The following is a 102,270-nucleotide window of genomic DNA, read 5'->3' as shown; positions in this document are numbered from 1 at the left end:
AATGCCCCTTCCAATCTCACAAGAATTTGCACTAAATTGCTAGGTTAAGGTCGTGAGAGGAGGCTCCTCCATGTGCTAGGAAAGGCATTCTCAAAAATGCACTCATTCAGAAAAGGAGCCAGGTCATGGGGGAAGGGAAACCTTGCATCCTGAGAAGCAAAAAAGCAAAATACCTTTCCAGTCATTTAGATAAAATAATTGAAGCTATGTCCTCACACATGCCACCCACAGCTCCCTGCGCTTGCAGGTAATGTAAGGCCCAGCGTTGCCTGCATTATCAAGGAAGGCTTTCAAAGGCAGAGCTATTCCGGACTCTTTTTTCTTCTTTTATCCTTTTAAAGAAGAAGTGTGTTTTGCAGCAGGTATAGATAAGCTTTTCCGCAGAAGCAGGCACACAGATCTCCCCGCTGTGGTCTTTTTTTCTCCCTTGAGCAAACAGCAGATGCGGGCAGTGTGAACACACTGCTGCCCTTCAGGAGCCCTGAGATGCTTTGTGCTTCTGGTTCACTGACCCATAGCTGGCCACACTTTCTCCAGCTATGCCATGGCAGCCTATCCGAGGTCTTCACCAGAAGCAGAAAGGTTGAAGAGACTCGTGAAGGTGGTTGGTGGTTTGCAAGAGAAGTGTCCCCTATGCAAGCACAGGCATGGGGCTCCCCCAATGCCACGAGGTGAGAGGGAAGGGGGAGCTCGATGTGGGCATGGTGGGCAAGCAAACTGCCTGCTGCTGAGCACTTCTGCGGTTCAAGGAGGAAAGCTTTTGATATTTGCAACCTAACCAGACAAAGCAAGCATGAACCACAACGCCCAGTTTTTCTTTGATTGGAAGGATCCCACCTAGCCCTGAATATCAGGTAGCTGTTTGGGCTATGCAACAACTTGTTTGTAGTTTTATAATCCAAAGAGTAAATCATTCTTTGGTTAGCACATGAGCGTATGTGGGAAATCTTTCTTCTGTGATCACAACCAAGTAGAAGGAAATAAAAGTCCTGGGGCTTGGGAACAGAAAGTACAGAAAAAGGCAACATGAGAGTGGTGTTGCTCCACCTGGAGCACTTTCTGCCAGGTTCCTCTTCACTTTGCCACGCATTTCACAGGAGAAAAAGCAAAAGGGTGTGGGCTGACTCAGAAGACATGAACATCTGACAGGGCACACAGCATCTGAAATGCCTTGAAGCAAAGGCCAGCTGTGAATCATTTCTTCCAGGAAACATTGACCAGCTCCTACGAACAGCCATAACTGGTCATTTCTTTTAAACCGGTATTTTGCCTTACAGTGGTCAGAGCAGGCATTTAGGGAAAATTGGTGAGAAATTGGTGTCAAGCTATGCATCCCTTGGTACAGCCCCTCAGCTGCAGCAGGCACTCCTTGCACAGAGCCACACGCTGTTAGATGATCCCCTGCATCTTGCTGAAATTAGAAACAATAGCGACCTGCACAAACTAAGAACACATAAAAAAAAAAAAAAAAAGAAATCTGCACATTTCCCTAACTACAATGTCTGTGGGAAAACAAACACAAACAAACACAGAGGTAGCATTGACTAGGCATACTTCTGTTGGGACATTTCAGCTTTGTGCTGAGCACGCTGATGCAGTAAGTGCAGTGCCTCTGGACCACAAAGGCATTGCAAACAATAAGATGGAGACCACAATTTTTTCTAGGACTGCAACACTACTGCAGCATGTGTTGGGCCACAGCATCTTACACAGTGCCCGTCCCTGCCATACCCAGCGGTGTTAACACAGCTGGTGACATTTTGTTTTCTGGTCTGGAGGAAAAGCACAGCATCGCAGGATCATCTAGGCTGGAAAAGACCTGCAAGATCACCAAAATTTTCACCATCCTACCAGACCATGTCTTTAAGTGCCATGTCCACACACCTTCTAAATACCTCCAAGGATGGGGACTCTAGCATTTCTGAGGGCAGCCCGTTCCAATGCTTGACCACCCTCCTTGGGAAGAGATCCTTCCCGATATCCAACCTAAACCTCCCCAGCACAGTATGAGACCCTTTCCTTGTGTCTCATCACTTTTCACCCGAGAAAAAAAGAGACCAACAGCCCCCTTGCTGCAGCCTCCTTTCAGGTAGTTGTAAAGAAGCCACAGGACTGATGGACATGAAATCCTGTCTTTACCAAAATCACCAACTAATTCTCCTCCATTTCAAATAAAATCATCTCTTGGTTATTCCCTACCTGAAGCGAGCCTCCCCAGCTCCCTGTGGATGAAGGAACGCAGGTCAATGATGCGTGGGGGTTAGGAGCTGGCTGTGCTGGCGTGGGATGGAAGGAGCCTACCTGCAAGCTTAACTAAACTTGCCATGGGCCCACGTTATGCAAATGTATTTTGTCAGCACTTAACTCCTTACCTCAGAGCAGGGCCTGCGATACAGGGTGAGGAGGAGAGCAGCAAAATGAAGCTCAACGCGAACTCCACCGCTCCGTTCTTCGAGGCAACTCCCTCTCTTCCTTTCCTATATCAGCACCGCGAGTTTTAATTGCAACTTCCTCATTGCAGGGACCTCATCTTTCAGTTACCTAGAAAACCTCTCATAGAGTTTGGGCACGATATACTTGGAAGCAATGATGATAATTAATCTGTCTTGAGGTTACCGTCCCTCTTCAGCGCGTTTAATGAATGACAGAGATGGAGCTCCCAAGAAGTACCAGAGGCTGCAGCTCCACCTAATGACATTGCTGAAAGCAAACCTTGAATGCGTGCGGAAAGAGATTAATTGTGGTAGATACGCTGTCAGCGCTGCACTCCAGCTTTTATTGCCGGCGATCAGGAGATGTGAGCCTGAGGCTGCTGAAAAAGGCAGAAATGAAGAACACAAAAACCAACAGTCCGCGTGGTTAGTGGTCAAAGGCAGCAATGGGGAGAGCGATACTGAAACATAGCCCAAGAGTTTTGTGCCAGTCCCCTGAAATAAAAGGTCTAATGATTTTCAATATCTACACCATCAGCCTTAAAAGCCAGCCCCTTAGCATGTTGGCCTGGTTTTTGGTTGGTTTTGGCTTTGTGCGTGCATGCACGTGTGTGTGGTTGGGGATTTATTTTGGTTAGTTTTTGTTTTGTGCGGACATAAAAGAAAGAGGGAGGCAGAAGCACACCAGCAGTGCAGGTTCAGCAGAAGGCTCAGGAAAAGGATGCAGGTTCCCAAAGTGGTTTGTGCACGGGACAGGCTGACAGTCATGATTACAAAAGGCATACCCACATAACCTGGTGGCTTCCTAAGGGCCATGAAACATTTTTACTCCACACCACTGGCTCCTGGACTGGCAAGAGAGCAAAAGTTCGCTTCCGCTGCCATTCCTGAGGAGGGTCCTTGTTAGACCATAGAGGTCCTGCTTCCCCCACTCACACAACTTCCACCCCTAAGAAGTTCCAGTGCACCCAGCTCAAACACACGTGCAGAGAGCAGAAATTTTGTGCCTCCAGAAGGGTGGCTGGCTTGTTGCTGGAGCTGCTGAACGAAGGGCACTGCCTGCCCCTGCTCCTCTCCTGCCCTGGGGTTTGTGTCTGCATTTATACACTCACGCTTTAATTGTGCATATGCAGGCATTTTTTCCCCACACTGCATATTTGCATTACTTCAGGCATTTCTTTCTTTCCCTCCTAAGCAAACAAGCCTGCTCAGTTTTTTGAATTCCCTCCCACTTGTAACAATAGGCTAGACATGGAGCGAAACTGTCCCTCCTTAATTCAGGCTGTCACACATTCCTCTTGCTTTAAATAAGGGACTATTGCTAAGCTCATAATTTCCATTCTTTCTCAGCCAGCGGCGGGGCTGAAGCCCTCTCTGCTTCTGACCTGGGGCTGGCAGAAGTGACTTCAGCTGTTCATGCTTTTTGTGGCACCTGGGAAAAGCAGTGCTCGGCCACAGCCTGGGGAGAGCATCACTTCAACAAATGGTGAGGTGACTTTAACCAAAACAGTTGTAAAAGGGATGGGGTTCATTAAATCCTCCTGGTTGAGCATGTATCTTCTTGTTATTGAACAGTAAATGTCCCTAGAATAGGTATGGCCATTAAATGAAGAGAATATAGCTAAAAATAAAGCTCAGATCTAGACCAAACTGCTTTGGAAGACACAAACTTACTTCCTTTACTGAAATCCCAAAGTGCTACGCAACACAAGGGTTTTGAAAAAGCCACCATGGCAGTGGAGCCCAGGGTGGGAGCTGTTGGCTTGTTGCTTCCCGTCGAGCTGTGGCAAGCAGCAGCCCACAGAGCCTTGTGAGGTGCATCCCAGCCCCGCGAAGCCTGATCCTAAACCCACCCCTGTCATGAAGATGCTCAGATGTGAGATGTCAAATGCTCCATCCTGCTAAGGTGTGCCACGTGCCAAGCAGCAGGCCCGTTTTATTTAGAAATGTAGCTATAGCAAACATTTTCCCCAAGCCGTGACTTTACTCGACCGTGCCATTCATAACGCAGTGACTAACAGATTTACTAATTTTAAGCCTACTTTGTTTGTTCTGCACCAGGAAATGGAAAATGTGAATTCCTGTTGTTCAGCTCCTGCACCAGATATAGTACATCATTCCCTTCGTTTGGAAAGTTTTATTTCCAAACACTATCCATTACTCAAACTGTATTAATGCAACAAACGTACCATCCAAATAGTTTCCAGTAGATCTCACCGAGAGGATATTGTTTTTTTCTGGTGTTATGACCAACGACACTCATGTCAAAAAGCTCCAGTTAGTGCCATCTTTTACCCTAAATGTTTAAAAAATAAATAAATAAAGTGAGGTTCTTGTTTGTACAGAACTATAACCACCAATGATTCACTACCTGCAAGTGTCGTATGCACATCCTGGTCAGTGAGGACCTCTGGAAACTATTCAAAAGCTTTAGCTTCTTACTCTTGGGTACTTTTCCTGAACCAAAAGTCTTTGGTCTGAGTATTGTAATGCATCACAGGCTGAGTCCCCAGCTGCCTGAGCTTCTGCTCCTTCCCACAACACCCCAGCCACTGCTCCCCAGATCCTTTGGGAGCCCGTATCCCTCCTAGCCGGCACCAGAAGCAGCAGGGCTCACCAAGTGGTGTTGGGAGGATAAAAATGTTTGCTGGGCATTGCCCCTTGCCTGGCTGTTTTTAGCTGCTTACTCGTGTTGCAGCAGCGGGAATAATGAGGGGCTTGCCATGACCACAGCTGGGAGGTGGATGAATACTTGAATCCTTTTCATAGTTGATGCAGATGCTGTCTGGTTGCAACTCTCCTTTACTTAGCTCTGCTCTAGCAAAGTGTGTCTTTAACATCTTTAGTGTTTCATAGCATAAAACCAATAATTTTGTTTACTCCTGATTTCACCTTTTACACCTGATTTCATCTTAATGCTACATCACCAGCTCAAGACTCACTCAGGTTTCTACAGAAGAGGGACATTTTCCTATGGTTCATTTTCTTTTAATCCCATCTGCATCGTTATATCAATAGGTGCTGGGGGTCTGAATGCTGCTGTCACACTACTGAATGAACCAGGACATCAAAATTGCTCAAAGCCAACAAGAAAAAAACCTGAAATTGAGCCTGCCCCTTCTGATAAAAATAACCGGGCAAGCACATGCCTGGCAAATGGAAAAATAACCAAGATACCTCTGCTTTTCTTTTTAATGAAAGCTGCAGCACCCCAACACTCAAGAGGGACTGGTGTCCCCTTGGGCCAGCAGGTGCCCCGTGGACATGATGCACCCCAGCCTCTGCGACCCATCACTGCTGGTGTGCAGGGTGCCTCCTCTCCACTGGAGACCTGCTCAGTGAACAGGAGCTGCCCCAGATGGATTCCCTGCTCACTTCCAGCACATGGATCTGTTCCTGAGACCCCCCAGCCTCCAGGAGCCCCACATCTCCCTATGGGTGCTGGACCCCAAGCTCCTGGTACCAAGCGCTCTGCGCCCAGGCAGCAGCAGAGCAGCCCCGCCGTCACTCAGGGCTCACTGGTGAGCGGGGCATACAGACTCTGGGGGAAAGAACAGATGCCTGCAACTTTTCATATATTTGTTCAGAGGCGGTTTGGGTTATTTGTGCACTTTTTTTTTCCCCCATAAGCTTTTTCTCTCTTAAACCATGATCCATGTCAAACCGCCTTGCAAATATTTACACATGTAGGAAACAACATCACCACAAACGACAGCTGAAAAAAAAAATCACAACTAACCAAACAAGAACCTAACTACGTGTCAGGAAGTGACAACACAAGCGACAACACCATTTTGTCATTGCAGTAGTACAAAATCAGTCTTTTAGCTTGCTTCTGAAATCACTTTTCTGCATACTGTGTTTTTAAAGCTGAACCACGGTATACTGAGGAGGAGCAAACAGGTCTTAGGTCATCTGTTTAGGGCTATAGAAAGGCTAAGACCAAATCCAGGCACAGATGAGGCCACAGATGCTCTCTTTGCACTAATGCTCCGTGTTTGAAGAGGCTGCTCATGGTGAGAGAACAGCATCCCCCAACATCTCCCACCACCCTGTGCAGCTGCAGCTCTGCCCGGGCACCTCCACGTGACTCAGCCTCCTGCGTAAAGGTTTCTTTCCTGCTGCACAGCCATCATCAAATTTACAGATTATAAAAATGCATTCGAAGCACAGATATGTTTACGTGGGTTTCATTTCTGACTGGCTGCTTTCAGCACAGGCCCAGCGAGAGGCACCTTGCTGCTGGTAGGCATGACTCCCACTGACATAAAGGTCACAGGCAAGGCAAAAGCAACTGCCAGGCAAGGGGAAACAACATGGCCAAAGTTTCTGGCCAGACACGATCCTCTTGCTCTGTTTATGTAAGAGGAAAGCCAGGCAAGACACTAGGTGCTGAAGCACCTCCAAAAAAGAAGAGCCTTTCACATCAAACTTGCACAATCCAGTTGTCTGCAAAATATAAAAATTGATGTGTTTTTAAAAATATTTTTTTTCCAAAAGCAGAGCTGGGTGCCTGTGCCAGATGCCATCAGGCATGACTCCCTCAGCAAGCACCTCGCACAGCCCCAGCAGCCAGCCCCCGGGGGAGCTCACAGGCTGCCCCTGGCCCTGCTCCTCGCAGAGCACCACCATGTGCTCTGGAAAGCATCTGCTCAGATGTGTCAAACCAAAGCTTTCCTACATTTCTTTCACAGGGTGGGTTTGAGTTTACCTACCTGCCCAAACAGCAATTGGCCAACAAAGCAACCTGGGTTTGCAGCAAGGTGAGTGCAAATATTTATTTATTTTTTTTTTTTCTCAGCTGAAAAGAGGATAAAGTGCTTTCCCTCCCATGCTCTCCCCCCACTCCCCCCAGAGCAAACCAAACACAAAAGCTTACTGTTCTGCCACCAAAGAAAAAAATCCCCTGGTGTTTCAGTTTGTTTGATAATGTCCTGTTAACTGACAATAAATCAGTAGAAATATGTTGATTCAGAGCACAAGGACTTCAAGCATGCATCCATCACCATTTTCTGTGGTTGCACAGGCATGGAGACATCTCTTCTGCTCCATTTTCTGTACCAACAAGTAATGATAAAGAGAAGGAAGAAGAGAATCAAAGAAAAGGGGTAATAGCCATTAAGACGCTTGCAGTACGCTCCTTCACCTGGCAGCAAGGACACTGCAGCTGAAGACTGATGTGTGTGTGTGGGGGGGGGGTAAATTGTGTGGAACGAGTCCTGGCCCTTTGAGATGCTGAAGAACAAAGGAAATGGATTTTACCCCATTGGAAAATCTTCAGATGAAATTGTCCAAGTATCTTTTTTTTTTTTTTTTTTTTTTTTTTTAATGCTAGTTTTAATAATCATGCAATTGGATTTGCACTAGCAGGGAATGGCAGGGAATAACACTTTGCAGTTCTGGATCTGCGAGTTAGTTAAAAGGCTTTCAAGCAGCCGAGTTCAGCCTCTACCACCTGAAAATCTTTTGTCAGCAGCTGTGAGGGTGGCTTCCAGTTGTAAGCGCTTGATGCCTGCTGGGTTAATAGTGCTAGCTGGGGAGTCCGAATGTGCCAGGGGCCTGGGAAAGTGCACAGACCCTCCCCCTTCCTCCCACCTCCCCAGCGGGGAAGTTATGTTCTTGCTTGGGAGATAATGGAAAAAGAAAATCTGAGAGCAGCTGTTTGTGCTCGAGGATCCATCTGCTGCACCACGTAGAGCTTTGATGCCCGTTTTAAGAGGCACGACACGGGCAGCTGACTTGCTGATAAAGGAAAAGATATCACGGGAGGCTGGATGCTCACACACCCGCAGGTTTGGACCTCACCCAGATGCAAAGGCTGACCTAGGACAGAGCCAGCTGGTTGTGTCACCACGACAGCCAGTGCTGACACGATTCAACAGCGGGTGAGCTCAGGTGTTTAATGCAGTCACATTTCTAATGCGTTTAGGATGCTCCCCAAAAGTATTACTGCTGCATTGGATGTGACACAGAGGTCGAAAAGAATCTGGACCTCTGTGAACAAACCTTGTACATGTCTCAAAACATCACCCTGCATTGTCTACCACGTTCCTTGAAAAGCACTTTAAAAGCTTCACCACTGCCAAATGTCATCTTTACCTGTAATAGATGTTTAAAACCAGCTGTTCCACAAGGCACAGAGCAAAGGAAGCTCGCTTTCCTGTGGATATCCACTTTACAATTGGATATTTTGGTACTCAAAGAAAACACAAAAATCCACAACCAAAAAAAAAAAAAAATCCACAAAATGACAGAAGTGTTCCAGGAACATAGGATATTTGCCATGTGCATTTTCTGTGCCACGTCGATTTTCTATGATAAATAAAATGTTCTTTATTCCTTTGCCCTCATTAGAGGCACTGTAGGCATCTCTCCTGCATCCAGCCATTATTTATCATCTTCTCTTGGAAGTTTCCCGTACCTGGCCAGACCTCAAGATATCTGCAGTATAAATTCTCCACACGCTTTCTGTCTGCAGCCCTCTTTGTGGGGTTTGTTTGTGGAGCTGGTGCAGGACTTGCTGCGCCATCTGGCAACGCGCAATCAAGTGGAGCACGGGGAAATTGAGAAGTCTGGAAGCAAAATAGCTAGCATCTGCAGATACCAAGCAGCCTTACAGCCAGCCAAACTGTGGTGTCATCGGCAGAAACCTCAATTTCCAGATCCAGGCTTGGTGATTTTGCAGTGTCAGCTGCGGAAGCGCTTGCTTTTACAAGGGCTGGGGTTGACTAACACCTGCAAAGCGGCAGCCTGCTCCCCTCCCTCTCACCCTAGGTACCAGGAGGCAGCACCTCTGGCTACCTTCTGGCTGTAATGAGCAGGTAACAGAGCAAATGTGCCTCTCCAGAGCATTTATTTTTCTGCCAGCAGCTGTTTAGATGTGCAAGCTATTCTGCATGCCTCGGCTGAGCAGGGAAGGCATCCACTGCAGCTAAAAGGAACGGCTCTGGCATCCTCTACCAGACTGTAATTCTTTCTTTTTCCACCACCTCTCGCAGTCCAGCCTGCACCAAGTGGCACAACAGTGGGATTTAGACTGGTTCAAATACAAGTTAGAATAGGGCCCAACTTTTAAACTGGAGTCTGAATCTGAAAAGCCCTTTAAAGACCTGGTTAGGAGAGGCCTAACCAGAAGATCCATTCATGACAGGTACCAGACAGGGATTCATGAGGAAGATTCATGAGGCAGAAGCCTCCGTGAGCCTGGTGTTTGCAAAGCGTATGCGTCACTGCGAACAACAATTAATCACAGCTGTTAATCCGAGCGGTTCTTCTTCCCTCCTCCACACAGCCCACGCATCTTCCACAGCTCTCAACAACCCTAATACCCGATGAGCAACAAACCCCTACAACAACACAGCAACACCTTGCTTCCTTATTGACGTTCTGGCATAGAAACCGGGCTGTGCATAAAGCGAGTCCCAAAATGTCTCCAGCAACATATCGGTCACATAAGGGAGACAAGGATCAAGCACTGAGCAGTGCTATTTTGGAAACCCTTGGGAACAGAAGGAGGTTCTAGGACACGTGGGTGAGCTAGTTCATTGTGCTCTATGGAGAAGGATTGGGTATTTACTACCAGCCAGCAAGCCCTCCCCCAAACACAGCGCTATTCATTTCCTGCGTGATTCCACAGGCTGACAACGCATGGAAAGTTCTGGCTAAATGTCTCTCCCACACAGCACAATTTGGCAGAGGGATTAGCAGCGTAATGCGATGCACCTTCTTTTTAATCTCATGTAACGATTTTGACTGCTTAACACTCTCCTTACTCAGCAGCTAGCCATCAGAGCTGCTCCTCAGGAAGCGCGTACCAGGACACCGCGCTACACTCGGGAAGCTTTTTGACCTACCTACAGGAGCTGTATTACAGCAGCACTAGCCTGTAATTAAGGTTGTGTCAAAGTTTCCATTCTGTAATGTTACCCTGGAAGGAGAGAGTACACAGAGCTGAAGGTACCTCGAAAACTCATGGTAACACATCAAATTGCTTGGGGTATTGTATTGTACAGCTGAGACTTCAAGCCGAGTACCTTGCCGGGAGTCACCCAAACGAATCCAAGACCTTGCTGTCTGATAAAAGTCCCTTCTCCCTTCCTGAAGATTTCAAGCAGCATAAACCACATTATTTTCATGAGACTGTAGATTTTTCATCTCACTTTTCCTTATGGGATCTGAGGTGATAAAAGCCCTCGCTCTTTCTCCTAGTCCTGCAGCACAGCTTGGTTAGCATTCCCCTGCCCTTTGTGAGTACGCTGCATCTGAGCACGCTTCCTCAGATGTGGCAACATCCTCTGACCTGGTCCTTTGGATAAGCTCAGCTTTACACTCTAGAACATGCACGTGACAGCAGAACATATGTACCAGCTATCAGACTGAATTGTCATCTTAAAACAAAAATTCCCAGAAAACAACTGAGTCCTTAAAACTAAAAACAGGTGAAGAAATTACACATGCTTGTACTTTTTAATATACCATGGCTGTGCTTGGCTGAACCTTGAGGGACAGACCTTGATCAGCACCACGACTGGTAAGGTCACTTGATCTGCCCACTTGGTTCACCCTCAAGTAGTGAAGCGAGGTCAGTGGATTGCACGTGTGCCACTGGAGCATGAGGAAGTAGAGGCTTCCTTGCTGCAAACCTCAGAAACAAGGAGGAAGGTAGGAAGCTGGGAGGCACTTGGCATTGCATGAGGAACCTGGTGCTGTGGAGCATGTTTTGGGAGAGGAAGGAGATGTGCTCTTTTGCCAGGAAGGGCCAGCTGCTGGAATTGGAGCTCTTGCAAGGAGGACCAGCGTGGCAGTCTCTGTACTGCAAGTGGGTACGAAGAACCTGGAGGACTGCTGCCTCCACAGTGAGGAGACATACATGAGGGCATTGAGGAGTAGAGGGAGACGAAATCTGAGCCGAGCTTGCTCTGATACCCAGGTCAAACTCTGGTTCCCTGTCTCCCTTCCTTCCCATACCCAGACTCCCAGTTCAGCCTCAGGAATCTCCTTTGCCTCTCCTTTCCCCCGTGACTCCATGCAGGCTTGGCACTAGCCAGGGCAGGCCTCTGGCTGCCTCACACTCCGGGCTGAGGTGAGCCTCTCACCACCAAGAAAAACAGCTGCGGTTGCTGCTGGCCATCCTGCCTGGGACACAGGCAGAAGTGAGTGACAGATGCCAGCACATAACCTGAGACACATGGCCGCTCATTGAGGAACCAGATTAGGCAGAGGGACACTGCACCAGCCCTGCTCTCTCCTCTCCCCACACAGTGCCTTGCAGTGTCTTGGATCAGGTCACATATGATAAAACCATCTCAGACACTGCAGTGAAACAGCAGCAGACACTACTGACAGCTACTGAAATCAGCTCACCTGCTCCTAGTATTTCTTTAGGTTCCCCCTCCAACTTTTCCTACCACATTATGCTCCCTCTCTTCCCTCCGCCTCAGTCTGACCACCACCTGTTCCTCCTAAAACCTCAAAGTAGGAAATCTCATGGAAAAATAGCATCTGGAGGAATGGACTGCAGCACGCAGAAACTCTTCTTGAAAACCTTTTTCAACTTTTAAAATGAACTTCTTTGTATGGCTGAGGAAATACAAGCCTAACTCCAATCTATCTAAGATGCACTTAGATATGCTTCTTAAGACAGCATGGGCAGCTACCTTGTTTCAGAAAGAGCCACCTTATGCAGAATGGAAAAGCAATCACAGGCAAGACTGTTCCCTGCAGCATTTTTTTTCCTTTACAAAAATAGAACTCCTTCCAAGTGTCCTTCAACACAAACAAGGCCATTTGCCTTCAGCCAGAATAGTGCGTGTTACGACATGCAATCGGTTTGACCTTCAGCATCAGAACAAGGAAGATGCTGTAATTCCCTCTCACAGGAGATATGCTGGCGTGCATACTCTCATTGCATGCTCTCCTTTCTTTGAATGAGGTACGAAGTACACACAAATCATTTAAAAGGTAAGTTTGAGAAGTTATTACATGGCTGAACAAAAAATTCCACGCAGCATTTAGTTTACCGTCTGACAGCTTCTGCAACCCTGAAAAGATCAGAAACAGCATTTTTAGGAACATTTGAACAGGATGTGGGATATCCGAGGATATCGAGAAGACACCAAAACCACCAAAAGATCTGTCACTTTCTAGAGGAATAAACAAGCTGCCTCCACAGATTTTCACTGAAGTGCCAGCTGACTGTTGATCTGTTTGTCCTCACTGAGCAAGAGGCACCAACCAAACCAGTGGTAAACACCCTGGCTTTCTACCCAGAGGTACTTCAGCACCTGAACCATTTCAGTCCCTTCTTGCTGCTTCAAGCCCCGCCAGGCTGGCATTACCAAACTCCTCATTACAGTATGGGCAAAACCTTAGGAGGGGAAAAACAAGAGGTATAAAGGGTTAGGGTACACAGCTGTCTTTTATGCCAAGTCATGTATTTCTGCAGCTTTCATAAAATTCAATACATTGATCGTTATTTTATTTATAACAACCCAACACCATTCAACTCCAATACTGGGAAAAGCCAAAAATCCACATTGCTGTTAAAAGCGCTTCGTGTAACTGCTGCTTTTTGCATTAGTCTGGCTGTAATTCACATTAAGAAATGCTTTTGGATGAGCTAAATTAAATACAACCTGTGAATTAGCAACACTTGATATATATAAACTAGTATTTGAACTTCATCTTTTACAGTGAAAACTGACTGGACACACGTATGTGTTCTTTGTGCCTGTTCAAAGCAAGCAGTATTAAGAAAAGTTGACAAAAATCCTTTGGAGTTTTTTGTTAGAATAACTTAAACACAACTAGCAGTAGGTAACACTAGTGATTTTTACTCATTTACACGGCACAAAGCTCAGCCAGGGCAGCCAGCAGGGAGAATGATAAAGCAACCCCTACAGAACTACATCCCAGGCTGTTTCTATCCTCTAGCATAAAATCACACCCCACTTTTAACACACAGCTTCACTGCTGGTTACAATTCCTTTGAGATGGCTCACTTAAATAGGGGAATTGGATTAACACTAGTTTGAAAAGTCTTAATGCAAATAAATCTTTAAAGCTAGAAGCTTTAACCATCTCTGCAAGCCTGCAATGCACGCTAGCCTTTTACAACTCATTTTTCTTGTTGCGTGCATTGCAGTAATTACTTCTGCTCTCTTTCCCTGTAGGGACAAGCTTCTCTCCACAGGAACTGCGACACCGCAGCATGAACAGCCAACATACAAAATGCTTCATCACCTGGACTAATCCCATTTTACGGTCTGCATGCTTACTTGCATACACAGACACCCATACAGAGATGCACAAAGTTACTCAAGTGCTGGAAGCAACCTTGCCACGATACATGGCATCCTTGGTGTGTACACTTGGTGCTGTTTAATCTCTAGAAAGCACAAAGTGCATAAATGATATGAATTCCTTCAAAACCTGTGCTGCATCCCTGTGGCTTTCTAACAAGCTGAATTAATGGCTAGGTAACTTCCAGTAGGTAACCTGCTCTCACCTGATTGCTTAGGATTAAGATTTCTTAGGATTAGGGTTTCTTAGGAGCCTGATTTAAACACTTTGCCTATGTGAACTATTTGTCATGAGTGGTATCAATGAAGTCACCAGGGAACCAGGTGTGCCACACTGCAATTTACCACTTTTATCTTTAAAAGTATTTCACTACAAAATTTTTTATACACCACAGAAACATTTCAAGCAACATCCCAAAGGGATCAGAGATAAGGAGCAGTGTACTTTCACAGCCCAGTAATGAAGTTACTTCTTTTCCACATCTGCTGCCATGGTGGGGGCCTTTTCTGGAGGTGAATTTTGAGTTTAATTTTATCCAGTAGTACGCAATGGCATTGCTTGATGTTTAGCTCCACCTATTGGGCACCTCCACGTACCTCTTTCAATTCGTCTAAATTAAACTACAACTTGATTACGCTTTAAGGCTCTAATCATCCAAGTTTCCCCCTACTCCACCCTCCCCCAAATGCATATGCAAAATTCTGTTGAGAACTACATGCAGGTTAGGATCCAAGTTCTTACTGAAATCACACAGCATGCAAAAAAGTGAACAGAAAAGAAAGGAATAGAGGAAAGGGGAGAAAAAAGCAACCCAAAAAAACGCATCTTGGAAATTAAACCAAAACAGATTCAGAACCTCTTTTTAGAGAATATACAAGATAAATTCCTTATTTTCCAAGAGATCCCTAGTGAATGCCCCATTTAAATCCAACTCTGTTATCCTAAATATTGAATTTCAATAATTTTTCAAACAACAAAAAAAACATTGTTTGAAAATAATTCTGATAGTTTACTATTTCACTGAATTTTCCTGTCGAGATGGACACTGTAAGGAAACAACATGAAGGTGATTTCACCAAATCAATTTAAGCTTTTTAGGATTTGAAGGATGCATTTTATAGCTTTAGAAGAACTACTAAATAATAAGTTTAAAATATCTTAAGAATCAGGGGACACAAGCTTATAGTGTAAGGGAGAGAGGAAAGCAGCAAAAGGATTTTAGCAGAGGCCACAGGATAAACTTTGAATCACTTCAATGCACAGAGACAGAGAACTCCAAGAGGAGCTCCAGAACAGGCGTGGATCTAGCGGCATCCCTTGGCACCTCAACACACTCCCTTAAAGGAAATTCAAGTGAAATAATGGTGATGTCTACCTGAATGACACTTAAGGACAGATTTTCCTCTCCAGTATTCCTATACTGGAGTAGCTCCAAATATTCAGTGAGTTCTCATCTTTGGCACTTTAGGGGAGAGACGTAACTCTAGGTAGCACTAAAAGAAGTCAGAAATTTTCTTTCTCCGGATTTCTGCAGTAGCTCAGTAAGCCCCTTTTGGTAAAACCTTTAACTAAAGCAGTGAGGGTCTGGGGCACTCAAGAAAATAAATATGGAAACAATTGAGTTGTGACTGGTTACCCACAGAAATCCTCAATATCAAGTGCAAAGACTCAGAGTAGAGCATTATGTAAAGAGTCTATTTTGACTAAAAACTGTAACAAGTTAAAAAGGAAATTAAAGCTGGAGAGAGAGAGAAAGAGAGAGAGAGAGAGAAGGAAAAAGAGAACAGCTATGAGTCAAAAGCCTGTCTATACTCTAGAGCTCTTTGAACATTTGTTTATCTTTGAACAAGCTTCTCTTCACTGGACTTGTGAAGTGGTACCAGTAGGGCAAAAAACATCAAAGTTTTCAGAGATTTTGACAACAGCACCAAGCAGCCAGAATTGCACCCATGGGACTCTGCCTTGTTTCCAGGCCTACATAATTACTGAAGGTATGTGTTCCTGGGAATTGATTATGGCTGGCCAGAGTTACAGATGCACAGCACCAGAACAGTGTACAACAATTTACATCAGTAAAAGAAATAAAGGTTAAACGTGTATAAATGGTAGACATGCAACACAGATCAGACAGAAAAACAGATACAATTTCATTAGGATTAACTAAAGACAAGACACCTTGGGCATCACGTGAATGTTGGAAAAGTTCATGCAAGTGGGACATATCAGTAATGAAACTGCAAACAAAATAAGTTCCTGGCACATACCTGTGGCAACAAAAACATATACACTGAATACGAAGGCAGGTACAAAGTCACACGTAAAATCCAAGGAGGTAGCAGCCGTGGTTGGTAGATAGTACAGTCAACTCCGATATGTAGGCAGAAGGACAAAAAAGATGTGTAGTAGAAGAAAGATTTCAAAACAGAACAAAGTGTTTCAGAAAGACCCAGGAAATTCTTTTAAGTACCCAGAGACCCTCAAGTGTTTTGGAAACAGAGGGAATGCCATCTTGAGAAAGGTGGTTGAGAGCGAGAAACAACGTTAGGAAGAACTGCAGCTTCTTGGGCTGGACTTTCAGAGGGAAAAAGTCCCAAAGAGAATGGGTGACAACACAACTGCGAGAAGTGATGAAGTGCCACTTTAAGCCTTTCTCCACCTATTGAATCTTTCAGGCTTAAACTCCTATCTTTTTTTTTTTTTTTTTTTTTTTTCATACCTCAGAGTATCACACTAAAAACCAACTGCCAGTTACTAAAAAAAAAAAAAAAAAACAACAAGCAAGGTGACAGAGATGCTGCAATTCACACACATAAGCACAGACTAGGTAAATGACAAAAGGTTTCAAGTGGAAGAGTTATTACTTATCAATGGAAATTTTGTCAGAGAAGAGAAATCCAGTCCTGCCAGATCCATCCCATTGACTACTTATCAACTGAGTCACTTTTCTGGTCTTGCTTTCTCATGGTAGAGTACAGCATCTTGGGGAATATTTTGTCTTCATTATTATTAGTTGTTCTGTAGTCTTGTTTTTAGACATCCAAACATGGATTAATAAAAGCGCTAAAAACATGAATTAATGAAAGCGTTAAGTGGATATAATTTTCTGTAAAATGCTTCAAAGGCACATTGGACATAATCCAGGATAAAAGCAAAGATGATAGAGGAAGTGCAACAGCTAAGCCTACTAAGTGAATTTCTGAACTTGGCCCATGCCTAGAGTAAAGGCCCACCCCTCGCTACCACAGCATGTTTGGAAGTGGGAGATGGCTCTGGACATACCACAGCTAGCAAGCAAGCTTTACAGATACAAATCACAGTTTCAAGTTAAAGAATTGGTCTTCCCCCAAGACGTTCTTTCTAGTGTGACAAAACAAAACTTGACTAGGCAGGTGATTATGCCTAGGGGAAAACCCATGCTGCAACTGTTAAAATGGTATGAGAGAGTTGCTCGAGTTCATTCCTTCCCCACCCTTGACAAGTCTGGACTACACATGAACAACTAATACACTTGTCCAGTATTTCAAATATCAAAGCTACTACACTTACTGCTGCTCTGAGAAACAACACCCTGATTAGAAACAAACTTCAGTCTTACATGTAGTTGAATTCACCTTGGTAAGGTCATTAACGTAGTAATGCATGCATAAACACAGAACCTGATAATAGCAACATGCATCGCTAAACTGACAAGTCTTGATAAATGACAACTAGGGATTACTTCCACATTTATAAGATCATGGACGCTATCCTTATGCAGAATGCAAGTAATAAAACAGTGAGTTGAACATCTAAAAAAATAAATGAAATTAGAGATTTTCTGTGTAAAATAGGATGGTTCAATTGCTGTTGCTTGAAATTGCACAATACCTTGTATCCTCTGTTAGATCACTTAAGGATCAAGTTATGCCTGTTAGCCTACACAGGAATTCCCCTGGATGGGCCTGCTATCGATAAGCAACAGAACTGCTACTTCAAACCATTCCCATGTATAGGACAATTACTTAAAAACATCAATACTTCCCAGTCATAAGTATTGAGAAGAATGACCAGCATTAATATCAATAACTCCTTTCTGCCATGAGAGGATTTCTGTTTCATTGAGTGAAACCTTCAATTCATTTTTGTATAACGTTTTGCAACTCAGAGATGTAGGATTACCAGGTAAAGCCCAAGAAATATTTACATTTTCATATTCCAAGAGCTTTAAAAATAGAATTATTCATGCTGTAGAAGAAAACTGGTAATGATAATATGATCACAGAGGGATTATTATAGAACAGTAAAACATTGATATTGTTATTAGGAAGCACATCAACTTTAGGCACAGAAGAATCAGTTTTTAAGTGGAATATTTTGGACCACTTAATTTACTAGTATATCCTCAGACTTGCATTGAGATCACACAAGTCACTTAAGCAAAAGGCTGTGAAGAGTTTCACTGTGAATAAATCCATTTTGTTGGTAAGGATGGAACAATATTCTAATATTCTAACCTTATTCAAATCAACAGCGTTTGGAAGCTTTAAGTTCATGTTTTGGTGCAAAATCTTCAAATAATTTCATGGAGAAACACCACAACATTTACAAGAAGACAAAATATTTTAATTTAAATATGCCCCATACTATACAATTGTATAAAATACCAACTAAGCATTCATTTGAATGTTTAAAAAAAACAGAGCAAGCAATATACTGTAGTAATGATAACAGGAGGTGGCACAAGCCGAGATACAGAACCAGAAAAAACAGGCAAGTTACTGTCTCACCATCTTTGTTTACAATCGCCATCAGAAGGGTAGCCATCCCAAGTCTTCCGTCCATGGTTCCCAGTGCCCGCTTTATGAGGCGGATGGCAGTGTAATAAACTTGGAAAATCATGTTTTTGTTTATCTTTCTTCACTTTTACTTGAAAATCAGCACTGCTTTCTTTGTATTGCTACAAAGCAGAGCAGCAACTAAGTTGCTAATGCAAAACTAATACTTTCACTGGTAATCATATAAAGATGGAAATAGGACAAAAATGATTTCAACAATTTCAAACTGTATGATGTAAAACACCCTAAGCCCAGTAGTAATTTTAGAAACATGGAAAAAATCTTGGGAAGGCTTAAAGACAGTTGTGGCAAGCTTACAAAGTTTCCTCTCCATTTTATTTATTTTGGGGTGTTAATAGGCAGTACATGTACCCAGCTGATTGTTATACCTTAAAAAAACAAAATAACCTTAAGCACCTTAAGTTGGAGAGTGTGCCACTTGAGTTAGGTCCAAGATAGACACCAATTGTCAGTGTTCGGTATGCCCTGCGAACTGAAACACTCGGAACAAGGTCATAACTAAAAGTTTAATATATTCCTCTTATCTTTGGTCACAGGATATCAATCTCTGTTTTACTTAGTATAATGTCATGCCTTCAATAAACCATGTTTACACTGCACCACAGCTTGGAATGGCTTCATTATGCAACTTGCTTCACTAATATTTTATTTTAAAAATGAGGTGTGAACCTGGGTATTTAAATTAATGTTTGCTTCAAATGGCACTGAATGGATTTTTTTTTTTTTTTGAACATTAACTCCAGCTACAAAACTCATCCTCAGACCAACTGTGGCAAAAATAAAATGACAGAAGCAAACTTTTGAATTTTAGAAACGTGTTGGAAACCCTCAAATGTCCCCTAAAAATTGTAAGTGATATTTGCCCACAGGTATCAGTTATTGTCTTTAAAAAAAATTACTGAAACCCATTTCAAAGTGAAGATCTCAGTTTTAAAAAACAAATAAGAAAATACACTTCTGCCATCTTTCTTCCACCAAACTTGTATGTGATAAGCTACTGTCTTTAAACACTAACATATAAAAAAAGCTTCTCCCATGTATACCCATTACTTAAGTATGCATCGTTACTTGGCATTAAGCATTTCTAAATACCAGCTTATTTTGGAAGCAAAGCTAAGAAAGTATATTCTTATCAACATAGAAAGCCAGTAGAAAAAGATACAAGTGTGCAGCTTGTAGAACAGTTCACATCAGGAATGAATGAGGAAAAGGCACTCCATCTCGCTTCGCTGTTCTACACAGTGTGTGCAATTTTTCTATCACTGTTAGACCTTTGTTCACAGCAATGCAGATTCACATATTGAGCAGCGCTCTCATTACTCTCCATTCATTATCATTTTTTTCACTGGAAAAGTACATTGCTGTGAATATGCAACATTAGCTTTATTTATACATTTAAGAATACTTTTTTTTTTCCAAATGAGAAAGTTGAGATTACTGAACAAATGCTAGTGAAGATATAAATTATTTAAGTTTAAATAATTTAAAATCAACTTGTTTAAACAACTTTCCTATTGCACATTTTTTCTATAACTTTGCCAGACAAAATCCTACATCGGCATTTAAAAGAGTAAAATCGTAATAGCACAAGTTACATAGCACCAAGGTAGGGTGCCAATTGTATGCCTGCTGAAAACTGAGTGCCAATAAAAACAAATATAAATATATATGTATATACATATCTAGTAGTAAGTCCGGGATGCTGAGATAATAAATACTTTAAACAATTTCCCAGATTTCCAAAAACGTGAGAAACTATAGAAAATAATGCAAAGTTACTTTTAGAAGACCAAGAATACACATGCACAAAATCTATTACAAGAAAAAGGTTTACCATTCCCAATGTCTTATCTTTAAAACCACCTCTGTTATCGCTACGTATGCCACACAATGACTAGCCTATTAGTTTGAGGATTTATTAGAGACAGAACAAAGAAAGCTTCCCCCTGTTGCTTTATAACGTAAAAGCTTACAGTACCCCCAAAAAATAAACCCACAGTTTGTCTTGTTAGGTCTCAAAATGTCGTCTTCTGCCTGTCTTCATTCCCAGTGATCAGGGAATACACCCATGACATCTATCGACCTGCAGCATCAAAAACAAGGATGAAAATTCCTGTATTTTTTTCTGAGCAAACTTACATTGGAATTTCTCCTACTACAACTGCTGCTGTTGCCACCAAACCTGTGACCTGCCGTTTCCATAGTAAATGTTTCCCTTGAACACACCTACTTGTAACCGTTAAAATACTATGGCAGTTCAACTTAAATGGGCAGGGGTATAATCCGGCCTTCTTGTCTGAATTATTTTTGGTTTGGGTTTCTTTGTTTCTTCTTCCACATCGTTTTCCTGGTCACTCTCACAGACGTGGACAACAACGCTAGGGGTAGTGTCAGTTGCAGCATGTAGCTCATACTTTTCTCCTGGAAATTAAAATATTAACAGAAGTGGTTAAATATGATCTATTTTGTAGAAAAGTATGAAAGAAATGACTAAAAAGAAAAGATTTGTTCTTTTTAATGCTACTTGTATAATATGTTGATGACTAAAAGCCTGATGTCACAAAGCATCAGATGTCACAGGCAGGTGCATTGTGAACCATCATATTCACCATCCAGAAGTATTTAAGTATTATTTCCAAAGCAACAGTGCTCACCTACTTTCTTACATGAGAAAGTAAGTTACCCTAGGCATTTAAGAAAGCATTCTATGTGAGCTGTCATAAGACTTCCTGGTGTGCGGTTTTTGTTTTGTCATTTTAAAGCATACAAAGACTATCCATTCACTGTACCATGCAGACTTATTTTTCCTCAATGATGACAAAACCACAGGATCTTCCTTTCCTTCCAAAGCTTTCACTGTTAAGAAAGCTGGATGCACTTTTACCCACCTCGCACAGAGGTGTTTTAAAACTGTTCTGGCATTCTGTGGAGCAAGAGCTAGACAGCAAGCATCACGCACATACAAGGTGAAACATGAAGATTATAATACAGTCTGGGTGCAGAGGTACTATGACAAATTTGGTTGACCACTGATTTGAACTCTGGTTTTACCACAAGGTTAATAATTGCTTTTAAATCTAACCAGATGTTAAATAATTTTAGTCTTATGTTAGATCAGGAAAACCAAACTATTTCTTTCTACCACATTCTACCTGATGAGCTCTCCTTATGTTTTTTTTTGTTTGTTTGTTTGTTTGTTTTTGTTTTTTTGTTTTTTTTTCCATGTTACTTTATACTCTTTACCTCTCAGTGGAGAAAACAGTCTTCTCGAAGACCACTTCAGTGATCAGCTGTCTGAGAGCTAACACCTGTGACAAGCTGCACACCCTAGCCTGCCAAAGCTCTAAAGTGGTCTCTGCTCTGTTTCGCAGAGCACTTTAGGAGCAGGAACTGGCAAGAGCACAAGTTCCATAGAGGAAAAGGCTCTTGCCTACAATTCTTCTAAAACATGCAAACCACTGTGCTGAAGTAACCCTTGCTTGCACCTGGCTCCTTGGTACTGAGTCATTAAGCCCATGTTTCAATAAACCTTACAGTAAATAGGTAGAGTTTTATAGGGCTTAACATTCACTACGTATGTGAAAAATCTCATGGAGAAAGGGATTGCAGATCTGCCAATAACCTTACTGTAGGGCATCTTAATAACAGAATTTGCAGGGGAAACACCACCAGCTTTTACTTAGTAAACTTTTAAGTATTTAAAACATAGAGATTTCTTTTTGGTATGGATACAATTTAAAGGAAAGTTTATAGCTAAGAAACCAGCACCCACCAAGCAAGCTCTGAGCTTTCACAGGATCAGCAGCAGTAACACTACTTATTCCAAGTCCTTCATCCAAAACAACTTTTATTCCAATGAACATAATCTTATGGGACTTTTGTTTCAAAAACTGATTTCAGGAAAATAAAGTCTTTGACAAAAATATTTACTATGTCAGGAGTATTCTCGATTAATGGTTTCAAAGACCTAATCAGGCTTATCTGTTTAGTTTACACACTTCTGGATAAACAAATGATTTTGGCACTATTTTATACCTTCATTTTAACTGTAGTATTTTTCCTATAAATTGTTTCCTATAAATTGTCCCATCATTCACATACTATATGAAATATAGTATTGATTAAAAACTTACAGTAATTCACCCCAATTTTTATCCTAGCATAATCATAGATATTTATCCCTCCACAGACTGCAAGGTATGAATTTTCACAGGTAGGAGTAATTCACTAGTCGTCTGAGACACATATTATTTTCATTAGGAAATGAGGATTTCACCAGCATACAGTTGGCCATAAGCTGTTACACAGACAACCATAACATACTACTGCATAGCTGATACATGAGGAGGTAGAAATTCTCCTCTACCTTTTCCCTTTTCCACTCCCTTCCTACTGATGTAATAAAAGTTCCCTAAGCTGGTAGGCAAGCAGATATATAAACATATTACAGCCAAATAAATCAGACTACAGTTTATGTTCTCTTTGATGCTGCTACTAAATATATTCATTTGTTCTCTCCCCTAAACCTAATAGGACAGTTGCAAACAGGTTAAGTCAGAGTCACAACCTGTAAATTGTGGAAAATTAAATTTGCATTAACTCTCATTAAGTTGTTTTAACTGAGATATAAAATGACATCAAGGAATGAGATCATATCAATCCACGAAGCATGCTTAAAATACGAGTTAGTTCAGTTTAATGGAACTTTGTATCAAAATAATATTGTTTAAAACAGACCAGGTAGAACTGTTTCTCCTATCTGTGGTGCTATGTATTTTTAATAAATAGATGCATCAACAGCCTACACAGCTGAAATGAAAAGCAACTGACAAGATACCACTAGAAATGAATGGTAATAAACAATAAGTGTGCATTCTTGTTATCTCCTCTAATTTGGACAGAGAGGGATGGAAATTCTTCCTTCCCAGGCTGAAACAAACCTCAAAGCTGCCAATAACTGAGTAAACTGCAAAAGATGAAAATACCAAGGAGTTGGGAGTGGCAGAAACTTCTTCCTCTTAATTCCGAAAGAAAATTGGTGCCTCAAACCTGAGATAGTCTTCCACCTACACATACTGCTATCTCAGAGTGCATGGAGGTAATTCTAGTTCAGAGCTACGTAACTGTTAACTGTTTTAATGTCCTCATCTGAAACAGGACTTTCCTGTCTCTGCAGAAGGCATACCACTACTCAACTTCCTCTATTTTTAGGAAACTACTTCGAGAAAATTCTGGTGAACAAGCTAATATTTTTGAAGCAATATTCATGTTCTCTACAAATCACAAAACATCATATTGTTGAGGCCTGGGCACTTCAAATGATCCTCTGGAGTTACTGTGCGTGTAAGAAAGCATAGCTTACTTTTTCTGATACTATGAATTTAATTGGCGAACAGTAATTCATTTGAAAAATTATAGAAATTCAGTTGAAAAGGTGTATTACTTGAGCAAAACTTGGGTGTTTCTAATCCTGTTTACCTGGTCCTAACTTGGAGATAGCATATAAAAGGTCATAGTTAATCACTGGAGTAGCATCTTCTACTTGCTTCCAACCAACAGGTGGAGAGGCAGGAGGTGAAATCAAAAACTGTTTGTCTGGATTTGGTGGTGCCAAATGCGAGCTTCCAATGTGCAAAGTCTGAAAAAAATAAGCATTAAAAAAAAAAGTTATTTCACTATTATTGATGAATTCATCATTAATGAGGAATTTTAACATCAGCTAGATGTTATGCTGTAGCAGGCACTCAAGGTGGCAGCATGTAACAGTATTATTGAAGAGAGCTATCTGAAAGACCCCGTATACAAAATACAGACGAGCCACCACATCCGTTAACTCTGATGAAACATGCAATGAGGTGTGTATGTCTACATTTTCTCGTTATGGAGTTCTACATAAATTTCACCAGAAAATATCTGTCCTTAAAATACTGAAGTAGGAAGAAGCTAGATATGGGTTTTAAGGTCTAATGACAAATGGTGTTGAAACTTATTACCACAAGTGAGAGTGGTGAGAATTCTAGAAGGTATATAAATAAACTGGCTCCTTCAGGACTGTCCCTATTGACATCTGAAACAGACACAGAGATTAATTTTCCCGTTGAGTTTATGAAGGAATACACACCATAGCTACCAAAAAGCACCCAGATTACCAGAATCTGCGGCAGTTTAATATCTTTAGCAGGAGAAGCTAGCTAGCTAGAGAGCTCCACTGATGGCAAACTTCAAGTACAAACGTGTGCTAGAGTCCTGAGCACATACTGCTACACTTCGGGGTCCCGCACATACCGTTTGAGCATTCTTTTCTTCTGTGTGCGTACTGCTGGCCAACACGCTTGGCTTTCCCCACCCCGTAAATTCTATCTTTGACTATGTTGATCACTATCATCTACTCTTTCCCCAAAGGAATCTAAGCAATACAAAAGGAGACATGCAAAATATGCAAGAGCCTCCACATACGTGTAGCTTTGGACCAACCTGTGATTCTCTAACCAAAATGAAAAAGTAAGTGTTCATTAGCATGACAGGAGACCTGTGGAAGCTTACCACTAATAAGTTACACTTTAGTACCTTGCAAGAATAATCACAGAGACCTACCTGAGCAAAATACAGTTTTATTTCCTTTCCAAGGAATTCTGTCTTGTGCAGCTGGACTCTAGCATCTGCCGCAGATAAAGGGTTACTGAAATTTATTCGTACTCTTTTGAAGCTCTTAAAATACTGAAAGGTGATATCTCTGTCATATGTTCTAAACAGCGATTCAAATTTGGCCTGAAAAGAAAGGACCAAATAAAGTCAACACAGCACTGTATATTTTCTCTAAAGAAATACAGAAATTACAGTTGTCAGGAGGGGGAGATCAACACTTAAGTACTGGCATATTCATTATAGCTCAGGTATCTTTTTATTTATTTTAAAACTTTTCTAACCTATTACTTGTTTGTTCTTTCTTCCTCTATGGAAGCTTTTTACATCTTAATCAGCAAAATTATCAATAAGAAGCATCTGATTAGATGACATAGAAATATTAGTTAATGGTGTTGGTACGATACTGAAAAGAAACGCTTGTTTTACAAAATTAATAACCAAAGGCCTTAAAAAAAAGTCTGCCAAGCATGCCTTTGTCTAAGTGAGTAATTTTCAAGGAAACCAACACAACAGTTTTAATAGAGAAAAATGAAAAAAGCTTATTTGCAAGTTAAAAGCAATTTTCTTCAGTGACTCAGCATGCATAATAAAGTTCATGAACATCGCCTTTTTTAATAGCTGCTACTTTCACTTAGGAAAATGCATGGTAAGAAAATATATTACTGAACACTACTTTAATAGCCTCTTCTGTTTCTGGAACTGAATTCTAAGAAGGCTCCCACTGGCTCTTCTAAAAAGCCCTAAGCACTAACCATATAGCTCCTGAAAGGCCTTTGACACACTTTCTGTTTTGACCGTGTGGTAAGTGTAGGAACTGGACCAAAGCCTCATACCTTAATAGATCTGCAGCTGAATTACTTTGCTGGCCTGACTGTGTGAAAAGATTTAAGCACATTTACCAACAGCTGGTAATCTCCATGATGCATTTAATGTTTGTGGTCCTGGGGCATCTACGCAAACCAGATTTTTTTTTTTATTATTATTATTTTTTATTTCTAAATAAAGTGTACTTGCACTCTTACTTGAGGACACCAGAGAAAAGGAAGAGAAAAAGCAGGAAGCATGCTCTTGCAAAGTGTTTCAGGCTCACATTAGGACACAGTAATCAGTTACAAGCCTTATTTCAGAGATGGAGACAGACCAAGCATGCTAGCATTTCAGATATCTTCATCAAAGTTTACTGGAAGCTGAATATGAAGTCAAAATATGGAGATATATAGAACTGCATGCATTTTTTTAATACTAATTTTGAATTAGTAGGGAAAGCAACAGAGATTATCTAAGGCAGCAGTGATTACTTCAAAATTTTATTTTCCTTTCTGAAGAGCTGTTTCACAAACTTGTCAGCTATATACGTAACCAGTATATTTCAAAGATATTTTCAAAGATATTTCAAAACCACTGCTGTCCTGCTTCTTGCTGAGCCACATCTAAGCTTCAAAATGAAATCTGAGACAAGAACAGAACCCTCTGCACAGAAGCCTGTATTTATTAGCCTACTGTACTGGAAAGAAAGCTGGATGAAACCATGAAAACTAAGCCTGCATTTGTAAAAGTCTTAGACATGTGTCATATGAAAAAAAAAAGAAATCCATGCTGAATTGCATTTCAAAGTTCACATTCAACATTTAAACTCAGAGTGCCCGCAAGAGTTGTGCAATATCTGTAGTTTTTTGTGTGCGCAAATTACATAGGTCATAAATATCACGGTAACAGTATGATAACGAACAAAGTATTATTTTTGTACTTCAGGGATCTTAGCAATCAACAACTGCCTGTATCAGGACTGGATTACTTACACAATACTAATTCTAATCAGGGAAATACAAATCTGAGAGAACTTACGGTTCTAACATTGTTATTAACAACTATAGAGCCAACCAAAAAAAAACTACCAAAAAAGGTATATAAGTTACAAGAATCTTACTACCAAAATTATAATCTCAACATTGCTGAAAACATGCATGAAATCGAAGAATACACTACAGAGACAAGAAATGTCTAAGGTAAACTTCTGATCTTTTTCCAGAAACACACAGCTTAAGATCTAACAATTTCCACAGTGAGATTCATTCATATCAGAGCACACCGTTGCAGACTTCTAAGACCCAACACCTTCATATTAAACTGGCTTTTCCTTGTAAATCAAGAAGCTACCGAGGTAAGCTGTATTCTGAACAGTTTTGTACAGCACCTCTAGACCTTTAACATCCCAGCAGTCCGTATAAATAAAGCAAAAGATAAAGCATACCCTTGTTTCTGCTTGATTGAAGACATCACTATCTGCCACACAGGCAATCAGAGAACTAAAACTGTAGTTAAAATTTCTAAAATGCATTTTGTTCTTTGCTAAGGCGATACTTGCCGTCCAGCAGAAACCAATTACTTTTAAGGAAGCCGCTGGCTCTGCAGGCAGTGTTTATAAGGGAAACAAGTCCGGCCCCTCAGAGAAAAAAAAAAAAAAAAAGAAAAAGAAAAAAGGAAAGGTTTCAGAGCATCCTGTATGTGACAGCGAATTCCTGAACAAAGTCCTGCATGCTTTGAGGCAGTCAGGAACAAAATGTAAGCTTCTACTGGAAAGAGGTGACGTCAGCACATTAGTCAGCTTCCCTATGCTAATTACCAGCGCTCGGGAGGATGGAAAAAGCAGCTGAGGTTTGCACAGCAGCTGCTTTATCAAGCCTCTTGCAGCATAGTTTCCACTGGTAGTAATTCCATTCAGCACTCAGACAACATGCTCTTCACTGGAATGGGACAACCCATCTTAAGATGGAAAATGTTACTGCTAAAGGACCAAAGTCTAGAGTAATAGGCTGTAATTAGCCAGGAGGAAAATTTCAAGACTTTGGAACGGAAAACAAATCCCTCAGGTCAATAGCTTTCAGTAATTTTTTGGAAAAAATACACAGGCTGAAATTTGGAGATTAAGAGGCATTGATCTATGAAAATACTTTTTCCCCATTACAGTGAGAATTCATTTTGAAGCTTTCTCCAATGCAACTAGATGGATTTAACTTCCATCCCCACTTCATTAAGAACCCAGCATGAGCCCCATAAGCAAACTTCTTTATTTATTTAAATAAACACAGCTTCATCAGAAATTGACTGGCAGGGTTTTAAGAGACAACCTGAACTATCAATGGCAGTGACGAGCTATGAAACCTACAGTTTTGAACGTGGACTGGTTCGTGGATTTGTATCCTAGTTTCAGAACATTTCCCAAGAAGTATCAAGAACAATTCACAAAAAAAAAATATCATTACCATTTTAAAGTAATTCATTACATTTAAGCTGAAGCTTAATGAATTTCCAGACTACTTGGAAACTTCCCACACAGCTTGAGATCAAAATTCATAATGAAGTCAAATTTCTAAGTGCATTTAGTTCATTTGACTATATTTAGTTCATTTGACTATAAAACGAGGCTATCACAGAATCATCAATTTTTATGAAACTCTCACAAACAATAAACAGTCATTAATTGAAACCCTTACTTCATAAGTGTTTAATCCTGTGTAACTATTCACGTAAATAGCCTTCTTGATTTCCATAGGCTCTACTTGCTTGCTGGAAGTTAAGGATGCCGACTGTGCCACAGGCACAAATTCCCATTTAGTAGTCAAACTCTCTGCTGCTGCAAAGTTACCTTGGCATATAAATTGCTTTAGTGTGAAAGACCACTCAAGACCTACTTCCTAGTACCTCTGCTTGAAGGTACTTTAAAATAAGCTCCGCTCCAGTAAAAGAGCTGGTTGGAAGGACAACGCAACAACTGGTGTAGATGCTGTCAGTGTGATTAAACTCAATGCCTAGAAGGAAGTAGCAGATAACAAGGCTCCATCGCTCCAGGAGCACCTAGCGTACCAAGTGCCTGAAGAACAGAAAGGGTGGGAGAAGCAACCAGTGCCGCATCCCTTCTGGTGAGCGTTGGGCAGGAACTGCAGTATCAACCAAACACTTCTGAGGTTTCACTTGGCACATATACGGCAAGAACTGGTTTGAGTTCTCAGGATCACTGCCTGCACCCAGGAAGGCAGATACTCATAAAAAGCCATCATGCTGAGCAGCAAACCACCTGAGCTAACGTGGAAAATCATGCAGGGTATGTCTTGGATCCTGCTCTTGCCCTAGAATTAGGTCATCAAGTGTCAGGTCATCAAGTGTCTGAAAGACTTCGGAAGTGGAAGCGCCAAGTATGACTCTGTGGGCCAGTGGTCTGGATGCTCACCTGGAAAGCATGGCCATGAATCATTTGGGCACACATGGAAACTGAAAACTGGCTTCCCACATCCTATGTGAATGCTACAGCTACTGATAAGAAAGTAAAGGTCCCCCTATAACCTGCTGCTGAGTCAGAGTCACCTGGTGCACCCTGAGGCTACCTGGGTGACTTGTGGGTGACAGGTGGAAAGGATGTTGCTCCTAAAGCCTCACAGGGCCGACACATGAGGCTGTTCTCCAGCTACCCAACAGAACGAAGCCTCTGGCAACCTCGCTGCACACCTTTATATAGCTGAGCATGTCAAAGCTTCCTATCAGCCCAGTGGTTGTAAAGGTCTGCTAAAGCCCTATTTTGGGCTCAGCTTAAAGTAGGGCAGGTAGGTTCTAGGTACGTAAATCCCTTTGTAACTCAACTTACATTTAGGTCCAAATCTCCCAAAGAATGAAAACACTTGATTGCTATTATCCTCAAGGGCACTTATATCTTACCGAGGGATAAGGTGCATGGAAAATGACTTCACAAGTCTTCCTACAGCCATTTTTCAGATCTAACTTTATTGTTTGAAATAGGACCATTACTGGTATTACTGTGCTGGCTCTAAAGACGCCAACCAGTTCCGAGAACATGTAACATCTCAGAAGACAAGTTTTTCACACTTTTCACTGAATTTAAAATAAACATTGGCTCTTCCACTGATACACAGTAGAATTTTACTTTATCAGTTTCAAGAGCAAAGAAAATAAGCCAGTTGTAGTCTGCCCCACTTATGCATTGTTATTATTACTTTTTGGTAAGGTGGTGTCACCAGTCACTCAAAGATACAACTCAGGTTAAAAAAAATTGATAATGACTACACACTGAAGCCCCGTTCACAATACAGAATAAACAGAACCAGTAACCTGAAAAAGAACTCTTTGAAGTAAAACCTAATACCCTTAATGCTATGCTTTGTTAGAACAGTGCAGTCTAACAAAGACTGCACTGTTCTAACAAAGTGCAGTGTTTCAATTATTGGATTAAATAAATTACCTGGAATGCTTAAAAACAAAACAAAAGGGTTCCTTCATTCAAAGAAAAAAAAAAAGCATATTCTCACTCTCAGTACCCATTTCATTTAATTAAACAACACAGCAGCACTAAGTTGAGACCCCTGAGATCTATTGTAGAAGCCAAAGTTACAAAAGCGCTATTACAAAATTCTGCCAGTGTTGCAATGTTTCTTCTGTGGTGATCAAGCCCTGTAATGTTTGCTAGTCACAATGAACTACCTGGAACAAGAACACTGCATGACAATCAGCACCATGGATTCATCATTCTGATACTATCAGAGTAGGCTTTTTTTTTTCCTTCTCTCTCATCTTCAGAGAGTTTGCTGCTTCTCTCTTTCTTTGAGACTCCCTACTGACCACATGACACAGAAAAGAGACCAAGGGTAAGGAGATGACCTGCTTAAAGATCTATGCCTTCATCTGTGTAACAATGGCTGATACTTCATCAGTGCAATAGGATGCTGCTGAACTCAGCTACGAGAAACTAAATGGGTAAGATTCAGGTGAGGTGACAACACAGTTGACCTTGTTTCTCACAGTTCACCTTTCTATTGAAGGGTACAGATTCTGGAGCTTCATTTTTAAGATTTGAGCTCTGCCTCTAAAAATTGCAGAGGAGTTGCTCACTAAATATTCCCTAACCTCAATAGCTCCTGACAGATGCTCCATTAGTAGCACGTCCCAGGCAGAAATTTAACAGACCCCTTTGAGGTTGCTTTTCTGGGGAGAGGGAAAGGAAGAATAAGGAGTCAAATGGACATTTGGAACAGTGCAAACACAAAATGATCAAGCGTCATTACTTACTCTATAATTTAATCTCTACTTGCAATAAGATAGGTAAGGCACAGCGGAGGAAATGAGACCGCAGAAGCAGAAAAAAGGCAATTCACAAAAAAATGATTATGTTGTCAATATCTATCTACATCAAAGCTAACAAACCAAGAAAGAAAATTAAGATGAAGCGAAGCATGTTGGTAATTCTGTAAGTGAATAAAACAACCACTGTAAGAGCTATAAATCAGAATGGAGTCCATTCTTCTCTCTCATCACTGGCATACTTCTACAATTACCCTTGGCGGGTGCTCCTTTTGGAGTCCCTGCACTCCCACTATATATGCTTGCTGATCTTCTGCTATCAAAGATACAGTTTCTATTTCTGTCTTCACATTAATTATCTTGCCTTTGCCCTTATTTAGGGCAGGGATAAACACCTTGAAGTTATCTAGAATGAATAATCATGCTTACTGGTTTCTTTTTCCTAGTGGTTGGGAAAGGAGAAGGGGGGGCAGACAGTAAGCTACAAACAACTTCCAGACCTACCCATGCATGTCTAGGTTTAGGAAGTTAAAATTCAGGTGTGTGTTAGTGCACACAGAGAGGACTGACCTACTAGCCTACACTGTTTTGCCAATGCAGGAGCAGGACATCTAGATATCAGCATGTAACAGCTGTGCTGAAGGAAAGAACGTGAAAATTTAGTAAGTGATGCTTTCTGCAACTTAACACTAATCTAAGGTTGACTTGAAAATTCATTCAGGCAAAACCAAAAAGTTTAAGTCTCAAAATGAGACCCATTGAAAGAAGTAGTGAGCACACATCCTTGACTGCGTGTTTTTCTCAACTACCTTTTAGGGTGCTCCACAAATTAACAGAGCAGTCAGGAAACAGTAACATTCTCTATTGTTAGAAAAACTTCAGTTCCTGCCCTTGGGATTCAAGAGGTAGGTTGTTTTGCTGTAGAGGCTTTTTGTGTTGTGCTTTTTTTTTTTGGTTGGCTTGCTTGGAAGCTTACTCGATGAGCAAGGGAAGTCACAACGTCAACAGACTCACCCAAAAAGCCGAGTGAGGGCAGTGAGTTAGGTCACTTGACTTAAAATATCCGTACAGTAACACAGCCACATTTTACTAGTCAAAATGAAAAAGAATCCAACCTCTCCCCTCTGAACAAAAAAAGATCTCCCCCCACATGAAGACAAAGGAAAAAATGGACATTATTTTTGCAAGTCTGGTGAGATTTATTATCAAGTGAAAACAACTGGCAGATCAGTCACACTTGTTGCTTTTTCTCCTTAAAATCTTTACATTAGGCTGGGCACTGGGAGACAGACAACCTTCACACCCAATGCAGAACAGTGAAATGGCTGCACACCTCCTTATGCAGTCAGGCAGTAACACAGCCCTCAACATAGCTGTACAATCTTCTTTCAAGCCAGGGGAATACCGATCAGAAACACAAATACAACGTATGAGAAAGGCAGGGAGCATATGGGAGAGTTATCATACAGCTGAAAAGGTTAATGGACAGTTTCTTCTTCTTTTGTGGAGCTGTGCACTCATTGTTCTGCTCATTCCTAAGATTATCAGGAAGATATTACAAGGAAGTATGCACAGTGTGTTAGTACATTTAGCAGAGAAGTCCTCTGCAAGTAAAAAACAAGTCTTTGGTATCAGAGAATAAGCTGTACAAGAACATCTGCAAATGTATTTACAGTAAAGAAATCAGAGAGCAGAGCAATGCAAGTACGCAGACTGGTTTTCCAAATTATACAGAGCTACGTGCAGTGTGTTAAGTCAAGGTAACACCCACACAATGACAAAATGGAAAAAGGGGCATGAAGCATGGAGTTAAGACTGTCATCATCAACTCCTCTCATTAACTTTGTTTATAATGTGGAACGGCAGACACATGACCATTGACTATTTCATATGCGAACAAGTATTTTAGTCACAATTTCCAGCCATAAAAGTAGAGACAAAAATCCATGCAGCTTTAAAATATAAGCATCTGATGCCATACAGGAGGGTACACAAGGGAAAAGCCTATTTGTCTGTACTACAAGTTATGCCAAGCAGCATATAGGAATGTCTTTAAAAAAAGATATTCAATGGCTATAAAACTGAATTGTTGGACAATATTTCCAGATATAAAAAGCAACTTTTCAGAAATTAAGCTTGAAAACTTGTCTAAGAGCACTAGTTCAATGCAATGATCAACAGCGTATTTGGTGTGTCAGTAGATACTTCTCGCAGATAGACAGGGCTAGGCTCAATTGACAATAAAAACCAAAGGCCACATGCATGGGGTGTGGTATCTGTTTTGGACTTAGCTGTTCCAATAAAATCTTTTCTTCTTCCAAACAGCAAAACATAGCAGAGGGACAAGTGACCATTTTTTAAAATGTTAAGAAAAGCTTACGTAAAAGCAAGCAGAAAAGCTACGAAGATTCGGCATCATTATGTGCTTAAAAAAAAAAAAAAAAAAAAAATCAAGACAAACAACTTTACATACCTAAAATTATAGAAGGACAAAAGCCAATCAAAATGAGTTTTCAGAGAACTCCACTATTTCTCCAAATTTATTCTGTATAAATTCACAAACTCACTCATTTTAAATCCATACACTAGAAAGAATGTATTGTGAAACAAGAAGTCCTTTTGCAGCAATTGGGCAGGTGGGCTGAGAAGAAGGAAAAAGTTACTGTGAGGTCAATTATAAAGACTTCTTCCATCATCCCCTGCCTCCGCCTTCCTCCCCTCCCCATACCAAGAGAAAGTCTGGTTTCAAAAAACACCTTCATGAAGACAAGCTGCTGCTTAGAAGTGGATGAAAATGCCTAGGAAGGACTGTTCTGCAATACTACAGGCCAATCCATTCCATGTTTGGAGATAGGGTGATAAAAGAAAAAAAAAAATCGAAGTTAAAAGACAATTGAAAGACCACAATGATAATCTTTCTTTAACCAAGCCAAATGTGAATACAATCATTCCCATGGCCAGATGGGAATGGAGTGCCAACTGTACAAAAGCAAGGGGAAGAGATGGTGGTGGGGACAATGCTACAATCTAACTCATGGAAGTGATGCACATGCTTCACTAGAAAAAGCTAACTATGGAAAGGGAAGGAAATCCTTAAACTACTCTTCCCTTTCTCCTTAAACTTTTTGAAGGCTTCTATAAATATAGGTATCTATATTAATCCTTTTCTCAGAGTGGAGGTAAAGAAAAAAAAGAAAAGGAAAATTCTCCAGAGATCATCTACATCTGTTATCAACTGAAATAGAAGGGCTTTTAAAGCAATCTGTTTCAGTTCATTTTTGCATACTCTAGGAAAAGCATCTGTAAACAATTTACTGCAGAACTGTAGGAAGTTGCTTGTAAAAATAAGCCCACCCACCTGCCCCCCCATTCCCCAATTTATGAAGTAATATCTCTAAGTACCGCGTAAGTATGAAATAAAGGAAGCACGAGGTGTTCTTCCTACCAGTAAAAATAGGAAAGCCATCATCAGTCTGTCCTTCTCAAGGTTATTTATTTGAATACTAGTGTGGGAAAAAGAGATACAGTAATTAATGGATAGGTGCATTTGCAAGATGTCTCGTGCTCTCTTGAATTATTTCAGACATGCTATACAAGTCAGCTACTAAAACAAAAAAAAACAGGTTTTCAGTTCATTATTTCTCGTGAGGGGGCACCTTCTGAAGATGAGCTCTGTTTTGTAAAGATGGAACAGCTGTAAAGCTATTTATAAGCCAGATTCAGTTGAGGGAGAGGTCCAGGGGATAGGGCACATGCTTAGTGTTGGATTCATGCATTCTTTAAACATGTCAAACATACCCTGACAGTAACCACAGCTGGAGTGGTGCACTCTGATGCTGCCTCTACACGTCACCCATGCAACAGAGTGAGCTGAGGGGCATTAGAGGGCATCTTGGTGCTGGGCTTGTACATTAGCCTTCAAACGAGTTAGCTTTTAGATACTAGAGACCAAATTTTGAGGAAAGGAACCTTTAGTGCTAGCCTTGACATATGCAAATTTTGATAGTGATGCAAGTAAAACCAGCAACCAGGACAAGACGTGACGAGGAATGAAGTTCATGCATATAGATAATCAAGTTGTGACAGCTTATGAGAAAGAAAGGAGGTAGCCAAAGACGCAGGAACCAGGTTCTCCAAACGTCTCACGCTGAAGATGGGGGGAAATACTAGTAGTGGATCCAAGAGTAATACAGCTTGGTCCCACAACTCAGAATATTTTACTCAAACCCTATAAAACTGAAGCCAGTGTGGTCAAAGCTGTCCAACATCCAGGTGTCCTGGTAGCATGTGCCTACCATCCTGGAGCTGGAAGAGGCATAAATGAAAACTGCCAACAGAATACCAAACCTCAATTTCATTTATGATTTTAAAAGCCCAACTCTGTTTGGATAAGTAAACACATAAATACATTAAAACATGATATATCTTATAAAAACAGGAACTTTGAAAAACTGAATCCTAAGATAATTGGGCAGCTATGATCCAGATTCAAATGTCAAAGGTGGTCTTTTAGTGTTTTTTTGTTTTTGTTTTTGTTTTTTTCTTCAACAATACATTCATCAGAATAAAATCTTGATCTCAAGCAATATTTAAAAGAACAAAATGTTGATAAACATTTGTCTGGCTCTCTGGTTTTACGAAACACACTGACCACCACATCAGGATTACAAGGACAATAGCACTGCTGATGCAATATCCAACGATATCCATTGAAACTTTTCTAAACAGACCAAAGAACCCAAGATATTTTTATCTCACTTTGCACATTCTATATAATGAAGGAGGTAATCACAAAAGGTCAATACTGAGGAGAAAAAGCAGAAGGAATGAATCTGTCAGCTTATCTTTTCTCCCTACTCAACATCTAAATCAAGAGTTACCATTATAAAGCATGAATCACTGCATATTAAAGCTTCAGATAAACCAATTTAAGAAGCCTAACTACTTTTCTTTGAGCAACCAAGGCTGAATCTAGTTTTCAAATCTGTTCTGGCACAGCCAGATAGCTTTTTTAGTGGTTTCTGAACCAATGAACAAGGATCTCTATGATGGCTATTTCTCCTCAACTAGTTGGACAGAGTTCCAAAGTTCTTTAGTGCAAGAAAACTCTGAAGCCAGTTGTCATTTCTATTGATCATTTTGGAAGCTAATAGCATGCCACCAACCTCTGTTTTAGTAGGACTTACACCACTACCTTACTCCTCAATTTCAGAGTACGTTGCAAGATGACATATCTTACCACATATTAAGTGAAAATTTCACAAGTGACATCTGATGGTGGAAAACAAAACCCAGTCATTCTTATCTGATGACACTCAAACTGAACTGGGCCTTTCAAGCTGCAATGAAACTTCCATTATCACACTGGGGAGATCAAATCAGTTCACCATGGCTGGTTAAACAGTGCTTTAACTTCAGTTCCACCTGCATTTTCTTATTGAAAGTAAGTCGATAAGTTCTGCAGCCTGGCGATACTCCAAAACCAAGCACATACTCCAAGGCTAATGAAAGTACAAAAAGGCAGCTTGGGCCATGCTGCAAGCAGCATTCTGTTTGTTCTCCCACCCCCCCCACACAGCAAGGTGCTACCTCCATTCAACCTGTGAGCTGGGAAGAGGGATCATGAAGATGTTTCCTCAGCGCTATGCCTGTGGATTGTTGAGAATTTGGGTATAGCCTTACATCCAAAGATAATACACAGGTGTCATTATGTATACTCCCCCTCACAGATGGAGTACAGCTGATGCAAAATCTTCAAGAGCTATTATTATTCTTTGATGACATTTGCTGAAGTAGCCTACTGGCTTGCCTACAGTCTGATTACCTTTAGAGTGCTTTTGTTTGAATTTAAAAGTTACAAAGAGAAGTTTGGAACAATCAGTCTCTCCTCAATATCTCCAAAATCTGAAACAGTTTTGTATACCGTTTAATCAATAATTCTTGAAAGAAACAACTCTTTCTTCTCCCTTCATTTAAAAATTTTACCTTTTAAAGATATGTGAATTGCAACCCAATCTGGCTTCAGTGAATGCCTGTCAACTAACTGCTTTTCTTGATTTTAATTCAATAACTTGTTACGTGGCAGAAGAAAATTCCACCGAAGGTTGCCCGCATCTATTTCTATTGTTTCAAAAGGAGAGTAAAGAAGAAATCCCACTCAAATGAGTTCTTAATAGAATTACAAGCATGCATTTGAAGTCTGAAACTACAGATTGTACCCTGAAGCTGTATGCCCTTCCAGCAGAAAGCCATTATAGCTATGAATCTAAAGTTTTGACCACAGAAGTGTGCATCACCTATAGACGTCAGCAAGGTTTCTACAAGGCCAAGTGCTGAATTCAGCCATTTGTCTGCACACAGAAGCTATCCATTCCGCAGTTGCTCCACTGAAGAATAAAAAGTCATATAACCCACTAATGTGTTCTTTTTTTTTTTTTTTTTTTAAACGCAGATTCCAAAAGCATTGCCAAGAAGGAAAGTAGTGGTTTTAACTGGATAGACTCTTACAACATTTTTTAAGAGGAGCTTAAAATACGTGAATTGTCATGCTTACATTCTGTAGCCTACATATGTTCAAACAGAATATATAGAGCTGTGCTGTATCACAGAGGGGCTATTTACAGATCAAGTGTGTGACAGTTTTCCAGCCAACCATCAGAAAAATAAATACCTACAGTGTGCTTATTCCTTCCTTGGAAAAATCCATGACTTACACTTCCATTTCCAATCATTAAACACTAAATTCCTGTTCACTGACGGGTAACATAAAAGCCGTAATTTGGAAATTCCACAACAGAGTACTTGAGTAACCAGCTACACTCACTTCGAAAACTTTAATATAGCAACTATATTCCAAAATTTAAAAGCTTTTTGCAACCTATTTGTACTCCTGCAAGGAATTTACTCAATCCATTGTAAACGGATTGCAATTTTGCCCTCATTCAACTGTTCTGAAAGAAAAACATTTTTCATACAATATATTCACTGGTAACTATTTTGCTATTCATATTAAAAACATAATTCTGCTTTGAAAAGTGACTTTGATGTGCTGAAAACTAACATTTAAAAATCTGCAAAACTGCAAGACTGAACAGAATAGTGGACTTATTAAAAAAAAAAAGTATCTTAGGATCTTATACACAGCAAGTACTCTGAGATAAACAACTTCTGTTTAATTTTGTTTCATTGAAAAAAGTATTTGTAATGAATAAGAAACAAAATCAGAAGTAAATAAGATCTGTGTTGCATTCTGTCAGTCCATATGGATGGCTTATACAAACAAGCTATTCCAATGCTTTAACTCCTGTGCAGCACCACTGAAGTGGTCATGAATAAACCTGCTGAGGAGAGAACAGATCCTTCAACAGAAAAATCTACAAGAACTCCCCTACTTTGTTTTTGAAGTGATATTTATGGAATGAAGGTGTTAATCTGAACTGAGCAACCAGGACATGCAGTTATCACCAGTTCACATAAGGCTGCCAAAAAGCCTGATCAGCACCAGAATGCCATCCCACTCATCTGCACCTCAAAGCCAACCAGCACCTGGGAGCTACAAACCATGTAGTCTGAAGTAGCTGGTGTCTCTTTGGGAAACAGAAGAGCAGGGCAAGGAATATTTATGGCTGCCGTACACCTAGGAGGTACCAGAAAGTTCACAAAGCTTGCTCTCACCTGGAAAGCAGGAAACAGCCATTAGCAAACAGCATCATAAAGGGTAGGAGTTTCTGAGGAGTACTCTACATTCACTAGGAGAACTGCTAAGGGCCTATAACCCTATATTCAGAGACCATTCAGGGATAATCTCCTCAGGAGATTACTCAATCCTTTAAAGAATGATCTTTCAAGGTTTAAAAAAAACACACAATAAACAATGCCTTTTTTTTTTTCCCCTCCAGAGTTCCTTCACGCAAGGACAAATCAAGAGAAGAAACATGTCCTTTATACTGATAGGGAGAGTTTTCTCAAAGTCATCAGACAGCAGGTCAAATAAACGGACTCTCTTGAGCCTCCTAGTAAGTTTTAATCAAGTACGATACAGGGATGAAGGCTTAAAGGACAGCATTTGTGATAAAAAAAGATATGTGTGAATACCAGGGACGGGAGAGAGCTGGAAGACCAAGGAAGAAGCATGCAAAACTTAGTTGTTAGCTATTCAGCTTGGCACAAGCCAAGCAGGCAGCTCTTGTGAGCTTCCAGACAAGCTAGAACAAGTACCAGCGTATGCCATGGCACACAAAGACAGGAGGATTCAGAACTTTGTAGAAGGTGACAGCCAAGAACACACATGCAGAGTAAGACAGACATTTGTTCTGCAATCTGTGTAACGTGCTTAGTATACAGAGGAATTTGCAAGCATTAGGGCCTTCTTTAATCCATACACTATAAAAATTAAGTAAAACCACTAAGTTTATCTTCGGAAAAAATGTCTTGTTTTTTGTTGAGTTTCCAGAGCTCAAAACAAAAATGAGCTGAGACTGCATATAAAGACTGAGATGCACAGTGAGTAAGCGATGATCTGAGAAGTGCATTTAGCATAGCATGTGCGCTTTGGGTTTTACAAAAGAACAAAGGCCAGAAAGGACAGAAAGACTTAGGAGTGGCTATCTGGTCAAGCATACAAAAATTTAGTAGAAAGAAAAAGAATCCAAATAGATGGAGAAGTGCAGTGATAGCATCAATTTTTTTTTTCCTCTACACAAAGACAGGGTGGAATTTGTTTTCAGTGTTCAATGCAATGCTATCTTGCACTGCTAACAGGGCTCTGAAAATGGATTTAACTTTCTTATCATTAAATTTCTCCAGGTGTATTTACCTCAAGAGTTAACACAACAGCTTTAACTTACTAAACAACAAGACACCGAACATATTCCACTAGGCCAAACTGGAATAACCAAGAATATATCCAGGCACAAGATGCTGCTGACAAAACAAACAATTCCCATACAGCCCCCTGAAAGAACTAGGATGCAATCACCTTTGGCAGAACCAGCTCTTGTCAAGCTGGAGGAAGCAGCAAGGAGGGAGACTTGTCAGTCAGCCAACACTCACAGCTTCACACCTGTGCAAAGGTGTTGGTAACTCTAAGCAACTCCCTTCCCAACACCAGCAGCTCCCAACAGGCGGGTGGATCAGTAAGCAGTCACAAAACCTGCTGCAGGATTTGCTCCAAGGAAGCCTGAAAGCTGTACTTCCTCACCACGTGCACTTTTTTTCTGGCATTTCTGATATACCCTTTTTGGTACTGTAATGCTGTAATCACTAGCACTGTTCTGATCACACTTGCCAGGTGTCGTGGTTTAACCCGGCTGGCAGCTAAACACCACGCAGCCGTTCGCTCACCCTCCCGCTGACCGATGCCCAGCCTAACCCCGAGCAGTCCGGCCCCCTCCCCCCGGCTAGCCACCCCTATATATTGTTTAGCATGACGTCAGATGGTATGGAATACCCCTTTGGCTAGTTTGGGTCACCTGTCCTGGGTCTGTCCCCTCCCAGCTCTTACTGCACCCCCCAGCCTGCCCGTTGGCAGGACAGAGCAAAGGCTGAGATGTCCTTGGCTTAGTATAAGCACTGCTCTGCAACAATTAAAGCATCGGGGTGTTATCAGCACTCTTCTCATTCTAAGCCAAAACACAGCATTCCACCAGCTACTAGGAAGAAAATTAATTCTGTGCTAACTGAAACCAGGACATCTATCCACCCCTTATTCCATACCATTTATGTCATGCTCAGGTTACACTCTTTTCCATACATTCTAATTAGTCACCTATAGTAATCATGGTAGTGATAACATACAGTATAATATACTATTTAACATGGTGCAATTCAGTTCATGGGCTATTCTCACCCAGTATTAAATCTCCTTGAGGTACACACCGGACCTCTCCGTTCTTTTGCATCACCCACCAAGTATATCCAGGTCCCTGAGCGAAAACAATTCCACGAATAGGTTTGCCTTTTCCTGAGGCAGGAGTAGCCCAGACTGTTTTACCCAGCATATTTTTTACATGCACTACAGGAACTTTATCCCCATCTACAGTACGTAACAGGTTTGATTGGGCAGGTCCAGCTCGGTTGGTAGATCCCCTAGTATTGACTAACCAGGTGGCCTTTGCCAAATGCGTATCCCAGTTTTTGAACGTCCCAGCGCCCATTGCTTTCAAGGTAGTCTTTAACAGGCCATTGTATCGTTCAACTTTCCCGGAGGCTGGTGCATGATAGGGGATGTGATACACCCACTCAATACCATGTTCTTTGGCCCAAGTGTCTATAAGGTTGTTTCGGAAGTGAGTCCCATTGTCTGATTCTATTCTTTCTGGGGTGCCATGTCGCCATAGGACTTGCTTTTCAAGGCCCAGGATGGTGTTCCGGGCGGTAGCATGAGGCACAGGATATGTTTCCAGCCATCCGGTGGTTGCTTCCACCATTGTAAGTACGTGGCGCTTGCCATTGCGAGTTTGAGGGAGTGTGATGTAATCAATCTGCCAGGCCTCTCCATATTTATATTTCAGCCATCGTCCTCCATACCAAAGAGGCTTTGACCGTTTGGCTTGCTTGATTGCAGCACATGTTTCACAGTCATGAATAACCTGTGCTATAGCGTCCATGGTCAAGTCCACCCCTCGATCACGAGCCCATCTGTATGTTGCATCTCTACCTTGATGGCCTGAGGTGTCATGGGCCCATCGGGCTATAAATAATTCACCTTTATGCTGCCAATCCAGGTCCACCTGAGCTACTTCAATCTTAGCAGCCTGATCCACCTGCTGGTTGTTTTGATGTTCTTCAGTAGCCCGATTCTTGGGCACATGAGCATCTACGTGGCGTACTTTCACAGCCAGGTTCTCTACCCGAGCAGCAATATCTTGCCACAATGCAGCAGCCCAGATAGGTTTGCCCCTACGCTGCCAGTTGTTTTGCTTCCATTGCTGTAACCATCCCCACAGGGCATTTGCTACCATCCATGAATCAGTGTAGAGATAGAGAACTGGCCATTTTTCTCGTTCAGCAATGTCTAAAGCCAGCTGAATGGCTTTCACTTCTGCAAACTGACTCGATTCACCTTCTCCCTCAGCAGCTTCTGCAACTCGTCGCGTAGGACTCCATACAGCAGCCTTCCATCTCCGATGCTTCCCCACAATACGACAGGACCCGTCAGTGAACAGGGCATATTTCTTTTCATTCTCTGGCAACTGGTTGTACAGTGGGGCTTCTTCAGCACGACCCACCTCCTCCTCTGATGATATCCCAAAGTATTTGCCTTCTGGCCAGTCCATGATCACTTCCAATATTCCTGGGCGACTGGGGTTTCCTATTCGAGCCCGCTGAGTAATCAGTGCAACCCACTTGCTCCATGTAGCATCAGTTGCATGATGCGTAGAGGGGACCCTTCCCTTGAACATCCAGCCTAGTACCGGTAATCGGGGTGCTAGGAGGAGCTGCGCTTCAGTACCGACCACCTCCGAAGCAGATCGAACTCCTTCATATGCTGCCAATATCTCCTTTTCAGTTGGAGTATAGCGGGCCTCAGATCCTCTGTATCCCCGACTCCAAAACCCCAGAGGCCGACCTCGAGTTTCCCCAGGTTCTTTCTGCCAGAGGCTCCAGGTGGGGCCGTTCTCCCCGGCTGCAGTGTAGAGCACATTCTTTACATCTGGTCCTGTTCGAACTGGCCCAAGGGCTACTGCATGGACTATTTCCTGCTTGATTTGTTCAAAGGCTTGTCGTTGTTCAGGGCCCCATTCAAACTCATTCTTCTTACGAGTTACTTGGTAGAGTGGGTTTACAATCAGACTGTAATTTGGGATGTGCATTCTCCAAAACCCCACAACACCTAGGAAAGTCTGTGTTTCTTTTTTGTTAGTTGGTGGAGACATAGCTGTTATTTTGTTGATCACATCCATTGGGATTTGACGACGTCCATCTTGCCATTTTATTCCTAAAAACTGGATCTCCCGTGCAGGTCCTTTGACTTTATTTTGTTTTATGGCAAAACCGGCTTTCAGAAGGATTTGGACTATTTTCTTCCCTTTCTCGAAAACTTCCTCTGCTGTGTCACCCCACACAATAATGTCATCGATGTACTGCAGGTGTTCAGGAGCTTCCCCCTGCTCTAGTGCAGACTGGATCAGCCCATGGCAAATGGTAGGGCTGTGTTTCCACCCCTGGGGCAGCCTATTCCAGGTATATTGGACTCCCCTCCAAGTGAAGGCAAATTGTGGCCTGCACTCTGCTGCTAGAGGGATGGAGAAAAATGCATTAGCGATATCAATTGTGGCGTACCACTTGGCTGCCTTCGATTCAAGTTCATACTGAAGTTCCAGCATGTCCGGCACTGCAGCACTCAGTGGTGGCGTGACTTCGTTCAGGCCGCGATAGTCCACTGTTAGTCTCCACTCGCCATTAGACTTTCGCACTGGCCATATGGGACTATTGAAAGGTGAATGAGTCTTGCTGATCACTCCTTGGCTCTCCAATTGACGAATTAGCTTATGGATGGGAATCAGGGAGTCTCGGTTGGTGCGATATTGCCGCCGGTGCACAGTTGTGGTAGCGATTGGCACTTGCTGTTCTTCGACCCTCAGCAACCCCACAACAGAGGGGTCCTCTGAGAGACCAGGCAAGGTAGATAATTGTTTAATGCCCTCTGTCTCTAAGGCAGCAATACCAAAAGCCCACCGGAACCCTTTTGGGTCCTTGCAGTATCCTCTTCTAAGATAGTCTATGCCAAGGATACATGGAGCATCCGGACCAGTCACAATGCGGTGCTTTTCCCACTCATTCCCAGTCAGACTCACTTCAGCCTCCAATACAGTCAACTGCTGAGATCCCCCTGTCACTCCACAAATATAGATGGGCTCTGGTCCTTTATAGCTCGATGGCATTATAGTACATTGTGCACCGGTGTCTACTAAAGCCTTATACTTCTGTGCGCGTGATGTGCCAGGCCATCGAATCCACACAGTCCAATAAACTCGATTGTCCCTTTCCTCCCCCTGGCTGGAGGCAGGGCCCCCCTAATCCTGGTCAGAATCTTCCTCGTTTCTGTGTTTGAAGGACTGTCTGCTGGAAGTTGGAGCAGCAAACTTTTCGGAGAATCCCTTTTTCCTGATTGTTTTCTTTTGCAACTCACGTACCCGTGCCTCTAGGGTCGCGGTAGATTTTCCATCCCACTTTCTCATGTCCTCTCCATGGTCTCGTAAGTAAAACCACAGGGTGGCACGGGGTGAGTACCCACCATATCGTCTTCCTTGTGTGGGTGAACGCCTACCCCTGACAGCTGAGACACTGCTTTGTACAGGTGCGAAGGAGAATAATCTCTCTTCAAGTTGGTGAACCTTTTCAGGAAGTTTCTCCCAAGTGTTCTCCTTTGGTCGGTGGGCACTGGTTGGTTCAGGTGGGGAGGACAATAGATTCTCTTCAAGTTGGTGAACCTTTTCAGAAAGTTTCTCCACAGCTGAGACGCAGGCCTGTAAGGAAGAGGAGAGACTTTCTTCGTACTGCCGGAGTTGTTTAGCCGCTTCACCCACTGTGGGTTCCTCATCCTCTTTCCAGGCCATTATTGCCAATGAGCTGGCATATGATGATGGTGCACTCCGTACAAACTTCCGCCACATGGGTCGTGTACACTTGACTTCATCTGGATCTGTGGATGTTTGTTTGAGGTCTGGATCCTCATAAATCACTTCCCGTACGGCTAATTCCCTCAGGTACTGGATTCCCTTCTCCATAGTGGTCCACTTGCCTGGTAGACATAAAATATCTTCCTTGAAGGGATACCTTTCCCTCACAGCTGAGAGGAGACGCCTCCAGAGGCTGGTGGGTCGTGCTCCATCTGCAATTGCTTTGTCAATGCCGGCGTCTCGAGCAAGGGATCCCAGCCGCTTGGCTTCCCTGCCGTCTAATTCCACACAATTGGCTCCAGAGTCCCAGCACCGGAGCAGCCAGGTGACAAGCTGCTCACCTATACAGCGACCAAAATCTTTTCGCACATCTCGTAGCTCGCGCTCGTTTAGGCTTCGGGTAGTTACTGTTGCTCTTTCGGCATCCTCATCTTCCTCCTCCTGAATCCTTGACGGCCCAGCGTCGTCATCATCTTCGTCATCTCTATACTTAGTTTTGGCAGAAGCCTTACCTGGATTGGCAGAAGACTCTCTGCGTTCTAAACGACTTGAATTTCTATACCATATTTTCACCTTCTCTACAGGGGCAGCTTGCACTGCTACTGCTCGTTTCTCTGACTTTGTTACAGGGTCTGCCACAGGGGTTGGAATGCCCTCTGCAGGGTCAACTTGCACTGCTACAGCTCGTTTCTCTGACACGGCCACAGGAGCTGGAGCGGCTACAGGAGCTGGAGCAGTTGCAGGAACCGGAGCTGTAGCGGCTACAGGAGCTGGAGTTGGAGCTGGAGCAGTTGCAGGAGCTGGGACTGGAGCAGCAGTAGGAGCTGGAGCTGGAGCGGCTTCAGGAGCTGGAGCTGGAGCGACTTCAGGAGCTGGGACTGGAGCAGTTGCAGGAACTGGGACTGGAGTAGCGGCCGGAGCTGGAACTGGAGCGACTGCAGGAACTGGGACTGGAGCAGCTGCAGGAGCTGGAGCTGGAGCGGCTTCAGGAGCTGGAGCTGGAGCAGCTTCAGGAGCTGGGACTGGAGCAGTTGCAGGAACTGGGACTGGAGTAGCGGCCGGAGCTGGAACTGGAGCGACTGCAGGAACTGGGACTGGGGCGGCTTCAGGAGCTGGGACTGGGGCGGCTTCAGGAGCTGGGACTGGGGCGGCTGCAGGAGCTGGGACTGGGGCGGCTGCAGGAGCTGGGACTGGGGCGGCTGCAGGAGCTGGGACTGGAGCGGCTGCAGAGTCCACCGTAGGGGTCACAGTGGCCGTTGGATCTGTCACGGGACTTGGAGTGGCCGCAGGGTCTGTCACTAAGTTGATAGCAGTATCCATGGCAGCTCGATAGGCGTAAGCCAGGCCCCAGCATGTTACAATGATTTGTGTTACTTTGGAACTTCCCGAATCGCGACACCTTTTATTCAAGCATTCTGCCAGTTTTTGAGGATTTTGCACTTGTTCAGGGGTGAATTTCCAAAATACTGGGGGTGCCAACTGGTCTAGATGCCTGCCCATATCCTCCCATACTCCCTGCCACCCACAACTATACTGCCTCCGGGCAGATCTCCGGATGAGCTTCCTAAGTAGTTGTTTAACTTTAAGCAGAACCTGAAGTGCATTCAGGAGGCAGAACAACAGGACTATGCTGGTCTGAGTATCCCAAGGATATTCAATATCTTGGAGAGCTATTGTAATAAACTCGGAGGATAAGAGGGTGGTGAAGGAGGAAGGGAGAGTGATCAAGGAGGGTACAGGGGTGGTGAAGGAGAAAGGGAGAGTGATCAAGTAAGAAAAATTATCTTCCCCTTTCCCCTCCACAGATTGACTCCCTAATGAAAAAAGGCAACAGATACAATTGCTAATAGTTTCCAAAATACAGTTTCCAAAGTATAGAATCGAAGATGTTACTGAGTACAAATACCAGGTTAGAGTCATGGCCAGATATTTCATCATCTCATAAGCCACTGATACAACACACAGTACCATAATGGTCTGAAACCAGGGCCCGGAGAGGATAAACAACATGACAGAGAGCACATACGGAAAATAACGTGCTATAATACTCAATTTGGAAAACAGGCGCAGCACAGTTGAGATTAAAGCAATCAGCATTATGACAAGTGACTATTAAGCAGGTCTAATACTTATACCAATTTTAGTTTAACACACTCTGGTCAGATCTGCCGTTATCTCAACCTTTCGTGCCCCACGTTGGGCGCCAAAAAGACTGTCGTGGTTTAACCCGGCTGGCAGCTAAACACCACGCAGCCGTTCGCTCACCCTCCCGCTGACCGATGCCCAGCCTAACCCCGAGCAGTCCGGCCCCCTCCCCCCGGCTAGCCACCCCTATATATTGTTTAGCATGACGTCAGATGGTATGGAATACCCCTTTGGCTAGTTTGGGTCACCTGTCCTGGGTCTGTCCCCTCCCAGCTCTTACTGCACCCCCCAGCCTGCCCGTTGGCAGGACAGAGCAAAGGCTGAGATGTCCTTGGCTTAGTATAAGCACTGCTCTGCAACAATTAAAGCATCGGGGTGTTATCAGCACTCTTCTCATTCTAAGCCAAAACACAGCATTCCACCAGCTACTAGGAAGAAAATTAATTCTGTGCTAACTGAAACCAGGACACCAGGGCAAAAACTGAAAACTCACATGCTTGATGCCTTTGCACAGGTGAAAGACTGTAGAAGCTGGCTGAAAGTTACAGTGATAACATTAAGACAAATATTCACCACCATCCAGCAGAGGAACTTTTGGCCAACAAAGTATGAGGGTGCTAATTTTAGCCGGTTCTTTGAACAGCACTAAGAACACTAATCAACTCGGAGGTGAGGGTACATTATCAAACTTGTTGAGTACTGATGCGGAAGAAAGATTTCATTTCCACGGTTGTTCCAACTGTATAGATTTTGGCTTTGCTTAGTTGTTATCCTCAAAGCCTAAGGAGAGAAGATAAGTAACAGTTTTGGGAGAGAGCAACAGTAGGCCCCCATCTTAAATTATGCCAATGGAGAAACACAGGTAAAGAAGAACGTTTGTGGAAGAAAGTAGAGGAATTCTCTGAGCATTGTAAATATTTGAAGATTTCTCAGAAATATCCACACCTTCTGCCTGATACTAACTTTAGTTCAAAATAATCATTTTTAGAAATGCCATAAGAAAGTCAAAGAGCAGCAACTTTAAGTGCTTGCTATTCTAACTATAGCTTCTCAATTGTGCCCCATGATTTGTATAAAATCATGGAAAGTTGCACTACTTCCTGATAGCATAAGGCAAAGACTGGTCACTCAAATATTTATTTGACTAATTCATTCCACTGGGTTTTCCAGAAGTGATTCATGGCTGTACTCTACTTTCCTGGAAAACATTTCACCAAGTCTGTACAGTATGTAAAGTAGTGTATTTTCATTGTCTAGTTTCTAACTGTGGATTTTGTGGATTTTCAATACTCCTTAAAAGCAAACAGCGTTTTTTAATGAGTTCATCCTACCAAATACACTTTTGTTAACTCAAGCACTCCTATACCCAGGATGCCGGCTCTCACAGGAAACGTGTACGCACTTGTTTTTCTGACAAGTTACTCCAGGCTTACACACAGTTCTACTTATACATGTAACCAGACTTAGTACATCCTTTAATAGCACATTTTATCCTCTCTTGCCTGTCCTGATCCTGGCATCACTATTTTATGCCAATTCTGTTCCCAATTAAAGTTAATGCCGTAACATTGCCACTTTCCCAAATGAAAGGAGGATCAAGTCCTTATCTGTAAGCTCCTCTTAATAGGGATTTATCGCTATTTAGATGTCACCACCAAAATTACAGGGAGATGGGGGTGGAACACAAACTATCAATAAATAGGAATTTAACTGTTTAATACCACTGAAGGCAAGACTGAAGACAGGTTGACAGTTGATTTCAGGGCAACCTCAAAAGCCAGAGGCTGGTCAGTACCAGTGAAAATACAAACAGTGCCTGCAAAAAAAAAAAAAAAAAAAAAAGAAAAAAAAAAGCCTCAAAGAAAAACAGAGCTGTCAGGAGACCTAATGCCATCTCCATTGACCCAGCAAGGGCTGCTGTGTTTAAATAGCAGGACACGTTATCCTCTATCACAGTACGTGTGGGAGGGAAAAAACAAGGAGTCGAGTACATACAAGTGAATCCCAAATCCATAGACACACACGAGAGATATTGAAGTTTCCCCAATATTTTTTCTTACTTCCATATAGAAGTGTGGTAATTACAAACACTGACCTCTCTCAAGATTAAGGAGAAAAGGATGTTGCACAAGAAGGTAAATTTGTGCAGCCCCTTAAGAGGAGTATCTCTGTGGAAACATTCCCTATAAAACCCTCTGAGACCTGCCTAGAGGAACTAGGAAGGGGGATAGCAGTAATTTGATTAAAATAATTTTAATGCACATCTAAATGCTTATTTTCTTCAAAAATGTTATAAGAAATTGTATATGTACTTCACTCAATTTTAATTAATCTCATTTACAGGAACTCCAGTCACATATGCCCAAGGAAGCTTTTTTGTTTTGTAAGGAAATTTAGAAAGAGCCTCCCTGAATACTCACATCTTCAATCACAAGTTTGTTCTTTTCTTGGAAGTCACAAGATTACAAATAATTTGTTTACATAGAGGGACTGTAAAATAATTACAAGTTCTCTGAAACTGCTTGCCAGACTGGTTCCTAAAATCCCTCCTGGTGTCAGTTCAACACATTACACACCAGTGGGGCTGACTTCAGTACCTGATCAAAGTTCTGGTTCCTCTGGTCAAGCCTGAGTCTGGAGGGTACTACTTAAACAAATGTGCCTTCAAAGTAGTTCCCAGGACCCTCACCTTCTCCCATGATCATTAAGGAATTTAAGGGACTGTAGCTCTGTTTAGTATGCAGATAAGCCCTGCGTATAGTGAAATGACATGTAACCTCGTTTCCCATTTAGATGTGGGTTGCTGTGTCTGTGCAACAGGTTGGTTTTCCTCACCAGACATTCTCTACTGTGCAACAGGACAATCGATTACCCAGTTCCTCCCTTCCCAGACAGTCTGACACAGCGCTGCTCACATTGCTTCTGGCTTGCGTTTGACTTACAAATTTCATTTTTATGAGAACTTTACACTACTTGCTTCAGGCAGGTTTCATCGGACTTTCCATTAAGCCCTTCTTTGAAATTAGCAGAAATGTTTAGGCTCTAAGCTTGATTCATTTTTATCAGTTTTAGAAACACACGATACCACCCATCTAAATAAAAGCGCTATCAAAATAGGAATAATCTTATAGTGCTGGAAACTTACTTCCCTCTGAAAGTTAAACAATATTGAAATTTCAGCAGGATATTCAACATGGAGGTAACTCCTCAGGTTTCTATACTGCTTTGAAATTCGTTGTTTACCTGCTTTCATAGTTCCCCAAACACTTTTATGGAAAATACAGCCATGAAGCCTTTTATCGGGCCAAGGAAGAAAGGCAGACAGCTCCCTTCAGGGTGCTGCCCTAAGCTATTCTTAGGCTGTTTGCTATTACTGCCACTCTCCAAGGTATTTCTGAGGAACTTCATTAAGTTACTGCAACAATAAAGTCCTAGTCAAAGGAAAGACTAGGATTGCGTACTTAGCATTTCAATAAATACAGAAATAAAGACATCTGTCCCATGTAAACAGTTAAGGCTTATCACTTTTTCCAGATGAATTGTTTTGATTGGAGTACTTGTGCATAAAGCTTTTTTGGAGATGAAGTGTTTTATTGCACACAATTTGTGAGTGAAACCACCTAACGTACTCATTCTTCATTAAATTGCTTTGTGCACAATTAATAGATACTCTTTTAGGAGTCACAGTTTCATAAATGCTATTTTTAAGCATGGGTCATTTCTCAAAGTCACTTAATTTTGACAGCCTCTAAAGAAAAGCACTACCTTGGTTGTTTGTAAAGCCAACCAGGAAAATTTTAGCTGACATTCAAAAGCTGTCAAGAACAGTAAGCCTACAAGCATTTCCAGTTCTGCATTATGCAACCTGAATGTTACAAAGTTTTTGTAGATTTAAATTCAAAATAATTACACAATCTTCAAATTAGACAATATGCAATGCAAAGTACTCACCAGAGCAGTCAGCACAATAAAGTGATACTTAAAACAAGCAGGAGGGATTAAACAATAATGAGCACAGATAGGGGTTGGAAAAAAGATGTGGGGGGAAAAAAAAATGTTAGCAGTTCTCTTAAGAAACCACTGTCTTGTGAATTTAAAAGAAATACCACACTGTCAGCTGTAAGAAAGTCTGCCGCCTGTTCTAGGGCTCAGAAACTACTAGTTACATACCCTGGAAAGTTTTATACTGCAAGCTGATTTATCTTTAATGATTTCCCTTATAGGAGAGGGAGAAAAAAAAAACATCACACTGCTAAACCAGGGAAAATTCTTTTAAATTCCTCCACTGCGAGCTGTTTCACCTGTAACCACATAACAAGTGCAGGATGTAGCAATTACAGTAACTCCTTTTGTCTGAGATGGATGAAGCTCCAATAAAATAAATGCAATCAGATCTGTCTGTTCAGAAATAAGCTTTGGTGTTCCACATCCAATCTATTAAAAAAAAAAAAAAAAAAAAAAAAAAAAAGAAAAGATTATCCTCTTCAAGAATGGAGAATTAGGATAACTTGGTTGGGTTGCCATGTTAAGCCTTTTATAGCACTTACTACCCAGTGGTCATACTTTGGTTTTAGATTTACAGTTCCAAGTACTATTTCCCCCAGATTCTCATGGGGTATCACACAAACTTCTCAGCCTTCTCTCCTACTAGGAGTGTCCAACTGCTCATGAAGAACATGGCTGACCTTCCAAGAAAAAAAAATTATGATGATTACTCAGTGCTCTATCAAATCCTCAGTGCCACTCAGAGCAGGTTCTCCTGCTTGAGAGCTGTCCCAGTGATCGGGGGCCTGAAAGGGACCCAGGATCCTTTCCTGACACAATCTGGGCTTAGGGGCTACGTTAGCACAAGCCAATGAGAGTTTAAGTACTTGTACTACATCGTGCGCTGAAGTTTTGCAGCTGTTTTTTGTTTTTCTTTTACTTGGCTTTCAGGAGATCCTTTATCTCCTTTTTAAAGCACAGATTTACTGTAAAAATAGTTGGGCAACATTTAAGGATTAAGTGACAGAGCAACTACACTCCTAACAATTATGGTTAAACCATAGGTCTCAAACTGAGCTTCTGGAATTTAAATTAGGCTTACTCTGTGAAAGACAGACATGGAAGCAAAGACAGCACAGACTCACAAACTTAAGTAACTTCTGTTTTTCAATTTATGATTAGCCACTACAGGATCAGATGTTAACTCTTACATTGTCTGGTTCTTCTATGATCTCAGATTTGTATTTAAGTGATGTTAAATTGTACTTTTTAAAGCATCATAAACTTTATGCTTCTTTACGTAGCATGGCAATTAAGAGACCAAATCTACTACAAATAGCTTCAATAGCTGACTAACTGTGGGAAAGAACTCCCCACCACCAAAACAGATACCAGTGTTGTCATCAGCTTCCCAGACCAAAGGACATTCAACAGCATCAATTCAGGTCCCTGCCACATCATCTGAGGTTCTTCACAGTCTCTGCATTGAAAGTTACAGCTGGGTTTGACTGTTCGCGACTCCCATTTACTTCCTACACCAACTTTGTCTGTGAGAATCTATAATGTGATGGTCCCTGAAATATTTTTAATTACACAAACTCCACTTTTTAAATAAAAAGCTAGTTCAGAACATTTTCAGAGATAAATACTTCAAAATTAATATGGCATTATGTTATACCTAAACTTTTGCATATTATGGAAAGGAAAAATGGATTCTCATCAGTATTTAAGAATCTTACACAGAATTTTATACTATTCCATCCCCTTTGACTAGCAAATATATATATCTTATCTTTTATGCCTTAAATGCACCTTCAGGACTGCATCATCTAAGGGGTCAGAGGATTATTGTAGTAGTAAGAAGATAATTTTCAGGTAGCAAATTGAAGTTAGCTGTCATTTGGAGCATTTCTGTTTATACAAGTATTCTTTGCTGCCTGTTGTCAGTTATCATTCTGATACACTTAACATACCTTATATTTACAATTCTGTCACTTTCACGTGCCAGATTTTACCTAAGTAATAACTTATGCTTTAAAAGACTAATACTGTTAACAGGTGAAGCTAAATCTATATGTTACCTTGAATTCAAGATTTTTATTTTTTTTTTTTTTAAGTGTTCAGTGTTATTTTAGTCACTTATTTCTGTCTTAAGCTGTCACTTCCAACAAGTAAAAATAGGTTTTGTCCCATAAAATCTTTTTTCCCCCCCGAAGTTATCTCCCCTCCACTCCCCAGTTATGTGAGCTCTGTAATACTCCCTGAAGACCATAATCTTGATTATATTTAATAAAGTTAAGCAGAGAAGTCTCATTAACATTAAAAAAGATGTAACTTCCATGCCAAAACTACTACTTGAATTAGGAGGAAGGTAGGGGGAAGAAGAGGACTAAACCATATGAAAACAGCATGGATTCTAGGGCTTTAAGGACTTTAACAGAAAGACAGCAGTATTTGTTTAACTTAAAGATGAAAGATATTATCAAAGCCAAGTACAAGTTATGTATTCTACAGCATTCATCTGCCCACTCTTTTACTATGTTCTCTGTGAACAAGGGAAAAATAAGAGTCAGGGGAAAAAGGTTATACTCAGGAGTCTTTAGAAAACCACAGAGCTGTTGAGAAGCAGGCTGCTATTTTGTGAACTTTGAAGAATGAAATTTTCCACTGGAGTCAGGGAAGGAAGAATGGAAGATGGTTTCAAAATATTTTTAAAGAATGTTCTGGGTGGGTAGCAGAAGAACAATACAATTGCAATTAGCGATTGTATTTCTAAGAACACACTAAGCGTACCCAGAAGTTTCAAAAGCATTTTTAAAATATTCTGATAAAGATAACAGAACGAGCCACAGAAGAGGCTGGATTTTTATCTTAAATCAAATGCATTTTTGGTAAGCTTAGTGTCTAATATTCTGATTTTCTCAGACATGTTAAGTTAGTGACATGCTACAGAGTGTGATAAGTTATATAACCTGTATTTCTGAACATACTGAATGTCGATTACAGCTTTTTACCAGCCAAATAGCCTGTCTGCAAAGCTTGTGAAGCTTCCTATGTAACTAACCCTTTTACTGCAGCAGGCATATGGTAGCAACACAAGGGCTGTATTACTTCAACTGTTTATGGAAATATCTTGGCAATAAGAACATGCAAAATACCTTCAACCATCTGACCTAACCTTTCATGCCTCATGGTAATTTTGCTATTGAAACACTACTGGTAACAAAAAACCACTGCCATTTAAAGCTTTTGCAGTGCCTAACAATAGAGCTTTTAGGATGTTACTTTTGTTTTTATGGGAAACACACACCTGCTTTAGACGAAGGGGGAAAAGACTTATCGGAAAATAACTCCTGAAACCGTTTTGACTTCCTGAATATTCAAGGCCACAGCTTTTGTTTATAAATTTCTGCTTCAAATAACATTGCTAAAAACAAATACAGTTCATGCATTTCAGAAGACTGCTTCCCCTGTAGCTTTGGAAGTATGTAGCTTTCACTTTTTCTCAGCAGGGGAGATGAAAACTTCAACGTTGTACTCCAGTATTGATAAGAGCACAGTTTTTTATTTTGGCAGCTTCCCAAGGAAGAAACAAGAGACATAGTTGCATCTCAAGTAGTTAATTAGGGAACAATTTCTCCCCCAAACATCTCCTGTCAAGAATTAATGCACTTAATCTGCTATCGACTAGGTTACTAATATCGCTTTTAAAACTTGCTTGACATATACCAAAGAAACTCAAAATTTGTTTGAGGTTATTACACACCTCTCAGGAAAATGACCTTCTCCCACACTCGATTTCTCAAGTGGAAAGTATCTGACTCCCGATGCAAAGACTATCTATTCATGCCTAATAGGTGGGCTCTGTTTAGTGTCGTTAAATTATATGTTGTAACGAGGCGTGAACACATGGCTAACAGCATTTTTAACAGTCAGAAGTCACAATGATTTAACCTAGTCTCTGATCCGATTATTCTTTTGGTTATACAACCCCAGGCAAGAGTTATTCATACTTTCCACTGCCTGCAACAGCAGCTGTTTCACTATCACCCTGGAGCCTCAGGAAAATTCAAGCCCTTAATCACTATTTCCATTAGCCAACAGATCTTTGCTATCAGCTTGAAGTGATACGGCCGAAGTGCCAAGAAGTCTAACTACAGGAAATTGATTAAAAAACTATCCTGCAAAGAAGCAGCCACATACATCAGAAGTTGGACAAACACCACTAAATGGGTTCCCATTGATTCCTTCAAGCATACACAAGCCATGCACACAAGCTTTGCGCACATTCCTTCAAGTATGTACGTCCCCCTTGATGTGAGAATACTTCGCATCTTTAATAAGATCCCAATCTGCAGGATGTACATATTCTAATTCTTACCTCATCTTTTCTTTCTTTGCATGTTTCATTTCACCCTGCTCCCCAAACTGGGCAAACCAGTCTACCACATGCATATTCCCACTTTAGACAACAAGAAGCCTCAGCTTTCTGCAGCAATGGGCAACTCACTGCTGCAAAGCCACCAGTCCTGAACAAATTATCAAATTTCTCTCATAGATGGAAGTTGTTCATTAATACAATTCATAACAACAACTACACTTGCTGGGTTGCCCTCCTTTTCTTATTCTCACAGAATGGTTTGAGTTGGAAGGGACCTTAAAGATTGTTCCAACCCCCCTGCCATGGGCAGGGACACCTCCCACCAGACCAGGTTGCCCAGAGCCCCATCCAGCCTGGCCTTGAACACTTCCAGGGATGGGGCCTTGATAAATTATCTCACAAATGTCTTTTATTTAACCATATGGATTATGAACAGCTTCTTCACCTACAAAATCAGAAACAGGATAAAACCAATTTCTTATAACAATACAACTTGAGTCTACTGGCAGTTCACCAGCCCTGTTACATTAGCTTCCTATCTCTACAGAGAACGGAAACAGTACCTCTATGAAAGAAAAAAAGAACAATTTTCCATGCCTTTCAGCCAGTATTTGTTTGGAAAGCAGCCCAATCTTTAGAAGTACTTTGCATCCAGACAGTCCCTTGTTTTGAAAGCAAGTCCAAGCCTTCCCAGAAGCTTCCAGAATATTTTCTTTCATTGATGAAATAGAGAAGTGATTCTTTTACTTGCCTGTACAGCATTTAAAAAGGTATTTCTTGTCAAAGTCTGACTCTGTTCTAAGGATACCAAGATTATCATCATTAAGCATGTGATGCACATACACAAATAAATCCAGTGACCAAACAATACTTATCTCGCCATTATCTCTGCACAAAGCTAACATTCAATCCAGCGCAGCTATTTGCAGCTGAAATACAGGACGCACACCCATTACAGCATTAAGCTTTTATGATAGTTTCTATGTATACCTCAGGAGAGCTCTCTGCAGCTTCTCAATAGGCCAACTACAATGTAGCTTTCAAGACAGAAGTGCCAAAAGCACCTTAATTTTCTCCTTGCCAGTCTTCTGCCAAATGACTCAAGTTTATCCAGTCAAACACCCTTCAGCCACGCTGAATACAGATAGGAAAAAGTAATCACAGTACTCTTAACTCTGACTTCATTCTCTTAATAGGGCAGTTTGGTCACAGTTACCCCTCCTAAAACCACAGCTTCATCAGAACGATACATTGCCTCACTGTTTCTAGTGGCTTTTGTACTTCTGCAATATCTTTTGTACTTCAGGAACAAGAAGCAACTGAAATCCAACTCATGAGGTTTGCAATGTACTCAGCTCAGTAGCTAGGAGTATGTTCTCCTTCCAGGAAGTCTGCCAACATCAAAATAACTCCAGAAAAGAAAACCTCAAAAAAGGAAAAACAATTACCTGTGTCCGATCCAATTGTTAGCTTCTGAACTATCTAAGAATCTACAAAGTGAAGTTTATCTTAGACAATGAGAATATTTTTTAAAATAAATGAAATCCAGTGCACACACTAAGTATCAATAGCTCTGCTTTTATGAGTGGTACCAGTAATAAGTAACTCATGTAGTTAATAAAATAAGAAGAAAGCCCTCCTAGTTATCTCTGGCTGTAACAACTGCTTGCAGGAAGAGAAAGAAGGTGTAAGAGCAGGTAAATATCAATGTCTCACACTTAATCATTGCCACAGCAAGTCACAAACTTTGGGGATCAAGATATACCCTAATCACAGTGCTCAACGGCACCCATGAATCTGTAACACCCCTTTCTTAATATTAGGCTTCTGGCTTCCCTAACATACTAGGGTAATGAGATCCCCAGTTTAATTATGCATTACACACACACACACAAAGCTGTATTTGAGACCCCATTCCCAACTTCAGGTTCACTGAAGACAGCTGGATATTTCAGCTTCACTAATGTATTTCCAGCATATGTTCTACACTGGAAATATTCCACAGGGTGGCTCACTCCCACACCTCCCCTCTCTCATGGAAACAAGAAGCCTTTACCCTTCAAACTCCGGTTGTAGAATTTGATGGAGCCCACGTCTTCTTTTTTTTAAACAAGCCTGCAAATCCTTCAGGAATACCAAGTTACAATAACTAATACTGCATGAATGATCTCTATAGACTTAAAAAAAAAAAAAAAAATACAGTTTCCATTGGGGGTGGGGGCACATTCTGGCTATCTCAATGGAAAAACCTGTAACTAATTACAAAGCCATTCCTAGTTGCTTCAGGCCAGAGGTGTCTAGAAAGCTTCTGTCACAGACAAAGCGAAGTCCTTGTGCTCCTGACAAGAGTCTCAGCTGGGTCCATCTCTGAGGTACTACTATCATCAGTTGCATCAAGTCTTGAGGGGAGGAAAAAAAAAAAAAAAAAAAAAAAACAACGCAACAACCCAGAATCTCCACATCATGGTTTTCAGACTTGTGTTTCATCAATCTGAAGTCTCACTGAAAAATAGGACTTTTATATTTTTATAAAGTAATCCACAGAAAACATTAACAAGCTTCACAAACTGTTCTTTCACATTCAGTTTTACTTGACACATTGGTGTCAAACAGCTCATGGATTTTTTTTTTTTTTTTTTTTAAATCAGAAGATGCAGTAATGGCAACAATTTTTTTTTCCCCCCTCACTAACTTGAGCAGCATCTCCACGTAAAGCTTAAAGTATGGAAACACTCTTTACACCTGGTAGTGCTTAGAGCAAGAGTTAAAAATCAAACCAATCCCACCTGAAGCTACCTAGCATCCCAGCTGCCTGTTAGAACACAAATTTAAAAATATAAAAACAACGCATGCACATGAGGATCTACAATATTTTTTCACTATAATAAACAATACAACATTATTTCTATTATGTGCTATATATGAGTTTAACAGTGTACCTGTTTTCAAATATTTTACTCATTTTTTCATTTTCAGTTCTGACACTAACTTATGACCCTAAAAGACCAATATTAGACAAAAAATAGACATTTACAAACATTTTTAATCAGAATGTGACCAACTGAACAACCATTTTCACTGACAAACTACTGGAGGCCAAAGCTTTCTCTAGGACTGCTGTCAAAAAAAAAATCTTTTATTACCATTTTAAACCTATTTTGCATAGGACAGTTTGGCCATTACCAATTAACATAACCATTAATGCTTACACCAGCAAATATTATAATGTCAAGAGGTTTTTGTAGTGAGTTTTGAGTTTGCATCACATCTAAATTCTGTAGTTATTTTTACATGGGCACATCTGTGCTGGTATTTCTGGAGAACGGACCTTAATTTGTTCCTGAAAGACACAGATAACAAAGAACATAAGGAAATCTCCTCCACAGCATTTTAATGTACACTGGACTTGTTGGTATGACTAGAGCACAGTGATTTAAACCAGACAAAGCTCTTCCAAATTTCCATGAGATTCTCCAGGGAAATTAAAGCTTTTAAGCTTGTATCACAAATTTTTCCTAGTCTTTTTTAATGACCTGGGGTTAATGATTAGAGTATTAGATCATACAGGAATATTTTTTTCTTTATTACCTACAACACCTATGCTATTAATGGCCATTTTACAATATTTATTTTTTACTTTGCGAAAGTATTTTTAAGCTACTTAACAGCCATCTCAGGCAGCATTACTGAAACTGTTTCCATTTATAGCCAAACATACCAAATCTGAATGTTGCTTACCCTTATTTTCACCCTGTATGTATGACTTTCCTTAACATATTATATAAGCGACATACTTCCCATTCTTCAAGCAAACAGTGCAAATCCTTTTATATGTAGAAATAAAATGGATGATCTCTGTACTTTAAGGACTTAACTAGTACCAGGACTTTGGATGTAGAAGTAAGTATTTTATGCTTTCCACGTGACCTAGAAGACCTACAGAATGTTCCCAGTGTGATATAGAACTGAGACTGCTCCCAAATCCCTCCTCTCAAGACCATGACACAGAAAGCTGCAGCACAAGGGCTTTCTTGTTAGTAACTCACTTATGTTAAAAACTTTGACTTGTATTCACGTATGATGCACTCAGAGATGCCTTGAGGACAAAAACCTACAGAAATGAAAATAATTCTTCCTCCTCCTGTGAAATCACCCTTTCTGCTGTTTCATGGCTTTATCTGAACTTTCACAAGAAAGATAAGTATGGAAGGAAGCCACCCAAATTGCTGTTCAATGCCTCAAAGTCCAAGTCTATGAAAAAAGCAGTCAAGGACTGCTTGAGCAAACTTCTTTATGCTGTATAGTCTCTTCAGACCCTTCTATGCCAGCTGAAGATGAAGAGTACTCAGCTCAAAAGGTGATTTATTCAAATAGTCTTTGTGATGACAAAGAAAGCAACATCCCACATGAGCACTGGGAAGAGCAACTAGAAAACCTTCTCTGGGCTCACAGGCCAGAAAAAGCTACTCAAGTGGGAAGACCGAAGACATCAGCCTTAAACGAAACAGACACACTGAATATTCCACTTCTTCATGACTGTTGCTAAAGTTTCCATACAGACCATGCATTTAGTATAAAATGGTCATATTATGAATAAAGTATGCCAGCTTTTTAGACACAGTTTTTCCAAAGACCCTCAGGAGCTGTGGAGGTGAGACATCCCAATGACTCTCAGGAGTTCACGTTTGTCCTCAGATGCCAAGATATGAACAAGTTCTGCCTATGCACTTAGCTGACTGGATGCATCCCAGAAGCCATAAAACTGCACTAGCATGGTATTATGCTCCACTGTAACATCAGAAATTATTACGTCAGCCATAGCACTACAGTTATATGGTCTCCAGACTGCAAGTCACTCAAAAGTCTGCCTTAACCTGTTAACAGCTGCAGAAGGAACCTCTATCATCTCAACATACAACAACTAAATAACTTTGAAAATTTAATTTTACTGCAAGAATTTTCATACTGGAAGGTTGTTTTTTTTTTTTTTTTTTTTTTTTTTTTTTTAAAAACCATCCTTAGCCATTTCACTGTTCAATGTAAAAACAGGCCATTGGGATAGGATTTTGAACAACAATCTTAACCCTCAGCTTTTTGTGGAAAGCAACAAAATAGATTTATAAACATTGTCACAAAAGTGATTTGAGGAAAAGCACCAGCACAGGAAGAATGAAAGACTTCAAAAACACACACAGAAAAGTACGGATTTCATACAGTTCCCATTAAGGGAACATTTCACCAAAACCAGTGCTGTAGTCACAAAAATATAAGCTTTTTTTTTTTTTTTTTTTTAAAATGTGACCTAAGAGGATTGACAAACTTTAAGTAAAAGGATTAATGAGGCATGTGACTGAGACAGGAAGAGATTACCAGAAAACCCAAGCACTATTCTGTAAGGAAGGTTTTGTGAATACTCCTGAGAAATTTGACCAACTTCCTGTAAAGCAGAAGTAATTCTTTAAGTATTTAATACAAAATACATTCAACATCTCATGATTATTTCAGTAGGCTGAAAGTCAATTAAAAGTTTCCAGAGGCATGGCTCATTTAACAATGAGTTTATTTTCAGATCAATTCACAAACAAGTTTTTCCATATTAAACCTATACAAAGCTAAAGGAAGACTAGACTTTTAAGGCTATGATAATCATTAACAAGATGCAATATATCTGCCATTGCTGCTTTTACTCTTGGTTATACTACCGCAGAGAATTCTGACCTTTTCAGGCCTTATCTTCAAACACAACTATGATTTATTTAAAATAATCAGGCGCTGTTTCACAGCCAGTTCTACCCGTGCTCACCACTGGAGGTTACATGAGGACTCAGATGTGCTCTCCTAGGGTAGCAGGAGACCAGCTCCCTCCTACTAATGCACTGGAAAGCAATCAAGCTAAGTTCCTTTAAAAAAAATTCAGCTTTCAGGGAAGTTTTCTCTAGCAAGCTCTGGAGAAAAACTATTATTGCGATTTAACAGCCTGTTATCTATGAATGCGGGTTTTCCATTAATTAAGGGAAACCTGCTACATTCGTTACTTAGCAATAACTTGGGAGATTTAGTAGACTAAGGCAATTATAGGTACCTTAAAGTAATGCAAGGAGTTCAACCCGCCCTAAGGAAAACAGCTGTATCCAAAGTCTGTCCCTGCCCCATTAAAAATGCCACAATACAACCCACCAAAACTAGTTCCTCAGTAGCCCAAAGCTGAGTTCTTTCTAGAAACTTTACATTCCTCTTTTAATCCCCTCAAATTAAATGAGTGATACTTGTCTACAATTAAACTGAAATGGAAACCTGACAGTGCAGACCCAGGTAACCTACTTAGCAAGAGACTACTGGGGCATAAATGAAGTTATTTAGCCCCCCGGTGGCCGTGCACTGAAGTTTAAAATCATCAGTGAAGTATGCCACATCCCTCCAGGATTACAAGACACAAGCAAGCTATTACCTTCTGCACTTGCTATTTCTCAGTGGAAGTCCTATTAAAACACCCAAGTGTCCTCCACTGACACACACACAAAAAAAAAAAAAAAAGACAAAAAAATTGAATACCAGCTGAGGAAGATGGAAATGGGAAAATTAAAAAAAATGCTTGCTCTGGTAATTAGCTACTGACACTTTTAAATGAGTACACAGGCTCATTTTAAAATCAGTAATAGTACAGTTACAGCAGATCAAACTCATCTACATATTGCATGAATAAATATCACTTTAAGAAAAAATACAATTGCTCAAGCATAAAGTCAATATTAGGACTGCTAAAAAGCCAAGGGAAGGAGTACAAGACACTTCAGGAAGTCAGAATAGAATTTGTTTCCGAGGTAATTAGCCAACCTGAAGATCAGATGAAGTGTTTTTACTTCAGATCATTTACCATACACATCTGTGAAGGCAGAGGTAAGGGGATACAGTCTATAGGAATTTCTTCAACTGGGAGTTAGAAAAAGCCTGAGAGTACGTATTTCAGCATTCTAGGGAAGATTTTGGAAGTGATACTTAAATACCTCATCGATGGCTTTCCAAAAAGTCAGATTGTTTCTTCTCTGCTGTATTCACATAAGAAAGAATCACTTACTAGTACTATTACCTTACCTGAGAAGATGGTATATTTTAAAAGAGATTTATATCAAAACCAATAAAAAAACAAAATCAGATTTCAACTGAAAAAAAAAGAAAGAGCAAAGCCAAAGACATACAACCAACATTTCCAAGTCTTAAAATCCTGTACTTCCACCTTTGTCGTGCCACTCTTATCATTTAAAAAAAAAAAAAAAAATTTCACTGTTGAGTGTTTATTTCAATACTTTTCTGACCAGAGGAACTGTGAAACTTCAACATGGCAAGAACACCAAAAGAGAAAACCCACAAATATAAATAAAATACCCTAGCCCATTGACGCATTCTGAGAGCAAATCACTGATTTTAGGGAACCTGCTCCAAGCATTCTAACTTCTAAAAACATCTCTGCCTGAACAGTTTGGTGGCAACTGTAATTTAAGGAAATGCTGTAGCCACAGCCCTACCTCACCCCTAGCTGAGGAGGAAGGAGTTTGACACAAGCAGGAATCACTGACTAGGGAGGGCAAAATGGAAATAGTTGGCAGCCGTCTCCTATCTCACCTTTGATTGGATCAGCCCTCCTCAAATAGGGCAATCCAGGATTACAAAGGGGCCTACCAAAGAGAAGAGGAAACTCAACTCTGCAGAAAAGGTATTTTAAGACTGTTGTATACACCTTATTTCTTACCTTTTTACTCTCAAAAACACACTCAACTCATCAAAAGTAATAGATTATTTATAAAAATAATATGTCTATATTTTGCTATATTTTACAATACCTTTACTCATTCCTTTATGACAGAATAAATTAAATGCAATTGCTTGCAAGTCCTTTAAGAGCAAATTTGACTTTTCTGTAAACTGAGTTTTCTTAAAAGTAGCTCCTTAAGTATAGTATGGTTATCATCTTATAATTTGTTGCAGATACTAAATCAAAATCACCTTCATTTTCTTGGGTACCAGAATTACTAACTCCTAATGTAAAACTGGATGCATGCACACAAGGTGCATTTTAATACAACCTTACTCTTTTCATATTAACTAACAGCAGCACAATGAATCCACCTTTCACCAATCCAAGCAGACCAGGATCCCAGCCTTAGTGCCTCATGTCACCTCTTCTCTTCAGTGAATCACTTCAGTGGCAGAGGTCCAGTTTGCAAGAGAGAACTGTTCTTTAATCTATTAGAAGTCTGTGTACACCTACCAACTGCCTCAAAGTTCTTTATAAAACTTCCAGAAAGATTCCTCTTCCCTGTTGGGCACAAACACCATATTAATTCAGGTTCAAAATAAAATTAAATCCCTAACGCAGAGAAGAATTAAGAGCAACAGCTATGCTGCAGTAACTATGCATACTGTCATCCCTGTTTAAGGCAAGACAGTTTATTTACACCAAGACGATTAATTAAAACAATAGGAAATAAACTTGCAATTAATCTGCATTCCTACCTGCTGCAACTCTTGGCAAGGAAAAAATAAGTAGAATGAATAAGAAAAAAAAGATTGTCATTTCAGTAATGCATAAGACTTGGTTCTGATCTAAGCTTAGTATGTGGAGACTGAGAGCCTTTGGAATTAAAACGGAAAGACGGAAAAATGGCTTAAGTGTTTAGACACTTCCCAATCTTCTGTGTAATCGTGCATTTATGTATGTGCATATGTGTTTTCAAAATACACCCTTTCAGGTTATAGAATTCACCTACGAAAAATACTATTACCACCAGCAACTGAAGATACTGGAACTGATTACGTTTTGCTAAGTACATTTGGAGTGAACTTGAATTAGAGAGGGTAAATCCCTGTGAAGGTGCCATTCCCTTCCTAGCAGCAGGTGCCCTGCGTGATACAGGATTACACTGCTGTTAAAAGTTACATAATTTTAGAAAGTAATAGAGATGGTGCAGCTATATTGTACTCCAACCTCCAGCTCATTTTTAATGCATTGCAACTGTTCGTAGCCTTCAGCTGTCGGACCTCTGCTGTATCTACTCTAAATTGTTTTTCACAGAGACAGCCAATTATTGTAATAGGATTTTAAACCAGTACGCTTATTGCCTAATTTTTCAAGTAGGTTTCATTTTGAATTTTTTTAAGAAATGAGCGTCTCTTTCAGTATCAAAGGAAGTAGGAGCTTGATGGCAAAAAGGAGTGTAAAAATAAGAGAGAGAAATGCTGGCTTCACTCATTCTTTAATTCTGGGCAGCGGTGCCACAGGTAAGGGGAGCCAAGCTCGATTTGAATTCAAGTTCCATCAGGAAAGCCAGGGACGAGGTGAGCAGCAATCCTGAAGCGTTTACATCAATTTATTAGACCTGGATGTCTCAGGCAGCGTGTGACATCCCTCCGACACCTGCTGTCACCCTGCCCTGCCCTGTCAGAGCGGCGTGCAGCCCTTTTAAGCCCAGCCGGGCACCACAGCCCCACTCAGCTGCCCAGCCGCTCCCTCCCCTTGCCCTCAGGGCAGCCCCACGCCCCTCGGGCTGCCTCCCCCGTCCCTCCCCGCTCCCCCCCGGGGCGGCGCGGCCCTCACCCGGCACGGCCCCTCCTGGAAGACGCGCGGGTCGAGGTTGCAGGCGATGGTGGCGGTGGGCAGGTCCGCCAGCGCCTCCGCCTCCATCGCGCCGTCCACCAAGCTCCAGGCCGCCTCGGCCGGCAGCGCCTCCTCTTCCTCCTCCTCCTCCTCCTCTTCGTCTCCTTCCCGGGGCGACGGCTCCGCTGAGCCCCTCCCGCCGCCACCGCTGCCGCTCTCCATGGCCGGCGGCGAGCGGAGCCCCCGCTGCGGGGCGGAGCGCGGCTGAGGCGGCGGCCGTTGGTCCCCCCCCCGCGGCCGTTTAACCGTCGCCTTCCTGCCCCCCCCGCCCCGCGCGCAAGCCCTATAGGCGGCGGGTGCTGCCGCAACAGGTGGCCCGCGGCAGCGCGGCGCTGCCCGGCGCCATCTTGAGTGAGGGCAGCGCCGCCCTGAGGGGCGTTAAATGGGAATAAAAAAGGGGTGGTTTAGGAAGACACCGCTCAGTGCCTCGTGTTTCTCTTGTCTGTCCCCAGAACTGCCTGATGTAGCTCTTGATGTTCTGCAAAGGGTTTCATGGTGCTGCAGAGTCAAGGGGAATAAAAAGCCTGTTGGGAGAGTTGTGTCGTGTGGTGTTTTTGTCGCTTCTCCCTTATCTTGGACCTGAAGGAGGCATATTCTTAAAGCCTTTCTTTTTTTTTTTTCCTAGTGATGAAAGTCTATAAGGGACAGCTGCACCTTTCTTAGCTAAGCTCAAGGAGCTGCTCGTGTCAGACATTCTGCAGATGCCAAAAGCTTAACTATTTGTGCTGAGCTGCTTAGTCCAATGTAACCAACCTAGACAAACACTTTTCTTACATACATGTATATGCAGCAACGCATTTTAGTGTAAGACCTTAGAGTGAACTTCATATGACATGCTTTTTTTTTTTTTTATATATATATATGAAGTTACTGTGATATTCATGTATCAACCCCAAATATCCTATCCTTGTAGAAGAGTAGCACAGAAGAGTTAAAGGTAATAAGGAGTGAAAAGATGTTGGATGATAGCTGGCAAAATTTTAACTCAATCTTCGACCTCCACAGGGCTGAGTAAGAAAGCAGGAGGTCTGAAAGTGGGAAGTGCAATCCCTCCAAAAGCTGTTTTCTCACCAAGACCAAAAGAGGGCTACCACAAGAACACCACTTTTAGCAAGCTGAGGTGCTAATCCTATTCTCATGTTCAATTTCCAAGAAACTTCTCACAGACGTGAGTGAGGAGGCACCTGTCATTTATATTACATCTCAGTCCCAGGACTTAGAAAGCAGTATGTCATCACACACTGATCTTGTCAGCAGGCGTCATCTATCCAGAGGCTCAAAAAAACCTGTTTCAATTCAGAATGTCTGGTGTTCTAGACTGCAATTTAAACTATATCTTTGTAGATAACATGTGTTAGCATGCACTTGGAAAAAAATTACTGTGATCTTACAGTGATTTTAATGAGATCTTGCAGGATACAACAAGGCAAAAAATACCAGGCAAAGAGATACTCATTTGCCTTCTCCCTCCCTCCTACATTTTTTTTTTTCAGACTCTGTAATCTGTCTGTTGTAATCCATTCAAGCCTTTCTCAGAGAGAGACACATCTTACGTACAGCATATTTTCGTGACTGGTTGCTCTAAGTCATGTAAGTCTGTTTATATTTTCACAAACATCCAAACAAATGGTATCTTATAGAAAAGTTCACGTATATGAACTTGCTGAAACATTTTAGAGCTAACATTTCAACCTTTAGATAAGCTAATATAATTTTAAATCTTATTCTATGCTCTCAGATTTGCTTCCTGATGTGAGTAGTGATAGCTTCTCAAAGGAGCAAGTATCTGCACTCTCTGTTTCAAGAGTCCTAGCCCTCTACAGAAACCTCATCTGAGGAACCTGAACAAAAATCTTCTGTTATAAGTATTTAAAAGCTCTCACAGAAGAAGCAAAACCTGCCAGCAACAAATTCCTGTGATTGCCGCTTGCCATTTTACTGTTATGAAAGCCATTCAAAATCCTAAAACTGGCCACTACTGGTCTAATGGCATAAACCACCACCAGCTGGTAATTGCAACCAGGTGTCAGATTTGTGGATGAAAATAAGTCATTAATTATATTTGTATCATAATAACACCCAAAGCTCAACTGAGATCACTATCACGTTGTTCCAAGCACTGCAGTCTGAGGACCTATCTGCCCAAAGAGATGAAAAGTTCAGGCAGACAATTCAGAGAAAGCAAGCATTGCTGGCATTCTAGAAATACAGCAAACACCAATATGAAGTGACCACCACCACCGCCCAGGCATTGTGAACCCCACCGCCAGTTGTGAACTTCAGAAGAAAAATTAAACCTCACTCTCCCTAATCCTAATGTTTAATGATGGATTCCTCCCCTCTTTCTGTTAGGTGTGAAGAGAATGCAATATATGCTTTTGACTAAAAGATTTGGTAAGCCAAGAGAAATGAGATCTTAACCACAATGCTCAATCCTGAGAATGGAGCACATATTTAATGTGACTGACAGTGATTAACAGTAGTGATTTCTTTACATACAGGAAAAAAAAAAAAAAAAAAAAAAAAAAAAAAAAAGGTTCCTGGAACAAATCACTAAATATCACTAAATATACACTTGAACAGTGCTGTTCAGGTGTTTTAAACAACGCACACTACCATCTAGTGGTAGAAAGAGAGGCACAAAACATCTCAAAAGGGCTATTTTTATTACATGTATCTGCATAATGAAATCCTCACTTCTCAAGTGAACAGAAGTTATCTAACCAGCATGAAAAAAAAAGAAAAAAGAAAATATAGAGAATGTTCGAAGAAGGACTGAACATGCGGCTTGTGGGTGACTTTACTTCCTGAAAACTAATGCAAACTACTGGCTTGTTTAATATTCCGCAGAGCAGATTTTCAGTGCACCTATTGAGCAGCTGCATATAGACAGGTGTAGTTAGCAGTTTAAACACATGGTATTGGTGTCAGTGACAGTACATTGGAAGACTTAGATTTATTTTTCCTGGATAGAAGCCTATTCACAACATGATACTGCAATCATTCATTGGCTGTAGACTTTAAAAATGGTATGCATGTCTAATATATGCATATATATTCAACATTAATTTTGGCTATCAATAACACAGTTTTATTTTCATTAAAATGTTTTTTATTACTCCCATATACTGCAAGTATCCTGAAAGTAAAAGCCAGTATCCTCAATTTCTTGCTTATATTGACGTTAAAAAACTTGTACTACCAGCTATTTGCTCATGTTTGTTTTTGAAAATCTTGACTTCTTAAACCTTGTCCAAATAACCCCCTAGATTTACAAAAATAAATGTCCAATGTGTCTAGAGACTTCAAAGCGCAAATCAACCCAGTCATCCTGATTGAATATAAAACATGGTCAAAAGAACCTGATCCATATTTGCAATTTGCCCACAGTCAAGGATGACACACCAGTGTATGGTATTTATATATTTACTTAATTTCCCTTGTTAGATCATATGAACTTCATAAAAGCCCAACTGATCCAACAACACTGACTTGTGGGGGTCTTCTTTATCAGTGAGGTTGGAGGAAGGGGTTCTCAATCCCTCATACCTGAGGTGTACCCGTCACTTTTCAGTCCGTTTGATCCAAATCCAGTTCGTTTGTCAGAAGGGAAATGCCCATCACTGCTTCCTCCCCACAGCTAGAAGGATCTTACACTCATTGGCAGCTCCTTCACAAACTGCTCCATGAGCTTTACCTCCCGCATTTCCTGCAGCCCTCTTGGAGCCCATGTTCTTTAGGAGGTTTTGCTAAAATCCACCTCAGTGAAGTCTCCAATTTACTTCTTTCAAGCGCTCGTTATCTGCTGAGCAGCCCCTCTCAGTTACTTTCTTATATATAGACATGTTCCCCTTCAAACAGCCTCCCACAGACAGAGTGAGATCTGAGCCTCGTTAAAGCAAGCCAGTTATGTTAAAGTGAACATATAAAGCACACAAACCCTCACTGCTTTTGCTTTAAGTTCAGCTTGAGCAAACCATATGCCCCAAGGAGAAAGTAGATGTAAAGAAAGTTCCCTTATATAACAATTTGTTCTGATGTTAAATGCTGTTGGAGGTATGTTTAATTTCTAGCTTAAACTTGCCTGATTCTCCCTTATAACCACTTGTTCTTGCTGTTTTTCCTTGCTGTAATAAAAACCTCTCCCAGTACTTGGTGTTTTATATTGGAGTCCCTCCTCACTATTCTTCTTGCTCAGCTAAGCAGATCCAGCCCTGCAAATCTCTCAGGAGGTAGAACTCCTTTTGGGGTTGCCGAAGGGGTTTCACGCCTGGTCCGTGGTGCTCCTCAGCGTGCTCCCTTTCCTTCCCTTGACTTGGGAAAGGATCCCCTTTTCCAGAGCATCAGGCCATGAGGGTCTGGATGCCATCAGTGCTGCTTGCAAAGCTCCTGACACTACCATGCAGTGTCTGAATCTGGCTCTTGTAGCAAAATATCTTTAACAACACAACCTAGGGAGTTATTTCTGACAGTACGTTAGTTCACTGCATTCACCAGTAACTTTTAAGCACCAAAGGAGCTAACAACACACCATCCATTTTCATTTTTTCTTCTTTAACTTGTGCAGACTGATCTTCTTCAGGTTGAAACCACAGTGGTGAGAATGAGAAAGCAGGGCCACAGCCTCCCTGTCCCACATTGTGTAATGTTTTTTATAGAACACTGTGTAATGTTATTTTAATGTTTTTATTTTCCTTCTGCCTGAAAGAGAAGCAGAATCAGCTGGAGTGTTTTTCAGTCCCACTAGTGTTTGAAAGAGTAGGAATTGTCCCAGGGCAGAGAAAAAAACATACAAATAAAGTGTCATTAAATAAGATAAATGAAGTGAACCTAAGGCTTCTTTACCTTGATGTTGGGGGGAGGCTACGAACAAATCCGCAGTGCAGGAGGTAAGGCTTGTTAGGGAGCCTTTGAAGCCGTAGGTAATGCAAAGCACATTCAACTGATTCAGATCAGTTGCTTTGTTAAATGTCTATCAGCACGATCTCTTCTCTTTCACACATATCTCCCTCTTCTCCCCTGGTTCGTTATGCTCCCTTCCTGCCACCCTTCCTCGGTGAGACAGTGAGGTGCCTGGATTTGCACCGTGCCTGGCACAGATCAACTCCCAAGGTCGCTGCCACCTTTGGGTGTGCCCCAGATCTAACAATGGTGTGCTCTTCGTTATACTATCGCAGCAGGTTACCCTGTACCTCTTACTGATTTTTGAACTGTGCTCCAGTAAGTCGACTCCCAAATTAGGTAGAAAAGAGCAATACATTGTAGAGGTAAATGAGCCATTTATTTCAGGAGCAATTGGTAATAAGAAGCCTGGTTACTGATTTACAGCAGAGCTCGGTTACAAGTGCTGTAGAACAAATGGGTTTTGTGGGGAAGCACTTCTGAAAAGGAACAATAAATACAATACAATAACAACAAAACTTGTATCAAATATTTTAGCAGAAAGAGTGAGGTTTGGTCCCTGATTTGGGGAAAACAAGAAAAAGAAAAAGAAAAAAAGAAAAAGAAGAGAATGATTGTGGCAAAACTACTGCATGCAAATAAAATGGATATTAGTTAAAAATGGACTGGGACTCATACAGAGCAAACTGTGTGTAATTCTGCCCCAAGGCAGATTGTGCATGTCTTTTTCTATGATTTTCTACCCTTTATTATGGCTTTTAGGGGATTAAATGCCCAAACCAGCTTCACTAAACATTCCTTTAAAATAAATAAATAAATAATAATAATTAAAAAGCTGCATAGATGTCATGGGAATTCCACTTTGGAATGAAGCAGAAGAAAAATAAGACCTCTGGAGATCACCTGTTCTTCTCACTACAAGGTTGCAAAAGCAAAAAAAATCTTTCCTGATTATATGAAAAAATATTTTCAAGGCTATCAGAGTGCATAAAAACGTTTCTGAAAATTCTGCTGAAGTGAAAGCTATACGTTAATTTGTAGAGAGCTACATATAGATGAGATGTGTTTTTCTAATGAATAGAGTAATTTAACAGTAAGTGTAACAGTCAATGTGCAATTACTGTTCACTAATCATGATAAGTGTCTCTCTCAATTGCACATGTAACTTACTTTTATATCAGCTTGGTATTTTGTAATATTCTGTTTTATTCGCAAATCTATAAATACTCTAAAACCTATTATTATTAAAAAAAAAAAAATCTCAGATTTGCAAAGAAGGAACCCATTAAAGGCCAAATGCAAGTGGAAATTGTACAGAATGTGATCCTATTTTACATGGGGAAAAAAGCTGCTAAGAGCCATAAAAGGTTAACTGAAATTTAAAACACAAGAAAGAGTATGAAAAGATCAAATGAATCATGATTAGGGATTACATTCTAAGAAATTATTCCAAGACACTTTGGTCATAATAAAAAAGGAAACTATAGAATAAGTAACAGGTTAATGTAATACGAATGAAAGTAGTAGAAAGGTCAAGAAATTCTAGATAGGTTATTAATAGTGAAGGAGGACTTTAGAAGAAACTTTGAGTTAAGTGTTCTGATGGATCTGGTTAGGGCTTCATATACCATTTCATAAAGCAGGACAGTGTGAGAAAAGTAACATTTATAACAGAAACCTTAGGAACACCACATGTAGTTTATTCATGTTCAGTTCATCACTTTGGAAAACTCACACCCCAAATCCAGTGCCACAGTCAGTGCGTCAGAAAACAGAAGGAGGAACGATGCGGGTGACAATAATGAAATCACAGTTACTTAATAAGACCCAGATCCTCACAAAGACTCTTAGCTTTAAACATTTCTCTAATCCTATTGAATCACGTGCAAATCGTGACGGTCCTTTAAATAGTGGTGTGTGCATGCCCTAAGTAATGGCACATGAGGCCGGGCATGGCCATGGCTGAAAGGCATTTGGAAGTGAGGAGGGAGAAGGAGTTCAGTGAAATAAGTTTGCCTGGGGTTTCCCAAACAAAACATGGGCAGAGGCCCCACGTAGCCCAGAATGAGAGCAGGTCCAGGGTTTGCTCAAGGCATGCTGTCAGCAGCAAGGTGAGGGTTCAGCTGGCCTCGCTGCTTGTTTTGTGGCAATATTAGCAGCAGGCTGCCTCTGCCCCTGCATGTAGGCTGTCCCCCCTGCACGTATAAATACCCAGCTCCTTCCCCAGCAGGCTGTGGGTAAGCAGCTGGGGAGGGAGCCGATCGCCCCTAAGCAGCTTAGGGCCGGGAAGCTCAGAGCATGCAGATGGCATTCCCCCAGCACACACCATGCCGCTGCCATTTCCAGAGAGGTGTCTCCCACTCTGAATTTTGCTGGGGCAGACGGAGCAGCCTGCTGAGCACAAAGCAGCAGAGAGCTCCATCGGCTTCTGGACAGAAGTTTAAGGAACCAGTGTCAGAAAGAACAGAGAGACATAAATGGATTTTGAAAGTGCTAAAAATCATCGTCTTCCAACACCATTTTTAACACCCCATTTCTGAACTCACCTGTATTTCCCACCGAGTGCAGTGCAACATTGGTTACTCAGCATCTGGCAGAAATGAGCAGAATCCAAATCCTCTGTGCAGACAGGTTTTGCCCTGGGGATGCACATCTTCCCTTGTGAAACGTGGTACATGTGGACGAGCCCACCCAGCAAAACAGCACAATGCCAGCCAGAGCCAGCAGTGAAAACAGGCAGAGCAGGCTGCTGTGTGAGCAAAAACGCCTTGCTGGCTCCGTTACCCCAGTTCTCTGCTCATTGTGTTAGGGTGAACCATTAAATATTTGGCTGTTGTGTATTTGGCAGCTCCCTTGTAATGCAAAAGGCATTTTTTTCCCTTTAGGCTGCAAAACAGTAACCTGGATCCGCAACTCACTGTACATTCAGGGAAGGAGAGGAAGTGACAATAATCAAGCAAGTAGAGCCTAATTGATAACCCCCAGGGATGCAACGTGTTCACCAACAGGCTGTAAAGGGATCTTGGTGCTGTCCACTAATGTCTGACATATGCGATATTTAATTGCCTGCACTCAGCTTTTAGGCGAAGAAGGTGTGCAGTAATCCTTGCTGGAGCTGAACCGAGAAAATAATATTTATTAGCTGGGGGCCTGTTTTAGAAACAGATGGGACATAAAGAGCTTGAAGACAGCGTAAAGGAGTGTGAAGCGGGGGAGATTAATTGTTAAGTAATTGTTGAGTAATTGAGAGGGGAAGTGTTGGATGCATAGAGCACAGGGCAACAGAGATCTGAAGCTCCGGGGCTTCGCTGGGACAGAGCTAATTTTCATGGCATATTTCCAAAAGTGTCACCTGGCTGCCTCTTCTCTGAGCTATGCCCACCTCATCCCTCTTTACCCTGTCCCCCGACTCTTCCTATTTTGTCTCTCTTGCTGGCACATGGAAGTCATGGCATAAGCAGAGCAGGCAGCAGCAAGCAACTCCTGAGGCAGGAATTATCACTGACAGATTTTTTTTTTATTTATTTTTGCTGCCATTGAAATCCTTATTTTATTTTGCATTTAGAGCCACAGAGCAGGTGATGGACAAAACCAGAGGACTGGTGTTGTCCAGGGATTGAGTACTGGGGAGAGACAGTCACTGCTCACGTATCTCCATCAGACAGCATGATGATGCAAGTCCCATGTCAGGCTCATACCTTAACGAAAACTGAAACTGAGACCAGCAGAGGGATTTGGAGAAGAGATGCAGATCCAGGCACGGGATTATCTGGGTAGCGATAGAGATGACTGAGATGTGTCAGTCTCTGTTCATGTCAGGGAAGTGAAATAATTGCCTTATTACGGGTCCAGCTGCAAGACGCCCATTGCCAAAGGCCAGGCTTTCATTCCAAAATGCCCAAACCTCCAAGAAGCACCCCCTCCGATCGCGGCTGCCCAGCAAGCCAGTCTGTATCTCCCCATTCTTTTGCCTGGCTGGGAAATCGCCTCTGGGCCGGCATAGCTTCTATGTAAAGCAGCTGCAGGAGTATTTATTCATTTACCTGCTTGCTTATTTTTATCAGAGCAAGCATTTATTTGACTGAATTATTTATTTCACAGCGTTGCCCACCTCCTGTCGGCTGCATCTTCTGCGTGCCGACTCCAAAATCCCGCCTTCAGCCCCACGCCGTGGTTTTGGATACACGTACACAGAAGCTCGTTTTTTAAAGATGCTACCTTAATCTTTTCTGCTAACTTTCCCATCCCCTCTTTTCTCTACCAGTAGCAAAGGAGGGATGTTTTCAGCTCACCGAGCACCACTAGCCACTCCTCGAGGGCGACAAGCTGCCTGCCCCCCCCCAGTTGTGGGCTCTATGCCCGGGATGGGGTCGGGGCAGCTTTGGGGCGGCGGCCAGCAGCACTGCGCCGTGCCCCCCCGCATCCCCGGAGCGTTTCAGCGGGGCGGGCAGGGCTGAAAGCCGGGGGAGGAGCGCACACACCTGCGGCTGCCGCCCCCTGGCCGCCCCCGGGGCTGCAGCGCAGGCGCGGCCCCCCCCGGTGCCCGGCGCTGCTCCCAGGCTCGGCGGCACCGTCCCGGTCCCGGTCCCGGTGCCATGGCGGAGAGCCCGGGGCAGCCGTCGGGGAGCGACCTCCCGGGGGCAGGGGGCGGCGAGGAAGCCGCAGCGGCGGTGGGGAAGCCGGAGCTGCCTCCTGAAGGGGCTGCGGAGCCCTCCGAGGGACCCCCGGGTGTCCCCCCCGACGGCGGGGCGGGACAGGAGCCGGCCGGGAGCGCGGAGCCCCCCGAGGGAGGCTCCCCCGGGGGACGGGAGGAGACCCCCGGCGAGGGGCAGCAGCCGCCGTCGGGGGCAGAGGAGCCGGAGCCCGTCGGGGACGGTGCTGCGCTGCCCGGGGGGGGAGCGGAGGGCTCGGTGCTGGCCGAGGGGGCAGCGGAGGAGGCAGAGGAGGCGGCCCCGCTGCCCACGGGCCCCGAAGAGGCGGCAGCGGCGGCCCCGACGGGGCCGGGCTCCGAGGATGCGGTGCTGGAGGCTGAGGCTGGGGGAGCGGAGCCCGAGGAGGAAGCGGCGGGGAGAGATTTGGGAGAGGAGGTGCAGGGGGGAGCCCCCGAAGAGAAGGAGAGGGACGAGGCCCCGCTAGGGCCGGAGCCCGAGGATGGGGAGCGGGAGGAAGCCCCGTCGGGGGCGAGCCCCCAGGCGGCCGCGGAGGGGGCTCCGTCGGGGGAGAGCCCCGGGGAGGCTCCGGCCGGGCCCGAGGAGGCTCCCGAGAGCCCCGGGGAGGCGGAGGGCGCGGGGCTGGACGGCGAGGACGGAGCCGAGCCCCGGCCGGAGGCTGGGAGCGGAGCCGAAGCCCCCGGGGCAGGGGGAGGCAGCGAGGAGGCGGCGGGGCTGCGGCTGAACGGGGTGCGGGGCCGGGCGGAGGATGAGGAGGATGGGACGGGCTCGCCGGCAGCGCTGGAGCAGGAGGAAGAGGAGGAGGAGAAGCAGGAGCACGACATCTCCCTCTTCGTCAAGGTAGGGCGTGGGGGGCTGGTGGGGTGCGTCTCAGCAGGGTTGGTGACCCTTCCCTTCACCGGGACCCCGCAGGCAGCTCCTGCGTTTAAATCTGGCAGAGCAAGGCGATTTGGTGATGAACGCCCTAAATACACCTGCCTCTGACCCCTCATTCCTCCTGTGCGTTGGTGTGGACAGGACCAGGCTCCCCACTCGGTCACGGTGCCCTCATCCCCAGCCCCACAAGCTGTGGGACTGCATGATCCCACTGGCACAGACCTGACTGCAAGGTGGCTTCCCCCAGAGTTTCCCCTGCTGAGCCCCATGCTGTGTTACTTGAGGTTTCTTTAGGTTTAAATGGAAAGGGTACACAAGGAACTCAGTTCTGGTGGACTGGGAGAGCCTCCTCTGCCCCCAGACTGGACAGTTTGGGATTCACAAGGTCAATAAACTGCCCAGCAATGTTACATCCCTTTCAGTTGTCCAATTTGCACGTGTCTGGACAGGGTTAGAGGAAAATAGACCAAAAATAAATAAATTGTGATGGTCTTTAAAATAATTTCTGCCATTTTCATGTACTGGAAAAATGAGCAACAGTGACGGTTGATGTTGGTGAACGTGCTGCCTGGTTTAGGCGAGCCCTCGGAGCCCAGGCTGGGATGCTGTGGCATATAGGTACCTTTCTGGGCAGTAGCAGGGGCTGAACTCTGTGCTTGTGTGTCAAGCAGCAGGAGCTGCCACTGCTCAGCCTGGCTGAAGTGACTTTGTGCTCACCTGCGTATCGCCCTTGTGCCTGTTTCGCATCCGCATGCCCATCAGTAAATGCTGGTGCATGGCAGAGGGTGAAAGTCACGATGACTGCATGTGTGCTGGTGGACCTGGGTGCACTCTTTATGGAGAACATGGCCAAAATTAGAGAGCAGGCTCTGATAAGAATAAGAGTAAATGCTGTGACTCTGCAGTCCCCAAAATTAGGATTAAGGATGCTTTTTTATATAAATATTTGTGAATGAACAAAAACAGGAGGAGCATTTTCGTGATTGATGTAGCATTAGTAACTCACGGATGCCTTGAGAACACTGCAGCTGCTTTTCTAATGATATTTTTCTAATGTGGAAAAGTGTCACAAAGTTTGAAAATTTTACCTCATCTGGGAGCTAAACTTTTTTAGTTTGATACCAGCACAAGCTTTTTCCAGTTACATCTAAGGGAAAAAAAGAAAAAAACAAACCCTATGGGAGAGCTCAGCATCTCCCTGCTGACCAAAATGTGCAGGGCTGGCAGTGCTGGGAAATGGGAAGCAGTTTTCTCTTATGCTTTTGTGGGGGAATTCCTGCTGCTTTTGCTGTCACCTGGAGATGCTCTCACCATCTTTTGCTAAAAGGAAAGGAGGTATAAAAGGACTGGAAACTCTCTGTACTAGCTTGAAGTGTTTTAGGAGCATGTGCACGATATTATGCTTTAGTAGCTGCTGCTGAATTTTGACAGGAGAAAGAAGAAAAGTGGTTTCCAAAGTGAGACAGCATGAACTATTGCATGTGTCTGTTCTGGTGTCCTTATACCTGACCACAGCAGTTGGTCCACAGGTGTGATGCTCCTTCCTGAGCAACTCCTAAAACCCCAAAGTTAAGGAAGTGAGGTGATGATCCAAACTGCATGCAAATGTTCATTTCCAGCCCGAAACGCTTCCATTCACACACATTTTTCTAATATACCTGCCACCCCGCTGCTCATGCTCTATTAAAACAGTGTTACGTGCCTGTCTGTTATTTCAAAATGCTTTTGAGGTGTTGTCACCCACTTCTGCTTTGCAAGTGCTGCTGACCTCTTTCGCCCTTCTGCTCCCTATTTTTCTGCTCGTAGGAACTGGGCAGCGATTTGGCTGTTCAAGATAGCAGGATTGTTGTCTGTCCAGTTAAATATGGTCCTAGTTCCTTTGTCGTCGCTATTTCTGCTCATCTGCCTGCGGAGTTTTGGCTTATGTGTAAGTGGTCAAGATGTTGTCTGTGTGCTATCTGTGCCTGCACGCACAGTGCTTGAGATAGGAGGTCTGTGCCATCATGTGATAGCACAACACAAATAGAGAATAATGTTAAAAGCAAGCCCCATAATAGGAGAAAAATGAGGAAAAAATATAAGTGATAGTGACTGAATGATCCTCAGTTTCCCTGTGAGGGAGCATTATGCCAGATGTGGCTAACATTAAATTTCTTGCTCCTCTTTCAGTAATAAAGCTTTGAGAGTAACAAACGGAAGCATCACTGTCAGAAAGTAAGTGGGTCTTTTTCAGATCCAACTGTGAGATGACTAGTCACAGCATTTGCTTCCCGTTTGTACTACTGCTTATCATGGGCTTGTTCTTTCAAATGTGGAGGCTTTTTCCTTGCCTGCTTCCTGCTGCTTTGCATGGGTTCGCTCCCATTTTGCCTGCATGTTTGAATATCGTGACAATTGTGCTGTCCCGTGCCTCCCCCTGCAAGGTGGGCGGCAAAGTTCCTGCCAGCTCCACAAGAATGGGTGTTGGGAACTGTGCTTTTAAGCTGATTTGGGTTGCTATGTGATGCTGTTTAGTTTGAACTTGGACGGTTCAATGCAGAGATATCATACCAGAGCACTTAGCAGGGTTAGCAGCCTTTGTGGAAGACGATGTCTTTCTGGACCAGCAGCTAGGTGCCAGACAGGCTACTCTAAAGTATCCCCAAAGACAGGAGATATTTGTTTGTCTTTAGGCAACCAGACCATGCCCTTAATGAAGCTGAACAGCAAAAGACTCCTAGGCTGTAAGGGTAACACCGTATCGAAGCATTTCTCCAGGTACTTATTTGATTTCCACTTTCCCATGAAACGGCACGTACCATGTGTTTTCTTTAGATAGTGATGTTTGATGGCTTTCAAAGGCAAGTGTTTGCGAAGGGCATTCAGATATATTTTCTGGTTGGGTAGGACACTGGTCTTCTAAGAGTAAGCATGTGTATGTTCTCTTCCCCTTCCCCACTACATGGCAAGAGCCCTTAATTTGTCAGAAAATGACATATTTATCTTTCCATTTGAATTTAGTGAAATATTCATTTATTTTTAAGCAATCTAAAAATCCATATAGGGTTTAAGAGTCTATTTCTAAATTAAAGGAACAAAAAACACCACCACCAAAAACCTGCAAGCTTATCTACCAATCAATTTAAAATTTTCTTACAGATAGACAACTTAAACACCAGAATCACAACTACAGATTTCATCATGCCAAAGATTTCTGGGGATACTAATTCTGCTGTAAGTGCTGAGCACAAGCAACCAGACAAGCCGGCTTGAGCACAAGGTCTTCTCTGAGATTACTCTTCCAAAACAGTTTTTGTTTAGCTTCAGGGTTAAATTTTTTGTAGTAAAAGCTGCCCCTGAGCCTAAGGTAATAGATTTTATCCAACAAAAAGTAATAAGCTTCACCCAGTTTTTGTGACATTCTTGGCCTCTAAATCAAAGTCATTTATTTTCATTCAGAGAGTTATTTTATCCCTAGCAGGGAGTGAGGTTACTTCACTGATACCAAATTTCCTTGCACCATTCCTTGAGATATGTCAGGTCAGTCAAACGCGCTTAGAGATGTGCTGAATTATCAAAATTTCTGATAAACCAGAAAGTTAAAGTGCCAGAAGCCTTGACGTGACTGGAGACAGAGGAAATAGCAAGTGCCTCCATCCGTGCCTCCAGGCACCACAGTTGACATATCCGACTTGAGGGGCAGTGTGTTATGTGCTAGGGAAGAACCAACCCCATTTTCTGTGATGTGGTGGACCTGTAGCTCATATATAAATTCAATTTAAAGTACAAAATGGCTGTCCTAAAACTCAAGAAGTCCATAGACAGTAGGAGCTCAGGTCCCTGAAAAAAAATCATAGCCTTTATGCCCATTCAGTAGACTCTGTTCTGTACCTGAGGTAAGCAGTTACAGTATAATTACTGAGTAGGTACTTAAGATTTTGGTTTTTGCTCATCAGTGTAATGAGTCTGTAAGTTGGATAGGTATTGTTTATAAGGAGAATGGCTGATATCCTCTATCAAAGTGAAAATATCAAGGAGAAAATACTGCCTTCTTAATGTAGATTCGCTGTAGCAAGTCAGGATTTAAGTGGACTCAGGAGGATGAAAGTAAAGATGTGTATGTGGGAAGTTATGCTTCATCCTTATTTATGGATTAAACGAGGTTTTGGGGGAAAATGAGATGGTGCATATTTATCCAAGCAAAGGGATAAGAGCCCTTTGCCCAAATCTTGCCAAAAATGACTGCATTGGACTGGTGAAATGCTACGGTAAGATAAATTGCTGGGTAATGAACAGGGAAACATTTGATGAGGTTTGGGCAGTAGTAGAACCAGACTGCTGCTCCTTCCCTTCTTTCCTCCCATCCCTACCAGCTTTTCACCTTCTGTCAAAACCATGCCCTATTTTCCTCAATGAGCACATCCACTGCTTTCTCCTCACTCAGTTCTCATCCTTCCCAAGCCGCATCTTGTGCACCTTCCTCAGAAAGCAGGAGCTTTTACGTTGTTTCCCCCCCACCATCCTTTTTGATACAGCTGGCTATGGGACCTGTCAGCTTCTGTAACCGAGGAGTAAGGAAAGCTATCCTAGAACCAGAGGGAGAAGGGGTTCAGAAGAAAGCCGGTGTGGTGAAGCAGGGCAGGAGCACGGTGTGCTGAAAGCAGCATCTGGCTGGAGCTGGCCGAGACCAAGCCGAACCAGAACGGTCCCAATTTCCTGGTTGCTGGCTGGTTTGCTGTTTGTAGGACATTTTTTGACTCTGAATATATCCAGCAGTACACCAAGTACCAGCGCAGGTCAGGAGGTGTGCTTGGTAACACACGCGGGGCGGTGCTGTTTCCGGGAGTGTCTTACAAAGCACGAAACTGGCTGGCTTCCCAGGGGCATTTGCCTTTTCTCAGTTACCTTTTTCTTTTCATTTCCCAGCTGGAATGTGTCAAATCAGGGTTCCCTGATGCAGCTTAAGAGGACGCAACATTATGAATTTCTTTCGCAACTCTTCATTTCATTTACTGTGTCTACCCTGTGTGCACCTACACTTGTTTTTCTGGGATCTGAGTATTTGTTCAGCGGTCTTTCAGTAAAAGTTGTGTTTCATAGACTTTTGTTAAAAAGGCAATATTATCAATCTTTTTTTTTTTTTTTTTTTTTTCTTTCTCCAAAAGAGCTATGCACACTCTCCTAATTCAGTCTTTCTCATAGTTACTTCTCATGCTTTTCCTTTTTTGGCAGTTTGGGTTGTCACCTTTGTAGGGCTTAGGCTGCTGCAAAGAAACAAAGATCCTTGGAACTGCTGACTTTAGCATAGACCATACCAAAATCCCTGTTGCTACCATGCTCTTGGAGATATGCTGGCCGGAGCAGTCATGTCTACAACTTGTAGTCCAAATCCTGTTCTACAAAAACACAGTCCAGCAGATCATAGTTATGATTTTGCATCTAATTTTTGATTTTTTTTTTTTTTTTGGTGTGATCTAGCCAGACTTCTTAGAGCCCCCTTTTTGTCTGTGTTGAAATCCTGAAGCTTTATGTGCGCATAATATCGTACAAGCTGTAAGCATCTATTTTCAGTGCAATTGCAGATCTCTGCTGTTTGCAAGTTTGCTTTATGTAAAATATATATATTTTATTTATATATATATATATAAAGCTTGAAAAAATAAAATGCATTCAAAGCTACATTTCTAGATCTTTTCATATTTGTATTTATTCTCAGTACACTGATTCAGTAAAGCACCTCACCATGTGTTTTCTTTAAATATAGGTTTAAAATCGCGTGCCACTTAAGCCTTTTGCTAGCCAGAGGTCACTTTTTCTTGATTCAGGCTACAGGCCCGTCCTGTATTTCTTGTTCTCTGAAATCAGCAGAAATTTGTGATGAGGTAAGCCTGCTGCCCAAGATCCAGCCATGCCTTTTCTCCCTGAGCTTTGCCATCATAGTAAGGCTGATGATACCTGTCTCCTGGACCAGGGCAGAGCTGGAAGTTTTCCTTGTCCCTGATTGTCAAAGTGAGCCTTTGGCTCATAAATCCTGTGGAATGGCTCCACCCTTCTTTGGAAATGAGGTGATCACAGCCTGATGTGCTATCATGCCTCCGTGCTTGGGACTTGTCTTGCTGCCTGCTTGGTGCTTTGGCCTTTCTTACAGCCTTGTGCTATTTATTGTATGGATCCATGCAAGGGTATATTTAAGGTTATTAAAAAAATAAATATATATATGTATTTAAGGGGAAGCGATAATGGAAACTACTAATACAGCTACACTTTTTTTAGGACGTTTATCTCAGATAAAATCACTTTGAATTGGTGGTTGTATGCTTTTTTTTTTTTTTTTTTTTTTCAGAAGAAAGACCCTCCTCATCAGAAATAGTAGGGAGTAAGGCAGGAAAAGGAAATATTGTATATTTTATAGACAGGGAACTGAAGCAAGCAGACTTGCTCATGGTCCATCACTGACTGCGTTCAGTTTCCTGGTTTCTCACCCAAAACAGATCCTACTGCCTCTTTTAAAAAGCAAGGAATTGCTCATTCCTTGGGCTCCGACCGTGGGGTGTAAGTCAATGCCGTGTGAAGGTTGCATGATTATTTTCTTGCCCAGATAATAAAATGTCACGCAGTGATAAGGAGTTGTATGCATTTCCATTTGCAGTGTCTGATTATTTACTGATAAAAGACTGAGCAAGAGGAGTGATTACATTACAGTTGCTTTCAATAACACGGGCGCTGAGGGAAATTGTTTTAATTCCCTAATAAAAATCCTTAGCTTTGCAAACCAAGCAGTGGCAGCTTGTGCTGCGTGCTGTCTGAAAAGGCTGTGGGAGCCCATCCTTGGGATGATGCTTCTCGAGCAGCTCTGCACAAAGGAGATACATGAAGTGGTGTTTGCCCCAGTGAGGGGGCTGGCTTTGTAGGAAGAGTTACCTTTCTCCTTTTTTTCCCCTCCTAGAGAGGTGATTATTGTGAAAGGACACAGGCAGAGGTGCAAAGGTGATACTTCCCACTTTTTTTCCTCTTCATATGCTGAAATTTCAACATATATTTAAATACTTAGACTAGAAATATAATTGTGACGGAATGAAGTAAATGGCAGAAGGATTGGAATCACAAATGCATGTCCTTTATTACTAAATTACTAAAATGGAATAGTTAACCATTTACTCAGGTTGCAGAAAAGCTGTCCTTTGTGCCTTGGAGAATCATTGACATTTATGTGGTAATTAATTCTGTGAAATTACTTTTAAAAGCTATTACTGAATCTGAGCTGAAAAAGTAAAATGGTGGCAGATAAAACTTGAAACAGGATCTGAATATGCCCTGAAGGCTTAAAAATGTAGGGGTGTGTGCTGACATCCCTCAGAGCAAGGCACTGTGTAGGTACTGGGGCTGATTGTTTTGCAGTATGGTGCATGCAGTATACATTTAAAAACTGTATTTGGATTAGCAGTGCTGTGTTTCTCACAGTTTCCAGAGGGCTGGGAATGGAAATGAGGTGGTAAGGAAAGCAGGATGAGGATAGGCTTTGAATTTGGGTTTCTACTGGGAAAGGAGGGAGCAGAGTCTAGTCCTTGTGATGGAGCCCCTGCGTTTTTGCTGTTACTGGTGCCCAGTGTTTTGCTGCTCTTATGGGACCCAGTTTTGCCAGTTTCCACAGGAACTGGCATTTCTATGTAATATTTTACCTGGTCATTTGAATCATTTTTCTACTTGGGCCAAAACATAAAATACTGTTAAAAAGGGAGGGGAGGGGGAAGAAAACACCACATAAATAAATCCCTCATTTCACCTTCACCTCTGGTTTAAGCATCAGAATTAGGAACACCAGCGGAAAATTATTTTCTCAAGCACTTTCCACCAAGCCTTCATCCACCTACTTCCACGAGTTGCGTAAAGTAACTTATTTGTTTTGGTTATTTCTTATTTATTTACTTATTTGCTTACAGTACAAATTACAGATACTTTGTATGTATGTATGTGTTTTGCATTTAGATTGAAAACGCAGGGCTGTGTTGGTAAGTATCCTACAGTGAAGTGTAAAACAGGATGTGTCACTGAAATACCAGTTAATCTGTTTTTCCCAGACCTATAATGTGTTTGAGCATATAATACTCTTTTGTTGCAGTAATTCCCTGTAAGAATTTAAAAAGGATATAAGATTTTTGTCTCAATGTAGAATGTTCAACCGGCATCTTGCCATGTTATTAAATACGGATTAGAAATAGCATTGAGGTATTTAAACATAATTCTTGTAACAGGATAAATAGCTAAGAGCATTTGGTTTGTTGCTTGTGTACTTGTGACCTGGTAGTGTTCCTGTTACACGCAGACAGAAAGAACTCTGCAGGCAAAACTCGTAGCAAGAAAAGAAGAAATTTGGGCTTGAGCTGCTTGGTATAAGGTGTAGGGTGCCAGCTGCTGCCCGTGGGCAGGCAGCCTTCTCCAGGGCTCAGCAGCTCAGGTGCTCACCTGCCTTCAGTTCAAAGCCCCCAGTTTTCTTGTGCTACTGGGGCTGTTTGAAACTATGGTTAAGAATCTTAAAGTGAGAGTGGGCAAGGATTAGGAGGAGTGATCTTTCTGAGGGCTGTGTATTTTTTGTTGTTGTTGTTATTAATTACCCAGTGTGTTTCTGTTGTGGTTAACAGATGATGGAATTCCCTCTCCTCACTTCAGAGGGAAATGGGGTGGGGGCACCCCTGCAGCTGCTGCCCTTTGCCCCTGCTTAAAACCTCTTCTCAATAGAACACCCGTTTTATTATTATTTTTGCTTGTAAAAATGTTTAAAAAAAATAAATGGAGGTTTTGTCACATCTGCCATTAAAATGAGACGGTTTCCATTTAGGAGGAGTGGCAACAATTACTTACAAAGCTTTGAAAAATCTCAGTCATTCCACACAAATAATACCCATATAACTCAGTACCATCATTATTATAGTACATGATAACTGAAAGTAATGCTATCCTGAATGAGACATAACGAATAGCTAATGCAACATGACAATTACTTGTGTAGGATAATGTTATTCCTAAATTGGGCAAGATTCATTTAAGCCCTACTAATTTGTAGCCCAAGACTTTCAGTCTTTGCTAGTCACACATTAATGTTCCTATTTATTTTTACCTTGTTGATCTAACAAAGTGTTGGATTCCTGGTTGCTGCTTGCTTTTGTGCTGTTACAACACACTTACTGTGCTGTGGATTCCAGGTAGCTAGGTGCAGGCATCCTTTATGTTTAGTTAGTTGCCTTCTCTTCACAAGACGTGCTGGTGGTTTCACCCCGAAAGCAGACACAACACTGTCTCGGGTTATGCTGAGTGCCGTGGCTACCACAGTGGCTTTATTTGCAGACCTGGCACAGGTAGCTGTAAAACATGAGGAAATAAATCCGTAATTTGCATTTTTCCTATGTAATTTCATTGGATTTTAGGAATTGTTGGAGTGTACCTGTTGGCTGCCTCTCACTGCCCTGTAGAGAGCCACAGTTGCTGTTGAAAATGCCTTTGACAGCGTTACAGGTCTGTCCAAGGCTAGCAGGAACACTGCAGGATTGTTTCATACTTCCCCCTTGTAAGAAGGCATACATACACAGGCTTAATCTTTAAACCCTTTCATTTGAATAGGAGTTAATATTAGTAAAAGCACAGTCTCCATAAATGTATCACAGGATAATGTGCATTTTAATTTTCATTTGTAGTCTCCTGTGTTGTTTATTTTACAGAATTATTGTTTAATGGTTCATTTATTTATGAACTCGGTCAGAACTGGAAGGCCTGAGTGCTGGCAGACCTACTGCTCAGTAGATATACTGGGCAGCTTGTGAGTAGCAAAATCAAAAGTAAGCGAGTGTTTCATGTAAATATCAGGAATGAGTTTAGGCCTTTCTTTTCTAAAACAGTAATAATGAAAGGTCTAATAATTTGGCTCCTTAAAATTGAGTGGCACATTCTGTACTTAATAGTGGTTCTGGAGTTATTGTCATTATAAGTTCTTGTAAATTGATGCCTGTAACTTCTTGGAACAATGTTAACCTTTGAGTTGAAACAGCTTCTGTTTAATCTATTTTTAAATATAATTTGGTTAATACCTCCATTATCACTTAATCAGTTTTGTAGATGCAGTTATTAAAATGGAAAAGGGGGCTGCATTGTTTTTAGTGTTTTTCAGACCTGTTACGTTGGTCTAATTATTCCTAACAACTTGACAAAGGTAAAAAGTTTATTGCCACAAAGTTACTTTTTAATGAAGGAAAATTTCTGTCTATGCATCAAAAGCATTTAATTACTTACTAAGTAATTAAGTTAATTTCAGCAGTAATTACTTAACCAGCGGACCATGAGTAAGTAAATAAAGTATTAAAAGTTAGAATAATGGAGGCTTTCTCTGTCCCAAAATGGCTGCTGGCACGCAGTGGGGAAGAGAGAACAGAAACCAAAGGAAATTGCAGCAATTTCAGACCTCTTTTCCTTTCTGCTGTCTAGAGAGGATTAGAGCTTCCTGATGTATACAGCCCCTTTAAGCTGTGACCGCTGTTCGCTCCGTAAAAGCAGGATGGAGGCAAATGCCCTGCTAAGAAACTCCAGAGCACCGTTAATCCCTCAGCGTGAACTCGGGACCAAAAGACTTCAGAGAACCACTTCCAGCAAAAAGCAAGGCATTTTGGAAACCTCATTCTGAAGGAGCCTTACCAAGTACCTAAATTAGGAAATCCAATAAGACAAAGAAGTCAGTAAAGTAATGCAAATACTGAAGGAAAGAAAGATCTAACTACTATGATTTCAGAAACCTGACAGAAGGAAAAGAGCCGTAATAATGACATTGTTGTTAGATGTTATGAAATGCTAACAGGTAGCCAGTCCATGAGACATGAACCTTGCCCAGGCTTTGGATGCTCAAATATGAGGTAGGAAGGCTTTCATGGCTTTTGCAGGTGGAGCTCAGCACGAACTCACATTAATGCCAGAAGAGCCCTGCTCCAGGACACAAGCCATCCTGTATTAGCAGTAATAACGGCTGGATAGCTCATAATTAGCTAATCACTAATGTACAGCTGCATCATTAAAAACACAGTAGAAGTATAAATCTGAATTGTCCTGTTCCTAGGTAGGCTCAACCTGTAGCCTACTGCTTACGCTCTGTGGTCACAAAACCCAGTTTAATTGAGTCCTGCGGTTGGTTGGAGCTGTGCGGGTGAGAAGTTAATTCCTTTTACCTTCTTTCACCTACCCTCATTTCCTTTCATTCTTTTTCACTTGGCATCTCTTTTTGGCCTAGCCTTGGGTAAAAGCTTTCATCCACACAGCATTTTATATAGTGAGCCTTCTGAGCCCTCCTGGCCTGGGTTGCTGCTTGGGCGTGCTTGCTGTTGGTGAGGACACTGCTGCTGCAGCCATCCTGGGGTTTGTTCGGATCCTGGAGGTGCCTCAAGGCTTGTGTCCCCTTGCAGACTCAGACTCTGTTGCCTTTTGCCATCGCAGTGTGTTATTACTGGGCTGAGGTGTGGATTTTCAGTTGCCATCGCTGGGATCCTTGTAGTGCTCCTTGTTTCCTCTGAGTTGGGCAGCCTTACCTGGGCAATGGATAAATACTGGTCCGTATTAGCATGTGTCCACTATTGTTGTAAGCATATATCAAACATTCATTTTCAGCACTTAGATTTGCAGTGATTTGCTCAATCCACTTTAAATAAAAAGGCATTTTGCAGTAACTGCTCTCTTCTTCCACAGAAGAGGGTAACCTCTGGCATTGTTTGCTTGTCTGGCTATTCTTAATACATGGACTTTCTTCATTGCCAATAGCATCCTATCACGCATGACATCTGGTTGGATAGGCTGGATCTCACTATTAGACATACCATAGCCACAATCTATTTCCATTTCCAAAGAAACATTTAGTTATTTTGGAATATAAACGCTCTTTGGGATAACAGCTGCTGTTTACTGAGCAGTAGCTTTCCCTTCCATCATTGCCCTAGAGTTAGCTACATCATCACTAAGATGTGTTCAGTGGCATGAATGACACTTGCTATTGTCCTGTTCTTGGAGTGATGTCCATGCTGAGGGTGAAGAAACATTGAGGTCCCAGTGGAGAGTAAGTCTGAGCCCCTCTTGAAGGGGGTGAAGTCTCATCTTGAGACAAAACAGTGATTTTGCTCTGGTGTTACTATTGCAGCAGCAGTTATCTGAAGCTGATGAGTAGTCTCAAAGAGTGGATTTCAGCTCACCTAAGTTAAATTAGATGTCCAAACTATAAGGGGATGTTTAGGGCTGTAGTTTAAGAAAGCAGTGGTGCCAAAGGGCATGTCATTCCAAGTGGGTGGGTGTTTGAGACAGGCAGGATGAATCAGCCTTGAGGAGTGACTCTCTCTGTCTCCACTGACCAGACCTATTTTTTTCTGGCTGACTCTGTGTGAGGTGGCTTCCAGCTTTAGCATGTAACAGCTGTACAGTTTATACCCTTCTTTATTTCCTTTCAATTATCCCAGTGCTTAGGGTTATTGGCTTGTGGGGCATTGGGTCTATTCCAAAAAGCACTGGTGGGTGGTGGACTCCATCAGCAGGCTGTGTTTTATCATCAGATTGTTTTCCACCATCTCTCTGGTTGAAACTCACCCTTATGTTTTGTTGAAATGCCTGACAGGACCTCCAAGGCTCCCTCCAGGTGTTCGTTTTTGTGACTGGGAGGGAGGGAACAGGGAAATCAACACACCCAGTGGTTCAAATCACCTTCAGCTGCATTGGTGCTCTAGAAGACACTTGGGTTTTGGTTTATCATACCATATTCTATGCTATGGGACTCTGCACTGTAGTGTGTGGCATCCATTGACCAGAACGGAGAGGGTTTAATGTCTGACAAAACCAGGCTCTTCCCTCCAGGGTAGTAGAAGCTCAAGTAGTTGGATGCCCAGAGCTGCCTCCTACCACATTGCTGCTTCCTCCTCCAGATTTCCTTCCTCCAGTTCTGTCTAGGAGTGTCTTCAGGGTTTGTGCATTTTGCTAATCTGGTCACCTACCCTTTTTAACACATTCAAACGCTTCCCAAAGTGGGCCAATTAGCAGACTGGATCATTGAGATGTTAAGTCAGTTGATGCTTTACTTTGTCATTTCTCCTCCCCTGCTGAGTGCAGAGGACTTAAAATGAAAAAGACTGCTTTATTCTGACAACAAAATTAAATCTTCTTGATCCTATGTAGCTAGCTGCACTTCAGGTTGTCATTCAAGAGGATGTTTAGCAGAGACGATACTTAAAGGACCTGCCCTATTTGCAGCCAATTTGCTTGTTTAAAAATTAAAGGGAAACCTAAATACACTGGCTGAGTGTGATTTGAGAGAGAAGTAGGAGAAAGGGGAGAAGGAGGAAGACCTCTAGAGGCCACAGGGTCTGCTTTTAAGCTGGTTGTCCAAATTACTAATTTTGCCTGCTCTGTGGGATCTTATTGCCCCATGTCAGCATGGTTTAGTTTGGATGGGTGGTCATGGGGATTATTTCTGTCTTGCATTTAACGATCTCACTATGATATCTTGAACCACCCAAACACACACTCCAGGGGTGGTGTAGAGCAGGGTCTTGTCTTACAATTAGCTGAAGGCTGCATCTCTGATGGTCTTCATAGCCCTAAATTGTTCTACCTTGTGCAAGGCAGTGGGTTGAGAAGGGGATCATTCCTGCTCACGTGGAAATGGGCCATGCTACCTGCCAAAGTGGACTTCACAACAAACACTCTTCTTCTGATGCAGTACTAGAAGTCATTTGTATTGGAAGGAGAACACTCATATTTGCTCCCTGCTGCAATTAAGTCAGCCAGGGCAGGCTTCAGCAGGAAAAAGGGATCTCACAAGTAACACTGAAGAAGACGATAGGGAAAATCAAAACACCCTTTTGTTCTTTAGAGAAAGCTTTACTTATTTTACTTGCTCCCTCCTTATCCTGTGGTGGTTTTTTTTTTTTTTTTTGTTTTTTTTTTGTTTTTTTTCTTTCTATAGTGCAAAAAAAAAAAAAGGAGAACAAAGCTATTTTTAGCAGATCACTTGTAGTTGCACTTACTGTTGCCTCCTTAACCCAAAAGCTTAATTAGGGTTTAGTACAAAGTGTGTTGTTGAACTTGCGTATTCATGGTTGTAATCCTTTAAGTACATTGTGTGTTGTCTGAACCCTGTAATACTGTTCAAGATGAAAGATACACATCTATATTTCTAAATATAAAATAAGATACTTTTTTTTTTTTTTAATAAATGTATGGCATACTTTGGATAATGAAGATGTTCATTTTGCTCTTAAATGAGAAAGGAAAGAGGAAATAAGTCTCTTTCCTAAAGCATCCAGTTGCTGTTTAACACAACTTCCTCACTGAGTTTCACTGTTGGGGATGTCACACACAAGTCTACACTGGTGAGTACCAAAAATACAATTCGTGCAGGAATCTCAACTAATGGCTGCACTTTAAATACGCATATTTCTGCTATTTGGCTGAGAAATTAAACGGTGTCTGGAAACATCCGTTTTAAGTGTTGGATAGCAGATAGGCAGAGCTACGTGACTATTTAAAAGTACTGGAATAATTAGCTGCAAAAGTTTTATTTTTTCCTATTACAATGGAAATTATTTTAAATTACAGATGCCTTGTTTTAAAACTTATCCTACAAGTACGATTTCAGAATCTCAAGAGTGCCGTAAGCAAAAAGCAAGGAATCTTGCTGCAGAGGTGATGTGCTAACAACGTCTGAGGCTGCTGCTTCTCTCATCACTCCAAGAGCAAGTCAAGACTTTCATTTCAAGTCCAGTAGGTGGCATCAAAACAGTTCTGTAAAGTTCAGTGTTTGGATGCTTGTCCCCTAGCCCTGGGGCACAAAGTGAACGCAGTGTTTAAATAGAGAAGATTCCAGGTAATCTGTCTCTTCCTCACAAAAAGCTTTGGTTTGAACACGAGCTTATCCAAACGACATGCCTGTGGTGTTTCTGTGCACATCGCAGTGTATGGTATGTGTTACCTTAGTGTATTAGAGTTGACTTCAGTGAACCAGACTGACTTGTAACTATACTTTTATAGCACTCTTACTAGAGCAATATTTCAAATGTTGCCTTTTTCAGAGTTGCAGTACTACTGCAGCAGGCATCAAAAGCAGAAACCATGCTTTGTACTCTCAAGGAGCAGATACACTTTTTAAAAATTAAAACAATATATCTGTCAGAATGACAGCTAAACATGGGTATGTCTCGACCCGGTTCTTCTTCTAGATAAATGGTAGCAAGCTGCACTGCAGTCAAGCCTGTGTACTGGGTATTGTAGTAGGTATTATAGGTATCACAGTAGTTATTGCCAGGTCTTGCGCTAGTGGGAGTATGGGAGCATGGTCTCGCTGCTTTCCTTGTCACACTGCTTTCTTCCATCCTTCTGCCTGTGCTCCGGGCAGCTTTGTTTCCCAAGGTCTGTGGACATCGCTCCTTGTGAAGTTGCCTTGCAAATGGTCTTTGGTGGCCTAACCAACAGTGGGTGTTGTCAGTTCAGGATAATGTGAGATGATATCAGAGGTTGACTTGCTTTGAAGCAGTGTAAACAAGGAAAGAAAGGTGGATGATTTCAGCTTCTACCCGTGCTTTGGTGTGAATAGGTTTTAGGTTAGCAGAGCAGCTCGAGTGGAAGGATGTTTGCCCCTGCCCTGAAGCTCTGCCCAGGCTCAGGCCCTCCATGGAGGTCCAGCGGGCAGTGGGATTTCCTCTCTGGAGGAGCAGAAAGCACTGGCATTCCTCCTCCCCTTCCTCCTTGGCTGTCCCGCAGCCAAGTTAGTGGCTGTCCCGGCAGTGCAGAAGGGTGGGAGGCAGAGCTTGCCATGGCAGGGGCCTTGCCTGCCCTGCCACTGCATCCGCAGAGCCCTCAGCACAGTGTGGCTGTGAGGCTGGCACGGCGGCGCTCAGCACAGACCAAGAGCCGGCCCTAGGAATGCGCTGGGCTCGCTTAATCCCTGCCAGGGCAGAACAAGCGAGTCTGTGGAAGGAATTAAGGCTAAATGGCTGTTGTTCTCCGAGGTCGCACCCTCCTCACAGCTGCTTCCCACGCTGGGCCCAACGCGTTGTAGTTGGAGCCTGGTGCCTCTGTTTCTCGTCCTTTGAGGGGACACCAAATGTGTTGTGAGAAAGGAGAGGGGGGTTGTTAGCATGGTACAAGAAGGAAAAGCATCCAGAACTGTCTGATAGCTGGGGTTAGAGGCCAAAAACGTGCGGGGGAGTTGTGGCAGGGAGGGCAGGGGCAGATGTGGGGCGCTGGCCCCAGGCAGACAGTTCCATGTCTCCTGGCTGGCGGTGGTCCTGCCCTGCTCGCTGGGTGAGCCTGCTTCTCAGCCAGCATCACTGCAGGCCAGGGGTAATGAAGCTCCCTCATGCAGAAGGAAAAATAGAGTTGGAGTTCAGCTTTCAGGGAAAACAAAAGCTCTGCTCGCTGTTCTCCTTTTTATTGTAGCTTCAAAGGGATTATAGAGTTATATAAAAACAAGCAAAATAAAACTCATCTCTGCTCCTTCTGAGCTGTTTCTTCCATGCTTAACCTTCAACAGGAAACAAAAAGTCCAGGAAAAACAAATTCCACTCGTCAAGATTTTGGAGGCACAGGACATTTGAGGTCAATAGAAGAACCTTCACAACCATCGTTCCCAAGATGTTTGGACAAAAACTGTTAGGAAAGGAATTCTTACAGCAGCTCCAGGGGCAGAGCAACTGCAGCTCAGGGAGGGCCCAAACTACTGGTTTATGAAGGACGTTGTGTGTGACTTCTCGGTAAAGTCACTGTGATTATCCTCTTGATAAAGAGGAGGATGCAGAGGCAAGTGACCTCTTCAAGGCTGCTCAGAAAAGCAAAACTGCTGGATCAAGGTAGTGTAGTTCTTCAACTCTTTCTAATATTTTTTGCATGAGGTCCTGCTGCCTAGGGAAATCAGCTTGTGGCATGATGATGCTCCTATTTTAGGGTTTAAGCTTGGGGAAAAGGAGGGTGTGGAGAGCTCTTCCCTTTCCCAGCTTCTTTGAGTAAGACTCAGTACACAAAACAAACAAAAACAAACACAACACAAAGAAAAAAAAAAAAGACTCAACAGAGTGTGAAACAGTGAAAAATGAATGAAAATAGGGAGTGTCAGCTAATAATCCCATTAAGTAATGGCACATGGTTATGGGATTATGCAGAGCTGTAATAAGTCGATACGGCTACAATATACAATTGCTGCCTAGGGCTCTGAATGAAAGCTGCTATGCACAGCTTGGAAATTTTCTCCTCTGCAGCAATGTCTGTCATAATTGTTTGATTAATGAACTCATTAAATCTCAGCATTACTAGAAAAGGCATGTTGACCTCCTGACTGATCACAATTAAAGCATAAATGCCACTTACTCTAGGCTCTGGTTAGACATCTGCTTAAGCAGCAGGATAGCCCCAAATCCAGCAGGATGTGGATGTTAGCAGAGTGTCACAACAGTTGCATGTGGAGGCAAATGTGTGGCATTACCTGCAATTACACTGGCATTTGCCTGGTTATTAAGGTTATAACCAGTCTGGAAACACAGTCGTCCATTGAAACAGCAGCCAGGCTCCCGCTGACTTTGCTGGAGTTAGGATTTCACTCTGCGTCATCCAAGAGCATAGCAGTCGGGGAGTGTAATTAAATCCCGTAGTAGACCTAGCACAGAGTAATGCATCCCTGACTGTGCTGTGGAGAAAAATTCATGGAGTTTTGCTGTGGGGCTGCAGTGCTCCTAGCTGTGCTGTTGCCTTGTTTGTATTAATCTGTGGGCACCCACACCTGTATCGTGTTCCTGCAAGGTGAGATATTGACCCTGTCTCACCGCCACCCTTTGTTGGAAAGTACATTATTGTGCAATGATGGCATGGCTCAGCTATTGTCGTGTTGCTTGATAGGTGGCAATAAAGCTATTTCAGTGTCCTGACTCGTGATTTTTGAGTCAACATAGCAGACTCTCTCTTTGGGAACTTGAACAAACACCTTTGGCATGTGTCTCTGGTGCTTTTTTGTCCAGTAGGAGTTGTAGCTCCAAATGCAAGTTGACATATCTGAAGTCATTTTAGCTAGTTGTATTCACCCTAGCTTCCTCAGTGGGCCAAAATATTCATGTTCTGGGCTTTCATCTAAGGTTATAGGAAATTGTAGTGTCTTTGAGATGCCAGGTCAAACTGTGTCAGGTTCTGAATCAGATTTAGTTTTCAAGGTCCTGCAGTCATCTCAGACTGCCTGTTGCTGCTACAGCAGGAAAAGGTTTAATAACTGCTTGTGCTATTGTGTGGGCTACTGTAATCTTTCTGTCACTTGCCTCCAGCTCTGTAGAACTGAAAGAAAATGATAGGTATTCCCCATCAGCTGTGACATGGCTGGGCTGGAGCCTAGAGATATGCCCTCCCTTCACCTGGTACCTGGAACTGAAGGCTCTTGGGATTAAATGAATTTCAATTTCCAAAGGCCAGATGTGGCAAGCCAACTTCCCAGCTGTGCCTACCCAAATGTCTGCAGCCTCCCTTGCCATGGCACTTCAGCAACTGAGGCTTTTGGCTGAGCAGCTCACAAAAATCTGCCTGCCATCCTCAGTCTGGACACAGCAACCCTTGGGGACACACCCCCGTGTCATGGCCACATCAGAAATGGGGAAACATCTTCATTTCTGTGAATTTATTTTCCGCTGTAAAAGCAAAGTGCTTACCATAACCACAGGAAATGGCAGAGCTGGGCAAACCCAGCAGTGCTTCACTAGAGGCTGTGGTACCTGCACTGCACAAAATACAGCTAAAATAGCAGTGCACTGTTAGCATCCCTTGTAGGCAGCGTGAGAGGACAGACAGCACCAAATGTGAAAATCAGCAGCCTGTTGGACTTCATCAGCGTGTTTAGCACCATCACAACCAACTTGCAGAAGTAGTCAGAAAGTACCAAAGGAGCAAGCAATTGTCTTGGTGGTTATAGTTATCATTGCTGTAATCAGCAGTGCTTAATCCCTTGTTTTATTCAGTTCCTCAGTGCTTTGTTAGTTTTATCCACTGTGAAATAGAAAAAATTGAAGCACTGTAGTAAATTTTCTTCACACATAGGCAGGGAAGTTAACAAGTTTGCGCTTAGAAGCAGGTTGCTTCTGTAACATCTCCAAGGCTGCCAGTCCCTCAGCTTCCTGGTGGCCTTTCTGTCATTCCAGTTAATGACAAACTGGACTCAGGGCTTTGCTTCTGCATTTGTCATGGTAAAACTGACTGCACCTCACGGATGTTTCCCCACGAAAGCAGGCTGGGGCTGCTGTCCGACTCCCTGAAATTTGCTCTCACCGAAGTGATGTGGGACAACGCAGAGCAACAAGCTTGTTTCCTTAGCTCCAGCAAAGTTAGAGGGAGTGGAAATTTTGGTATTTAATGGCCAGCAGAAGACAGTAACTGATCAGGTAAAGTTCACCTACTGCCAGTCTTGGTCACACAGCTCTCCTTGACCATGTGGCCGTCTGGAAAGTTTTCTGAATGTTGCATGAACCTTAATGGGATAATTTATTTTTTTTCTTATCAAAGGATGAATAAAAATATCAAAACTGTTGTAGGAACTGTGGGAAGGGGTCATGGCAGTGCTCTGAAATGATATCCCCCCTCTGCTGGCTGAAGGTAGGGGTACCACTGCAGGCACTGTGGGGTCTTGCTGGCCTTCTGAAGAAGGGCACAGTAGTTTTCAGTCAAATGTTGTTCTTGTTGTGAGCTGTGCAGTGCTGGAAAGCAGTGCTCCGTGTAGGACGGAAAACACAATAGTAGCTTTTGACCAGCTTTCATTTTTGCCACCTACAAAACAGGACCCATCTAACACTGTGGCCCAGCTGTTTTAGCATTTCCAAAAGGTTTTGTTCTCTGGCAGCGTGTGAGGCAATGGGCTATTTTGTTTCTCGTTGCTGAGAAAACTGCCAGTTGTCGCAGTACCAGAGGCTGAGGGTGACCAGAGGAGAATCCCACAGGCTGAAATGGCGACCCACTGTGCGGGCCGAGCCGCGGGAGCATCGCTCCTCACGCATCCCGCGAGCTGCGGGGCAGAGATCTGCCTGCTCCAGACCAGGTGCTCCTTTCCAGACATAGAGCTCTTCGTGAAGGTGAGGGGCCTGAAGCAATCCAGCAGCAGTGTGTGTGTGTGTGTGTGTGGAAAGCTTTTTGCTATGTTTGAGATTGATTTGATAGCATTCAGAGGGGTGAAGGAGCAGGCAGAACTGGTTTCATGTCTGTGCGTTGTTTGGTTATAAAAGATGGTCGACAAACATTCGTGAACTAACCTATTAACTGAGTAAATGATGTGCTTGGGTTTTTACTTCTGTACCCTTAACATTTAAGCTAGGTTTTTAAACTGCACTTCAGGAGGACAATACGAAAGGCGTAAGGACTAGGCCTCCAAGCTCCTCCAGCAGCAGCGTGTTGTGAAGCCTGGCATGCCCAGCAGCAGCCATGCAAGCTTGGCAAACATCTCACAGTACCATGACACACAGGGGGAACGAAAAAGGGCTGGGAGAGGCAGGCACGGCTGCGTGACTCAGCTGGGGACACACTGAGGCATTAAAGCCCCGGGTCAGTAGCGAGGAGAAGGCCCACTCCACCACGGTGTGCTCGTCCCCATGCTGTGTCAGCCCGAGGTGTGCAGCCTTTGGGCTTCGCTAGCCCCCAGTTCAGCAAAGCGTGGAGACCCCCGCGGTCGGCTGCTCAGCAGCTTCCTTTCCTTCCCTTGGGCCCCTGCAATTGTTGAGTTGGAAACTCTTAATTATTTGATTTATTCTGTTTATTCCCTTAAGTGCTTTGGACGTTACATCTCAATTTACACAGGTAAATCTTTCTGCGCTTGTTTCCTGTGATCATAAACTGATTTAAGCCTGTTTTAATCTTGCAGTGACTCAGGTAGATTTATGCTCACACCGACAAATGAGGTGGAGACTATTTCCTCTGGAAGGACTGCTGCAATTTCAAGTTCGTTTTCTAACTTGTGGCACTATAATTATGCACTTTAATGAAAAAATACATCTCCAGGATGACAGGAGTCTTCATTATACCTACGTGCATGTTTGGAGAAGGATATAAAGAAACTTTGCATGAAAATATGCATTAGCAGACATGAGTAACATGCTATATGTTCTTAGACCAGATCTGGATTTTCTGCTTCCCTATTACATCTGTTATCAGAATTTGCTATCACAGATGTATGCATACTTTTTTTTTTTTTTTTTTTTTTTGTAATTGTAGGCTGGCAGTGATGGGGAAAGTATTGGAAATTGCCCGTTCTCTCAGCGTCTCTTTATGATCCTGTGGCTAAAGGGTGTCATATTTAATGTCACAACTGTGGACTTGAAAAGGTGAGATCATAATACGAGTTCTCATTTTCAGAACAGCTTTACCAAAATGGTGATTTACAAGGAAGAATGTCTTTGATTTGACGTGCACACACGCAAGTTAGTGTACATTACTTATGCTGTGACTCGACGTTGTGCTAACAGGCTGTATGCCCGATGCCTCTTTCAGGTTCACTGATATGAAGTGGACCAACTCCTTTGAAGCATTTGAGATTTGAATCTCTTTTGCAGTAGGTCTCTGTAACACAAACCTGAATTTGTAGCATTTCAGGGAGCATTCAGATAAGGGCTAGCTGATCCTCACACCACTGCTGTGAGGCAGCTGGCCATGTAGTGTTTTGCAAGACATATATTAGCTTGTTAACTTGAAGTCGAAGCAGTTCATTGCAGTAAGTGTAGGAGTTGAAAGCATGGTTCCCGCTGCAATTAACCCAGCCTCCTTCCTCCCACTAGGAAACCTGCTGACCTGCAGAACCTCGCCCCAGGGACGAACCCCCCTTTCATGACGTTCGACGGCGAAGTCAAAACTGATGTCAATAAGATCGAGGAGTTCTTAGAAGAAAAGCTAGCGCCGCCCCGGTACTGTATTCCTGTCCCCTTCTCCTTCGTGTAGCCCCAGCTGTGACAACGTGTGGTAGGACTGGTGCCTCCGGTCTGGGTGAAAGCTGGGGAGGCCTGGCAGCGCACGGTGGATGTCCTGGGGTAGCCCTGAGATGCCGTCTGTGCACTTCTCACTGCCTTTGCCTTCACCCCGGGTTTACTCTTGTGCCACTACAGTCATTCCCAAGGCATGAAATCCGCCCTCCTGCAGCAAGTATATGCAGAAACCTGCATACCGCTGCAGAAACCTGACCTCTTTTCCTCTACTCATGTTTGCTTGAGGTTTCCCTCCTCAGACTGTACAAATAATTCGGCTTACCAGGAGCAGGTAGCTAAAAGGAAGCAGCAGCGAAAGCCTCCCACGCTGCAGGAGTCCTGGGTCAAAGAATGTCAGAGCTCTTTCTGAGCGTTCGGGTGGGATAATCTCCATGTGTGCTGGTGGCTGGGTTTTCTATCTGTCCTTCCCACTGAAGGAGCCATCCCCACCTCTCCCCAAGCCCACCACCAGCAGCATCGTGCCCCCCACCCAGGCACCTTCTGCCCCCCAGGACAGCAGCTGCCCTCTGAAGCACTCTCCTCTCGAGCAGCCAAACCTGATGTAAACTACGTGAGCAGTTGCTCCCCTGCGCTTTTTACCTCCTCTCTGCCTTTGGCAACAACAGCAGCTGGCCCGGCCACTCCAAGCTTGCTCATGCATGAGCAGGACAGGTGAGGAGGCCAGGAGGAGCAGCAGCTTATGCTAGCAGGGACTTTTCCTCCGCTCCTCCTCGTGGCAGGAGCTGGGCTCCGTTCAGCCTCACCGCTGGTGGAGGCAGCCTCAAAAAGGCACCAGGTTGCTTGGATGGTGTTTGCAGCACAAACAGTCATCTCCCGTCTGCCTCAGGAGAAGGAGGAGAGCCACATCGTTTAGATAGGGTGGAAATTCACACTTGCTAACTGGTTTATAGCTTAGGGAGGTTCCCTTTGAAAGTCCTGTGTAGCCATATATTACGACGCTGCATTTTAAATAGAGTATATGAAATAATTAGTGGTGATAAAAATAAAGGCTAGTCCATAACTTCCTCTTATTTCTTTTAACTCCTCAGGTATCCCAAACTTGCACCAAAACACCCTGAGTCTAACTCCGCAGGAAATGATGTCTTTGCAAAATTCTCTGCCTTCATAAAGAACCCAAGAAAAGATGCTAATGAAAGTAGGTGCTACTGCCCTTCCACCAGCCCTGGCAGCCACCGTGAGAAAGTAGAGTTGTACAACTCCAGCACACCGTGCTGCAGACATGCCAGTTACATCTGAGGTTAAGCAGTCCTTTTCCAGAGCATGAAGGCTTTAGAAACATGCGCCCTTTCAGGCTCTTATCTGGGGATTCCCAAAACTGGGCAGGTACCACTGTTGGCATGGGAGCGCCGACTCCAGCTCCTCCCGGTTTGTTGAGCTCCCAGGCCCACAACACAGCACCTTCCCATGCCCCTGGGGAGCACAGCCTGCTGGAACCGAGACCCTGGCTTCAGGTCTGCCACCTGCTGTCCTCCTGCTGCCTTTCTCCTCCATTGGTGTAAATGCTGAAGCCTCCAGCCCCGTGGCTTTACCTTGCCACACACCTCTGTAGAGCAAGAGCCTCACAAACATGCAGTAACTCATCTCCTCTGTCCTCCAGCTCCCTCTCCGCAGATGCATTCCTGCACCACCCTCCTGTGCACACTGCAGCCAGCCCTTGCTGACCCTGGCTGTTTCTGGTAACGCAGACCCGGTTTGGTTTTTCTCAGACTCCCCTTTAGCTCCTTAGAGCTCTTATCCCAGCATTAAGTTTTAAGCTGAGGATAAAGGAATTGCAGGAGTTGGCATGGCCGGGTATCTGCGGGCTGGGCTGGTGCCAGCAGACAGGATGCAGGAGTCGACTTTCTGCTTGGTGTCAGAGAGACCTTGGTACAGGCTTGAATGACCTTTTTATTGTCTTAACCTAGATTTGGAAAAATCTTTGCTTAAGGCCCTGAGGAAGCTGGACAACTATTTAAATAGCCCCTTGCCTGATGAAATTGATGCTTACAGCACCGAGGAGATCACTGTTTCCAGCCGGAAATTCCTGGATGGAGATGAGCTCACCTTAGCGGATTGCAACCTCCTACCAAAGCTCCACATAATTAAGGTTTGCATTTGCTTTTCAGCTTCCTGAAAAGAAGGGCAACGTAGAAGCTCAGGTTCTTTTCTAAAAGAGAGAGATTTGTGTATCTTTTCTGAAGCCACACGGTAGCTGGAGTGCTAATACACAAGGCTGTTTCATTACAGCACAGCTGGGCAGATCCTCAAATTGATGATGAGTTAGAATATCTGCTTTCATATTTGGGCTGTGACTTCTCTCTCTAAGCCTCTCACAAGTATTAAACCAGTACTATATTCAGCGTGGTAGGGAGGTATTTCTGTTTGCATTTCACATGCAAAGTGCCACAGACCAGCAAGCTTAAATGATCTTGTCTATGCTAATTCAAGAAGCCAGCAAAAGCTGAAATTTAACTCTGTCTCTCCCACCTTTAAGAGTCCTGGTGACTGAGATGTCTGGGCATTGTTACCGCCTGTCCCTAGGCTGCCCTAGAGCCAACCAGCCTCTGAAAGGGAAATGGCCACATTGGAAACTTACCTGGTTTCTATGCAAATAAAGTTACTTCAGAAACTTTCCTCCTTGACTATTATTTTGTTAGAGTGGATTGAATCATTTTCAAACACCTCCAGAAGTGAAAACTTTCCCAAGAGGTGTCCTGGTTGAAACTATTCCAGCAACAGCAGCAAGGGAGAAAGCCTTTCCTGCTCCATCACAGCTTGGGCACATGCATAAAGTGACATGTGAGAGGTAGCAGGGGTCAGCAGAGCCAGTGCAAGGAGAACTGCCGTGAGGGCTGATGGAGGATGAATGTCAAACCATCCTTGCTGACTCACCAGGAGGTATTAGGTGTCATCCAGTAGTTTTCCCCAGCCATTTGAAATCTAGTATTGTAATTCCAGTTTTCCCTTTCCGTTGCAGTGAAAGTTTCCAAGTGTGAGCCAGTTTATTACTGCAAGATTACTCTGTTGATTCAGGTTTATGACATTTTATGCTGCATCTCTTCCAGGTGTTGTCTGCTGGTCCACATAGCTCTGCATATTTATATGAAATAAATCCTATAAATGAGTTAGATTGTTAGCTAGCTTTCTCCCCTTCCCTTCCCTTCCCTTCCCTTCCCTTCCCTTCCCTTCCCTTCCCTTCCCTTCCCTTCCCTTCCCTTCCCTTCCCTTCCCTTCCCTTCCCTTCCCTTCCCTTCCCTTCCCTTCCCTTCCCTTCCCTTCCCTTCCCTTCCCTTCCCTTCCCTTCCCTTCCCTTCCCTTCCCTTCCCTTCCCTTCCCTTCCCTTCCCTTCCCTTCCCTTCCCTTCCCTTCCCTTCCCTTCCCTTCCCTTCCCTTCCCTTCCCCTCCCTTACTGTATAATGACACTGTTGCATGCTGAAAAGAAAAAAAAAAAGTTCACAAAGAGTAGATTTAGTTATTTGCAGATCATGTGTGTAATAATATTTTTTTATTTTTTTTTTAATAAAAGGTTGTTGCAAAGAAATATAGAAATTTTGATTTTCCACCTGAAATGACAGGGATTTCAAGATACTTGAACAATGCATATGCAAGAGATGAATTTACAAACACTTGTCCTGCGGATCAAGAAATTGAGTATGCATATTTGGATGTTGCAAAGAGAATGAAGTAAACAGAAGATGTCTCCACTCTTCATTGCTACGGAGACTTAGATGGGCACCAGCCAAGATGGGGAAAAAAAAAGAAAAAAGCCAGCGTACATTCTGCAGTGTAATTTTAAGTTCTGTTATTGGCCAATCCGTCTTTTATAATAATTGCGTAGCATTATTTGTTCATTCTTAAATTGTATATATATGTGTGTGTGTCTGTACAGACGTATGTACACATGAATGTGTGTTCTGCATTCCAGGTTAAAGGCATCAGCCAATACTTCGTTGAGCTTAGGGAAACAGAGTAGGTCACACAATTATAGCAATGTTACAGACTAGTGACTTACGCTAAATGACTGAATTTTAAGAAAAAAATAGCCCTGTTTCTGACACACATTTAACCTGTCGTTACTGCTGCCTCTGTTCTGTGTTTCACAGCTGTTGCCAAACTTTGCAGTTACTGGGAGGGTTTCTGTTTGCTTCCCCGCAAGCCTGGGAGGGCCGCGCGCCAGCAGCTGGCAGGCAGGCGGCACCCTGGTTAATCCAGGAGAAAGGCCAGCCTGGAGGTGGGACCACACCTGGCTTCCCAGAAGCCCTCTCCTCTGTGCTAGAGACCTGCAGGGCAGGTCAGCAAAGAACGACTTGTTCTCAGATTGCCTGAATTGTCTTTGGTATTGAAAAGAATTAATTAAAAAAAAAATAAATAAATAAAAAATAAATAAATAAATCCTTTCTCAGGGCTGCGTAACCCATCGTACTTCTCCACTCCTCGTGCTCCCAGACAAAGAGGGGAACACAGTCTCACGGGCCTGTGGACTATCTGATAATAAATACTTGATAAGGGAGAGATTTGGTTGTCACAAGACACAAGAGTGAACATCTTTCCCTTGCTACTGGTGTTGGATGCCTTTCGTGACCCCCTTTTGGTTTTTGAAAGCAAAGAGGAGGTGAGGGTGTAAGGAAGGATTAGTCCTTTTACACTTCCCTTTCTGGGTTGTGCTCCTGGGTATTGGATTTTCTCAGGTAGTTGTGATGACTTTTTGCTGAGAGCTTTCCAGCTGGTCAGAGGGGTGTCTCTCAGCTACGAGAGACTCTTGCCTGGGGTGGGGGATGGACTGGA

The 102,270-nt window shown here is 42.6% G+C and overlaps 2 protein-coding genes across 3 annotated transcripts; one reads left to right on the top strand and one right to left on the bottom strand.

Annotated features, from left to right (window-relative positions):
* Positions 1-18,313: 18,313 nt before the first annotated feature.
* Positions 18,314-65,289, bottom strand: RCAN1 (regulator of calcineurin 1). Of its 2 annotated transcripts, none has more exons than XM_082751854.1 (4): positions 65,025-65,289; positions 25,163-25,336; positions 24,047-24,206; positions 18,314-20,989 (listed from the first exon to the last, which is right to left on the bottom strand). In XM_082751854.1, the coding sequence occupies exons 1-4, from the start codon at positions 65,244-65,246 to the stop codon at positions 20,826-20,828; spliced, it is 720 nt and encodes a 239-aa protein (XP_082607980.1). In that variant the 5' UTR covers positions 65,247-65,289; the 3' UTR covers positions 18,314-20,825. The 2 variants fall into 2 exon arrangements, with proteins under 2 accessions (XP_082607980.1, XP_082607981.1); XM_082751855.1 differs by lacking the exon at positions 65,025-65,289 and adding an exon at positions 27,465-27,769.
* A 9,232-nt stretch (positions 65,290-74,521) lies between these two features.
* On the top strand, positions 74,522-101,854 carry CLIC6 (chloride intracellular channel 6). The gene is made up of 6 exons (XM_082780224.1): positions 74,522-75,496; positions 96,743-96,852; positions 97,303-97,428; positions 98,535-98,641; positions 99,411-99,592; positions 101,012-101,854. Exons 1-6 carry the CDS (start codon positions 74,582-74,584, stop codon positions 101,171-101,173), a joined length of 1,602 nt encoding a protein of 533 aa, XP_082636350.1. The 5' UTR covers positions 74,522-74,581; the 3' UTR covers positions 101,174-101,854.
* Positions 101,855-102,270: the final 416 nt, after the last annotated feature.

The sequence above is a fragment of the Aythya marila genome (assembly GCF_965140915.1).
Source record: "Aythya marila genome assembly, chromosome: 1".
Lineage (NCBI taxonomy): Eukaryota > Metazoa > Chordata > Aves > Anseriformes > Anatidae > Aythya > Aythya marila.
This window is presented reverse-complemented; position numbering and strand designations above follow the sequence as displayed.

Excerpts from the sequence above, each read along its gene's own strand:
- RCAN1 (XM_082751854.1), bottom strand. The coding sequence starts at position 65,246 with ATGGAGAGCGGCAGCGGTGGCGGCGGGAGGGGCTCAGCGGAGCCGTCG. Across the intron at positions 25,337-65,024 it reads TCCAGGAGGGGCCGTGCCGG|GCCAAATTTGAATCGCTGTT; the intron begins GTGAGGGCCGCG and ends CTTTCTTTTCAG. Across the intron at positions 24,207-25,162 it reads TAAAACTGTATTTTGCTCAG|ACTTTGCACATTGGAAGCTC; the intron begins GTAGGTCTCTGT and ends TATTTTTTTCAG.
- CLIC6 (XM_082780224.1), top strand. The coding sequence starts at position 74,582 with ATGGCGGAGAGCCCGGGGCAGCCGTCGGGGAGCGACCTCCCGGGGGCA. Across the intron at positions 96,853-97,302 it reads ACAACTGTGGACTTGAAAAG|GAAACCTGCTGACCTGCAGA; the intron begins GTGAGATCATAA and ends TCCTCCCACTAG. Across the intron at positions 98,642-99,410 it reads AAGAAAAGATGCTAATGAAA|ATTTGGAAAAATCTTTGCTT; the intron begins GTAGGTGCTACT and ends GTCTTAACCTAG.